General features: G+C 56.0%; 2 protein-coding genes across 8 annotated transcripts; one reads left to right on the top strand and one right to left on the bottom strand.

Moving 5' to 3' along the window:
* Window positions 1-26,155: 26,155 nt before the first annotated feature.
* ALPL (alkaline phosphatase, biomineralization associated) lies at window positions 26,156-80,128 on the top strand. Its single transcript, XM_081308501.1, has 12 exons — window positions 26,156-26,301; window positions 64,110-64,276; window positions 67,800-67,919; window positions 68,168-68,283; window positions 69,382-69,556; window positions 70,181-70,356; window positions 73,082-73,225; window positions 74,884-74,953; window positions 76,158-76,292; window positions 77,975-78,166; window positions 78,391-78,510; window positions 79,157-80,128. The coding sequence occupies exons 2-12, from the start codon at window positions 64,216-64,218 to the stop codon at window positions 79,420-79,422; spliced, it is 1,575 nt and encodes a 524-aa protein (XP_081164627.1). The 5' UTR covers window positions 26,156-26,301; window positions 64,110-64,215; the 3' UTR covers window positions 79,423-80,128.
* Window positions 80,129-94,583: 14,455 nt separating this feature from the next.
* On the bottom strand, window positions 94,584-138,967 carry RAP1GAP (RAP1 GTPase activating protein). 7 transcript variants are annotated; one of them, XR_014023615.1, is made up of 26 exons: window positions 138,813-138,967; window positions 136,967-137,002; window positions 120,339-120,432; window positions 114,327-114,362; window positions 113,342-113,389; window positions 112,525-112,563; window positions 111,884-112,069; window positions 108,830-108,933; window positions 108,491-108,569; window positions 108,033-108,086; window positions 106,927-107,010; window positions 106,676-106,776; window positions 106,415-106,544; window positions 105,307-105,462; window positions 104,833-104,904; window positions 104,185-104,271; window positions 103,654-103,791; window positions 101,656-101,787; window positions 99,677-99,754; window positions 98,750-98,859; window positions 97,712-97,825; window positions 96,347-96,470; window positions 95,540-95,642; window positions 95,140-95,274; window positions 94,914-94,951; window positions 94,584-94,657 (listed from the first exon to the last, which is right to left on the bottom strand). XR_014023615.1 is itself a non-coding variant. In XM_081306966.1 (26 exons), exons 1-25 carry the CDS (start codon window positions 138,854-138,856, stop codon window positions 94,943-94,945), a joined length of 2,262 nt encoding a protein of 753 aa, XP_081163092.1. In that variant the 5' UTR covers window positions 138,857-138,964; the 3' UTR covers window positions 94,584-94,657; window positions 94,914-94,942. The 7 variants fall into 7 exon arrangements, 4 of the variants coding, with proteins under 4 accessions (XP_081163092.1, XP_081163093.1, XP_081163094.1 ...); XM_081306966.1 differs by having other exon boundaries at window positions 95,140-95,243; window positions 138,813-138,964; XR_014023616.1 differs by lacking the exon at window positions 99,677-99,754 and having other exon boundaries at window positions 138,813-138,966.
* Between the last annotated feature and the right edge of the window lie 848 nt (window positions 138,968-139,815).

Raw genomic sequence — 139,815 nt, 5'->3', positions numbered from 1 at the left:
AGCCATAGACAAACTGAAATGATGTGTCATCTGATAGGACAGAATGAGAACATTGTAGCTGGCTCTGTGATGTCCCTGCCAAAGACGCACAACCTGAATCTAATCGGGAGCAAGTACCAGACGGCGGAGCAGAGGACGTTCTGTGAAACAGCTCCCTGGGATCCTCCTAAGGCCATATAAGTCAAAGTCAGGCCGAGGAACTCTTCCACGTGCAGAGACTGTCCTAGTTTGTAGGGAACATGAACTATGCATAGGGGACGGGGTTGGCAACTAAACACAACGGTTCTGGAAAAGATTAATTTTTTTTTTATTGTTTTTGCAGCTCTTCTGTACATCTGAGATCGTTTCAAAAAATTTTTTGGGGGGGGATGCTAAAGTTTATATTAAAAGTTACCAATAGGGGCTGGGGTGTAGTTCGGGGGTGGAACACTTGTGTAGCATGTGTGAAGTCCTGGGTTCACCCCCAGCACCCCACTCACACACACGCACACACGCACACACACACATGTGCGCATCTAGAAATCATCTAAAGGAAGACAAAAGATTCCCGAGATGAAATTTTAAAACTTTTATCAAAGGACATAAGAGAAGACAGAAGTAGATACCTATTCCATATTCACAGAGCAACTTAACATCATGAAGCTGCTAGTTCTCCTCAGATTAATCTATACTTTAGAACAGACTCAAGAAAAATTTCAGCTGGATTTTGTTTTGGAGAAATTAAATGAGCTTGCTCTAAATTACAAACGAAAGAATAAAAATCCACAAAGAATGAGCCAGGTGTGGTGGCGTACACCTATAATCCCAGCAGCTCAGGAGGCTGAGGCAGGAGGATCGTGAGTTCAAAGCCAGCCTCAGCAATTTAGGGAGCCCCTAAGCAACTCAGGGAGACCCTGTCTTTAAATAAAATATAAAAAATGGCTGGGGTTGTGTCTCAGTGGTAAAGCACCTCTGGATCCAATCTCTGGTACCCGTCCCCCCCAAAAAAATCCACAAAAATGAAATCAAGTAGGTAGGTAGATTTGATGTATAACAAAAGAGGTACCATAAATCAGGGAAGGAGAGAGCAGACTTCTGAGCAGATGATGCTTTGGGGAAAGCTGGCTCGCTCTACAGAAACAGTCTCCCTGCCCAAGACAACCACAAAGCGGGGTGCCAGATCTATCAAGTGTATTTGTGCTATCTAGCAATGGGGGAGATACATTAGACCCCCAAAGCAGAAATTGTGAGGCAAAAATTGCTGGATTGGCTGGGGCAGACCAGGGAGACACTGGCCCATGGCCAGTGGGAATGTGGACTGAGGCAGCCATTCTGGAGAGCAACTGGGTCAATAGTTAAGCCAACTGGAGCATGCTCAGTGGGTTCCAAGGTGCAGTTAGGCAGGAGCAAGGAGGTCGGCGTGGTTATAGATAACACTAACACGCTGTGCATTTCAAAAAGGTAGAAGAAAGGATTTTGAAGGTTTTTGCCATAAGGAAATGGTAAATATTTGAGGAGAAAGACCTGTTTAACCTGATTGAAACATTATGTGATGTATACATGCTTTAAAACATCACGTAGTCTTGTTAATATGGACAATTTTTAGGTTCCCATCTATCAGTTAAAAATAAATTTTATCTTTTCTTTTTTGAACCCAGGGGTGCTTTACCACTGAGTCACATCCCCAGCCCTTTTTATTTTTTATCTTGAGACAGGGTCTCATTGAGTTGCTGAGGCTGGCCTCAAACTTGCTATCCTCTTGCCCCAGCCTCCCGAGTCACTGAGATTACAGGTGTGTGCCAACACACCTGGATGATAAATGTAATTTTAAAAAGAAATTAAGCTTCCATGTGCACTTTTCCTTAGCAAGCCCAATTCTGAGTCAAAATTGGTAGAGATTGGATAATGGTCCTACTTTTTCATTTCATATCTTTGTCATAGTCTCATGATGGGCAGAGATTTCTTCACACTTAGACTCTGAGGTAGCTGTGATTTTTCTGACCCAACGTGTGTTAGCAAGTGACACATGCCACCTGGAAATGACTAATACGGTTGGGCTTCTGCCATCATCATGAGAACACACCTGGGTGACCCACTGCCCTGAAGTACAGAGAGAAAGGAGAAACAAGACGAGCCCTTCCTGCACAGCCACTCAGACACCTAGAACCAACCACACCTGATGCCGAAATCCCGCCTGGACTTCTCTGTTGTGTGAACCAATGAAGTTCCTCATAAGCCCAATTTGATTTAGGCTCCTGTCACTCACCAGAGTTCTACTGACTCATCTCCTGTACAGTAATTTTCAGCTCCAACTTAACAGAAGTACCCATGGTTCCTTAAACATTCATTGTCTCTCTGCCCTTGATCAAATTCAAGGTGACTTGATGGGCATCTCCAATGAAAAAGCTAGAACATTCCAAGATCAGGGATGAGCTGGCACATGTTCTGTCACCCTCCCAATGCAGACATGAGTCGTTCAATTTGGTCAATCTTTTCAAAGAACCAATGTTTAAAGGTGGTGTTGATTTTAATTTCTGCTCTTGGCTTAGCTAGTTTCTTCTTCTTTTTCTTCTTCTTCTTTTTTTTTTTTTAACTTTTCCCCCCTTGGGTTAGATCTGCTCTTCTCTTTCAGTTTCTTGGGATGGAAGTTTTAATTAGTACTTTCAAACCTTTCCCCAAGGCCACACATTTCCCTCTAAACCCTGCTTTAGCTGCATCCTGTAAGTTTGATATGTCCTGTTCTCATTACCACTCAATTCAGTGTCTTCTGATTTCCATTTTGATTTCTTCTTTGACTAATGCAACATTTAATTCTCAGGCAGTTAAGAAGTTTCTGTGTATCCGTTTGCTCTTGATTTCTAGTTTAGTTCCCTTGTGGTCAGAGAACATAGTCTGAAGAATTTCCATTTTCTAAAGTGTGTTGTTATTATTTCTTTTTGGTACCGGGGATTAAGCCCAGGGACACTTAACCACTGAGCCTCACCCCCAGCCCTTTTTAATATTATATTTAGAGACAGGGTCTCGCTGGATTGCTGAAGGCCTTGGTGTTGTATCTTTGTGTGTGTGTGCCAGTATGTGATTGATTTTGAGAAATGTTGTGTGCTCACGTGATTCAGAGACGTGAATTTTGTGTCCTCAGGTCAAATATTAAGACATCACTAATTGATCTCAGAAGCATCTCTGCCATTGTGTCTCAGAATCAACCTCAGAATCCTTCTCAACACGGATTCCCAGTGGCACTAGCCACGGACAGCAGCGCGATCAGTGTGGAGCTCACATCTCATCTAGTGCAGGGGGCTCAGACCAGGCGTCCCCCGGCCTGCATTCAGGTCCCAGCTCTGCCACCGTCGAGCTGTATCATCTCAGGCAAGTTCACCTAACCTCCTTCCTCTTCAAGTTTCTTGCCTGAAAATTGCTGCTAATAACAGCTCCTGGGGCCTCCTGTTGAGGGGATTAAGTGAGAATGAGGAGCTTGGCTCCTCGTCCCACCCAGTCAGCAGGCTGAGCCAGACAGAGGCCCTTGCCCTCCCCACCCACTGTCCCCTGTTCCTCCTGGCTCTTGCCAGGCTCAGAGCCTGGTGGGACCCAGCCCTGGGACGCTGGTGCACCCAGCCTTCTCCTGTTCACGTTCGCGGAGGCTGCTTGGTGTCTGCAGTCTCTTTCTTGTTCTGGAAGTATCCTTTCCTCGGGAGTCCTGGAGCCAGGAGCAGAACTGCCTCCCCATGTTTGCTGGGCTTGGTCCTGTGACCCTGGTTCTGCTAATCAGCTCTTCCCACTGCAGAGGTTGCATCTGGACACAGGGACACAGAGAGACAGTGTCCTGGGCCAAGGAGTGGAGGTGGCAGCAGCTAGGCCGGACGTGGCCTCCGCTTCTGCCACCTGTTGCCCGTCGGGTTCCGCAGTGGAGGCTGGGCTTTAGGCTCAGCGTTCTTCATCTGACCTGTTCTGTAGGTGACTTTTGGCCACTTCTGGGCCCTCAGGCCTCTGAGCTGGACTGTCCACTTATGGATGCTCTGGACCTGGCCTGATAGCCTCCCAACAAGTTCCCTGGCTGCTGACATCAGCTGGAGCTGGTCTGTTGAAACCAAGACGCCCTCTGACAAGTCCTTTGTCCCCAGCCTTCTCTCAGGGCCTCCCACTCCCTGCGCCCAGTAGGTGTGGCTTTCACCAAGTCTCCCTTAGGCCCCTGTCCACAACTCCAGGGCCAGAGGTGATTCAGAATGCAGCATAGTTCAGATTCTAAAAAGGTGATTTGGTGCATATTTGGAGGCCACACCCAGGAACCCACTGCATAGTACCTTCACAGAGACCAGGTGAGCGTGATAGGAGCGTGCTGTGTTTGATCTGGAATGTCTCCCAAAGCCCCCGTGTTAAAGGTTTGGTCCTCAGGTTGGTGCTATCGGGAGGCGGTAGAAACCTCGAGAGATAGACCTAGAAGGTCTTTAGGTCATTGGGGGTGTAGCCGCCCAAGGATTGTAGAACAGCAATCCCTGTCTCCTCATTTATGTGTTTTTTGCAACACTAGGGATGGAACTCAGTACATACTGGGCAAGAACTCTACCACTGAGCTACATCCCCTTTTTATATTTACTTTGAGTTAGGGTTTCACTGAGTTGCCCAGGCTGGTCTTGAACTTGGGATCCTCTTACCTCAGCCTCCCAGGCAGCTGGGACGACAGGGGTGCGCCATCATGCCCGGATTCCTGACTTCTTCTTCTCTCTCTTTCACTGCTTGGTCATGAGCGGAATGGTTCGCTTTGCAGTGCACTCTGGCCATGATGTACTTGCTCTCTCACCTAAAGCAATAGGGGCCAATGAATGATGGACTGAATCTTCTACAGCTGTGAGCTGAAGAAAACCTTGCCTCTTTATAAGCTGATTATCTTGGGTGTTTGTTATAGCAGCAGGGAGCTGACTGACACAAACTATATATAGCTTGGCATCATTCTGGTCAGGCTTTGTTGTCCCATGAATTTGCGGGACAATTTACAAAATCACTTTCAGTTTTCAGAGTCTGAGGAATTTCAGATTGCAGATATGGGATTATGACCCTGTATTAAAAGTGAAAGGGCAATATTAGCTGGCATTTATTGAGCATTTACTTGTGTCAGGAATCTTGCCAATGTTAATCTTTGCCTCCATTTGATAAGGTTAGATGTAATTTTTATGCCCAATTTATGATTGAGGAAACTGAGCCTTAAACTTGATCATGAGAGCAGAAACCATCCCATACTGGGAGGAGATTGCTATTTTAACAGAAAAAAAGAAGAGGTGAAGTGACTTGGCTTTGGTCACACAGCAAGAAAGGACTAGGGAAGGATTTCTGAGCCATCAAGCAGTCTGTCTTTGAAAGAAGGCAACCCAGCCCTCTTGGGGGTCTAGCCCAGCCCAGTCCTCCCTGACCCTGCCTCCCCTACAATCCAGAGCTTCCTCTACCCTTGTTTATCCCAAGTTTGGATTACAAGGGGCGGGGGTGGGGGGCAGAGGAGGAAAATCCCAGCCCCGGAGAAACAGTTGCTCTGGCAAATGAGCAAAAGATGATGTAAATTCCTTCCCAGGGACTTGCCCCACCGTCCAGTGTCTTCACCTGCACCAACTGGCCGTGGCCTGCAGAGGCCGGGGGTTCCAGTAGAGAGCATTCTGGCCTGGCCACCTTCTCTGCACTCTCTCCCGGGGACACCTACAGAGTTTCAAGAAGAGACAGCTGGACTGGGGCAGGATCTCCACGGAAGGACGGACGCTAAATAGCCGCAACTCCTGCGGCCCTCCCCCAGCTCTTCCCGAAATCAAGGGTATTTTAATGCCAGCACTGGGGACGTGCACTTAGTTTCATTAAATAGTCATGACAGTCTTGTTGCTACTGCAGAGAAAGTAAGCCCCCAATTAACAGCACGGCCACCCGGGTCCCTCAGCAGATGGCTGGTTTCCATTTTTAGACCGGAAACTCATCAAGCTAAGAAGCCAGACCAGGGTAACCTACAGTCCCAGCCCATCTATCCCTCCCCTCCCCTAGACCAATCCTTGCAGTCTGGTATAAACACTTGCTTTGTACTAGGATCAGAGCTGAGTGCCTTGTGAGGCGAACTACACTACGGAAACGCGCCTGAGTGCCTTGTATAACCCGAGAGGTAATCATCTCTTCTCAGCCTCCTCTGAGAGGTGGGTGGGTCAGAGAGGTTAATAATGTGACCCAAGTCACACAGCTAACTAAGGAATAGGGCAAGAATTTTAAACTTGAATCTTTAGCTCCAAACTTACTATCCTGTGATGTGGATGGAGAGGGGGTACCAAGAGCACCCTATAATTTGCACATAGTTCACGTTAGGGAGAGAACCCTAGGAAAGCATAATGGACAGCAGAACAAACTGTTGGGACAAGAGTCTGGAAGCTTCCAAAGATCTGAGCCCCACATGGTTCTTGTTCCAATGAAATGGATCGTTTGGATTTTATTTTTTTCCTTTGAGATGGAAGTCTTCCTGTGTTGCTTAGTTTGGTCTCAAACTCCTGGGCTCAAGTGAGCCTCCTGCCTCAGCCTCCTAAGTAGCTGGGACCACAGGCACACAGCACAGCGTCTGGGTCACATCAGGAATTTTTTTGCCCTTTTCTTTACCTCCTCTCCCTGGGAAGAGGAGCACAATCAGCACCTCCAGGGGCAGCACCAAGATTTACCACCTGCTTTCATTTTAACACATTTGCTTTTTCTCTGTGTCGGCAGCACAGGAAACTAGAAATTTCTGTGAGGATGGAAAGAAAAATCTCTTCAGGGCTGCAGATGGAACCCAGGGCCTCATGCATGCGAGGCGAGCACTCGACCACTGAGCTGCACCCCAGCCCCTGCAGAAACGTCTTCTACCTGCACTGTCCAGCGCCAGAGCCACTGACCACATGTGGCTACCTAGCACTTAAAATGTGGCCACTGTACGGGAGGAACTGGTTTTTAGTTTGTATTTATTTTTAGTTAATTTAAATGTATGCATAAGGAACTACACACGGCCAGTGGCTGTGGTATTGGACCATGAGGCTCTACGTAATTCTTGGATTTTGCTGAACGACTTGAAAAGGAGTAGCAGGCGTCATGACACATCACAGACAGACCAAGCTGTGCTCTGCCTCTAGGGACTCGCCTATTCAGGAATCACACTCCATGTGTCTGGCTTCTTTTCATTGCATATGTTTTTAAAGTCCATTCATTTTGTAGAATGGATCCATTTTTTTTGGGGGGGGTGTACCAGGGATTGAACTCAGGGGCACTCGACCACTGAACCACATCCTCAGCCCTATTTTGTATTTTACTTAGAGACAGGGTCTCACTGAGTTGCTTAGCGCCTCACTATTGCTGAGGTTGGCTTTGAATCTTTTTTTGTGTTTTTAAATTTGGAGACAGCCTTGTTAGGCTTCTGAGGCTGGCCTCACACTTACAGTCCTCCTGCCTCAGCCTCCTGAGTTGCTGTACCATTGCTCTTGGCCTCATTATGGTTTTGATCTGCTTTTCTGTAACTGCTAACAGTATTGACCATCATTCCACACTCTTGTTGGTCATTTGTATATCTTCGAAGAAATGTCCATTTAAGTGCTTCACCTATTTTTCAATTGGGTTGTCTTTTTGTTGTTACATTGTAAGAGCTTTTCTTTTCTTTTTTTTCTTTCTTTCCTTTGGTTCTTGGGATTGAACCCGGGGTGCTTTACCACTGAGCTACATTCCCAGCCCTTTTATGTTTCATTTTGAGACAGGTCCTCACTAAATTGCTGAGGCTGGCCTTGAACTTGCGATTCTTCTGTCTCAGTCTCCAGAGTCACTGGGATTCCAGGTGTTCACGCAGCTTCTGAGAGTTCTTTGTATTTTCTGGATACCAGACCCTTATCAGTTATATGGTCTATAAATATTTTCTCCTGTTCTGTGGGTGGTTTTTGGTTTTGTTTGTTTTTACTTTTTTGATTGTGTCCTTTGATACACAGAAGTTTGTAATGTTGACAGAGTTCAATTTATCTTTTTTTTTTTCCCTTTGTGTGTGATTTGTGCTTTTGTGTCCTACTTAAGAATCCGTTGTCAAATCCGTGGTCATATAGATCGAGCCCTGCTTTCTTCTAGGAATTTTACTTTCCAACTTTTACTTTAGGTGTTTGATCCATTTTCAGTTAACTTTTGTATATGGTGTGAGGTAGGGGTCTAGCTCATTCTTTTGTATGATGTGGGCATCCTGCTGTCCCAGCACCGTTTATTGAAAAGACTGTTCTTTCGCCTTTGAGTGGTCTTGGCACTCTTGTAGACAATCACTTTGTCACAGCTTCGTGAGTGTGTTTCTGGGGTCTCAATTCTGTTCCACTGATCTTGTCTATCCTTATGGTGCTCTCCCACTGCCCTAAATACTGTAGCTTTATAGTATGTTTTAAAATAAGGGAATGTGAGTCTCCCAATTTTGTTTTCAATATTGTTTCAACTATTTGTCTTGAAGATTTGGGGGTGGAACTGGGGATTGAACCTGGGGCTTCAAGCATGCTAGGCAAGCACTCTACCATTGAGCCACACCCCCAGCCCACTTCAACGATTCTGTTTCCGTTGGGTTTCCATGCAGATTTCAAGACAAGCTTGTCTGTTTCTGAAAAAAATGTTGGTTGAAATTTTGGTACAGAACACTTTGAATCTCTATAGCAATCTGTGGAGTATTTGCTGCCTTGTAAATATTGTCTTCTAATCTGTGAACATGGATTATTTTTCTTTTTGTTAAGGATTTTTTTTTAACCTGAGGATTAAATTCAAGGGTGCTCTACCACTGACTTTAGGGCATGGTGGCACACATCTGTAATCCCAGTGACTTGGCAGTCTGAGTCCAGAGGATTATAAATTTGAGGCCAGTCTCAGCAACTTAGTGAAACCCCATCTCAAAAAAAAAAAAAAAAAAAAAAGGACTGAGGATTGGCTCAGTGGTAGGGTGCTCCTGAACTCAACCCCTAGTACTACCAAAAAAAAAAAAAAAAAAAGGAAGAAGAAGGAGGAGGAGTTAGAGGAGGAAGGAAGAGAAGAAGAAGAAAGGGGAGGAAGGGTATAATGATTTTATAGTCTTTCACATCCTTGGTTAAATTTATACTTAAGTAATTTATTCTTTTTTCTTTATTTTTTAGGTGTAGATGGATACAACACAATGCCTTTTATTTTTTATGTGGTGCTGAGGATCGAACCCAGGTCCTGCCTGTGCTAGGCGAGTGCTCCACCACTGAGCCACAATCCCAGCCCCTAATTTATTCTTTTTGATGCTAATATAATGGAATTTTTTGTCAATTTCATCTTTCGATTGTTTATTGCTAGTGTATAAAAATGCAATTTACTTTTTTAGTTCAATTTTGTATCCTGCAACCTAGTTGAAATTGTTTATTGATTCTAATAGCTTTCTTTAAAAGCAGAATAGCAGATTCTGTAGAATTTTCTATATGTAAGATCATGTCATCTGAGAATAGATGTAGTTTTACTTCTACCTTTCAAATTTGAAGATCTTTTATTTCTTTTTCTTGCCTGATTGCTTTGGCTAGAACCTCTAGTATAGTGTTTAATAAAAGTGGTAAGAATAAACATCCTTGTCTTGTTTCTGATCATAGGGAGAAAGAATTACTAGTAAGTATTTATTGTTGTGGGTTTTTTCATAGATGCCCTTTGTCAGGTTGAGCAGAATTCCTTTACTTTCTATTTTGTGTAGTGGTTTTGTTTTCTTAACAGTGCTGGGGTTGACCCCAGGACCTTGCACATGATAGGTAAGTACTGGACCAATGAGCTACCTCCCAGCTTTGTGTTGAGGATTTTTAATCATGACAAGATGTTGACTCTTTTTAGAAGTGTTTTTCTTCAGCAATTGCACTTATATTGTGGTTTTCTTTTTCATTACACTAATTTGGTGTATTATATTAGTTGATTTTTGTATAGTTAAATTAACCTCCTCAGATAAATCCCATTTGGTTGTGGTGTATAATCCTTTTAATACGTTGCTATTTTCAGTGTGCTAGTATTTTGTGGAGGATTTTTGCATGTAAACTCATGAAGGACGTTGGTCTATGGTTTTCTTTTCTTTTGATGTCTTTTATGACTTCACAATTAGGTTAATACTGATCTTATGGAATGAGCTGGGAAGCCTCCTTGTCCTCTATTTTTTTTTTTTTTTTGGAAGAGTTTAAAAAGGATTGGTGTGAATTCTTCCATAAATGGTTGATGTAATTCTCCAGTAACATTGTGTAGTCCTAGGTGCTTCTTTGTTGAAAGTTGAGGTTTTTTGTTTTGTTTGTTTTTTTTTTTTTTTTGGAGTGTTTTTGTTGTTTCCTATGATTCAATCTCTTTACTTATTATAGTTCTATTTAGATTTTTCTTTTTGATTCAGTTTTGGTGGTTTGTGTCTTCCTGGGAATTTGTTAATTTAATCCACACTAATTTGTTGGAATACAATTTTTCACGGTATTATCCCCCAATCCTTTTTATTTCTATAAAGTTGGTAGCAATGTTCCCATTTTCATTTCTGATTTTAGTCATTCAGATCTTCTCCCTTTCTTTCTTGGTCTGTCTAGACAAAGGTTCTTCCATTGTGTTGATTTTTAAAAAGAGACAATTTTTGGTTTGATTGATTCTCTCTTGTTATTCTATTCTCTATCTCCACCCCAGTCTTCATCATTCCCTCCCTCATGCTGGTTTGAGGTAACTTAGTTCTTTTTCTGGTTAAGATGGAAGGTTAGGGTATGGATTTTAGATTGTGGGACCCCCAAGAACTGGCATAAAGATTATTTTAAAGTGAAACCTTTGCCAGATGTGGTGGTTCATGCTTGAATCCCAGCTATTCAGGAGGCTGAGGCAGGAGGATGGAAAGTTCAAGGTCAGCCTCAGAAACTTAGATACTATCTCAAAAAAAAAAAAAAAAAATATATATATATATATATATATATATAGAGAGAGAGAGAGAGAGAGAGAGAGCTGAAGATATAGTTCAGTAGTAAAGTGGTCCTGGATTTGATCCCCAATACCACCAAAACAAAAACAAAATCAGAAACCAAGCAGGATTATGTTCATAGCAAAAGAGAGCTGAAGGTAGGATTCCCCATGTGTCCCCAGGCCCACGGAGTCCCTCCACAGACCCCCAACAGGGTGGTGCATAGGTTGCAGCTGAAGAGCCCACATCACACCTCATCACCACCCAAGGCCCTTGGTCCACGAAGGGCTCAGTCTTGGGACTGCACACCTGTGGGTTGGACAGGCGCCGTGGTGCTGCGAGTCCACCACTGCCCTGCGGATCCCCGTGCACCTCCTCCTCCCTCCTCCCCTCACCCTGCCACCCACCACCTTGGTGCCACCTCCACAGTTCTGCCTTGCTCAGAATGTCACACAGTTGGCATCGAACAGCACAGAGACTCTCCAGCTTGGCTTCTTTCACTTAGCAACAGGCATCTAAGCTTCCTCCGGGGGTTTTCGCGGCTTGATGGCTGATTACTTTTGAGCCCTGAACGATATTCCATCGTCTGGGTGAACCACGGTTCATCTGTCCCCCTGCTGAAAGACGTCTCGGTGGCTTCCAAGTTTGGGCGGTTGTAAATAAAGCGGCCGGAGACCTCGGCGTGCAGGTTTTTGTTTTCAACTCCTTTGGGTAAAATCAAGGAATAGATTGATGGACCCTGCGGGAAGACTCTGTTCAGTTTTGTAGGAACCTGCCAGCCCTCCCAACTCCACACCCTTGCCAGCTTTTGGTGTTGTCTGCGCTTTGGATTTTGGCTACTCTAATAGATATATAGTGGTATCTGATTTTATTAAATGTCTTACAAATTAGTTAGGTTAATTAATTAATTGCAGGGCTGAAATTGAACCCAGGGCCTTGCGCATGCTAGGCAAATGCTCTACTATTGAGCTCCACACCCAGACTTATTTTTATCTTGGGGAGGATGGGGTCCAGCTGTGTTGCTCAGGCTGTCCCCAACGCCTAGGCTCAAGGGATGCTCCAGCCTCGGCCTCCTGAGAAGCAGGGCCTGCGGGTAGCACCCTGGGAACTCTTCATTAATTTGCATTTTCCTGGTGTATTTCCTGAGCAGTATCTTTTCATACACTTATTTGTAGACTTACTTCATATACTTGTCTGTAAGTTTTCTTTGGTGAGGTGACTTTTAAGATCTTTGGCCCATTTTAAATTCAGGATATTTGTTTTCTTCTTGTTGGGTTTTGAGAGCTCTTTGTATATATATATATATATATATATATATATATATATATATATATATATATATTTTTATTGGTTGTTCACAACATTACAAAGCTCTTGACATATCATATTTCATACATTAGATTGAAGTGGGTTATGAACCCCCAATTTTACCCCAAATGCAGATTGCAGAATTCTTTGTATATTTTGAATAACAGTCTTTTATCAAGTGTCTCCCATAAATATTTTCTTAGACTGTGGCTTATATTTTCATTCTTGACTTTTTTTAAAATTTTAATGGAGGCTAGTCTATTAATTTTTTACTTTCTCGGATTATGCCTTTGAAGTTCTGTCTAAAAAAAGTCAGTCGAGGGCTGGGGTTGTAGCTCAGCGGTAGAGCGCTCACCTAGCACATGGGAGGCCCTGGGTTGGGTCCTCAGCACCACATTAAAATACATAAATAAATAAATGTATTGTGTTCAACTACAATTAAAAAAATAAATAGTTAAAAAAAATCAGTGGAACCCAAGGTCAGACCAAACCCAAGGTCATTTAGTTTTCCTTCTGCTATCTCCCAGGAATTTTATAGTTTTTCATTTTCCCTTAGGTTCTTGGTGCATTTTGAACTGATTTTTGTGGAGGGCATAAGGTCTATGTCTAGATTCTTTTTTTAAATTTATTTTTGTAGTTGTAGATGGACACGATACCTTTATTTTTATTTATTTTTATGTGGTGCTGAGGATGGAACCCAGGGCTAAGCAAACACTCTACCCTGAGCCCCGCCCAGCCCGGGTCTAGATTCCTCTTTCTGCATGGAGGCCCATGGGTTCCAGCACCGTTTGTTTGAAAAGACAATACTTATTTTTTTTTTTCCTACTCTGTTTTAGCCACTCACTCATCGACTGACGGGCACTCGGGTGGTTTCCGTGGTTGCCCTCTGAGGCGTGCTGTGTAGGCCTGGGCATCCGGGTTTGTGTGTGAGTTTTCACCTGGGTGTCTGTTCCCATTTCTCTTGGGTCCACACTGAGGACTGAATCGCAGGATGCGTCCTCCTCACAGTAACTCTGTGGTTCACCCAAGAACCGAACACTAACCCAATAATATCCTTTAATGCGGACCTATTTAAACTTCCCTAGTCATGTCAACGATGCTCTTTGCTTTTGGAGTGAAAGTAAACCTACGTCTAGTGAAATTCACAGATATCAGCTGCACACGTCAACGAGTTGCCACAACAAATACACTTGTGTGGCCACCACCCCAAACAAGACCCTGAGCACTTCTACCGCTCCTCAGAGTTCCTAACTCCAGGGAGGCCCCATCCTCTGACATCTGTTGTCACCGCAGGTAGCTCTGGGCCCGGTCATAAAGAATTAGGAATTACCTGCAACTTAGCATTTGCGGGACTCGTCCTCCTCACTTTGTTAACATGGGGGTGGACGGGGAAGGGGCAGCTGGTGAGTAATGAAGCCACATTCACCCTGCCCTGACCTACCCTGACCCTTTAGTGGCTGTAGGGGTGGGCAGGTTGTCTAACCTCTCTAAGTCCCAGGGGGGCCACTTGTAAAAGGTGGTTAGAACCATCTATCCACACCACTTGGCAGACATTGACTCCCTCTCCCTTTCTGCCTTCTTCCTCCTGATTTGATCCTCCAAACAGCCTTCATTCAATCATTCAACAAATTCCTACTGGGCATGTGCTGTGAGTCAGGCGCTAAGCTCTGGGGAACACTGTGAGGTGAAAGAACCACGGTCCCGAAGATGAAGTCAAGAGGGGAAGTTGGAACATGGTGTCAATCAAATAACCCTCTGTGGGGCTCTGAGAGGGTATAATGGGAGCCTGACTCGGGGCTGCTAATCGGGGAGGGCATACAGTAGGAGGAGAGCCTATAGCTGAGAGTGTGTAAATAGAATAGAACTGAGGCAAAGTTTTAGGGAGGGTGGGGGGCTTTCTTAGCAGGAGAGTCAGGATATGCAAATGCCCTGTGCCAGGAGAGAGCATGGAGCATTCAAATAATTGCAGGAAGGCTCAGGTAGCTACAGCTAGGGACAAGAAGTGGCTGAAGGTGGTGAGGACAAGAACTTGCAGGGCCCAGTCATCCTTAGAAATCCGATTTTCAGACAAGAACTAGGAGGAGCCATAGCTGTGTTTCCCGTCACTGTGACAAAATAACCTGACGCAATCTGCTTACAAAGAGGAAAGGTTTCAGTTCAAGGTTGCTTGCTCCAGTGGTTTTGGGCCTGTGGTGAGGCAGCACATCACAGCAGGAGTCCAGGGAAGAGCAAGCTGCTCACCTCACAGCAAGAAGTAGAGAGTCCTTCAAGGACACACCCGCTTCACCTAACTTCTAACTAGGCCCCACCTCCCAGTAGCACCGCAGGCTGGGGACCAAACTTTTAACACTTAGACCTTCGGGGGACCCTCAAGAGCCACAGCATAGCGATGGCTTTTCAGCAAGAGTGGGGTCCAGCCACGATATGGTCAGATGTGCCCTGAGACAAGAGAGCAGTGTCACACCCTGAGCCCCTCGTTCCAGGTGGAGGAGCTGGAGGGGGTACTCAGCACCTAGTACTTACTGGCAAAATCAACAGGACCCAGGGAGGGAAGGACCAGCAGGACGCCCAGGTTTCAGGCCTGATCCATGGAAGGCAGGTGGTGCCAGTGACCTCGGGGCTCCAAGAGGGGACAGGACTGAGGGGCTGGGGAGGGGCCGAGCACCATCATCTTCATTTTGAGTTGAAGAAGCCGAGGTTCTGCCAGAAAAAGATTCAAGCAATGGCTGGGAGTTGGGGGTGGGGGCGCACAATGCTGTTTGATCAGACACCTGCTGCGCCAAGGGCCACTCCCTGTAGGGCAGTTAGAAGTGTCCCCTCTCTGAAGGACTGGGAGCGTGGCATCCGGCTATTCTGGAAAGAGAACTTCACACCTCATATGGAAGACAGAGCTGGTGAGAAACCAAGAACTGTTTCCTGAGAACACAAAAATATCCTGGGAGCTTTTAAAAATACTTCTGGGACATTCTTTGAATACTTGCCAGTTAGGCCCTTCCACCTACAGCGAGATTGCTTTGAAGCCAAACGAATACCTGATTTTATAGATAAGAAAACCAGAGGTTGAGGTTCAGAGAGGGAAGTACTTTTGCTCAAGGACACACAGCCAACTCCTATATGTGAGGTTCCAACTTGGGACAAGGAGGTCAGCCTTGAATTTTTCTGAATTTCCCCAGGATTCAGAAATTTGAAGAAAAAAAAAAAGTGACATGGATGTTAATAGAATTGGAAGAAGTTAATTTCAATTTCCAAACCATTTCTCCATCCATCCCCTGGATGGGGTATCATTGCCAAGTTGGGGGAAATGAATACATCTCATGCAAACACTGGCGACCTGACCCAAAGGGTAATTGGCACTGAATGCTAGAAGTCAGGAGAGAGCAAATGCTGGCTGGGGTCATGAGAGAAGTGGCAACAAATTATTGTTCTTTTAAAACTGCAAATATCCACAAGGCATGGATTGTACTGGGGGCATTGTTCTGTACACAAGAGCTCTGTCTCCCCCTCCTCCCAGAGCCCTCTGCGGCAGCTGAGGGTGAGGCAAGGGGGGGCACTTCACCCTGGTCCCACCTCTGCTTAGGAGACCTCAGGACCCAGAGCAGCTGGACAGTGACCCCAGCACTCAGCCATCCACGGGAAGCTGCCCGCCACAGTCCTGGGAGACCATCCTTGTGCACAGGACATCCAACATGCGGGAGATAGTTACTGAGGATTCGGGATGTGAGAGATGTCCTGTGAGATGCTTTAGTAGGGAAAAGAGGACATGGATTCACCTCCCCCCACATCCACCCCAAGGAGCTCACCTTCTCGGTACCCCGGAGTGGAGAGCCCTTTGGGACGGCACCCTGAAGTGACCTTAAACAGCCTTGGACCACGGGCTGGAAGACTTTCATTGTTCGATTCTATTCCACTCTCTCTAAGCCAGTGGACCCCCAGTGCCTCCCCATGCTTGCTCCAAGTCTGCGGCAGGTAGACAGCAGGTTCAAGCTCAAATTTATGACCCATTTTGTGTTCACTGCAATCGACACTCACCATTACTTTCTACTTACAGTGAATGAAGCTGGTTTTCCATTTGTGATGGTCGTTTCATTCTAAAATAAGTTTTATTGGTATCAGAAAATCAAAAGCGTCTCCGTGTCCAGGAACATAGCAACCGAGATTAAGGACAGGTGGAGACCTGCCCGTGGCTGTCTCGAATTTGAGAGAAATTTCTAGAGAGGAAATAAACTGCCTCCCACCCAGCGCCATGGACTCCCAATGGCCCTATGGAATCCTTGTCCCACCTATTTCCAAAATACTCTCAAGATTGGAGGACTTTCCTTTTGGCCCAGGATCCACTGGCAAAGGTCCTGCTTGGGCTAAGACAGCAATGAACAACTTTGGTGTTGTCTTCGGGGGATTGTTTCCCTCCCCCCCCACCTCACCCGCTGAGGAAAAAAAAATTAATAAAAACAAAACCTCTTGGACTCAGTCACCTTGGGAAAGCTGGACATTGTTTCGCAACTAAGGTCTCAAGATATTTCAAGGGACAATGATAAAATAGACAAGGTCTTCTAGAGAGAGACAGACAGACACAGAAGTGAAGCTAGGGGCCACCAGGTCGAATGTTGGGACACAACACCCGCTGCCAGGGCCAGCATTAGACCTCAGATGCCCTGAGCAGGGAGGCTTCTTTCTAACCCCTTCCTACGTCATGCAAAATATAAATAAACTAAATCACAAACACATCCTAACATGTATGCCAGAATTAAAATTAGTTTATACTTCTGATAAACTAGCTGATTGCAAAATTCTAGATAAGATTGTCACCATGAACTTTTGTTCTTAGGTTTTGTTTGTCCCCCCTCCTGCCACCAACTTCCCTGGTACACTGGGTGCATTTTTTTAGAGTAACCACTGGTTGCTAAGGGACAGTGTGGTGGGAGTGTGGCTGGCCTAGTCCAGGGGCTGCCACGGTGCCCAAGCGCAGAATGTGGTCATGCCACCTGTCAAGAGTCACTCTGTGCCCTGAGTCATCTGTCAGCTTTTCAGCCAGCTGGTCAGGAACCGCCCCCTTCTCCCCCACCCCATCTGGGTCCAGAGACAAGCAGTTTTGAGAGTTTACTCTGCACGGATCCACCGTACTCACAACAGGGACATCCGCAAACACGGTGTTTGCCTTCACAGGTGTAGAAAGTGACCTATGAATAAGGAATAGGATGGTCTACCAGCCACTGTCGTCACGCACAGTGGCAGTGAGAGACCTTCCTGGGGCGGCACAGCATGCTTTGTCCCACCTTATCCTTTTACAAATAAGGAAATGGGAGTTCAGCTCCCCATGGCTCCTGTCAGGGAGGGATGGCAGGAGTTGGTGTTTGATTTAATTATGGACAGATCCTGACACATGGTGCTCAGAAACTCTTCATTGTATCAGAACAAATCTTGGTTGATCTGCTGGAGGAGAGACAGGTTGGAACCTGGTCTCAGTGAGCCACCATTAGGTCTGGCTGGAGGTGGGAGGTGGAAGCAGGAGAGAGCTCCGCAGGTGGTGATTGAGGCAGGTGCGAGACCATCTCTCTCCCAGCCCACGGCTGCCTGGTCTGTGGGCAGCTTCTGTGTCTAACCAAGTGCAGAATCACCAAGATTGGTGCTTTGAGGGAAATACTTTCCTGAAAGTTCTACTCTGGCTCTACTTTAACGTGTCATGACCGGCCCAACTTGGAGGCCTGGAGAATCCTCCCTTCTCCCAGGCCAACTGGGGACCTTCCCCTCCTGCCCTCAGGGGCACAATGCCCATGCGGGGAGTTGGTGGCCAAAATGGTTGTTTCTACAGCTCTCTCTGGGCAGCTTGCCTTCTGTCTCCTATCTAGCGGAGATCAGGCGATATGGGGACAAGGAGAGTATTATGGTGGGAACCCGTGTCCAGAGTGTCCTTAAATGGGTGTGATTCTGTGCGCGCTGCAAGCACGCACAGGGACACCTGCGCACCCCTGTGTCCACTGGTCCTTGGGCAGGAGAAGCACAGGCGTGGGCTGGCTGGGTCTTCTGTGCCTGGAGGAATGAAGTCGAATTCCTTGTCTTTCATTTTATGGAGAAATAAGGAAAGGATTTTTTTCTTTCTTTTTTTTCTGAGTAGGGCCTTTTTGGTGACATAAAACAAACTTTTGTGTTGGCGGAACTGTGAGGCTGCAGCTGGGAATTCCAGGAGAGTGGACCTCCCAGCACTGGAAGTGGGAACAGGGGAGTGGACTCTGCAATTACAGGGCCTCGAGGCCTTTGCTTGGGGAGCTCTGGAGTGGCCGGTGCCTCTGCAAAGACCAGGGGGTAAGAACAAGGCTGCTGAGAGAAGACATCCAGAGACAGAAAACGGACTGGACTCGTGCTCACCAAATGCCTGCTCCCAGTCTTTTTTTCTGGCGCTCTGTCTATCGTGCCCCCTTAATAAATTTCCCCTTCTGTTAGTCCAGCAGGAGTGATTTTTCATTACCTGAAACTAAAATCTTTATTAATGTAGATATTTAATAAAATATGACCAGTAATCACCAATATTTACTGAATGCTAACTATGTGCCATATACTCTTCCAAGAGGCATGTAAGTATTATCTTATTTAAACATCTCAACAGCTCTATGTGGGAGATGGCATTATTCCCGTTTCATAGATGAAGAAACTGAGGCACAGAGAGCATTATTTGCTCAAGATCACATAGCTAGTGGGGCCAGACTTGAACCCAGCATTCTGACTTCAGATTCAGATTCCTGGCCATGACCTATCCGTATAGGGCCCCCCCTCTCCTTTTTTTGGGTGGGTACTGGGGATTAAACACAGGGGTGCTTAACCACTGAGTCACATCCCCAGCCCATTTTTACATTTTTTAACTTTGGGACAGAGTCTTGCTAGGTTGCTGGGGCTGACCTCATACTTGCCACCCTCCTGCCTCAGCCTCCTGAGGGATTGCAGGAGTGTGCCATCGCACCTGGCGCTATAGCCTTTTCAATGGAGACTTCTGGAAGATGGCGACTCGGCCTGTCTGAGCCCAGCACACATTCATTCAGGTCAGGAGTTGCTGACTGAGAAGGAGGGCTTGCCTTCTGTCCCCTCTGCCCTGACTACCCCCTGTCTCTGGAAGCAGGGGGAGAGTCCAAAGTCCCTGGACTCTGCACTGGGTGGTAAACATTAAACCCACTGGCCTTCCTTATTCTGAGTGCCCAGAGGGACCACCCAGGAGGAGGGTAGAGAGGGGACTGGGCCATCTGGGAAGGTCACTCTCACCTGGAAGCACTTGCTGGGTATCCCGGAATGAGAGGCCTGGCCTTTCTCTACCTCTCAGAGACAAGGCCTTGCTTAGGGGCCTGCTCCGGGAGTCATGAGCTGGCTGACCTTGGCCGGGCCTCTGAGCCTCCGTTTCATTATCTGTCAGGTGGGGATTAAAACAACACCTACCCAGAGCAGTACAGAGACGATGCTTCCAAAGGGCTTAGAAACCTGGACAGGATTGGGAAAATGTTGATGTATGGTGTGAGCCAAGTAGGGACCCTCCGTCTGGGTCCTTGGGCCCCATTCTTTCAAAGTTTTTGTTTGATTTTTAAAATTAAAATTGGGAAGATAAATATCAAGGAGTTAAATGGGATATCTCTGTGTGATAGGTTGTCAGGTATTTTAATTTACTTTTTCTTTTTGCATTTAAACTTTCTTGCCTGAACATAGATGATTTATATATTTTAAAACGTATTGGACTTTACACATAGGAAATATTTTTTATTATTTACTTTGAAAGGCTTTGGCAAACATAAAATCCTCCAGACACGCCAAAGAGCAGGAGAAATTATCTAATGTTTGGGGGACATTTGTGAGTTGCGTCCCCAGCATCCTCTCTGCTCCTCTTTTGGGGACGATCTGGTGAGTTGGTCCCTACCCACGGTGGGCCTGGATTGACTTAAGTCAGTCCCCCTGCTGAGTGGTTTAGGGAGTCCATGGTGGACGTTGGGCCTGTGAGACTCAATTCCAAGACTTGTATTTGTTTGAGGAAATAGATTTTCATTAAAAAAAAAATATGAAAGATGACATCCATCATACATCCTGGGTGAGAACGGGGTCAGGAGGGAGGAAGAGGAGCCATGAAATGGAAAGAGAGAAGCTATGTCCTGACGATGTCCCTGAGCCACCGGGAAAGTGGACTTTTCTATTTAGTGAGCCAACGGGTTCCCCCCTCCCTTCCCCTCCCCTTCCCTCTTTCCTTCCTTTCCTGGTGCTGGGGAGGGGAGCGGGGGCCTCCTACGCGCTAGAGGAGCTCTTTACCACTGAGCTCCATCCCAGCCCCAGAAGTTGGGTTTTCTGTTACTTCAACTTCCTAACTGGTAACCTGGGACCTGACGTGGAGTGCTGGGAGCAGCAGGCCCCCGCCAGGCAGAGCTGGCAGAGCTGATGCCAGGGCTGCCGAAGGTGGACCCGAGGCTCCTGGCTGGGAAGTTGGGATTCTCAAACAGCTGCCGGACAGACAGCTGGTTACACTGCAGCCCGCTCCGTCTTGGGATTCAAACCTGTGCCTAGAAGGCTGCTCCTCAGGAGCCTCGTGGGGAAATGTCAGGAGGTTGGAATGGTTGGCCACTTCTTGTGTCCTCATAAATTCTTACAGGAAAGGGCCATGATTCCTTGAAAATGCACTTGTTTGAAGGGAGAGAGGGAAGACCTGGGCTTTGCTGAGAGATGCCCTTTCCACTTGAGTCTTGAACTTTGAGTTGATGACATACCCAGGGTCCAGCCCCAAAGCCGAATTCTCTACTCCATGCTGTTTAGTATAACAGAGGCCAGGAGGCAGGAGACTTAGCGGGAGATCAAACCACACACCCCTCAGGTTCCTCCCAAGCCCATCCTGTCCCATGCTCCCTGTTCAACAAGGAGACCCATCTCCTCTTCTCAGCTCCTGCTGGATGGAGACAGGAGGCTGATCAGTAAGACCTCTCCTTCCCCGCCATGGCTTTGACCTGCCGCATTAGAGACCATCTATTAACATGGGGCTGGCTGGGTGAGGGCCATGCACAGAGACCAAGGCCAGTTATCAGAAGAGAGATTGTCCCAGGTTCTGTTCTGAACACAAAGTCATGGCAAGGCCACCTGGTTGGGTGACTAGTCCATGCATTTGAGTGGAAACAAATAGATCAGATGCCTATGAGGCCTTTAAAAAATATTACGGCTGGGGGTGAAGCCCAGTGGCGGAATTGTGCTTAGATGTGCAGGGTCCTGGGTTCTATTGCCAGTGCTGTATATAGTAACCCCCACTTGGCCCATATCAGTCTGCCATGTAGACTCCTGCACTAACAGGAAGTGGGAACTTAAACATTACAGTCTCCATGGGCACCTCGCCATGGTCCGTTTCAGATGTGTGCAGGGAAGGCAGGGAGGTGGACTGGCAGACAGGCAGGAGGATGGATGATCTTCAGGAATGGATGATGAAAGCCCCGGGGCGGGGTGGGGTGGAGGAGACTCCTCTCTGCCATCTGGTGCACGGCCAAGCTTGGTTCTCAGCTATTAGAGATGGTTTCTTTCCTGCTTGCCTTCTGGAAAGTACCACAGAGCTGCTCAGGCCTCCAGAATCCAGCCTCTAGCTGACTGCCTTGACCTTTCCTCTTGGCCTGCAGCCGTCTCCAGGGCTGAGAATAGGAAGAGACATGCTCCCTTTCCAAGCTCAGAGCATGCTCACAAGTCCCTTGAGAAATAAGGACAAAATGAGGGCACTGTTTGCTGGACAATAGGGTTTTTCTTACAGGGCAGGCCTTTGTAAGGAAGACTCCCTTTGAGGGCAGTAGGGGCTGGAGGACACCCTCTGGGCAGGGGCTGAGATGGGGATGACTGCTGGCGGGGAGTCCAGGGGCCGGGGTGGAGCTGTAGGTGTGAAGGGGCCAGGTGGGTTAATTCTGCCTGTGACCGAGAACTAAGAATTAAGATAAAGAAAAGGCTGGAGCAAAGGCTCGGCCACACAAGGGGTTAGGAGAGAGGGTGGAGCAGGATCAGAGTGGGAACCTAAGCCTGGGATGAGGCCTGGGGCTTGGTCCTGGGAGGAACATCACACGCTGCTCAAACCCAGACTTCAGACACAGGCAACCTGGGTTCAGAATCTCCTTCTCCCCAGACTATTTGGGTAGTCTCGGGCGGACTCCAGCAACCAGTTCAGTCTTCACCCTAATCTCACTTTCTCTCCCCAGAATACTACTTAATGCCCCAGTTTGTCCCCTTTGGCCTGCCTGTCCCTTATCCGCTCCAGCTCTTTGTCTATACCCTTATCATCTCCGAGTTACTGTATAATCTACTTATTTGTAATGTTTATTATCTGACTTCCCTAGCCAGGGTGTCAGCTCTCTAAGGACATCTTTCTCTGCTCACTTGCGTCTCCAGGTCCTAGGACCCTGAGTGGCGCTTAACAGGCAAGCCACAAATCTTGGTCGAGCGAATGAACCTTCTAACCCTGTCCTGAGGAGGCCCTCATTTAGAAAGCCAGGATGCCAATCCTGGTCTGCCTCTGTGTCACCACGGGAGCAGATGAGAGCTCCCTGTAAAGAGCTGGAGGACACAAAGGAAGTGCTCAGTGAACCGCGGTTCCTACGCGCCCGGCTTCCTCATCTGTAGAGTAAGGGTAAAAGCCCCTAAGTTCAGCACAGTTGGAATAGCCTCTGCTTTCTTGGTGTCTTCCATTTCATGTCTTTGGGTTTATTTTATTTTATTTTTTATTGCATTGAGAGTGAGGCCAGAGTCGAATAACTGAAGCTTTGGTTGGGTCTGGGTTTGAGAGAAAATGATCTCTCAAGTCTAAGGTCAAAACAGACTCCCTCCTCTTTAAATACTTAACCTGTGGGCTGGGGATGTGGCTCAAGCGGTAGCGCGCTCGCCTGGCATGCGTGCGGCCTGGGTTCGATCCTCAGCACCACATACAAACAAAGATGTTGTGTCCACCGAAAACTAAAAAATAAATATTAAAAAAATTCTCTCTCTCTCTCTCTCTCTCTCAAATAAATAAATAAATACTTACCTGGATTTCAGGCTTTCCCCCTCCCCACCCAGCATCAGGCCAGAGCTGCCCCCGCACTCCCTCCACATAAACAGGCTTCAGAATCCGCTGCTTCTTTTCACCCTCTCCCCCTCACCCATGTCCACCGAGGCCCTGGCTGTCCCCACATGTCTCATGCTCCTGGGCTCCTGGCTTCTGTTCAGTTTCTAATGCCCAGTGAAGATCTGGTTTGAGGCAGGGCATCCGTGGCATCCACTTAATAAAAGTGGAGTAAATGAATGAATAGAAAGGGCTCTGGTCTGGGCTTCCATCCTCAGCCCTGATCCTGACCTTTAAACAGCTAACATCTGGCCTTCAGTTTGCCCAGCTCCAGTGGGGATCAGGAACACTGCCCTGCCCACCTTCCAGAACCATTGTGGGAACCAAATGAGATCATCAACTCTTTAGAACCAAAGGAACTTGGAGGCCAACTGGTCTAGTTTCCCTATTTTTTTTTTTTTCAATTAAGAAATAATGCCCAGGGATGATGTATGCACAGATGACGAGAATCTAATGTAATGAGCTTCTCTAGCTGATTGTCCCCCGAATCCTGGAATCTGGACTGCATTTAGAGATTGTCCAATCCAGCTAGCCAGAGGGAATCTGAACACCCCCAGGGAAAGTGACTTGCTTAGCTCCCCCGCAAGTTGGGCAGCAGAGCTGAAGGGTGGATTTTGTCTCCTGGTTTGAGAGTCAGGCCTCCTTCTTACCATGTTGATGGCACTAAGAGAAGTGGCACCGAGAGAACAGGAGAGACAGTACCTATTGGGTGACCCCCATCTCAGCTGAATTTTATTTTATTTTTTGGTGGTAGAGATTGAACCCAGGAGCCCTTTACCACTGAGCTACATCCCCACTTTTATTTTTAAATTTGGAGACAAGATCTTGCTGTTGCAGAGGGTCTCACTAAGTTGCCCAGGTGGACCTCATACTTAAGATCCTCCTGCCTCAGCCTACTGAGTCCTGGGATTATAGGCATGCACCATTGAACCCGGCTCCCGTCAGATTCTTGAGGGACACAGCCCAGGAGCAGGGTAAGAGAGTGTGAGGGAGGAATGTGACAGGGCTGGCCAAGCAGCTGTCCCTCTTGCTGACATCCAATTCCTAGACACGGGTGACTCCATGCTGGCCATGTGGTCTAACCAGAAGCGCCTGTCCCCCTCCTTTGGGGAGATCAGAAGCCAGAGACGGGTGTTGGGGGCCTATGATATATGGATAGGGTGCCTCCCACAACCGGCTAGCTCAGCCTCGCAGACCCTGTCCAGGCTGGGACAGGGGGAGTTTCCGTGTCTGGCTCACAGACCTTGATTCTATCTCAAGTCTTCCGGGATCTCAAAATGCTTTCTTGGCATTAGGGAGAAAGTCCTGGGCCCCCTCCCAGGTACTGGGCTCAGGACTGGGTGCTTTCACTCACCTTATAGAGGAGCATGGCCTTTCCTAAGCTTCATTGCCCTCTCCAGGACTCTGGCTCATGTCACCTAACCAATAAAATATATCAATAAACAGTATTTACTCAATACTTGGACTTGCTTTTTAAAAACAAACTATCTTCTAAAGGGAAACTTTAAATTACTTCTGTAAATAAACAGTATCAATTATAAAAAAAATACAAGAAGAAATGAAAATAAATCCAGACATTCTTGGCTTTTTGACATTCAGACCCTGCTTTTGCCTTCAGTCTTATACATGGGTCATGTGCTTTTTTCTGGGTCTCGGTTTTCTCCTCTGTAAAATGGACTTTTTGGGAGATAATGGGTACAAAGTTCCTGGTCCTGCACCTGCATACAGTATGTAAGAGAGAATTCTGGGCCAATTCTAGTTCTGTGGGCACTGATACCTGCTGTGCTCTGGCCTTGGTCTCCTATTCTGACCTTCCGGGAAGAGGTGGCTGCAGGAACAGTCGGCCTTAGACACTGAGGAAAGCAGGTTTCACAGGGACTCTTGATCTCTGCCTTCAAATCTCTGACTAGCTGCCATGGGTTAGAGGTACAAGTTGTTGCAGGCAGCCCCAGGGGTCACTAGGAAGACCCTCCTGTTAGGAGACAGTGAAGTTCTTTGTCACAGATGAGCATTCAAGCAGAGCTGGGGACTTCTTGGCAGGAAATTGCTGGGAGAATTTGAACTTGGTCTGGTTCTCAGAGGAAAGGCAGGTGATCCTTGAGGAGAACTTACTCCTCATCCAGCATCTGCCACCTGCTCTGTTATCTAGGATTTTAGTTTCCTGCCTACTTGCAAAACACCCCAGAGGCCAGGGAAGCCAGAGGAGATGGTGTCTGCCTGTTAAAGTAGGGTGGGCCAGTTCTCAGACGTCAGAGGATTGGCCAAGTCACCAGAGCAGAGCTTTGAACCTGGACGTCTGGCTCCACCACCTGGGAGGTGGTCTGCCCCTGCTCTGGTAACCAGGAACATGTCCTAGGGCTCTGGCTGGGACCAACCTGCCTTCCCTCTCTTAAGAGCCGGTGGGAAGGAACAGGCCCCTGGTTAGCTTCCTGTGGCCATAGCCCAAGGCAGGGCAAGAGAGGAGGAGAGGAAAAGTCTGGAGCGGGGAGAGCAGAGTCAGAGACAAACGTGGACAGAGATGGAGACACAGAAGAGGACAGCCAGATGGGCAGACAGAGACAGACGCTCAGAGAAAGGCGCAGACAAGACAGAGGCGAGAGACAAAGACACCCACCAAGGGACCAAAGATAAAGACAAGCGGAGCGGCGCGCGCGGGCGGGGACAAGAGTCCAGCTCGCCGAGAGGGAGCGAGGACTGGGCCGGAGCAACCTGCAGGCAGAGGGACAGCCGGACACACACGGCGCGAGACCACGGGGCTGGGACACCCCTCTGGCCCCCAGCCCGCGCGGTCGGGCGGAGCGTCGGCCGCCGGCAGGGGGCGCCCTGGCCGCGCTGTGCTACCCGCCGCGGGCGCGGGGTGGGGTGCGGGGCGGCCGGGCAGTGCTGCGGGAGCGCGGGCCCCGGGTCGCCTTTATAAGCCGGCGGGGGAGGCGGCCCGGGCAGCGACGCGCTCCCGCCACTCCGCGCCCTCGGCCCCGGCTCGCCAACCCCACTCCACTTGCGCCAGGACGGAGCCTCCCCCACGAGTTGTGCGCAGGTAGGGACTCGCTGCCCCCGGCTCCCGGGACTCCCGCCCAGGTGGTCGGTCCATGCACCCTCCGCTGGCCCCCGGCGGCGGCGACGTTGAAGACCAATGGCAGAGCAGGAGCCTGTGCGCCCCCACACCGCTCGCGGCAGCCCATTCGAGACCCCAGGCCACTTGTCCCGCTCCCGCCCTCGCGTGCAGCGGAGACGTGGCGCTCGGGAGCCCGCGAGCTAAGGGGACCGCGATCCGGACCGCTGGGCAGTCCCGGGGTCTCCGGCCTCCCGAGCTGCTCCCTAGGACCTCACGCTAGGCACCTGCCCCGGTGTCCCTTCCACTCCCAGCCCGGGATTGTTGTCCTCCCAGGCCCTCATCTAGCAACCTCCAGGTCCCTGCACCGCCAGGGGAGGGAACTGCTCTGTCCCGGGGAATTCTAAAGTAGTTTGGGCCGGAACTGGGAAGGAGGCGCTCGGATCCGGGGCTGGAGGGAGAGGGGAGACCGCGTGTTGGTGTCTTGGGGATGGGGGCGGCACCGCATCCACCGGCAAAGTTCTGGAGCCCGCCAAACCCAAGGAACCGCGCCGCTCTGCGCAGCGGCAGGTGAGGCGCGCTGTGCCGGCTGGCGCCCCGCTGGGGCTCGGGTCTCCGTAAGAAAGGGTTAAAAGCGTGGTCACAGCGGAAGGGCGGGAGGCTGAGAAAAACCTCATTCTTCTCCCACGTTGTCACTTACGACTCTTTTACTCTTTCAACACATAATGGGGCCAGGGAAGGGGCATTTACAAAGGCCTCTGGGTGTGGGGGGACCCTGGAGACTGAAAGAGAGAGCGATTCTTAGATTCTCAGGCTGCAAAGGGCCTTTGGGCCCTTGGAAATTCTCAGAGACCCCTCAGGTAGACCCAGCTTCTCAGGGAATGGGGGGGGGGCTGACTCCTCACACCGGCAAACATAACAAATGTTGATTGGATGTGGCTCCAACACCTGGCAGGCAGCATCTCCATTCACAAAGGGGGAAAACTGAGGCTTAGATAATTTAAGCAAGTGGTAGGATCAGGATTTGAATCCTCCCTCCAAACCCTGAAGCTGGAGCCTCCTATCCCCCAGTGTCCACAAGAGGAGGGTCTGAGCCCGGTTCCCTGCAGGCCCTGCCTGGGTTCAGCCCTGCCTCCCTCCCTCCCTCCTGCAGACCTGCCCCCAGATTTACAGTCCTCCCACCCCCCTGCCCATCTTGTCCCTCCCACCCCTTGTTTCTCCCTCAACTGAAGGTTTCTGAATTCCCTGAGCAGCAAGAATCCCTGGACACAGCTCCCCAACATCCCACTAGTGGAGGGAAGACAGGGCTGGGCTGGTCCCTATTGGTGTCTCCATCTGTCAAAAGGGTGACACACCTCTCTACAGGACTACGGTGAGCCAAACTGAGGCTAGAAAAGGAAAATGATGTCTTCCAGCCACACATGTCTAAGGGCGTCAGCTTTGTACCAGGTTCTGTTCTAGGTGCTGGCGGTACTGCAGGAAAGGAAGCAGAAAGAAAGTCCCCCCCCCCCCTTTCATGGGGTAGATGTTAGCATCAGCAAACTTTTTTCAGGCTCTGAAAACTGAGCGTCAACATGGACTTTGTAGAATTGAACAATTCACAAGGAAGGATACTAAGATGCAATATCAGTTGCAAAATCAATCTGCAAACATTTGACCCTCACTGTTAGAGACGGCAGCCTAGCTGTGTGACCGGGGGACAGGTTCTTTTCTCTCTGTGCCTCTGTCTCCTTGAGCTGCAGAGACCAGTAGTAGCCACTGGCGGTGAGGTCTCCGTGTGATTAAAGCTTGCTGTGTTTAGCTGTGCCTGTGCTTAAAAAAAAAAAAAAAAAAAAAAAAAAAAATCAGCTGTCACCAGCTCCAATCTCAGCAGAAAATGCAGCAGTGAGATTGTGTGCAGGGTCATGTCACTGCTTCTGATTCCTGGATTTCTTCTCTCGCCTTTGCCCTGGCCCTTGCCCTGGCCATCCCCTGCACATGGGGTGGCTTGCTGCCCTCCCTGTTCACACTCACAGGCCACCTCCTACCTTCCCAGACCCAGCTGGGCTGGGAGCCCTGAGCACCAGGCTGGGAACAGGCAGGAGCTGGTGTCTCCTGTGCCCTCTGCCCTCAGGAGGCTTCTCATGCCTCACTGTGCCCTGGCTCAGGACCAGATCTGCCCTGTTGTGTCCTGTGACTTGTGTCTCCAACATTCTCTGCAAATTAGATGGGGTCCTCAGGTTTCATGTGAAGAAGTACCTTGGAGAGGGGAAGCCACTTGCTCCAAGGACATGCAGGGGCTCCCTGGGGAACTGGAGTGTGCAAATCTAGGAAGTCTCGGGATCTCCCTGATGTACCGTCTCCAGGCACGAAGCTTCTTAATCTAGGAGACAGGATCCAGAGGCAGAGCTTGGGATTCTCACCTTGAAATTGGTCCAACTGGGCTTATTAATAAAAAACCTGGAGCTCCCAGGGAGAACACTGCGGGGAGTGTGAGGGAGCTAGGCTGAGAACCAGCACTCAGAAACCTCCACGTGGCCACAGGAATGCTGACTCAGCTTCCAGCAGCCGCCTGCCCGTCCTCATCATTGGCAGACCAGGGCTGGGCTGTGTGGTATGGTTTTTTTTTTTTTTTTTTTTTTTAATTCTTGTTTTTCTTCCAGAGATGTCCTAACTTTTAGAGTACAGTTGGGGGCAGTAGAGTGGAGGTTCATTCCCAGCACTGCTGTGTGACCCCTGACAAATCACTTTCCTTCTCAGAGCCTCAGTTTCCTCATCTGTAATATGGATTAATAATATGTGTTCTGCAGTGTGGCTGTGAGCGGCCAGGGAGATCATAAATAGTCTCCCAACATTGGGCTTCACCCCTGTGTTGATTATTTTTGACAAGTTAATGTTCCCTGTGGGGCAGTTTTCTCAGCCCAGAGGGCCCGAGTGAAGTCCCTGCTTAGGGTACAAAGGCTGACATGGCAGAGAAAATGCCAGTTGAAGGGTCAACATCCTGGGTTCCAGTCCCCTGCTGTGTGACTTGGGGCAGGTCACTTGGCCTCTCTGAGCCTCCACTTCGAGTCGGCCCTCAACGTCATTATATGATGCTTGGTGTCCAAGGAACATTCAAGAATACTCTCCATATTTTTCTGCCTTCCCATACCGCTCCCCAACATTTTGTAATTGCTCCCAGAAAAACTCCATGCTTAAAGTTTTCCATGCTTAAGTTCTCAGCCCCACTGTGGCATGAAATCAATTGTTTGCATTTAATTTGACTTCTCAGATGAAGGGGTGACATTTGAGATGAGGGTAGGGGTGGGGGAGGAGATGAGGAAGAAGTTAAACCAGATGTGTTTGTGTTTAACTGTAGAACAGTGGTTAAACTGTTACCACCGTGCTTTCTGAATTCCAGTAACCAGGCCTCAGGTTTCACTAAAAATTGTAGTGTTCTTGACTGGCTGGGCTGGACTCGCCTTCCCTTTATTATTATTATTACTATTTTATATTCATCTGAGGCCCCAGAGTACTGGCGGGAGGGAGGGAGAGAAGACCTCATAGATGCTTCGAATTTTAGAGCTGGCTTCAGAAACTGGCGCTATCAACTGGCATCTTCCCCACCAAGGAGACTGAGGCCCGGAGAGCAGAGGGACTTGGCCAGGGGCACCTGGCAGCCTAGGGTAGGGTGGACCAGACGTCCAGTCTCCTGGATACACGCTCCATGACCTTTCCGAAGCAGACCATCTCTTGAATTTGGTGTGTCTCATTTGCACGCGCTTGGTATGTTGGTTTTTTGAAAAGAAAGAAATGTTCAAGGCAGGATGCAGGTGAGCAGGTTGGTAGAAAAAGATCTTCAGCTCAGGAGAGCAGAGTTTAGATCCTTGAGCTTCTAATACACTACCTGTGTGACCTTGAGTGAGTCACTTTCCCTCTCTGGGCCTCAGTTTCCTCATCTGTAAACCAAGATATCTAAAGAGCTGGAGGGTGAAGATGGGTTTGAATCCATCGGGCCTCAAATACTTATGGCCTACTGTGTGCGAGGTTATGGTAGGTCAGTCACAAACTGCCCTCCCCAGGCCACCAGGGTGGGAGACTGTTGACTTCCATGGGGCTTTTAAAACTTCAATTTAGTTCCTGGTGTTGTTAAACAGGCAGTTTCATTTTACATAAAACCATGGGTTTCTGGCTTCTCTTGAAAGATCAGAAGATGTGGCCATTTCGGGCTCTGTCCCTGCCTGACCACAATGGCCAGAGCTGAGTGGCAGCTGCTCTGTTGTGTGTGCTCTGCCGCAGTCCCCACTGCCCCCCGTCCCTCCTGACAGTCCCTTGGCCCTCTGGGCCTGCAGCTCCTGGCCACGGAGAGGGGCTTGAATCTCATTAGAATGACTACGAGGCCTGAGCCACTGCCCGGGGGCTGGGGTGGGAACGTGGTTGGACACAGGACACCAGCCCCGCTTCTGTGGCCTGGCAGCATCTCTGAAAGATGGCAGCTGGTGGGGGGCGGGGTAGCTTTCCTTCTGCTTTGATGGCCCCAGCGGGAGTCGGTGGCTCTAGAGGTCTGGAGGTGACAGGACTGTCAAGGCTCACAAGCTGAGCCCATCAGGGTGGGAGCCCTGAGAGCTTCTATCTCAAGGTTGCACAGCCCCCTGGGGAAGGGGCTCCCTTGACCTCTGACCCCACCCCACCCCACCCCACCCCCATGCTCCCCACAGACCCGCACATTGGTGTGCCTCCATGTCACAGATGGGACACACGGTCTCACACTCTGTCCCATGGCTCTCTGTGCCGAGGCCTGAGATAACAGGTGGGCACCCCGGGGTCACAGTGTGCATCTCAGGATGGCCTTGCCGGAGCTGGAGGACAGCAGGAGAGGCCTGAAGCCGGGTGGTTAAATATGGGAGTTCTGGAGGGAAGCTGCGCACTGGAGGGAGCCTAAGTGTGACGCCAGGTCTCCTGATTCTCCCTCTTGCTGTGTGTGGCAAGGGGCATTTCGAGTGACACTGGGTCCCAGGAGTGATACCGAGCCCCACTCTCTGCTGTTCTGCACTGGAGAAGGTGGACCCCTCTGTACAACTTACTCTCCCAGAGCTGGGCGAGGTGCCGCACACCAGTAATCCCAGCAACTCGGGAGGCTGAGGCAGGAGGATCACGAGTTCAAAGCCAGCCTCAGCAGATTAGCAAGGCTCTTGGCAACTCAGCGAGACCCAGCCTCTAAATAAATTAAGTAAAAAAGGGCTGGCAGTGTTGCTCAATGGTTAAGCACCCCTGGTTCAAACCCCGGTGTCAAAAAAGAAAGAAAAGAAAAAATTCCTCTCCCGGGTGCCTCTGTTAGCTGCGATGGCCCAGGGAAGGGAGGAGAGGAGGGCTGGGAGGTTATTTTTGGAGAACCAGACCTCGAGGCCCTGTAGTGGAGCCCAAGCCCGGAGCCGCCTGCGCCACCCCCTGCCCTCCACGGTGGCTCGTTCTGAGATGCTTCCTGCTCAGGTGGTGGGTTCGTGACTCGGTGAATGAACTTCACCTGGCCGGACCTGCACACGGCAGGACAGAGCTGGGCCCACATTTTATGGGCTTTAGAGGACTGTGTAAGTGGCCAAGGCACATTGCGTTTATTTGGAGACCGACCTTTATAAGAATCCACCTGTTGACTTTTTTTTTTTTTTTTTTTTTTTTGCCACTCTGACGTGGACCTCGGGGCCTGCGCGCTCCTCCACTGACCACGCCCAGTCCTCGGACTTAACCAATGCCCTGGCCTCTGTGCCCCTCGCCCCGTCCTGGCCGCGCAGGCTAGGCGCGCTGCAGCTCCGCGCTGCGTGGGCACTTGGGCCCCCAGGTTTGAGTCACCTAGCTGGCCCGGGCTTGGTGTTGCTGAGCTTGTCCCCTTGTTTCTCCACCTGAACCCCCTGTGCCCGGCCTGCCTCTTAGCACACAGCAGTTAATCACATGCTCCTGGGCCACCAGCCTCCTCTGAGTCCGGCTCCCCTCCTCCACGGCTCCGTTTCTCCAGCTCATTAAGTGACCTTCCCAATGAAAGTCCATGTCTCCAGCCGCGGAGGTTGGATGCCTGCGTGGGGCACAGGCCCTCACCTGGAGCCTGGGTTTGGTCCCCGTCTGCACGGCGGGTGCCGAATCCCCGAGGTCCAGAGGAGGACACCGAGGCCCCAGCTCCCGGGAGCGGGAGTCCTGGCCATCGCCACCCACTGAGCTGCGCCCCCCACCTTGTGAGTGACATCAGTGCTCTTCCTAGAAGAGTCAGTTCCCTATTGGTTTCGAAATAATCTGATTCAGGAATTCGCCTTTCCTCTCAGGGAGCCTCTCGAGGTACCCAAGAAATCGATTCCCCCACAGCTTGTTCGCGCCATCACCTCATCCGAGTAATTTTGGTTAAAAACACTGTTTTTCTTTGGTTGTTGTTTTTCCCCTTGATTTGTCCTTATAGTTAACATTTAAGGGATTACTCCGTGCCAGAAACTGAGCTAATTACTTTGAATGACGGTATTGTGTTTAACCTGTAATTCTCTCTATTTGACAAAGGAGAAAACAGAAGCTCAGAGAAGTTGAGTAACTTCTCCAGGTCACACAGATGGAATGTTGGAGGTGAGACCCTGATATAGGTCTCCTGCCCACCTGCCCAGGCAGATTAGCATCTGAATTCAACTTTCTACCTTTGGATACAATTCCTCCGGAGACTTTGCTGTATGCATTCTACATCATCTGTCTCTGTGGTTTTTGACCGGGGGGTGGAGGCCCCAGAGGGAGAGGATCAAGCACAGGCGCTGGTTGGGCAGCAGGGCAGTAGCATCTGAGTCTCAGCTTGGACACCCCCCTCCTGTTCCAGAAGGCAGTGACGATCTCAGAGGAAGGTGTCCTTAGATCCCCAGAGGAGCCCAGGTTTCAATCCCAGCCCCCACCATCTCAAGCTGTGTGGCCTTGGGCAAGTCCCCTGCCCCCCTTTTGGGTATCCTGCCAGACAGCCCTCACTCAGATGAGGCAAGAGCTTCAGACTCTTCTAGTTCATGGATGATAAATAGCTGGAATGCACAGTGCCACGCCCCTGCCCCACGCCCACGTCAGACATCACTAATCCACCACTGCACACACTCTCTCTCCCCCTCCAAAGTCCTTTTAAATATGGTGTGCTCCTCCAGGCTAGCCACTAATTAGAACTGGCCCGCAGGGTGAAAGGACATCCAGAACCAGAGGAGACTTGGTGAGTGTGTGGAGGAGGAGGGGCCAGGCCCAGGTGGCACTCAGCTCAGTGATATGGTGCTCCTCGGTCTTCTTTCCCTTGCCTGGAAAGTAGGAGGGACCTTGCGCTGGATTGTGCCAGAGCTCACCTCTGCCCTGGGGTGGAACCTCTTGTGGGTGCGCAGCCGGGCTCTTATTCAGGTGGAGACTGCTTTCTGGGTCTGGTCACTGCCCAGGTGTAAGGAAGAGGGACAGAAAGGGGCTGGTTTCGGGTCCTCTTGGAAAGGGTTAGACCCCCTCTTCCCCCACGGTTCATAATAATGTCGGTGGTGGTGATAATAATGGCAATAAGAGCGACCCGCGTTCAGTGCGTGTTTGTTAGGCACCCAGCCCTCTGCGAACATGTACATTCACGCCCCAGTCCTCCTAGAAGCCCAGGGCTTCCAATGATCCAAGTGCATTGCCTGAGCTCCCCAGTGGTATGCGGTGGCACATCTGTCCAGCTCCAAGCCAGGCCCTGCTCGCCTCCAAGGGCCAGTGTGGAGGACAGCCAGACTGCACATTTGCTGTCTGTCAGTCGCCGTTATCATTTCTCACTTGTGGATGGTGCGTTCCTTTGTGATGGTGAGGTTCCTGTGCCTGTGGAAAGTGCCCTCCCACTGGCAGGACCTTTTGCGGAGCTACACCCCAGCCCAAAGCCCCAGCCCAAAGCAGCACCTCTGTTTTACAAATTAGAAAACTGAAGTTCAGAGAGGGAGGGTGGCTGGCCCTGGACCACACAGCAAGCAGCTGTCCTGCCTGTTCCCTGAGCCTTGCTGAGAAGATCGCCAAGGGGAGCCCGGGTGGGGGTGGGAGTGTTGACTCCACTGAGGCCAGGTTGGGACTGCCCTGTGTCCTGGAGGGTCCATGCGACCCTCGACAAGGCACTCTCAACACTCCCGACCTCGGTTTTCAGGTTCCTGTTACACGTTCAGTTTTCAGAGCCATGTCTTGCTCATGAACTCACCGAATCCTTAACACAACCTGAGGCTCCCAGAGGCAAGGCTACTTGCCTAAGGGTGTCCCTCCAACCCCTCTCATCTCTGCCTTGGTACCTGCTGTTCCCTTCCCTGCGGTGTCCCACCCCCTGCCTGTGTGACCACTTGGCATCATGGCTGTTTTTTCTAGATCTTGCTGGGAAGTCTTGAGCCATGTGATCATCCACATACTGTCTAGCTCAGGCCTCGGAGGCCGGTTCCGGTGTTTAACAGGGTGATGTGCGGCTTTTTTCTTTTTTGGTACTAGGGATTGAACCCAGGGGCACCTAACCACGGAGCCACATCCCCAGCCCCTTTTTATATTTTATTTTGACACAGGGGCTTGCTGGGTTGTTTAGGGCCTTGCTGAGTTGCTGAGGCTGGCTTTGAACTTGTGATCCTCCTGCCTCAGCCTCCTGGGTTGCTGGGATTACGGGCGTGCACCACCATGCGTGGCTGTCCCCCAAGTCTGATGCCTGGGCCGTGCCCTGGCCACCCACCCTTCCTAGCCTCCGCTGATGTCTTGCCCTCTCCACCAGTGATACCAGCTCTTCACTGGCTATTAGTGTTTGGCAGCAGGACAAGCCAGCTTCCTGGGTGACAGGCTCCCGTTGGCAGCTCTGCCTTTTGTCTCCCAAGTGCCATCTCTGGCTACTCTTTTTGTCCATTTTGTTCACAGAGGAACCCCCCTCCCCCAGTCCCAGACAACTTTATTTCCTAATGAGAATAGTTATAGCTGTCATTTGCAAAATCCTTACATGTCATGTTCCTTGGTGCAAAAGCAGGCACAGCATACGCATTTGTTGAGTGACGCTGGCAGAGAGTAACATGTCACAGGGACTAAGAGTTGTTTGACCTCAGTTTCCTCATGCGTCAAATCCTACCTCCACCAGGCAGAGGAGTCACTGATACATATATCAATACATATTTGGTTTAAATATCACACATATTTAGACATCGGTTCCTTGCAGTTGAATCTCTGAGAGGTAAATATTTGTCCCTCAGGGCACAGTCTGTAACAAGTGCAAATATTTCAACACCTTTCGAGGCACTTGGGTTTCAAGTAGCCCACTTCAGAAGCTGCTCCCCGCCGTCCTGTTCGCGTCACACAGCCCTGCCCCGCACTTGAGGGTCAGGTGGTCAGGTTGCTCGGGCTGTGACACATCTCTGAGAATATAGCGTGCCCGTCCAGCTTCGAGCGCATGGTGGGTCTTGTGACCGTCATCTGCAGAGCAGGCAGCGATTGAGCCCTGCCTAGGAGCCAGCAGGAGGGAGACCTGGCCGGCAGCTAGAGCCAGCCAGCTGGAGCCTTCGGGGAAGGAAGGACAGTGGCCCTGAGTGACTGTAGCAGTCACGGCCCACAGGCATTAGCTACGGTCACTCCCTGACCCTCACATCAGGAGGTAGGTGCCCTTGTCATTGTTCTTGCTCATGATGGGGAACCAGGCTCAGCAATGTGCTCATTTGCCCAGGAGATGGTTCGTCGCCCACTGATGGGTCTGGGTGTGCACCTGGGCCGCCGGGCTGTGGCGCCTGGCCATGCTACCACCTCGCAAAAGGACCCCTGGAGCTCCCTGCCGGGCGGTTTCCTGGTCCTCCCTGGGCCAGTCCTTGGCAGGCAGGCTGGTGTGAGAGTGCATGGGGGCACCGTGCATCTGTGGGGTGCAGGTTAGTCTCCCCATCTCCTCCCGGGGCTTCCTCCGGATCTCAGACACCTTGATGCTGGGCCCAGACAGTTTCCAGGAAGGGAAGCTGCCTGTCGCCTACCCAGCCCAGGGCGTGTGTCCACTCAATTCCATGGCATTGTTCGAGGCCCACCGCCTTGGGGACCGCCTCCCCTCCAAGGTCGGGAAGGTCTGCCAGGCAGACTGGGATCTGGGTCATACAGAGGCGGAGACAAGGCTCAGCGGGGCCGCTCAGGGTCCCAGGCCAGTGGGCAGTGGCTCTGGGATTTGAGACCAGAGCCTGGGCGTTTCCTTCCTGCCTCCAAGGTCGGCTCTGAGCAGGCTGTGGTTGAGAGGATACGTCTGCCTTGGGGGAGTCTTGTCCAGAGGTCCAGGCCTGCTCCTCCTTAAGCCTTAATCTGTTTGCTAATAGTGGTAGGAATTGTCATTTACTGGAGCCCCATGGTTAGTGTGGCCAGCTAAGTTGGTCTCTATGTCCATTCTCACGTGGTCCTTTGAACCACCCCAAAGGGTGGGTACTGGAATCTGGTTGTTTTTTTTTTTTTTTTCCTTTTTTGGTACCAGAGTTTGAACCCAGGGACACTTAATCACTGAGTCACATCCATAGCGTCCCCCTCCCCACATTTTTTGGAGACAGCGTCTTACTGAGTTGCTTAGGGCCTTACTAAATTGTTGAAGCTGGCCTCGAACTTGTGATCCTCCTACCTCAGCCTCCCGAGTAGCTGGAATTACAGGCGTGTTCCACCACGGGCAACCTGGATTCCCTGCTTTTTCAGGCAGAGAAGAGACACACAGAGGAAGGGAAGGGACACCTTCCCAGGTCATGTAGCTAGCTCACAAGAGGTTAACCCAGAATGGAACCAGGGCAGTCTGCTTCCAGAGTCTGGACCCATAATCACTTAATAAATGTTAGATAAATCTCTGCAGGCCAGATGTATAAACTCTTCTTGAACTGTTGTTTCTTCCAGAGCCAGACTTGTGTGTCAGGGGTGGGGGGACGGCAGGAGTCCAGCAAACAGCAGGAGTGGGCTGCGTGACACTCCAGGGCAGGACGCTCCAGGGGAGTCTCCGAGGCCGGTGCCTCTGAGCTGGAGCCGAGAGTTTTTCTGTCCCGTGTGATTCCTGGGGGGAGGGCGGGTGGGGAGCGAGGTGGGGGCACCACAGGGCAGTCCTGGTGTCTCCAGGACCAGGTCAGGGGGAGGCCAGAGCAATTAGCCTGGCCAAGGCTACAGCTAACTCAGAAGCCTCGGTGGGGAATCAGGCCCAGCCTCAGTCCAGGGCTCTGGCCTCGTGCCTGACCCTCCTGTGTGTCTATCGCAGGCTTCCAGAGTCTTCCTGGGATGGGGAGCCTCCCGCTGATGGCTTGGGCGAGAACTTGGCTCTGCGATTCCTCCTTCCTTACCCAGCTCGGCCGGAGGCCCGCGTTCCCTCCTGGAGGAAGCGTCCTTTCCTCTGGTAGCTGCCTGATTTGAATTTGAGTGTTTCCCGGTGGCCCCCGGCCAAGTGGAGCTCTGCTGCGCAGGCCTCTGGCTTGGAGGAGGGCCCGCCAGCCTCCTGGTCTTGTGATGCCCTCCTGCTGCCAAGGGCGGGCTGCGAGGAACAGGCCCATCTCCGGGGCCCTGTGGGACCCGGCCCTGGGTGGCTCCTGTGTCAGAGGATGGCCGTGGGCTTTATCCCCTCACTGCCTGGAGTGGCTCCCCCATCCCAGGAAGTCCCTGCCGGTGGCCTTTCTTGGCAGCTTGCCCGGGTGCCAGCATCTTGGCACCGACGAGGGTGGAGAATGGAGGGAACGGTCCGGAGAGGGAAGGAGGGATGGGTGCAGGGGACCTTGGCTCATTCCTTAGCACAGGTCTCTGGCCAGGTGCTGGATACAGGGCTTCTGGTCAGGGAGGAGCCAGGCCCCCAGATCCACACAGAACCCACAGCAGGAAGGAAAGCAGGAGGGCCGCCGGCCTCCACCACGGACACCCCAAAGGCTTTCCCCCAGAGGGACGTTCACCCTCTTTCCCCCCAACACAGCCTTCTTGAGCCTCGTGGGGAGGCAGATGTGGCGCAGACACGGGGAGGCAGCAGTGAGCACCCCGAGGTCCTGGATCCCTGGGAAAGACAGAGAGGGGGTGGCGAGGTTTGTTTCAGGCAGTGCTGGGCGCTGGGGAGAAGACGAGGAGCCTGTGGGACAGCAGGGGCCTGGCAGGGGCCGGGCTCCTTCTCTTGGCCTGGGCAGGGACCCTGCGGAGGTGGCCTTGGAGCTGGAGATGGAGAAGGAGGGAGCCAAGCAAAGATCAGAGTTGAGTGTCCCCGGCAGGGGACAGTACAGTACAAGACCCTGGGGGTCAGAAGGAGGTACTGTCAAGGGCGGGGCCGGGCTGATGTCAGAAAGGTGGGTAGGACCCTGGCCAAGCCTGAGCAGGGCCTGCCACAGGGAGGGCTGGCACCTCCCATTTGTTGAATGGGCCCTAAGAACAGTTTGTGCCAGCATGGCCGCGGGGACCTGCCACTCCCACCCACTCCAGGTAGAGAGGGGCTGTTTGGGCTTAGTGTGTTCCTTATTTTGGTTAACATTTCTGATTGGCATGAGTGTCACATATAGAGAAATCTATGCATCTACTGGGGATATATAGAGATATAGAAAGACACATATTGTCCATATGGGGCTTCTCATTCCCTTTGCCTTTTTTGATTAGCATTTAAGGTCATTTGTGTGTGTGTGTATATATATATATATACACAAAATATATACCAGCGTTATGAAAGGGTATCGGTCCCACATAACCTCCTGGAACTTGCTTTTTTCACTCAGTCTCATGTTTCTGAGACTTAATCCATATTATTGCACATATCTGTAATTTATTTTTAAATTTTTAAAAATTCTTTTTTTGTTGGTGCACAGTAATTATGCAGAATGGTGGGTTTCTTTGTGGCACATTCAAGCATGCATAGAAATATAGTTTGTCCGGGCATGCGATGCACACTTTACTGTAATGCTAGCAACTCGGAAGGCTGAGGCAGGAGAATTGCAAGTTCAAGGCCAGCCTCAGCAACTTAGGCCCTGCCTCAAAATTAAAAAATAAAAAGGGACTGTGGATATAGCTCAGAGGTGCACCCCTGGGTTCAGTTTCCAGCACTCAAAAAGCAAAACTAAAAACCCCACAATGTAATTTGATGAATTTTACTCCCCAGTACTTCCTCTGCCCTTCCCCTTCCGTCCCCCTGACCCTCTTCCTCTGCCCTGCTAGTCTCCCTTCTAATTTCATGGGCCCCCCTCGATAACTGACCTATTTTTTTCTTTTAGCTTCCACACATGAGAGAAAACATACAATCTTTTTTTTTTTCTTTTTCCTGAGTCTTGACTGATTTTGCTCAAAGTCATGGTCTCCAGTTCCATCCATTTCCCTGCAAATGACAATTTCATTTCTTGGCTGAGTAAAGCTCCGCTGTGCACACAGACATCATTTTCCTCATTCATTCATCTGTTGACAGATACTTGGGCTGATTCCATCACTTGGCTAGTGTGAATCGTGCTGCAATAGATATGGATGTGCATCTATCTTGGAAATATGCTAATTCTTTGGCAAGAATTAGATCACAAGGGAGATCTATTTTTAGCTTTTTGAGGAACCTCCATGCTGATTTCCATAGCGGCTCTGCTCATTTACATTCCCACCGACAGTTATCTAAGAGTTCCCCTTTCCCCCCCGCATCCTCGCCAGCATTTATTGTTATTTGGATTCTTAATTCTTGCCATTCTAACTGGAACGGCCTGGGACCTCGGGGTAGCTTTGATTTGCATCCCCCACTGGCTAAAGATGTTGAAATTCCCCCCCCCCTAATCCTTGGTCTTTTGTACTTCTTCCTTTGAGAAGTGTCTGTTCAGTTCCCTTCCCGATTGGGGTTGTTTTGTAATGTTGAATTTCCACTTGTTGAAGAGGCTGTCTTTTCTCCAATGTATGGCATTTTTTGACACCTTTGTTGAGAATCAGATGACTATAATTGTGCAGATTTGTCTGTGTCTTCTGTTCCATTAGTCCATGTGTCTGGTTTTTTTTTTTTTTTTTTTTTTGCCAGTGCCATATAGCTTTAGTGACTATAGCTCTTTAATCTAATTTGAAATTGGATATCATGATGCCTCCAGCATTGCTCTCTTTGCTCATTGATTTGGCTATTCTGGGTCTTTTGTTTCTCCATATAAAATCTAAGATTTTATTTTTAGTTCTGTGAAGAATGTCATTGGTATTATAGTGTGAGGGTTGCATTGAATCTGTAGATGGCTTTTGGTAATATGGCTGTTTTAACTATTGATTCTGCCTATCCATGAACATGGGAGATCTTACCATGTTCTAGTGTCTTTTTCAATTTCTTTCTTGAGTATCCTATAGTTTTCATTGTAGAGGTCTTTCACCTCTTTGGTTGGGTTTATGTAATTCATTTCTTTATCACTGTATAATATGCCACTGGATAACTATTCCACACTCATTTTTTTTTTCAGTGCTGGGAACAGAACCCAAAGCTTTGTGCATGCTAGACAAGTGCTCTACCACTGATTTCCACCTCCAGCCTCCATTTACTTATTATCTCGTTGGTGGCATTGGTTTTCAGGTTTTTGACAGTGTGAAAAAGGTGCTTACAAATATCCTTGCTCCCAATACCTCATGCATGGCCATAGGAATTTTCTCCTAATACATACCTGGGAGTGGAACTGTTGGATCATAGGATATGTGAAAGTTTGTTCAGTGTTCCAAGATAAGACCAAATTGTTTTCCAGAATGATTGTACGAGTGTACACTTCTACCAGGAATGTACAAGACAACCTATTTCTCTATACCTTCTACAACACACATGTTGTCAGACTTCTTACATATTTCCAATCAAACGAGTGCAGTGATTTCTCACTATAGACATGAGGTGCGACTCCCTGGTTACCTCTGGGGGTGAACGGGTGTGGATGAGTGTGTGTGAGCCCTCTTTTAAAATGCATTTCTGCCCATTTTTCTGTTTGTCCTTTTTTTTTTCTTTTCCCAAATCCGTTGCTTATTGCTTGGTAATAGTTCTCTATATTCCTGAGACATTATGTTTTGGGTAAGCTAAAAACCTAAAATTTAATGTAGTCTCATTTAGCAACTTTTTATTTAATCATCAGTGCTTTCCAAGTCTTATTTAAGAAAGTTTACCTTACTCCAAGGTCAGAGAGCCGTTCATCCGTAGTTCCCAGTAAACATTTTAATGTTTTGTTTTTCACATTTAAGACCTTGATCCATGCATTGTTGATTTTTGTGTATGGTATAAGGTAGGGATCCAATTTGATTTTTTTCCATCTATATATCCATTTTTTTTCTTTCTTTCTTTTTCTTTTCTTTCTTTTTTTTTTTTTTTGTGAAGGGAGGTACCAAAGATTGAACTCAGGGGCACTCAACCACTGAGCCATACCCCCAGCCTTATTTTGTATTTTATTTAGAGAAAGGGTCTCACTGAGTTGCTAGTGCCGTACTGTTGCTGAGGCTGGCTTTGAATTTGAGGTCTTTCTGCCTCAGCCTCCCGAGTGGTTGGGATTACAGGCACGAGCCACCATGCCTGGCTCATTTTTCTTTTGTTTTCCAAATATATAAAAATGTAGTTGACTTTATTTTGAGCTTATCAAGCTAATTTTCTAAACTATTTCCAAATATTTGTAGACTCTAGGCAATCAGTTGCAACTAAGGATCACTTCCATTTTTAAATAAATCTTTATTCTTTTTTATATTTATTTTTTATTTATAGGTGGACCCAATCCCTTTTTATTTTATTATTATTACTATTATTTTTTAATGTGGTGCTGAGGATCAAATCCAGTGCTTCACACACGCTAGGCGAGTGCTCTACCTCTGAGCCACAACCCCAGCCCTAAATCTTTATTCTTTTAACCTTTTTTTTTTTTTCTTTTTGCACTATGTAGGATTGCCAGTACAAAGTCAAATGAGCATGGTGGGACTAAGTAGTTTTGCCTTATTTGATTTTAGAGGAAATATCCTAATGTTTCCCCCTTTAGGATGAGGCGGAGATTTTCCAGGTTAAGGAAGCTCTCTTTTATTCATAACTTAATGAGAGCTTTTTTTAAAAAATTAAAAATTTGTATGTAAATATATCACATGCTTTTAAAAAAGCATCTCGAGGTGTTTCATTTTTCTGTTTTAATCTGTTAGTGTGGTTAATTACATAATAGACTTCCTATTATGTAATTATGTAATTATGTAATGCACCCTGTGCATTCCTATCATCCGCACTTATTTGGTGTGTTCTGATGACATTTTGTCCAGAATGGTTACAGCAGTTTGTACTCTTCTGTCTTTGGGATCCCATTTATAATGGCCTCATAGAATTAGATGGTATTTTTTTTTTTTTTTTTGTATACTGTCCTTTGCAAAAGTTTGGATAAAAATGAGATAATGTGTTTCTTGAAGTTTGATAGAATTTCCTTGTAAAATCATTTTAGCCTGTTTTCTTTGTGGAAAGATTTTGTAACTACTGTTTCAATCTCTTTATTCAGGTTCTTTATGTCTTCTTGAGTCAGTTTTGGTAAGTTCTAGCTTTAGAAATGTATTCTTTTAATCTTTATAATTTATTAGCATAAGGTTGTTTATTGCATTTTCTCATGATATTCCTATTTTCGATAATAATGTGTCTCCTCTGTCACTTTTAATATTGCCACAGATTTATTGACCTTTTATATAATTTTTATACCTTTATTTAATTTATTTATTTTTATGCGGTGCTGAGGATCGAACCCAGGGCCTGGCACATGCTAGGTGAGTGTTCTACCACTGAGCCCCAGCCCCAGCCCTATTGACCTTTTTAAAGATTCCAACTTGTGGCTTTGATCTTCTCAATTAAATCATTTTTCACTCTGCTTTTTTGATTTCTGCTCTTTATAATCTGCTACTTTCTTTGGCCCCCCACCCCACCCCCCCTAACTTCCTAAGCCGGACACTTACCTCATTGACCTTTAGCGTTTCTTTGCAGTCTTACACAATTTTTGTTATGTAGTGTTTTTATTATCATTCAGTTCTAAGCAATTTAAAATTTCTACTATGACTTCTCTTTGATCCGTGAGTTACTTAGGGTGTTTGTCATTTCTAAGAATATGTGTAACTATTTGCCCTTTGTAAAACTTAACTTCTATGGCTCTGGTCACAGAATGTGGACTATATGGAAACCTATTATTTGAAATATGCGGCTCGCTTTACCGCCTGGTATGTGCTCCATATTTAAAATGTTTGAGGTTCCTGTAAAGAATATGTGTTTATGTACATTTCTATTTCAATTTCTCCTGCTTTTTTGGTTTCATTTTTTTTAAAGAGAGAGTGAGAGAGAGGGGGAGAGAGAGAGAATTTTTTTAATATTTATTTTTTAGTATTTGGCGGACACAACATCTTTGTATGTGGTGCTGAGGATCGAACCCGGGCCGCACGCACTCCAGGCAAGCGCGCTACCGCTTGAGCCACATCCCCAGCCCCTTGGTTTCATTTTGAGGTTTTATTACTTTTAGAAAAGTGTGACTTTTCCCTACAAAAATATATATTTTCTCCTACTGTTGGAGATCCTCCTCCCTTCCCCACTGTGCCCTCAAGCCCCACGACACCACAGCAGATTTGTCCAGTTGTTTTAGTTCTGAGTTATTAAAGGAAGGTCCAACATTTGCTTTCCTTGTTCTTTGAGCTATCCTCTCCACTTCTGGAGAGAAGCACAGAAAACAGGGTTAGGAAAATATGTGCTCATGTTTATTATTCAGGCCCAAAACTTGTTTGAAAAGAAAAAAAAAACAAAACAAAACAAAAACCCAAAGCCTAAACTAAACTTCACTCGGTCTGCGGATATCTTTAGTACCAGCTGTGGATTTTGTTGCTGTACAGTTCAATAGTTGCTATATACTTAAATAGTTCCTATTTTTAAAAGTTTGTGTGTTTGTGGGCGTAGTTGTAGTTTTGTGCAAACCTGAGCCCTTGAATGGTGCGACTTTTACTGTCTTTCACAGTTTGGATGACAGTTTAGCTGGCTATAAAATTCTCACTTCAAATTTTTTTTTTCCCTTAGGAATTTTGGTCAATTCAATTTGATACTTATTCCTTTTGTAAGTGACAGGTTTTGTTCTAGACTCTTAGAATGTTGTCCTTTGGTCGTCACTAGAATATGTCTAAGTGGTTTTTATTTATTTATTTATTTGTCCTTGTCACATCCTTCTTTAGTCCTAAGGTCACCTTCACTAGTCTTCAAACAGCTCCAGGGGCCACGTATGCTCTCAGAGTTGGCGCTTACACTAGTCTCGTTCTTTCTGGTTTTGGTTGAGATGTAATTTTGCACAGTAAAATGCCCAGATCTGACGTGTCCAGTTCAATGCATTTTGACTAAAGTCAGTTACCTTGAAGCTATGACTCTGAAACAAGATCCCCCCCCCCCAGGAAGCAGGGCTTTATTCTGCAATCTGGAGGGAACATGCGTGGCCCACCTGCCCCCACATAAATCGTTACCACTCAGGACCTGGCCAGCAATGCCCCTTGCGGACCCCTTGCAGGGTTCTAAAGACACACCAGAGCCCCCCAATTCTTTCTTCCCTCAAACACACCCATATAATTATTTGCAGAATTCACTTTTATACTGGTGTCAAAAATTATACTAAAAATTTATCACTAAACTAACTTTATTAAAAATTTTCCCTCTTAAATTTCTTTGCTAAATGTTACTTCGCTGTCCTGGTGACTTCTGCTGCTTATTCTCTTGGTGTCCACTGCCCTTCTCCCTCTGTAGGTCTTCTGCACATCTCTTGGCCCCTCGAGCGACTCTCTGCTCGGACTCGGTCCGGTCGAGGCTGGGCGCTGGCCTTCCAGGACCTCAGACACCTGAAGTCTGAGTTTGCGGTTGCGCCTTTCTCTTCCTGGTTGCTCGTGGGGACGCTTTCCTCCCTGGCCCCCTCCTCCGCTGTGCGAGGTGGGCCATCTGACTCCCCGGGCTCACGCGCGCTCTTTCCCTGACTTCGCCCGGGACGCGGGGCTCTGGTCTCGGTCTCCTGCGGGGTTTTCATGCCCAGGGAAAGGGCCAATCTCCTGAGCCCTGGATCATGAATAAGGGTCGAGAGATCTTAATAAACAGAACTGAACTGGGGAAGAACCCGACCCTCCAGGGGAGCTGGGAAAAGGGGCACAGAGGAGACCCCCGGCCTGCAGTGAGGGAGGTCCCTGCGCAGCGGAGAAGAGCCAAGGCGGGGATCACCGTGTCCGCAGAAAGATGAGGAGACCGCAACGAAACAAGATTCCAAAGATCATTTCCACCTCCAGCGAGCTCCCTGGTGCCTCCTTCCAGTCAGTTCTGCCTCCTGATGGCGACCACCGTGTGGCTTCCTCTCGCCATGGACCCGACTGACCTCGAGTTTCCTCTGAATGGCGTCATGTGGCAGCACTCTTGGGGCCCAGGTTGTTCCATTAATCATGTTTCTTTTTAAAAAATCTGTCCTAGGGAGTAGGCCTCGCTTGCACATGCTAAGCACACGCTCTAGCACGAGCTCTGCCCTCTGCCCAGCTTCCCATGTCTCTGAGTTCCCATGTCTCTGAATGCCACCTCGGCTTGTCGCATCGGTAGCCCAAGCCTCAGTATGGCCGAGTCCTGTTCCACAGCTCAGTGTTCCGTTATCTATGGAGGACACTTAAACTTTCCAGTTTGGAGTATTACAAGCAAAACACCTGTGAACATTTATATACAAATCTTTTTTTTTTTTCCTTTTGTGTATCTATCTGTTCTCCACCACCCTAAAAGCACACCTACCTTTTCTCCCTACAAACACCATCTGAAAGCCCCTCCGTCTCCCAGGGAGGGTCCGGTGGCATTGTGCTGGAGGGTCACTCTGGGGTTGACTTGGGAGGAAGGGTGTGGAAGCCACCGACTTCCTCACTGGTTTTCAGAGCAAGGTGTGCCCGCCCCACCCCACAGCCAGCGGAGCCGGTGACTTCCACATAAAAGCCGCAGCTGGATTAGCGTGCTCTGTAGCCAACAGTTCTAGAGCAGGTCACCTGGACCTTCACTGTAACGAACTACTTCATCATTTTGTGGTGTTGGGGATGGAACTCAGGGCCTTGAACATGGTGGGCAAGAGCCCTGCCACGGGGTGACACCTCTGGCCCAAACCTAGAATGTTAAGTGAACATCAGGAGCATGCTAAAGAAAGACGCACATCAGAGAGAAGGATGAGAGTGTTTCAGAGAAAAGAAGTGCATAGAAATGGGCGGTGATCGAGCCAGCCTTCCCCAGACCCTGTATGTTCCAAACAGCCCAGGATTCTTCAAAAGAACCTCTGGGTCTTCACATGGGCTCTTCTCACTGTGCCTTCCCTTCACTTCTGCTGAGAAACTTCCAGCACCTTCGGAAGTCTCCTTCTCTGATGGCACCTCGAGGCCAAGGTGATACTCAGTGGTGGCGTAGGGCTCTGGAGTCAGAACCCCCCAATACTTGGTCCTGATTCTCCAGCTAACCTGCTGTGTGACTGGGGCCAGGTCATGTGACCTCCCTGGCCCTCAGGTTCCTCCTGGGGTGGGGGTGGGGTGGTGATGAGAACACTGGGCTAGATTATCCCCAGAGTCTCCTTCAACTTGATGAGCTGGTGCCATGGTTCCAAGCACAGGCTCAGGAATGGGGCTGCCCTGCACCCCTCCTGGGTCAGCTCTTGCTGCTGCATGTCGCTGAGCAGTTATTTCAACTCCCAAACTTCTACTGACTTCCCCTGGCAGAATGGTCAAGAATTGGAACTTTGGAATTGCACAGTTTTGAATTCGTGATCCAGCTCTGTTGCGTGGCTGCTGTGCGACCTTAGACAAGTCATTTAACCTCTTTGTGCTTTTTTTTTTTTTTTTTTTTTTTGTCTTGCTAAATGAGAATGGTACTAAGTACCTTCAGGGACTGCAGTGGTGCTGTCCCAGTGAGAACACAGTCTTCTCCATTCAGTGCAATGAATTCCCCCCCCCCCACTAGGTGCTCCACTATGGAGCGGCTTCCTGGTCCTTTTTATTTTTCATCTGGAGACAGGTCCTTGATGGCCTTGACTTTGCAATTCTCTTGCCTCAGTTGGGTATTGGAGGAGTGTGGCTGAGACTAGGGAGCCAGCCAATGCACCCTGCAGCCCAGCAAATTCTGACACTAAGTGCTCTCTAGATACATCCTGTCAAATTGTATCTCTTACCCGCTTCTCTCAACTGATCTGCAAGGTGGGATGACTCACCCTGATGTGCAGATAAGGAACCTGAAGCTCCAGACAAAGTCACTTTCAAAGCTACAGGGCCAGGTTGTCACCCCAGGTCCCCCTCCTCCAAGGCTGCCTTCCACCAGGCTGCAGTGTTGGGAGATTAGACAGGGGCCTGGGGACTCGCAGGGCTGCAGACAGGAGAGCCTGGAGAAGCCCCCACCCGGCGTGTTCCAGCTGTTCCAGCTGTCTACCTTGGCCTTGTGCAAGGTGGCTTTTGTAGGTCTCATGCAAACGTGGATTCAGTGATGGGACACAGTGGAATGAGGGGGCAGATCCAGGGTGTGTGGGACAATTTGGGGCTCAGGGGACCTGGAATGGAGAGCTAAAGGGGTCCAGGGACAGGGAGGAGGATGCCTGGAGGCACCAGCCAGCAGAGACTGCACGAGTCCAGGGCTTAAGCCTGGGGTCTCGTGGGTGGGCCTTGCCACCAGGCAGCTGGAGGTCCAGCTCCCCTCCCCTGCCACGTCTGGGCCTGGGCTTCACCTCTCGGAGCCTCAGTTTCCTCATCTGCAAAGGGGCTGCTGCTACCGCTGGGACAAGTGGGGGGAGGGCACCGGGTGGCCAGGCAGCCCTGGGCGAGGATCCCAGGGGCACAGCTGGCTCGATGGACATGCACGGACTTGAGAGTGAACCCCAAAGCCTCAGTTTCCTTCTCCGGGATTTACACATCTGGCTCTTAGCTGCCTGGGATACTGCGAAGGCAACAGTGAGATCATTCTTTGGTGAGACGTTCGCTCTTGGACTTCTCTAAAACTGCAAATGCCTCTGTCCCCCTCCTCCCTGCCGTCTCTCTCCCTGGTACCTGCTGCCGCCTGGTGTCCCCTGGATCTGGCTTATCTCCTTGTTTGTTCACCCCACCAGCAGGGACTCGGGCTGTTTTGTTTAGCGCCTAGAACGGCCCCTGACATACAGTAGCTGCTCAGTAAACAGCAGTCCAAGATCATTGGTTGGATGACGTCTCGGGAAGGTCCTGGGGCTTAGAGGGTGCTGACCAGTGCCAGCTGTATAGCCAAGAGACGCAGGACAGAGGCCCGAGAGAGACCAGCATGGTCAGCTTGAGGTGAGAAAGGCCGCCCAGGAGGGCGCTGGGGCCCTGTTTTCAGGGGGTGCTGGGCTTCCTCTGTGGCCACTGCGGTGGCAGCAAGGCCTGTGGAGAGCAGAAGCAGACGGGCCTGGGGTTTTTCTCAAGGAGGCAGGACCCTGGGGCTGCAGGGAGCCCGCGCCATGTGGCTGTTCTGGTTTAGGTGTTGGTGTCTCTCGAGAGCCCGTGGGTGAGACAGTGAAGAATTCCAGAGATGTCATGATTGGTTCTGAGAGCCCTAAACCAGTCCCTGGGTTAACCCACCCCCAAGGATTAAGTGCAGCTCCAGGCAGGTAGGGTGTGGCTGGAGGAGGAGGGTCACCGGGGCATGACTTTGGGCCCATGTTTTGTCCCTGGTGAGCGCAGCCCACTCCACTTCCCGGTTGCCACGTCCTGAGTTGCTTCCCTCTGCCAGACCCCCCCTCCGTGAGGGTCACCTCAGGCCCAGAACATCGGAGCTGGCAAGTCTGCAGACTGACACCCAGAACCCCGAGCCCCAAATGACCTTCTCCTCTGCTTTGTTCCCATCGGGTCTTTGGTGACACAGATGCGACACTAAGATAGAAGCTTCCCCTTTTCCCTTACCTTTTGGATCCAACCCCACCCCCTGCTCCTGTGTGGAACAAACTGTCTCAATAAATGACAGTCTAGCCCCATCGCAGCCACCACAATGGCTGGGAGAGAAAGAGCCGGGCGCGGAGCCAGCAGATCCTGTGCCTGGCCTGGCCCTGCCCGCGGGCCGGGCAGAGGAACCTTGCCAAGTCACCTCACCTCGCTGCCCCTCCGTTTCCTCTAAAACAAGAGTATACAGTGGTGTCCCCCTACAGTGACCTCCTAGAGCTGTTATATAAAGCTCATAGAAATGTGAATCAGGACCCATGTTCCTACACAGGCCTCGAAGGCAGAGCTGGGACCTGCAGCCCCCAGCATGGGACCAGGCACACGAGAGACACAGAGGACTGTTGGCCACAATGTCATGAGACTAGACCGATGACCACCTAATGGAAGGAGGGGCCAGGACCTGCTCATGGAGCAGAGCTGCTAGGCAAATCCCACCCTGGGATCTCCACAGTGGCAAATTTCACCCAGGATTCCCCTATAATTCTATAAATGCCAAGTAGAAAAGTACTGGTATTGAGATGCGATCTTCTTTTATCACATACTGGAACCTTCTCAACCCACCTTTGGTTTGTTTGCCAGAGTTTTCCTTTGGTAGAAACAGTTGACTGAGTATGAATGACTTCGTGAGGTGGTTTACAATGTAAAGAGCTTAGAAAACCTAGCGGAACTGACCTCTGAGCTCAGAGGCTATGTTCCTAGTAACAGAAAAGCCAAGGCAAACAGTAAGGGGAATTAATTGTTACCAGAATGTTCAGATGTCAGCTTCAGGTATGGCTGCATCCAGGAACCCAAGTAATATCATGAAAAACAGACTCTGCATCTCTCTATTGTGCCTTCTGAAAACTCTTGTGACACAGCCATCCAGGTGGAGAAGTGCCTTCCAGCTGTGCCAGTCAGGGCCCTCCTGCATGTAATCCCACGCAAACCAGGCCAAAGAGGGAAGGGCCACTTCTCAGGAACACTGTGGTATTGCTAGGAAAGGAAATGGATTTTGAGTGACCCAAAATGATAGCAGGTATCCTGCAGGCCTTAGAGGGGAAGCGGGGGAGAGCATCAAACTTCAAAGTTTGCTGAGTTCCTTCCCTTGTGTTACGTGTTACATGTGAGGTGACCACCCAAGTTCATGTGGGTGACAATATGAGATCATTCAGAGGTGAAATGATTAGGTTATGAGAGCCTTAACCCAATCAGGGAATTAATCCCCTGATGGCAGCTGAGAGCAGGTAGGGCGTGGCTAGAGGAGGTGGGCATTGGAGGCGTACCTTTGGGGTATCTCGCCAGCTACCCACACTGATGGGATGAGCTGGCTTCAAAAGAACTGGCTGCAGCATCAAGCTAAGAAACTGGTAAGAAATCACACAACACACGGACATGAGTTTCTCAGATCAAGGGTGGGATAGCTCTGCAACCTTAAGGGTCAGCTTGCACGCTGGACAGCACTGGAAAGAGAGTGTGCACCCAGAATCTGTTTATTTTGTAGGGGGGACACACAAAAGAGCTTCGATGGAATGTTCACCAAATAAGGCAGGAGATAGGGTTTCAAAACACGGGGGTTGTCCAAGCCCATTAGGTAACGCCCAAGTCTGGGGCTAGGGCAATCTTCTTTGCAGAGCAAAGGTGGAGGCCACTTGCTTCACACAGTGAGTGGAGTGCGGTGCCAGACCAAACACCCCCTTACTCAAGGCTGAGAGAGGATGCTCAGCCCATGGGCAGGGCAGCCCCCTACAGGGGTATATATTTTGTATCTGGCCAGTGGAAGCTCTCTCTCTCTGCTTTCTGATCATCATAACCTGAGCCCTTTACTCCTCCACACTCTTCCACCATGATGTTCTGCCTCACCTCAAGCCCCAAAGAATGGAACTGGCTGTGTATGGACTGAGACCTCTGAAACCGTGAGCTCCCCCCAAATAAACTTTTCCTCCTCTAATTGTTCTTGTCAGGTCTTTTAGTCAAAGCAGCAAGTAAGCTGACTAAAACAGAAATTGGTACCAGGAGTAGGGTTGTTGCTGTGACTAACCTGACCGTGCGGTTCAGAAGATTTTGGAGCTTTTTGGAATCTGTGGGAGAAGCTTTGGAAAGTTGAGTGATATGAGCTGGGAAAGCCTAAGATTGTTGTTGTTAAGTGGAGCTTAATGGGTGTTTCTGGTGGGAGCTCAGAAGACCAGAATGCCAAAAGGACTGTGGACAGTAAAGACTGGGCTCATGAGGTTTCAGAGGAAAATGAGGACACTATCGGTAATTGGACTAGAGGCCATTCACAATGTTATGTTCTGACTGAGAAGTTGCCTGTATTTTTCCCGAGTGCTGAGACTTTCTGTGAGGTTGATTTTGAAAGTGATGGACTTCTTAATCTGGCAGAAGAAATTTCTAAGCGGCATAGTATTCAGGCAGTGGCATAGGTATTGCTGGAGGCTTTTTAGCCAAGTTTAAATTGTGATATTCAGGAGCAAAAAGCAGAGTAGAAATATTTGAAAAGCTTGAACTTGAAAGGTTGGAGTAAAACTGGAACTAAGAAAGTTGCAATTGTTAAAGACATCCTCACTACTAAATAAACGCTAAAGACTTTGCCCAGAGATAATAAGAGGGCATCACAGGAGTTGGCAAGACCACACCCAGCTCCGGATCAAGGTTGCAAAAGTAAAAATTTTCTTGAGACCAGTGGGGTCCCCTCTGTGCACTGGGTGGCCTAGGAAGTGGTTTCGCCATCTCAGCCACCCAGGCACTTAGAGGCTGCTGCTGTAGCTGTGGCCCTTGGAGGCTTGACAACTGCTAGAGATGGTGGCAGACCTTGGTGTCAACCACATGGTGCTGATTCTGCAGGAATGCAGGACACTGGAGTTCGGGGGTCATGGAGGTTTCCACCGAGATTTCAAAGGAAGCAGGGAGGCCAGGCAGAGTGCGCCAGGGTCAGGGTCCCTGGGGACCTGGGTCCCAGGGCCCCAGGGGTTCTGCTGAGAGAGTGACGCGTGGAGATGTGAGGAGGAAACTGAAGCCGCAGCGGAGACCCCGAGATTGAGAAGTGCCAGTAACGTGGACCATTGTCCTAAGAACGCTGCAGGAACCCATCGGAGACAAACCAAGAGAAACCAGCAAGGCCACAGGGGCGGAGCCACACAGCCCTTTGGAGAGAACATCCTGACACCACGTGCTCCGGAAGCCGGACGCGGAACAGAGGACTTGTTTGCCCAGCTGGATTTGGGTCTTGCTTTGGTCCCATCCCTTCTTTCTGTGTCCCTGCTTTTCTGAATGGGAATGTTCCTCCTGGGCCTTTATAGAGCGGATACTTGTAAATGGCTTTTGATTTTTACAGCAGCTCACCATGTGGGTCAGCCTTGAGGACCACAGAGGAGGCTGTGGACTTGGACTTGGGGGCACTCTAGGAACTGCTGAGACCTTGGGGACCCTTGGAAGGGGCCTCAGTGTATTTTGCACTGTGTGGTGGACATGAGCTTCTGGGGGCCAGAGATGGAACATCATCATTTAGATGTGAGGTGTCCCCCAAGAGCTCGTGTGTGAGAAAATGTGAGACGGTTCCCAGGGGGGAATGACTGGGTTGTGAGGGCTTGATGGGATTAACCCGGTGGTCACCAGGCAGGTGGGGTGTGGCTGGAGGCGGTGGCCTCCCAGTGCGCCTTTGGGGCATGTCTTTTGTGTCTGCTCTCTGCTTCCTAATCATCCCCTGAGCCCTTCCCTCTACCACACTCTTCCCCTCGAGGTTCCGCCTCCCCTTGAGCCCTGGGGAATGGGGCCGGCCATCTATGGACTGAGACCTCTGAAACCCCGAGCCCCCAAATAAACTCTTCCTCCTCTGAAAGTGGTCGCTGTCAGGTCTGTCAGGACAGCGGGGGAACGGCTGACGAGGACATCTTGTCGGGAGCTGGCTGTGGAGGCCCCACGGAGTCGGCCCTCCCTGCTTCACACATGGATCCCCCCAGGACCCTGGGCAGCCCCACTGGTCTCTGGGAGGGGACCCCAGGAGACCCGAGCTTCCCTGCAGGGAGGAGCCCTCTGTCAGATGGGAGAGGTCCCAGGAGGCAGCAATCACGTGACATGGGGACCGTGGCAGGGCCACAGCCGGCACGGTATCCTCTTGCTGCCGGGTCCCCCACCCGGACATAGGTCACAGCCTTGCTGACCTATGGGCTTCCTGTGCCTGGGGAGGCCGAGGAGGCGTGAGGTCTCCCAGGGGCCGGAGGTTGTCCTGGCAGAGGACCGGGGTGGGGGTGGCAAGCACACTGCTCGCAGGCCTGGCCTTGGTCCCAGCCCTCCCACACTGCTGGGCCTGACCCTGAACCTCCTCCCTTTCTGGGCCCTGGTTTTCTCTTCTGACCTGGAGCTGCAGATCCCAACCTTACAGGGTTCTCAGAAGACTGAGGGAGAAGATCCCGGCACATGGTAGGTGCCCCGTCAAGAGCTTCTCCCCTTCCTGTTGATTGCTGTGTGACCCTGGCCAAGTTACTTGACTTCTCTCTGCAATGGAAGCCAGGATAGCCTGTGCTCTAGGGGGTTATCGTGAGGACAGGCACTCATCATGAGTGTCCCCATTGAACACTCGAGCACACTGAGGCCTAGGAAGGCAAGATGATGTGCTCAAGGACACACAGCCAGTGAGCCACGGAAGCTCTGCTGAGGTGTGTGCCCTGGGTGGGATGTCACCGTCACTGGCCCTGGTCTCCTGGGGAAACTGTAGTAGGGGACTTTGGGAGAGGTGGGGCGTGTCCAGGGTCACCCTGCCTGGCCAGGGATGGAGCCAAGTCTCCAGTCCAGCCCCTCCCCCATCGGGCTCAGGCCAGTCCCCCTGCAGAGGCCCACAAGGGGACTGGGCAGAGGTCAGGGAGTTGGACCCAGAGGCTAACTCTGTGGGCCACTCCTGCTGTGTGACCTTGGGCAAGTCACCTCAATAAAGGGAAACCCTCCCCAGGGGCCTGTGAGGCAGATACGGTGAAGAGCATCTGGGCAGAGTGTACTGGGCAGTCCTGTGGCCGCTGTTCAGTCCAGTCACCCACAGAGGTGTGGTGTGGATGCCATGTACATGTGACATGGTGCAGTTGGTGGTGCCCACCTGGCTTTGTCTGAGAGTCAGAAACATCACAGTCAAGCTGAATCGGGTTTGTTCACTTAGTTGGGTGAGCTCCTTAACCTCTCTGTGCTTTTATTTACTGTCTATATAAAAGGGATAATAATAGTATTTACCTTGCAAGTTGTTTGAGGGATTAAATTAGTTCATATAGGTGCAACATTTTGAACAATGCCTGGAACATAGTATGGGCTATGAAAAGTTTTGCTATTATTATAAGCAACATGATGACAAATTATGTAAAACAGGGATTTTTCTAGAATACTGTTTGAAATGTTCTTTAATTGACGCAAATCATTAGTGTCTAGAATTTCGAAACACTGGTATCTATGCTCGCTATGTCTCACTGATTGCCTTGTGGTCCCCAAATCCTTAGCTGGTTAGTGGGGAGACCTATCCCTGCCTTTGATGTGCTGTGTGACTCTGGGGAGGTTATGCACCCTGTCTGTGCCTTTCTTTTCTTGATGTTGTGAGGACAAGGATGAACAGGGACTCCTCCTGGTTCCCGAGAGGCTCCCGCTGCAGGGGTGCTGAGTGGGGTGCCAGGCCTGGGGGCTGGTGACCATCTCGGAGTCACAGAGCACATGTGCCACCCCCGTCCCCTACCCCTTCCCTGCTCAGCTTCTAGGCTTGGCGCGGAGCTCGGTAGCCTGGGACAGAACATGTTCCGACCGTGGGTTGGCGGAAGCCCATGTGCCCGCAGAGCCACTGTCCCAGGCCTCAGGCATGGTGTCCCTGGCCCTGCACCCCTCGCTCCTGCTGCTGCTCCTCCCACAGCTGAACTGGGCCTGGCTCAGTCCTCTGCCCACAGAGCCGCACTGTGGCATCGGGACTGTCACCGTGCCCCAGGGAGCCTTGGGCCAGCTTTGGCTCTGGAACCCAGGCCCTGGGCCTATGGCAGCTCTGCCAAGGCCTGGGGCAGATCCTGGGGCTGGCCCAGGCCACCTCCCCCTGCCGCCTGCCCACCTATCCCCCCGACCCTGTCTGCGCCCTCCCAGCCTCTGCACAGGGGCCTCCAGGAGGCCGCCTCCGCCGCCTCTGCCCTGCGCCTCTGTCACGGAGCCAGCTGCACCCTCAGGGGCCAAGGGCCTCCCCGCTGCTTGGGTGGGGTGGGGACCTGTCCTCCTGTCATGCGTGGGGGCGGGTCTGGTCCCCTCAGGACTCAGCCCCTGGAGGAGTCGGCCTCTGTCCTTCGTCAACCACCTGCAGGTGCCTGGCAGCGCTGGGCTCTGGGTTCTAGAATCTCGAAGCTAGAGATTGGGCCCCCAGGAGCAGGGGCGTGGGAACCCGGGGCGTGCCCGGCCAAGCGGGCAGATGGGTCCCTCTGTTCCTGGCCCCGGCCCTCACCTGCTCCTGTGCTGCCCCTTTCACGTGTCCCCTCCCCCCCCCGTCGGAGTTACTGGCCAGCGCTCGCTCCCACCTGCCTGTCCCAGGCGCTCTCCTGTCCCTCCAGTAGCCCCCACCCCCGCTGTGCAGGTGACCGCTGCTGAGCCCAGGCGAGGCCCTGCCCTGAGTGCCCGGCTGGAGGGGGCAGAGACAATGCCCAGGCCGCCTGGTCCAGCGCCCACTCTTGGTGCTCCTGAGCTGCCGCTTCAGCCACCCGTCCCTGTGGGGCCATCCTGCCACCACCACAACCCCGCCCAGGTGCTGCCTGCTCTCTGGAGCTCACGCCGCCTGGTGGGGCAGTGGCCATCTGCTGTCTAAGGCTCTGACGAGTGCCACAAAGGTCTAGGGCCCAGGTTCTGGGGGCTCAGGGCTGGACTGGGGGGGACATCAGATGGGTGGCAGGGATCCCCTCAGTCTGGGGAGCACAGCACACTGGGTGTCGAGGCTGGGGACTCAGCAGCTTGGCACCCACACTTCTGGGCCCTCCCATACCTGTTTCCTGCTGGGCTGGGGTGCTGTCAGCGGCCAGAGGTCTGAGCCTTGCTCCATCCCCCACACCTGGCTCCCCGCCCTCTGGGGAAGTCCCTCCTTGGATCTGACCCACAGCCCACTCTGACCAGCACACATTCCTTTCCCGCCCCTTCACCCAGAGGCTGCTTACTGACAGCCATAAATAACTTCCACCAGTAAATGAATAAAGTCCCGCCAGCAAGGGTGCCAGAGATGCTGGCTTGGTTGACAGGCAGATTCCACACCGCTCCCGGTGACCCTGCAGCTGAGACTTCTCTGGGCTGGTCTTCAGTGGGCTCCGGCCCAGGCAGCTGCTCCAGCCATCTGCAAGTCTGCTGCAGCAGCCTGGCCCAGCCCTACCCCATCCCTCCGCTCCCCCGGAGGAGCCTCTCTCCATCCTCAGCTCTGCCAGGAGCCGGGAAGACCAAGTAGAGCCCCAGGGACCAGGCTCCACTGGCCCCTGTGTGCCTCCCTGTCTGCAGGGGGGAGGAGCAGGGAGGCAGAGCCCCTCAGGTCATTACAAAGAACACTTCCACCCCCAGGAAATCTGCTCATGTACTCATCAGTCACCATCCTGTCCCTGGAACCACTGGGGACAGGACTTTTCCCACAAACACCCCGTGATTTTTGCAACCTGGTACTTTTGGGAAATCACCCAGCGGCCCCTCCAAGCCCAGGTAGCCTAGAACGCCAGCTCTGGATGGGGCTCCCCAAGGACCCCGTGAGACCCGCCAGGCCCAGGCTGGGGGCGCAAGGTGATCCTCCAGGGTCTCATCACCTTATGAGGCTGCCTTTGAAGGTGTCCCAGGAGCTGAGTGAGTCAGTGAGGGTCGCTGGGTGAGCCTGATGCAGGTGTGACCCTGGGCGGGTCCTGGGTGGGGGCTGTGAGGGCCTGGCTCAGCATCTGTGACCCAGGACCATCCTCCCCGTGGCCACTGGGGCCTTGGTTCCTGTACCTGTGTGGGGACAGCTTGGCCTCGCTAGGGTTGCTGATGAGGATTATGTTAGTGTGCGTGTCCAGAGCACCTGGCACACCTTGGTGCTCCTTTGAATGGAAGACCGGTGTCAGACAGATTGGGAAACGGCTTCGGGGGTGCAGGGGCTGACCCTGTGTCACACAGCCAGGACATGATGGGGCTAGGGCTTGGACAGACCCGCTGGCCACCTGAGAGGGGACCCAGTGACTTCCCTCTAAGCCTCAGTCTCCCCATCCGTCCCGGGGTTGCTGCTCCCTCCTCCTACGTGGCTGGGATTGGTGAGTGAGCTTCAGTTTGAGTCTAGGGACGGGACTGTGGGGAAGGCCCAGGGTCAGCAGGGGCAGGTGCCTGGCTTTCTGCTCTCTTGGTGAGCTCAGTGGCCCTTGTGGAGTCGGGAAGAGGGGACCTGCCCTGGCACCAGGAGGGCTGAAGCATCTCCCTGACCTGGGTATCGTCTCCTGAGGTTTCAGGAAGAAGCCAGGGCTCAGGGCACCTAGCTGTGTGTGTCCAGGGGCATCAGCTCTTGGCCTGTTTCTGAGTCTGTGGGACAGGGACCATGGTCCCCAGCCTGACTTGTGGGATGTTCCTGGGACCCCAGAGAGACTGGGCAGGAAGCAGAAAGGGCGCTCTGTGCAGGCAGCAGCTCATGCTCCATCCTGTGCCCTGACTCTCGGGTGACTATGGGCATTAGCACAATGATGAGAATCTCCCGCTGTCCTGGTGCCCCCCCAGTTCAGGGCCAGCAGCTGTGTTTGAACCCTTATGCCATCGCTAGGCCTCTGAGCTTCTAGCTCCAATGGAGCTGGGCATGCAGTAGGTGCTCAATGAGTACGGCTGCTTCTATTTTGGACATGGTGCAGCCTCGGTTTGGGAGTGGGCACATAGAAGGTGCTTTATCTGCACAACCTCATCCGTAATCTCCAGGTGGACAGTCTGTGCTGTCCCCATGTTTCCTGGGAGCCTAGAACACAGCCAGGTATCCAGCAGGCACTCAGTAGTGAGGGACGTGTGGACAGAGGTGAATGACAAGCCTCAGGACCCTCCCCTGAATGGAGCTGGAGTGGGGGAGGGGAGCCCGCGGGTCACCCCCCAGGTCACCCCCCCCCAGCTAATCACCAGGATTAACCTGGGGATAAGGCCAGGTCCGTGCCACTGACCAGGGCTCTGGAGCCAGCGTCCAAGACCAGTGGGTGCAGGGTGGTCCCTCCTGAGGGCTCCCTCCCTCCAGATGGCCTTCCTGGTGCCCACCCTGAACGTGGTCCTCATGGGGGTCCTCAGCTTCCTCCTCTTCATGCTGGCCCTGGGCCTGCTCTGCTTCTTCACGGGCCGCCTGGCCGGGCCACTCAGGTAGGGACATCCCCCTGCTGAGTGTTGTTCTGTGGGCTGAGTGGCGTGGGCTGAGGCTCCTCTCCGTGGCAGGAGGCTGAGCCTGGGGTGAGCTGGGTGTTCCCCGCAGTCACTGGCCTTCTGCTCTGCCCCCAGCTGTCAGGTGGGGCTGTGATGCCGTGTGGCGGGTCACAGGGACAACTTTGAGCGTCCTCCATTGTCTTCGGATGGTCCTGGATCTGCGGAGACTCAGGCTGGTTCTCACCGACTCCCAGGTGCTCCGGGGCCTAGATGCTATAGTCCCCAGGGCCCAGCCTGGCCCCTCGGCCACCCCATGTCCTGCCAAACAGCCGCTCCTCGGGGCTCGTAGACAGTCAGGACACGTAGCAGGGCCTGGCAGAGAAGGCCTGGCAGAGAAGGCCCGGCGGGAGGCGGTGGGTGGCGAAGGGGCTAGTGACACCGAGGCCCCATTCTGAGCTGGTGGAACTTGGCAGAGGGCAGTGGACAGCCGGGCCCCCCGAAGCCCCCGACTGGGCCCCTCCCCCAGGCTGCCAGAGGCCACTGGAGCTTCCTCCCAAGAGGCCGAGGGTCTGCGGGGAGGAGCCAGCAGGAGGCTCGGCTCCCAGGTCCCCACCCCCTCTCAGTCCTGGGCAGAGAGGAGAGGGCACCTAGTCCAGGCCAAGCCCATCCCAGTGCAGAGCCCTGGGCCCGCGCTCAGCGGCCCTGGCCTGGACGCACGCGGCCTGGTTAAGCCGCCTTGGCAGAGCGCGGCTGTGCGCCGGGCCAGGGGGCAGGTGGCCCTGGCTCTCCAGAGCTGCAGGCTGGGCACACATGGCCACAAGGACAGCCACGCCGCTGCACTGCGCCTCAGGCCCCCGCGGCCCCTGCCCCCCGTTCTCCTGAGTGAGCTCCCATCCTCGCTCCGTCCTCTCAGCTCCCCAGAGGTCCTCGTGCTGAGGCGTCTAGTAGGTCCTTGGATTTGCACACGTCGCTGTAAGTCGCGACGCGCTGTCTGCGGCCGCAGCCTTCCGTGCTGAAGCGGGACCGTCGGCCAGGATTGATCCTGCTGCCACGCAGGGGCGCCTTCGCCGCTGGGACTCCCGCCTGTTCCCAGCTGTGGACAGAGAGCTGGACCACAGCGCCTGTCATCACAAGCCCTGGGGGAAGAGAATCTGCAACCGGTTTCCCAACAGCAGGACGGTTTCCATAGGTTTTGGGCATAAAACCTTTTTCAGGCTGAAGAAATTCTTTCCTGGGCTGTGGATGTAGCTCCGAGGTGGAGCGATGGCCTAGCCAGGCCCTGGGTTCCATCCCCAGTACCAGGCAGGGAGAGAGGAAAAGGAAAAGAGAGACAGAGCTTTTCAGTGCCCTGTTTCCTAAGGGCTGTTGTCCCCTACAGGTCTCTGCGCCACCATTCCCTCCAGATGATCTCCTTAAGTTTCACGAGGCCACAACTGCTACCCACATGACCATGATTCCCAAATGTATGCCTCTAGCCAAGATCTCTCTTCCAAATGCCAACTGCCCATTCAATGTCTCCATTTTTTTTTTTTTTTTTTGGTACTGGGGATACAACCAGAAACACTTTACCACTGAGCCCCAGCCCCAACCCTTTTATTTATTTATTTTTTAAATTTTGAGACAGGGTCTTACTAAATTCCTAGGGCCTCACTGAATTGCTGAGACTGACTTCAAACTTGTGACCCTCCTGCCTCAGCCTCATGAACTGCTGGGATTACAGGTGGCCACCACAACACCCTGCTCAGTGTCTCCACTTCTTAGAGACACCTCATACTCTATATGTCCAAGGCCAAGTGCCTGATTTTACACCACAAACTCTTCTCTGCCTCACACCTCAAGATGCACCCCCAACCCCCATTGCCAAAAGGCTGGACGTCGGGCTGGGGATGTGGCTCAAGCGGTAGCGCGCTCGCCTGGCACGCGTGCGGCCCGGGTTCGATCCTCAGCACCACATACCAGCAAAGATGTTGTGTCCGCCGAGAACTAAAAATAAATATTAAAAAAAAAATCCCTCTCTCTCTCTCCCCCTCTCAAGCTGGGGCAGTGGTGCATTCACTCCCGCAATCCCAGTGACTCCAGAGGCTGGAGGCAGGAGGATCGCAAGTTCAAGGCCAGTCTTAGCAACTTAGTGAGACCCTGTCTCAAAGTAAAAACTAAAAAAAAAAAAAAAAAAAAAAGGCTGGGGATGGAGCTCAGTGGCAGAGTGGCCCTGGGTTGGAATCCTAGTGCCACAAAAACAAATAAATAAAAAGGAAAAAAAATACGGATTGGAAAAAGGATACAGGTTAAAAAAGGAAACACTGAAACACTTGGTAAATGACATGATTATCTACATAGAAAATGCCAAGGAAGCCCCACCTGCACACAGAATTCCTACAATTAGTGAGTTTGGAAAGGTCATAGGATACAAAGTAGAACATGAGAACCTGCGGTACTTCTAGGTATGAGCAATTTCAGAAACAATATCACTTATGATAGCTTCCCCAAAGTGCAGTCCAAGGTGTCCATGTTAACAACATATCCAGATCCATCTGATGAGGACTAAGAATGCCCATCAAGTCAAAGAATCAGTGGAGACAGGAGCTGTGTCCCTGGTGGGAAGACACCGCGCTGCGGTGACGTGACCTCTCCCACGCTCATCCACGGGTTGCATACCGTAGCAGTCAAAGGGTGAGAGCACACAGATTGGGGACGGCCAAGTTTAGGGATAGGGGGACGGCTGATCACCAAGAGACTGCGCCAGAGGCTTTGGGGCTGCCCAGCTGTCCTGGGTCTTGCCTGTGGGGTGGTAAGAAGAATACTCCTGCGTCAATCTCCCATCACCAGTTGAAGAAAAGCCTGTCCAGGGGGGTCACTGGTGGTCACCACATGGCTAATTCTGGAATCAGAAGGCCTGTGGTCAAGGTTCTGAATGCCACCTTGTCGTTTGTAACCTTGAGCAAGTGGCTTCTCCTCTGAGAGCCTTGGTCTGTAAGAGGGGATCATCAGTTCTCTGTCCACGGCAGGGGCCATCAGTGAGGAATCATAGTGAAAGTCTTACACACCATGGAGGGCCGTGTGGGCCTGTTTGCACACTGTCTCGGTCATTCATAGATCATTTCTATAAACTCCCGAAGAGTAACTTTTTTTTTTAATACCAGGATTGAACCCAGGGGTGCGCAACCCCCACGTCGCATCCCCTGCCATTTAAAAAAATTTTTATTTTGAGACAGGGTCTTGCTAAATTGCTCAGGGCCTTGATAAGTTACTGAGGCTGGCTTTGAATTCTCTATCCTCCTGCCTCCGCCTCCCAGGCTGCTGGGATTACGTGTGTGCGCCACCGCACCCAGCTCCAAAGAGTAACTTTTACCCTATTAAAGTATAACACACACCCAGAAAAATGTCCCTGGTGTGAACTAGCAGCCTGTTGGATTTTCGAACAGAACCCACTGGCGTGACCAGCACCCCGATCAATCAACAGCGCAGCTGCACTGGGAAGCTCCCCCGTGCTCTGGTCAGCCTCCACACCCCGCAGGGGAGCTTTGTCCTGTCCTCTGACGCCCTCCATGGGGTTCTGTGCTTTGGATCATGGAAGCCACACTGTAGGTGCCCTTAGTCATCTTCCCTGGCTCAAACATAGCCATGTTGTTTCACGGAGCTGTCCATCATTCTGTCTCCACCCTCGGGGGTCCAAGGTCATGAGCCCGGTATGTTGTTCCAGCCTGATGTCGTGGGCACTGTGAAGCTGCCCTGAAGAAGGCTGGCGGCAAGGCTCTGTTGGAGCGAGGTGGGTCAAAGGGCTCGTGTATGATGCTCAGCTTTGCGGGGTGCTGCTGGCTCCCCAGTGTTGTACCTGTCAACGTTCCACCAACCACGCTCCAGTCTCCCCAACACTTGAACTTTTCTGCACACACAAAAGAGAGATTTTTGGATGCTTCTCCCCTCCCTCCCCCAACTCCTCTCCCCCCACTCCCCTCCTTAGCGCCCTGGCTTTCCATTGGGGTAAATATTAACTGTGCCAAGCACAGAGATAAACAAAGGCAAAGTCCCTGCCCTTGGATGTCCGCTGAGCAGAGGCCCAGATGGACCAGGAAAGAAATGTTTTGAAAGCAGAGAAGTACTTGGAGTGAGTAAAGTGGCCTGAAGTTCAGAGGTCAACATCGGGATGAGTGACAGTCCTGGCGGCCTCCTAAAAAGGGGAACTCTGGGTTTTTAAACTCTGGTGAATAATGATGTTTTAATACATTTTATAGCAATTTAATGATATTTCTTCTGGTCGTAGGGTTTGCCATAGAACGTTTAGCAACTAAAGTAAAAAAAAAAATTGGAAATCATCTAGAATTTCACCCCTCAATGTCAAGTGCAGTCAGATGTTCCGTGTGCACCATTTCCTTTCAGTTCCGGCCCCCTCTACCCACAGTCCTGCCCCAGGACCCTTGCAATTGAGGTTGAAACACAACCCCTTTCTCTAGGGACAAGAGTGACTTCTTATCTTTCACAACACCTTTCTAACGTGGCATCTGTGTCATTTCCTTTTCCCAGAGCAAATGGAATAATCATTAAAATCTTGGTTTTGGTTGAAATAACTATTTCCCAATGAAACTCTTGCCATGTAAAATTGCACATCTTCCAGTTCAGTTCACACGTAACAGGGCTAGTCCATTTCTCCGCTGCCAGTGGCATTGTCCCTTGTGATCCCAACAGGATGATCACGGTTTAAAAACATTCTTAAGCCATTAATACATGCTCATTTCAGGCAGCTTGGAAAAAAAAATTAAAGAGGAAATAATCATTCGTAGTCCCACCACCCAGAGAAAAACCGCAACGGTCTGTGTGTTTCCTCCCGTCTTTTTTTTTTAAATTAATAATACTGTTCAAAATATTATGAAACTGGGCTGGGGATGTCATTTGTGGCTTGCCTACCGTGCATGAAGCCTTGGATTCAACCTCTAGCACCAAAGAATGAATGAATGAATAGACAAACAAATGTCACATTCCAACACAGAAGAAAATGTAAGAAATATAGAAAAGACAATGAAAAATAACCTAAGTTATCTATATAATGTGGCCACCCAGAATATCTACCCTGACCAGCAGCCTATTCCCTTAATTCTTCCTAACGGCTTCTATGTCTCTTATCAAAAATGACCTGCTGTAGAAGAGAATGTAGAAAACAGGTCCCGTGGAAGCAAAGGTCCCTATTGGAAAGGCCATCAAAAGTCTCAAGAACATCAAAAGGTGTTTCAGAACAGGCCTCTCCGGGTGTGGTCTAGGAAACAGCATCTGAATCGCCTGGGAACTGGGAACTCCAGTCAGAGAGTCTGGGCTGGAGCCCGGGGATGCTTACCAAGCCCTCAGGAGGCCCTGGGGCAGGCCACGGCTGAGGAGCACTACACAGAGAGACTGCATCCCGGTTAGGGTGGATTCAAAGTGGGAGTCTCCTGGGAAGTGGGGTGGACCGACTTTGCAGCCCAGAACCTATTTATCCTTATGCAACTGTTTTTGTGATTTCATTTCCAGAGAGAGAGAGAGAGGGAGCCCACCTGGCTTTGGCTCCCAATGGCCAACCCCATGCGGGGCCTGTAATAGGTGCTCAGCAAACACTGGTGGAATGAATCAGGTTACGAACACCTGAATGGAGAATTGAACTCCAGAGCGGTGCCCGACACGTCTATTCTTCATTTTTTTTTTCTTCTTCTAATTTCTAGGATCGGAACATCAGCTAACGGTTGATCACTTCTCGTCCTCCTCCTCATCCACCAACGTCCTCTGCATCTCTGGGCTCCAGAGAGGAAGCAGCTCTTGGGGTGCGCCATGATTTCACCATTCCTAGTACTGGCCATCGGTACCTGCCTTACCAACTCCCTACTGCCAGGTAGGACCGGGGGGCACGGGTGGAGGGCGGGGAAGGCCTGGTGCAGGTGGGGGGGTAGGGTGAGGGCAGATGAAGCCACAGAACCATCCAGGGTCTTTGAGAACTGGAAAACAAGTGTGCAGAGCCCGAATCTCAGCTCTGCCCCTGCATGGGCTTCGGTGGCCAGGCCCCTCTTCCTCCCTTTGTGTTAGCCTATACTTTGACTGGGGTCCTCTCCTCCCCTTTGTCTGGAATATAATGAATCCTGTCGACTCCTCCGGGTCTTGGCTTTGCTCACATTTCCTCGTGGTTTGAGTCCTTGCTTGGGAACTCATCTTGGATGGGAATTTTTGTTTGGTCTTATCTTCCTGTTGGAGGTGCATTGGAGGGGTCCCTACCCTGTGGTCTTGACCTTGATCCTTTCAGGGCCTGACAAGTTCCCATGTCAATCTCTCCGTTTGCAGATCTTACACTTCTAAATTCGAATCCCCATTTAGACGCGCGGATGTGGAGTGGTGTTTCCCTTCCTCATGGCTGGCTCTTTCCCTTCCAGTTTCGAGGCCAAATGTGTCTATTATTGCATCAGCTTCCGTCAGACCCGCATCTGAGCCGCATCCCGGGGTTCCTCTGCAGCAGCTGCTTACCTCCCTGGTCTTGAACTTCCTCCTAAATTTTGCCTTGTGGGGCTTTCCTGCCCCTCTCTCCTTCCTTCCTGAAGCTGGAGCTGGTTGGGGCTGTTTATTTTTCTCAGCGTTTCTGTAGCTGGCGTCGGAGGGACGGGCCTCTCCAGCTTTCCTTCATGCGGCTGAAGTCCCCACTTGGCCCCCCTGAGCCTCAGTTTCCCCATCTGTACAGCAGAGACAACGTTCCCCCTCCCTGGGACTGCTGCGGGAATGACATGGGACAGTCGCCGCCCAGCGGGGAGTGGACACTAGGTGAACTTCGGTCTCATAGGAAAATGATAGACAGGGGTGCAGAGAGGGCATGGACCCCACAGTCAGTGGCAGGGCCCAGGATAGACCCCAAGCAGCAGGATTCCCAGGCCAGCACGCCATCTGACCTCACCTTCCTGTGTGGACCCCTGGGGACCCAAGGTCACACTGACGGAAGTCCTGGCTTTCTCAGCACCCACAGTCCCACTGGGTGTAAGGTGGGTCGGAGGATGAAAAGCAGCAAATGGAAAAGTCTTCAGCGAGTAGCAACCCCCCTCCCCCATTCTGCTCTTGACCTTCCGGGTGGGCAGCGGCACTGCGGTCCCTTCTCCAGGTATGACTCGCGGGGAGGGCAGAGACCTTCAGTGTACGCTGTGATGAACCTTTACCTGTACTCACACCTGGTGACCAGGTTGGGAGATCATTCGCAGGCACAGGACAGGACATCAGTGGGACTCTCTGGGCCCCTCCCCCAGAGCCCCCTCCAGGAGCCACAGGAACAGGCTTCCTCCGGCCGCCGTAGTCTTTTGCTGTTTTGAGTTTCCTGTGCATGGAGCCTGCTTCAGTCCATTTTCTCGCTGCCGTGACCAAAAGACCAGACAAGAACAATTTTAGAGGAAAAGTTTATCTTGGGGCTCAAGGGTTCCAAGTTCATCCCTGTCTGGATGGATGCACTGATCAATTCAGCTCTAAACTGATCACTTCACCTCGAAACTCTCCTGCATTGGCTCCCTCGTGAGCTTCTGGGGGACGTCTCATATCACAGAACCACATTCTACACACTGAGAAGGACTCCATTGATGTAGCCTCCTACCTCAGGCTTTTGCAAGTGGCGTTTGATAGTCTCTAGAAACAGTGGCCTTCTGGGATTCAGGTGTCTCAAGCCATCATGGCTTAAGCCAGATCTCTGATGATTAAGACAGTTTGACACTCATTGAACCCTTTCAGGGAACAGGCCCCAGGGCTGCTCGGTTGACAGACAGGTTCTGCTCTCAGTGCAGGACCAAGCACAACGGGGACCCGGCAGGCTGGTGGCAGAGCCTGTGCTGAGAAGGCTACGGGTGCAGGGCAGGCTGGCCTCAGCCAGGCTGCTGGGGGCAGACAGTCAGGATGGGGAGAAGTTCTTCACCTTTTCAGTGCCACCCAAGGGGCCAAAGAGGCTCTGTGACCGTGATGTGCGGAGGAAGGCAGGAGGGAGATTGGAGCCAGGTCACGTGGCAGCCAGGTTTCACCCTCAGTAATCCCCAAACTGCCTGTGGGCAGCCATCAGCCCCCTTTTCCTGAGAGAGAAACTTCGGGGGACAGCACTTGCCAGCACACAGCGGGATGGGAAGGCCACGGCCTCCAGATTCCCAGCGGGGGACTTGGCCTGTACGGTCTGAGACTGGGGACTTGGCAGACATTTCCAGAAAGGAGATGGAGCTGGGCTCCCTGGTGGAGGCGGCAGGCAGAGGGACTGGGCTCCGGGGCCGCACAGGGCCACTCCTGGTGGGATGTGGGCATGCTGGGCCCAGGGCTGGAGCCGAGCCCCGCACCTCCTCACCCGTCCGTCCGTGCGTGAGTGACCCCGTCTTCCCTGGTGCTGTCCTGTAGGTTTCTCCTGCTGTGGAGGACAGGAAGCTGCTCCCAACCTCCACCAATAACTGCCTCTCTCTGCTGGGAGTCTCCAGATTACACGCAGATGCGGCTGCGTGTGAAACCCTTGGCCAGCCTCCCAGAAACCATGCACACACGAGGGAGAGGACCCTCCCGAGAGGCCAGGGAGGAGCCTCGTGTCCCCAGCCTTGGTCCAGACCCTCCACCTCTCAGACCTCAGCCTTTTCCCCCGCTTCAGGGGGGTGCCACTGAGAGAGAATCCCTGAGGGACTCTGCCACCAGGCTTCTAGGTCCCCACAGGCAGCTTGGATGGGCCCCAAGTAGAAGAAAACGCTGCGTTCAGTGGGAAGTTCTGCACCCCCAGTGCATGGATCAGGGGAGACACTTGCCCCGTTTGACAGGGGAGGAAACCGGCTCAGGGAGGTCACTTGCCCAGACATGCGGCTGGTACTTGGCACAGCTAAGGTTTAGACTGAGGTCCGTCAGGTGCTGAGGCTGTGGATTGATTGCTAGATGAGAGAGACAGACAGACATTCCTCGTTTATCTCAAAACCCTAAAGCACTGTCGAAATGGGAGTTATTGGTGACGAGTGGGGGACGGGCGATCGGAGCCTGCCCTCCTGGCTGATCTGTCCTACCAGGACTGATGGCATTATCTCTTTAAATTTGAGGCATTTGACAAAAGGCAAGTCTTGTGTCCAGTGCTGTCACCTGGTGGGTTTCCTGCTGAACCTGCCGTAAGGACTAAGCCCAGCAGAGTTTATAATTGATGGCTGGACACATCTGGGGACTCGTGCAGTTGGAAACAGTTTGTTCTGTTGAATCAGTTAAATGTTACCTTGTAATTGCTCTAGCACCTGTTTATAAACCACACTGTTGTCTGAGGTGGGCAAGCATTGTGCCCTCCTGAGTTCTGACTTTCCAGCCCCTACCAGTGAGGTGCTGGGGTGTCTGTAAATCCGGGGATAGGAGGCTGTCCCCCAACCTCCACCAAATAACTGCCTCTTTCTGCGCAGAGAAAGAGAAAGACCCCAATTACTGGCGAAATGAAGCGCAGCAGACCCTGAAACATGCCCTGGAGCTTCAGAACCTCAATACCAATGTGGCCAAGAATGTGATCATGTTCCTGGGAGACGGTGAGGCCGGGGCCCTGGCAGGGAAAGGGGCTGGTGTCGAAGAGGCTGGGCTCTGGGGAAGGGGGCTTGCAGACCGGGTCAGTCTGGGGACCTAAGAAGTCTGCTCTGCCCAGCAGCCCCCAAGAGGTCTGGGGAGGGGAGGAGGAGAGGGCAGACCTGTGACATTTCCTGCTCTGGTGCCCACTGCCCCTAAAAGCTGCCTGGGGAGGCCGGGAGGCCGAGAAACTGAGTCCCGCCCCCCACAACAGGGATGGGTGTCTCCACGGTCACGGCCGCCCGCATCCTCAAGGGTCAGCTCCACCACAAACCTGGAGAGGAGACCCAGCTCGAGATGGACAAGTTCCCCTTCGTGGCCCTCTCCAAGGTGAGCCCCAGCCCTGGGGCCCTGGCCCGAGCCTCCCACCTCTCACTTGGGCTGCTTGGAGGAAAGAGCAGGACGATGGCATCCTCGGTGTCACTATGGGTCCCCCACTGTGCAGCCACTTCCCAAGTCTGATTTTGAGCCTTTTAACTCATATATTCTAAGAAAAAAAAAAATCTTTGTACTGAAGTGTGACATAACACGGAAAAAAAGTGCCCACGGAGCAGCTTGAACATCCCTGAGCTTCAGGCTCTGTACACCCAGCTCCCAGGTGGAGTAACCAGGTGTGGCAGCAGCCAGAGGTCCCCCAGGCCCCTGCAGCCCCCCAATCCCGACAGTCGCCACCGTCCCGACTGCATACTGGCCTGTGTTTTTGGTGTGTCCTATACAGAGTGGCCCTGGGTCACTCCCTCCCTCCCGGGCCATCGGGGATCTCATTAGGTCACTGGAGTAAACCGTCCAGTGTTGGGAGCGCTAAAGCAGCTGTGACGGGAGGGGGCAGAATAATCATCCCAGATACTCCATCAGGCCTCCTCGAGGGGAAGAGTGGGATTGGGGTCTTTTCTGTGCTGGGGGAGCTCCCGGGCTGGTGGAGAAGGGAGATAGGCAGGTCGATCCGGGTCTCTGTTGGAGGTCAGGATGGGGTGGGAGGCACCTGGCAGGAGCGTGGCAGAGAGGTCAGCGCTGGTCTCCCGGCCCCTTCCCCTCCCCCGCCTCCCTAGGCCCCCCACTCTTCAGGGACCCTGTTCCACTCCCTTCTCTGGGACTCTGTTCCCAGGCTCCTTGCTGGAGGCTGCAGCCCCAGAGACCCAGTGCAAGGCTTCTGCCGACCCAGCTTGACCCCCATGCTTCTGCCCAACATCTCCCCAGAGCTTGGAGGCTTTGGCTGCTGCCCGTCACTGCCAGGGCCCAGGCAGCAGGCAGCAGGCAGCTCAGTTAGATGACCCTGGGGCTCTGCAGGGGCCTCTGGCAGTGGGGCCCAGCCAAGTCTGCAAAGGGCCTCTGGCATCCTCCACGCCTGGTCCCCATGGCATGAGTGGAGGTGGGTGGCAGAAGGAGGGCCAAGGCCGGCCACCCTCAACGCTGCCCCCGTGTCTGCAGACGTACAACACCAATGCCCAAGTCCCCGACAGTGCTGGCACTGCCACCGCCTACCTGTGTGGAGTGAAGGCCAACGAGGGCACCGTGGGGGTGAGTGCGGCCACCGAGCGCTCCCGCTGCAACACCACTCAGGGGAACGAGGTCACCTCCATCCTGCGCTGGGCCAAGGACGCTGGTGAGCCTTGGGGCAGGGGCAGGGGGTGAGCAGCTATAGGAGATGGCCGGGCTCCGTGGCTGTCTGGGCCTCAGCCATTCTGACCTGAGAAGGTAGAGAAAAGCTCTCCAGGGCTCCAGCTGTCTGTGAGAGGGTCACGAAACCCCTTCCAGGACAGGGAAGGCCCGCGGTCCCGGCTGCTTAGATGTGGCCCCAGCTTGAGTCCCTGGGTCTGTGCATTCGACTGTAAAATCGAATTGAAAACGTAGCCCCTCATAGATTTGAATGAGGAGGAAAGCTTGGAGCCCAGGCCACCCCTGAGGGGATCCATGGGGTCCACTCCTTCCCCTTCCTCCTGGGAATTGAAGCCCTAGCCCCAGGGACTTTGGAGTCAAGGGACAAAGCCAAAAGACCCAGGTGATGGGACCTTGCTCCACCTGAGGGCCCAGGGCTTCCTGCAGGAGGTTCCTGGGGTTGTGGATGGAGGGGGACCCCACCACCCTCTTTGGGCAGTTGCCCTCTGCCTCATACAGTCAGGGAAACCCAGCCCCAGGCAGTCAGAGGCCAGTGTTCAGCAAGCAGATGGAGGGAGAGGGCAGCTGATGTCCCCACCCGCAGGGGGCCAACTTCTCCTCTGAACCTCAGGGAAATCCGCGGGCATTGTGACCACCACACGGGTGAACCACGCCACCCCCAGCGCCGCCTACGCCCACTCAGCCGACCGGGACTGGTACTCGGACAACGAGATGCCCCAGGAGGCCCTGGACCAGGGCTGCAAGGACATTGCCTACCAGCTCATGTACAATATCAAGGACATCGACGTGAGTGGGGATGGGCCCCGGCAGGGCAGGGCAGCCCCGGGCTGGCCCGGGAAAGCCGCCTGGCCCGGCTCCCCACACACCTGGGAGGGCTCCCAGCCCAGTAGGGGATTTGCGGTTGGGGCCGGCAGGCACTGTAGGATTTCTCTGCGGGGCTGCTGGGTGAACCCTCAAGTGGCCGCCACCACAGCCTGAGAACCAGGTCCCCGGGATCATTCGTGAACTAGAACCTGGGGCCGCGCTGCCCCCTCACCAGCTCTGGGAGGTGAGGGTGACACAGTGACCCTCTGAGGGGAGGACCTGTCCTTTTGCTCCGTGTGTGGCCTAAGAGTCGGCCCCTTAACTTCTTTGAGTCTCCCCTTTCATCCTCCTCCTGAACCGGACCTACCCTGGGAGCCCGTTGCAAGTTGCAAGAACCAAGTGAACTTATCCCCAGGGCATTCAGACTGACCTGGGCCTGCGGGTTCTCGGGAGGCTCTCACGTGACGGCACATGTCCTTGCTCCAAAGCATGCACTTGGGTGTGTGGCGTGTGCAAGCCGTGCCTGCACACCTGTTCTTGAGTGAGGATTTCTGTTTTGTTCCAGTGCCTCTTACCTGCTGCAGGGGACCTTAGGGGCACATCAGGGAGTCTTGGATCCCCTGAGCCTGGGATAGGGGGATGTGGGGAGGCTCAGAGGAAGCCCCAGGCCCCCTCACCTGCTTCTCCCTGCTGCCACACTGGCCTGCCCTCTGTCCTCCATGCAGCACCCCCTAATTTCCGGGTGCCACCTGGCCCTCTACAAACATCTTCCCTTTCCTAAGTGCAGGGGAAGCCCCCTTGCAGGACAATGGTCCTGCAGACCCTCGCGGCCTCCACTGATGGCTCTCCCCTCCCTGAGCCTTGGTCTCCCCACCTGTGCGCTAAGAACAGCGAGCCCCACCTGCCGGCTCCCAGGGCCTCTGGAGGCGGCCTCGAGGCTGAGTGTGAGAACTGTGTTGTAGCAGCACAAGGTGATTACCAGCTGCTCCCAGGGAGGGTTGGCAGGAGCAGCCCGCGTGGGGCGCGGGAGCTTAAGGTCAGCCTGAGTAGAGGGAAGATGTTTGGGGTGGGGGGCGAGGGTGGGGGTGTCCACGGGGACCACGGGACATGGGCCAGGGAGTGAGTGAGAGGGGACTGTGTGACACCCCCTTCCTCATCTCGCTCTCCTCTCCCAGCCCCATCTGCCCCTTCCCCACAGCCACCCGGAATCCCCAGCCCCCAGGCTATACATGAAACAAAACTCCTGGTGTCCGCCCTGAAAATAAATATCTTGCTTTAAAAAAAGAAAGAAAGAAAGAAAGACACAAACCCAAACCCCAAAGCCAAACAGCAAGCCTGTTATTTGGGAGTTTAATGAGCCCGTGTGAAGTCTCTGCTGGGATTGGAAACCATGAGGCTCCAGCAAGAAGGCTGGGGTCTCCATTTCCCACTCTGAAAATGCCAAGGGTCAATTCCTGTGGGAATGGTGGGAGGGAGGGCAAGGGACCCGTGACCTGGGGTCCCCTTCTCCTTCTACCCTCACAGCCATCCCGCCCCAGAGCTTCGCCCTACTGCAAAGGACCTAGTCCTTCTGGAAATAGCTTCCATTGTCACTTGGTGGGGACACTCTCCTTGGGAAGCTTCCCCGTGGGTGTCGGGGGGCCGTAGAGGACCCCTGCACTTCCTCCTGGGATAGTCGAGTAGGCGTTGTTCCTAATGCATAGATAGGGAAACTGAGGCTCAGCCAGGTTAAAACGACAGGCCCTTGATCAACAAGCCAGTGAGTCTGGATTCGAACCCGAGTACAACTGCAAAACCCAAACCTTGTCCAGGTCCCGTGACCCCTGCTGGCCTGGGGCACCGTCCCCAGGTCTACCGCTGGCTGGGACACCTGGCTCCCTTTCCACCCCACCAAGCCTGAGGTGGGAAATGGAGTGAAGGTAGAAAAAGGGCCCATGAGGTGCCAGGCCTGGGGCAGTGGCCTGGGCTGGCACCCATGGTGACAGGAGGACACCGGTGTGGTGGTCACTGCGGGCGGCGGCTGTTATGCTCTTGGCCCTTGTCTTAAAAATAGTCAGGACTTCAAACATGGACTCCCAAGGAAAACAAACAGTCCCGCGTCTGTCTGCCCGCTCATGCCAGCCGCGGCGGGTAAAATTAGCCCAGTGGTGACTACACAGTCGTGCGGCCGTCCCCACTGTTGGCCCAGGCCGCAGGGGCTGCTCCCAGCTGGGCTGCCCCAGAGACCTCCCTGGCTGGGGCCGCTCCCTGAGCACATGCTGCTTCTCACGGTGGGAGAGGAGGCTCCTGGAGGCCCGTCCTGGGCTCAGCAGACCTGGCAGGGCAGGGATGCTGGAGGCGGAGAAGCCCTGGGTTCAAATCCTGGCCCTCCCACTAGGTTGTGTGGCCTTAAGACGAAGAAATCACATTTCTGTGCCAGTTTCTTCATGGGGAAAATGACGGGCGCCTTCGGGGCTCAGTGCCTGGCGTGCAAGGCTCGTAATGAAGTCATCGGAAGCTCCAGTCTCACCCAGAAGCCCCAAAGCAGCGATTTCATTTCCCAAGCTGAAAATGTGGAGGCCCAGAGAGGGCTGGACCAGGGACTCGGGGACTTGGGAAAGTCTCCCACCTCCCCAGGGACCCCAGGAATCCAGCTGTCCAGGCCAGGGCCGTGGGGCTTCTGGACATCTTGGAACCCCGACATGCGGATGGCTCCTGTCCCCTTTAGGTGATCATGGGAGGTGGCCGGAAGTACATGTTCCCTAAGAATAAAACCGACGTGGAGTACAGGATGGAAGAGAAGGCTGGGGGCACGCGGCTGGACGGCCTGAACCTCGTGGACATCTGGAAGAGCTTCAAGCCAAAAGAGAAGGTAGCCCGAGCAGGCGGCTGGGGACCCACTCTGTGCCTCGGTGTTCTCTGTGAATAGGGATCACCACCTGTCCCTCCACGGGTTCTAAGGGACCAGCAGTCCTGTGACTGGCACATAGTAGGTGATCAACTGGTGTCTTCCTGCAGAGGAGGGCACCGAAGCCTGAGGCGCAAGGATGAATCAGACACAGGGAATGTCATATGCTCAGGTGGCAGGAAGCCTGGGGCCTGCAGGCACCCGGAGGGGACAGGCCACCAGGGAAGGGCCTGGAAGTCCCTAGCAAGTGGAAGACAGGGGTGGAAGCAGTAACCCTGGACAGATGGCAGGAGGGCACAGGAGTGTGTGAACCAGGGACCTTTGACCAGGGGAGGGAATGGGCGGGGCTTGGGGAGGGTCCCAGGCTCTGTCCCTTTAAATCTGTACGGTGCGCCTGCTTGGGGCAGCTGGGGTCTGGAAATGACTGTGGTCAGGCTGAAGACAGTGGGGAGCAGCCTGCCAGCCACTTTGATGTCACTCTGGGGTTGGGTTTCTCAGGGTTCCAGGACTGGCCCCTGGGGAGGCATGGGATGAAGCTAGGCCAAGAACTAGGTGGGGACAGGGCCCAACCATGGCCCCCGGGTCTGGGGCGGCGTGGGACTGAGTGGCTTCTGGCCCTTTTCTGCTTCCTGCATCGGCTCAGGCTGGCCAGAGTCACCACCCCTCCCAGCCTCAGTTTCCCCACCTGGAACATGGGGCTGAGCTTCGTGCTTCTTGCCCTGGCACTACCTCTCGATCCCCGAGATGGGGAGGGGCCATACCATGGCCCCGAGCCCTGCCAGAGTGTCACGGTCTGGTCCCGTATGGATGGCATTCTAGAAAACCAGACCTGAAGAGTGCGTGTCCCCTCAACGTCACTGGGGCCACCTAGGAGCTGTAGGTCCTGGGTGTCTCGGTGTCCTTGTCTGTGAAACGGGAGTATCCTCCGGGGACTGAAGTGAGGACCAACTGACCTCACGTAGCAGGGACTCGCAGCCCGACTTTAGTCTCCTTGCCCTCTCCCCCACAGCAGCCTCTGAGGTTTTGAAGACCATTGACCCCCAATTCCACTGCCCAAAGAAGGCAAGGGGTGTCCTGAGGACACATGGCTGATTCTTGGCAGTCCTGGGTCCCCAGGTGCAGGCCCTGAACGGTGCCGTCCCCAGACTGAGCTGGGCCTGCTTCTGTCTGTGTCTACATGCCCCAGAGAGGCTGCACCTCCTTTGTCTCCCCTCCTGGATGGGGACCCCAAGACAGGGAGGGTGCGAGGCTGCCTTACCACCACCCCAGACATAGCTCCTACCCCTCAGTGGGCACCCATGGCCCCTGGGGACCTGGGCCTGCCTCCTCTTTGCCCCGTGACCCCCCTGATAACTTGTGCTTGGCCTCCAGGGCTCCAGTAGGACATCACCTCTACCAGGAAGCCCTCCCTGACCTCGCCTCTGGGCTCACCGCCCTCCTAGTTCCCCAGAGTCCTCCCCCGCCTGCATTCTCCATTAGAATTGCCTATTTGCTCGTCATTTCTTGAGGTCAGGGATGGTGGGTCCTCAGGGAGGGATGTTAAATGATGGAAAGAAACAATGAAATGCCCCAGACCAAGACCAGCTGGGGACGCACGCGCTGACCCTGTCCCTGCCTCCTAGCACTCCTACTTTGTCTGGAACCGCACGGAGCTCCTGAGCCTCAACCCCGACAGCGTGGACTACCTCTTGGGTAAGTGGGGCCTGCAGCTGGGGCTGCGTGAGCCCGGGCCCCAGGAGAAGCCCTGGCCTGCTCCCTCTTCGGGCCTTTGTCATCGGTTTCTAGGACCTGGGAGGGGTCAGGAAAGGTGTCTGTTCATGGAATTAGGCCTGAAGCCTGCTGACTGTGCAAAGGGATCAGCCCCATCGGGCTCAAGGAGAAATTGAAGCTCAGAGAGGGCAGTGGCCTGCAGCATGCCACACAGCTGAGAGCAGTATGACCCAGACAGCCAAACCCTGGCTGGGAGCCAAGGCTTAAACTGCCCCTGGATTAGGGGTGGGCAGAGGGAGGGGACAGGTAGCTGGAGTCAGCCCGGGGACATGCCAGGGAGGAAGCCAGTTAAGTTGTCTCTGCCCGTCCTGATGGTTGACCCCGCTCCCCAGGGAATGAAGAGTAGGCAAGGGGCCCGGGGCAACCCCAGGTTCTTTTGGATACAGAGAGCAGCCCTGGCCAGTGTGGGAGGGGACCACAGTAGGGCATGAACTCCAGGGGACAGGGATTATTGGGTGCCATCTTGGAAGCCAACTCCCACCTGCTTCCAAAGCACCCAGGACAGCGTGTGGCCCGAGTGGGCGGTCCCTTGTTGGAGCTGTCCGGCTGTGCGCACCCGCGTGGCAGCCAAGGTGTTCTGGAAGGACATTCAGAACTGGAAACGCCCAGATGGGCTACACGGGCAAGGAGTGGTCACTCTCCTATGTCACAAGAGACAAAATTGAGCTCAGGGAGCAAAAGGGACGATGACATCAAACTTCCTGCTGTGCCACGGTGGCACGGCCCCGGTGCCCCTCCAAGCTCCCACGGAAATACGCCTGTGTTCATGTTGCCTTGAGGCCACGGCACTGTGTCCTGGGTCCTCCGTGCTGAGGCAGGATGGCGGGGGAGATCTCAGATCTGGCACTTCCCAGCTGCCCAGCAAGAAGCTGGACGCCTCTGAGCGTCCGTCTCCTCCTCGGTAGGATGGGCCCGGAGATCCCCGGACTCTGGTGGTGGTTGAGAAGATGGTAGGAACCGTGGGCACAATTCTGGACCCACAGGAGCCACCCAGATAAGGCTCCTCCCCCACCACACCACCCCAAGTTGGGTGTGGGAACCTGTGTCCTGAGACACCCCGGGCTCCTCGTGGTCCTCCTGGCAGGGCCAGGGCGTGCGACGTCCCACCTCGTCCTTGTGTCCGCAGGTCTCTTTGAGCCTGGGGACATGCAGTACGAGCTGAACAGGAACAATGTGACTGACCCGTCCCTCTCTGAGATGGTGGGCGTGGCCATCAAGATCCTGAAGAAGAACCCCAAAGGCTTCTTCTTGCTGGTGGAAGGTGGGTACCCCAGCCTGCTGAGAGGACACTTCCAGAATCAGCCCTGGAGCCCGGGGATGGGGTGGGCCAGCTCTCAAAGGGAACTTCCCCATTTGGGGATGAAGAGAGGAATTCCCCTTGGGCTGAGGAGCTGCAGACTGGGGGTGAGGATGCTGGAAACCCCCACTCAAGTTCCCCCTGCGGACGACTCAGCCTCCTCAGCGCCGAGGCTGCCATTCCACACGGGACTCCTTGCTCGGCCTCCGCGAGAGGCTGTGGAGTCAGATTGGGGCTCTCGTCCTGGTGCTGCCACCCACGGGCTGTGTGGCCTCCAGGGGTGACAGGCCTCCGCAGGACTCAGAAATAGGAACTACTTGGAACAGGACCCAGCGAAGAATAAGTCCTCAGGATTCCTGTTATTATCATGGTTAGGATTACGCACTAGCCCAGGCAGCCACAGTGGGAAGTGAGGGGAATGATAAAAGATCCCGGATCTTTCCGGAGCTCTGAGAGCCACTGCCCTGTGTTTCCTCACCCTGTCCTGTGGAGATGTGCGTGCACACACCCCCACATGGACACGTGGACCTATTTGCACAGCCACACTCTCCACACACACATGTGCACGGGCTCCTCCACTTCCGGGGGCCAGGGGCTGCCCCCCCAGCTTGGCTGCTCTCTTGCCAAACCCCGGGGTTCCCACAAGCCCAGCGGTCTCGGCCTGGCCCCGAGCAGGCCTCTGGTGCTGAGGAGCTGGCCAGGAACCAGTGGTGGCGGACACGCTCCCCCGGGGATTGTCCTCTTTGTGGGCAGGGCCAGGCCAGCCCGCCGGGCCAGCTGCTCCCAAAGCCACAATAAAGGTAAGGCCCGCCCTGTAGCCCGCCGGCCAGAGCAGCAAGGCCGGGGCTGGTGGAGGGAGGGCAGCCTGGCGCCCAGGCACCCGGGCGCAGGACCCTCAGCTGGGCGTGTCCACCCAGGCAGCATCTGCTGGTGGACAGGATGGGGAGGTGTCCCCCAAAAGCCACTCAGCCCTCAGCTGCGAGGCCAAGCTCAGAGCCAGGGCTGTGCACGCACCGAGGGAGGTGGCATGAGCTTAGGCTCCCATGGGCTGGCATGGAAGGCCTCTCACGGCGTGAGGACAGTGACCTGGGCTTTCTGTGTAGAGGGATTGTTTCAAGGTGGAGATGGAGAACCAGGGCTGTAGGAGTCAGCCTCAGCCCCGCAGGCCCCACCACGGGCACCCGCTCTCCCTCTGTAGGCCTCATGTGTAAACAGGGCCCGTCGCGCCCATCTCAGCCCAGGCCCGCGGTGGAGGGCACCCTGACATGGCTCTGCTGTGCCCGCCTGCAGGTCTCAGGGCTGCTCCCCTCCCCAGCCTCCCTGAAGTCCTCAGCGACTCTGAAGAGACAGTGCTAGGACAGACGGGTGGTGGACAGACAGCAGGGATTCAGTCTGGCGGATCTGCCTTTGGACCGGGCTCTGCAGCCTCCGTCCCTGGGCCTCTGGTCCTGCGGCCCCTGTGTGGCCTCTGGAAAGACCAAATGGCTCACGGGCCACCTGAGACGTGCCTGGCCCACGGTGCTTCCTAGTGACAGTCACTGTGCGCGCCTGTCAAGGCCACTGTGACCTGGACAGGGTTGTGGGGCTTGAGGGGGCCCATCTGTTCCCCTTGCCCCCTCTCAAGGCCTTTGCGTTGATGTCCCAAGGAGGCAGGATTGACCACGGACACCACGAGGGCAAAGCCAAGCAGGCGCTGCACGAGGCGGTGGAGATGGACCGGGCGATTGGGCGGGCAGGAGCCATGACCTCTCCGAAAGACACGCTGACTGTGGTCACTGCTGACCATTCCCACGTCTTCACCTTTGGTGGATACACCCCCCGGGGCAACTCCATCTTTGGTAAGGGGCCCTCCACGGGGGCGCAGGAAGCAGGAAGCAGCCCGAGGGGAGGACCAGAGGTAGCCAGGCAGGGAGGATGGACGCGGGACGAGGCTGGAGCGGGTCCAGTGTGGATGGTGAAGTGGGGTCTGCGTGGCTGGGGATTGAGTAGGAGAGAGGAAGGACAGACGGACAGGAAGAGGAGGGGATGGATGGACGGTGGGTGGACTCTTGTCTCTCTGCAGGTCTGGCCCCCATGCTGAGCGACACGGACAAGAAGCCCTTCACCGCCATCCTGTACGGGAACGGGCCTGGCTACAAGGTGGTGGACGGCGAGCGGGAGAACGTATCCATGGTGGACTATGGTGAGACCCCAAGGCCAAGGCAGGACAGGCACGGGGCAGCCCTCGGGACAGGCTGGGAAGAACAGTGTAGCTTGTTGCCAAGGTCAGTGGTCTGGAATAGCCCAGACTTGAGTGAGAGCAACCTCAATTTGAATCCCCTCTTACAATTTACTAGCTCTGTGACTTTGGGCATGGACCGTCCTCTTTCTCAGCTTCAGTTTCCTCCCTAAAAAGGTTGTGCCTTCCAAGGACTTTAACCTGGAGGATTCAATAGGTCTGATGAGCTTAGCATGGTGCCTGGCGTATGTAGGTACTTGGTGTGTTACAGTCATTTTTACTGGCTGTGTAATATTCTAGCCCATGAGGCTTCGCAGTTAGCTCATCCAGCTCCATACCATTGAGTATTCATTTGCTCTTGACACCCCAATAGTCCCTGGGGGGGCCGATGATGCAGCCATTGGTGACTTCTCTTTAGTTGACTCTTCCCTGCTAATCCAAATAGCCCAGAAAAAGTTAGTTCTCTCATGCATGCCAGGCAAGTTCTCTGCCACTGAGCTACACCTCTTCCTTTAGTGGGGCACTCAGGCTGGCTGGATGGGGAGGGAGAGGTCGCTTGCCCAGCGCCAGGGCCCAGTGGGCCCTCAGCCACGTTTCTCCTGGCCCACAGCTCACAACAACTACCAGGCCCAGTCGGCTGTGCCCCTGCGCCACGAGACCCATGGCGGGGAGGACGTGGCCGTCTTTGCCAAGGGCCCCATGGCCCACCTGCTGCACGGTGTCCATGAGCAGAACTACATCCCCCACGTGATGGCGTACGCGGCCTGCATCGGGGCCAACCTGGACCACTGTGCCCGGGCCGCCGCAGCGGGCAGCCCCACTCCGGGGCCCCTGCTGCTCCTGCTGGCGCTGCTCCCCCTGGGCACCCTGTTCTGAGGGCTCAGGGCCCGGCACCCAAAGCCCACGGCAGATGGCCAGCTTCCCCCTCCCGAAGCCGCCGGCTGCCCGGCAGCCCACACTTCCCGGGCGGGGAGGCCAAGGTCCCCGCAGCCTCTGCAGCTGTCAGAACAGGGGACCCAGGGACCAAAGCCTGCTGCCCACCTCACTCCCCTCCACGGGGCCAGCCTGACTCCTGGCCTCTGCTCTCGAAGCCCTCCCGCTGCCCTTGGCCAACAGGGTCGGTTTTCTTGGGCAGGCAGAGCACAGACTGCAGGAACTCTCAAAGCGTCTTATTTTTCTAACTAAGATACTTCTCCAGACCCACGAGGCTGCACCTCCATGGAACATGCCAGACCCAGCCCTCTCCTTCCCTTCCTCCTCCTCTGGAAGCCCCTGGGCCCCGCGCTCTTGGTCCCTGAGCCCAGCCATGCCTTCCGGGGGGCCCAGGCCTCTCTGCTCAGGGTGGGGGTCACTCTCTCCCTCGGAGGTTGCCAGGCTCCCAGGAAGCCACCTCCTGAGACTGGCTGTCCTCGCAGGGTGGCCGTGCTGGGAAGAGCAGCCTGGCGGGGCCGCATTCCCCAGCTCTGAACACACACCAGCTCCTGGCGGAAGCCTCTCTCCTGTTTGGAAGGAAAAAAAAAAAAAATCTCCTTTCGGTGTTGGTTAAAAGGGAACACAAAACATTTAAATAAAACTTTCCAAATATTTCTGAGGACAGAGCTGCGTCTTTGTGGTCAGTGAGAAAGAGACTGAAATAAGCTCACTTCTCTGGGAAGAGCTGGACTCGGGAGCAGGAGGGTTGGGCAGAGACGTGGGGCTTCCTGCCGGCCTGGGCAACTCTGGACAAAGGCTTTGTGTGTCTGGGTCTCAGTTTTGCTACCTGTGAAGTGGGAGAGGGTCCTTACAGAGGAGGGCCTGCCTGAGACCCACTGCCAGGGGTCTCTCGTGGCCAGGTGATCGAGAGCTGAACCCTCAAGGGGCTTCCGCCGACCTTGGCCTTGGCCATCGCGCCTTCCCAACCCCAGTGCTGGACTCAGGATCCCTTACAATATGAAAAGGCTGCTTCTGAGGCTCCAATGGATTCCTCCACATTTATAAGTAAGGACACCAGGAGTGCAGGAGGCGATGTGATTGTCAAGGTCCCCCACATTGTGGAGCAGGGATTTGGACCCAGATGGGTCAGATTCCAAAGCTCCTGGACTTAATGACATCCCTTCTTTGTTGATGATACACTTCCACACTCCTGCCCACCAGGTCCCAGCCAATACAAATGACTCAGAGCCCACGCTGGGTAACTAGGAACCAAGAACGATGAGAGGCCCTGGGCGCTTCCTGGTAGTCCTGGCAAAGGGAAGCAGAGCCAAACTGTGCTGGGATAAGAAGGAAACTACAGGGGCTGGGGCTGGGGCTGGGGCTGGGGCTCAGTGGAAGAGCGCTCGCCTGGCATGTGTGAGGTGCTAGGTTCGATCCTCAGCACCACATAAAAATAAATAAATAAAGGTATCGTGTCCACCTAAAACTAAAAAATAAATATTTCCAAAAAAAAAAAAGAAACTACATACATACTCAGCCACCTCATCTTGGACTGCGCAGTGCAGTACATTCAGGTGTTATTCTTCTAGTATCTTCACAATTTTTGCCATATCTCTGTACTATTATTTCCTTAACTGATCTTTCATTTCATATGCAAAGCAGTTATTTTTTTTTTTTAAGTTTCCCAACTGGGTATGGTGGTGCACACCTGTAATCCTGACAGCTTGGAAGGCTGAGGCAGGAGGATCACAAGTTCAAGGCCAGCCTCAGCAACTTACGGAGGCCCTAAGCAACGTAGCTAGACCCTGTCTCAAAATAAATAAATAAATAAATAAATAGGGCTGGCGATGTGGCTCAGTGGGTAAGCACCTCTAGTTCCATCTCTAGTACCCAAATAATAATAATAGAAGTTCCCCAGCACCGCCTGAAACCCAGCCACCTGTCTCAGGGGTGTGCAAACTGTACCTGGTATCTTTGAGTTTCCCACACCCAGACCCTAAGACAAGGAGTTGGGCCCAAGTTGTTTGTTAGAGGAGCCCAGAGAGCACCAGATGGGGACGGAAGCAGCAGAGCCCGGAAGGGCAGGGAGCTGAGAACGCTTCCTCCGTGGCTGAGGGTTGAGGAGGTCGCCATTGGTGGGTGGCAGCACTGGACCCCTCTGTGGACCCCTGGGGGACAGTGTAGGAGAGGTGCTCCAGTCCTCCAGACCCCCATGGGGAGAGGAACAGGTGTATTTCCTCTTCTGTGCTCCTCCCTCGTTGGCCAAGGGCTCCTCCCAGGAGAATTGACCTTGGCCTTCCAACAAATTCAAGGCCAGCCTCAGCAACTTATGGAGGCCCTAAGCAACTTACCCAGGGTGTCTCAAAATAAAGAAATAAAATAGCCCTCTCGAAGGGCCAGGGGGAAGCCCCATGGCATGGTGCAGGAGTCCTGCGTGCCCAGAGGATACCAGCCCGTGTCATCTGGGGGTCGCCCACAGGGCTAGGAAGCAGGGGGCTGTGGATTACAGAGAGGGGTCCACATCCACTCTGTCACCGTCTTCTTCCTGGGGACTCGGGCAGGGTCATCGACATCTCTGGCACCCCTGCCCAGCGCAGGGTCCAGTGCATGGTAGGCACTTAGGATCCTATGAAGGCCAGGAGCTCTCCCTACCCCAGGGCCGTGTGTCCTCCCAGAACCAGGCGTGGCTGAGGCTCAGGTGCCCTCAGCTCCAGAGCCCTCTCCAGCCTCCCTCGCCCAGGTGGGGCCTGGTTCCTGTCCCCCAGACCCACTCGGCACATTCTGTGTTGACCATCCTGGACTTGAGTCCTAATCTGTTCCTCGAAGCAGAGGTCCCAGCTCCAGCCACCAGTATCCCCGACCATGAAACTAGACGGTACAATGACAGCTTCTTGGGACAGGCCACTCCCCTCCACTGTGCTCTCGGGCTGTTAAAGGTAAGCCCTGGGGCTGGGGATGTGGCTCAAGCGGTAGCCGCTCGCCTGGCATGCGTGCGGCCCGGCATGCGTGCAGCCCGGGTTCGATCCTCAGCACCACATACAAACAAGATGTTGTGTCCGCTGAGAACTAAAAAATAAATATTAAAAAATTCTCTCTCATTTTTTTATCCATTTTTTTGGATAAAAATGGATAAAAAAATGTGGCATCTATACACAATGGAGTACTACGCAGCAATAAAAAATGACAAGATCATAGAATTTGCAGGGAAATGGATGGCATTAGAGCAGATTATGCTAAGCGAAGCTAGCCAATCCTTAAAAAACAAATGCCAAATGTCTTCTTTGATATAAAGAGAGCAACTAAGAACAGAACAGGGAGGAAGAGCATGAAGAAAAGATTAACATTAAACAAAGACGAGTGGGGGGAGAGAAAGGGAGAGAGAAGGGAAAGCATATGGAAATGATAGGAGACCCTCAATGTTACACAAAATTACATAGAAGAGGATGTGAGGGGAAAGGGGGGGGACAAGGGAGAGAATTGGACAACAGCAGATGAGGTAGAGAGGGATGATGGGAGGGGAGGGGAGGGGGGATAGTAGGGGATAGGAAAGGTAGCAGAATACAACAGTCACTAATATGCCATTATGTAAAAATGTGAGTGTGTAACCGATGTGATTCTGCAATTTGTATTTGGGGTAAAAATGAGAGTTCATAACCCAATTGAGTCAAATGTATGAAAGAAGATATATCATGAGCTTTGTAATGTTTTGAACAACCAATAAAAAAATATTTTTAAAAAATTCCCTCTCTCTCTCTCTCTCTCTCTCTCAAAAAAAAAAAAAAAAAAAAGGTAAGCCCAGAACCTCGGGACCCACACAATCAGAATTTACTTCCGGGCTGGGATGTGGCTCAAGCGGTAGCGCGCTCGCCTGGCATGCGTGCGGCCCGGGTTCGATCCTCAGCACCACATACCAACAAAGATGTTGCGTCCGCCGAGAACTAAAAAATAAATAAATATTTAAAAAAAAAAAAAAGAATTTACTTCCATCTCAAACACCAGGGGTGTGCCTGGCCAGGAGCCGGGGACCCAGGCCCTTTCCACCTGTGGCTTAGCTCCTGGACGTGCTACCTGATCAGCGCCTCCATGGGGGGAGGTGACACACCCAATTTTAAACCACTTCTGCCCCGACAACCACATTTCCACTCGGAGCCCATAGGTAAGAATTTGTCCTGAGCCCACCTCGGCGCAAAGGAGTCTGGGAAATGTAGTTTTTGATGGGACATTTAGATCCAGCTAAGTCTCTACTGTAGACACCCTCCTCTGCACAGTGGGGTGTGGCAGCACCCCTGGCCTTTGACCACTAGATTTCTGAGGGACAAAATTGCCCCCTGCACTGGGGGAGATCGCCTGCTCGCGGGGTCAGCTCTGTGGAAGTCGGACACCAACACACACCCCACACATCTCTGTCATTGGGATATTTCATATCATTGAAGATTTGGAATTCTGAGTTTTTGGAAAAATTGGAAGACTCAGCTGGCCCTGGACCCCACCTCTCTGCTGGGCAGTGGTCAGTTGGGGCTGAGAAATGGCCGCCCATCAGGGAGGTGTAGCTCCTCTGGTTGCCGCAGTCCCCAGCCCAAGAGGGGAGGCCACGGGGAGGGGCAGAGGGGACAGGAGGGAGCAGAGGCTTACCATGGGCAGGGGCCTGGGGTGTGAGGTGCAGAGAGGACTTCAGAAGGAAGCACTGTGGGGGAGAGTCGGCAGGGAGGCCTCAGGTGCAATTCCAAGAAATGGGGATTTGACCATGAAGACCCTGGGAGCTGTGAAATGTTCTGGCGCCCTGGGGCTAGAGAGTGACCGCCATGTTTGAAAGATCATCCCCTCATCCACTGAGCCACATCCTCTGCCCTTTTTTGTTTTTTTTATTTTGAGACAGAGTCTGGCTAGGTTGCTTAGGGCCTCCATATGTTGCTGCAGCTGGCCTTGAACTTGGGATCCTCCTGCCTCAGCCTCCTGAGCCACTGGGATTACAGGCCTGCGCCACCGCGCCTGGCTGGAAGCCAGTTTTGAAGTCACTTCAAGAAGAGGAAGTAGAGGGCTGGAGGCTAGACTGAGATGGCTCCTGGACAGTCGAAGCTGGGGCCATGGAGATGGGCTGGGAGGGAGAGGACAAGTCCCAAGGATGGCCCTGACAGTCCCTGCCTGTTGGTCAGAAAGAAGCTGCCTGACATGGGAACAGACAGCCCATCAGCAAACTAAACGCTCTAGGTCTGAGCCGGAGGCAACTGGACACCTACTACGTGCCACCCACCCTATGAAGCTCCCAGGGAGGGCAGTGGGGTGAGAGGGGCTGCAGCCCTGGGGCAGGCCTTGCACACCCCACCCTGGGAGGTGGCCTCCCCCTTACAGATGAGAAAATGGGTGTTCAGCAGGAGAGCTATCCTGCCCAGGCCCTGTGACTTACAGGTGACGGCTGGATTTGGAGCCTGGATGGGTCTGCCTGGCTCCAACCCATGCCTCTCCTTGAGTTTCTCCCAGGAAAACAACCCCAGCCCATCAGCCAGACTCCAGGCTCCCTGGTGGGGTGGTGGACAGAGCCCTGGGAGGGAGGCAGCAAGTTATAATTAGCCCTGGGGGCTGAACCCCAGACCTCCCACCAAGTCAGTCCCACCGTGGGGGCGGGATTAGGTTCTCAGGAGGCTTTGGGCTGCGAAGTCCCTCCTGGGGCCTCCTGGCGGCCCTGCCCCAGCCAGGCGCCAGCTCTTCCCTGGCTCCTCCACAGTCTGTGTGACCCTGGGGTGGAGTGGGCATGTGGAACCACCGACCAGGGGGAGGCAGGCTGGGCTGGAGCCCCAGGTTGGGACCAGCCGGCCAGGGCCACCCTCAACCTCCTGCCTCCTGGAGCCCAGGGTTAGGATCCCGGTGGGGACCTAGCACAGTCACAACGAGGGACACCTCGTGGTGTCGCCTGGGTCCCAGGCACTGCTCCTGCGTGTCCCACACACACATGACCTCATTTTCCTTCCTACCACCCTGGGAGGATGGGACTGTCATTATCCTCATTTTACAGATGAACAAACAGAAGCAAAATCTGGCAGCTTATGGGAGTCGCACCGTTAACCAGGGCCAGGGCCAGCACCCGGAGCCAAGCGGCAGGCTCAGAGGGCAGGGTTTTGTTTTTGTTTTTGATTTTTGTGCTGCCGGGGATGGGCCCCAGGGGCGCTCCACCACAGAGCTACATCCCCAGCCCCCTCTTTAAATGTTATTTGGAGGCAGCGTCTAAGTTGCCGAGGCTGGCCTCAAACCTGGGACCCTCCTGCCTCAGCCTTCTGTGTGGCTGGGACCACGGGTGGTGTATGCCACTGCGCCTGGCCAGAGTGCAGGGTTTAAACACACTGGGTTACCTTTGGTGACGGACAGGGCTGGACTTCAATGCCTGCTTCTCCTGGAGCACAGGTTTCCCTCACTGTGACTTCTAGGAGAGAGGAGGGCTCAGTGTGTGGGTGAGGGTCACTCTGCCCATCCTTTGGTCCTGGGGTCAGAGGCTGACTGGTCATCACCGCCTGCTAACTGGAGCCCACTGCTTCTCAGTGGACTCCTTGACCTTGAAGCCACAACCTTCCAAGCTGGGGTGATGGGCAGGGGGTGGGGAGGGCTTAGGAGGAACAGAGAGGAGGAGTCCGGGGTGTAAGAGCATGGGCTCCAGGTGTGTGGGCGGGGGGACATCAGAGGCTGGACCTGACCACCTAACCCCGAAACTGGGAGTGGGTGCCCATGCTGAGCCCCTGTCCTGTGGGCTTATCCATGCCAGGCGGGTGGCTCCAGGGGTCTAGGCCCCCCGAGTCAACCTGGGTGGAACACCTTGGCTCAAGGCCCTGTCATTAGCTTCCTGCCCACACAGATCACCTGGCTGCAGGGACATCACAGCAGCCATGAGGCTGAGCACCGAGGGCGGCTGCCTGCAGGGGGAGAGAGGACCCGGGGCAGGCTTCAGACATGGCTCTTCACCCTCCACCTCCAGATCCCCCAGCCGAGGCCTGGCAGCTGCTGCCTGCTCTGGGGACATGAGCAGCTGCCATTAGGACACCCACCTTCAAGGTGAGGTAGGTGTCCTGACCCTGTATCTCTCTCTCTCTCTCTCTCTCTCTCTCTCTCTCTCTGAGTCTCCTGGGTCACAGGCCTCCTTCCCCCAAACCCCAGGCAAAGCTCAGGGCTGGAGTGGACTTCAACAGTCCAGGGAAGAAAGGCAGCACAGAGAGGCTCAGACGCCAAGCCGAAGTCACGCGGTAAAACGGGCAGAGGAGTCCAGTGTCCACTTCCAGCCAAGGGTTCTCATGGCTTCCTGTCAGCTCTGCCGGAGCAGCCGGTGTGGTGAGACAGGAGGCCTCCCATGGTCCAGCACCTGCTCAGGCGGCAGGGACTTCAGCTTCACCCCTCCTGCTGCGGTCCCTTCCTACCCTCTGACGTCACTGGAGTAGGACACGGGCACTGGCCCATGTTTCAGATAAGAGCAAGGTCCAGGGAGTGACTGGGGGTGCGACTGGAGCTGGTAGTCAGGGAAGGCCTGTCTGAACTGGTGACATTGGAGCCGAGACCCAATAGTGAGGTGGTGGCTTTGCAAAAATATGGAGGACAAATTGCTCTCAGCAGGGAAAAGAGGGAGGCGTCGATGAACTTGCCACATTTGAGGGGCAGAGCGAGGTGATGTGGCCCCAGCGCGAGGAGGGGGCAGTGGCGGGGACTGGGCAGGGGCCTACGTTTGCTTCTGGTGGCGGAGGGCTGGAAGCATGGGCGACGTGACCACTCATGCTCTCCCTCGATGGCTCTGGAGTGCCAGGAGAGGACACTGGTGCGGGCCAGAGGCCCTGTGTCGTGCTGGTTGGAGCTGGCGGTGGCGGGAAGGCGCTGGAGCCCAGACATGCTTGGAAGCTCAGCCAGCAGGGCTTGCTGGTGAACGGAGCATGGGAAGAAGCAGGGAATGGGACACCTCCCAGGTGTGTGGCCCGGGCGCCTGGGGATGGAGGTGCTGTCATGGCCACGGGGGGACCAGACTTGGGGAGAGATGGAGCACTGGCCCGCAGCACGTTGTGTTGGAGGCGCCCACTGTCCTGGGTGGGAGTGCTGGACAGGGGCCGGGAGAAGGGTCTGGAGTGGAGGACACGTCCAGGCTGCAGGCCCCCAGCGTCTTGGTGGTACTTGCAGCAAAGGGCAGAGAGAAGGAGAGGCTGTCTGAAGTCACAGAGAGCCAGCTGCGGGGTTTGAGCCGGGGCCTGTCAGGAGCTCACACACTCCAGGGGCGTCGAGCTCTGGGGACAAGGGCAGAGAGTGCTTTGATGAAGTGGTAGAGGATCCCTGGGACAGGGACAAGGAGAGGCCCCTCACAAGGGGTTGGGAACTTGGGGAGATCCTTCCAGCCTGGGCCACCTGCCATCCATGGACTGCCCACCTGGGAGGGACCTTGAAGAACACAAGTCCTGTCCCCTGCCTGTCGCACAAATGGAGAAACCGAGGTTCTGAGGAGGCAGGGCTGGGGTCCGAGTCAACCCTGACCTTCTACCAGCCTCTGAGGCAGGATCCTGCCTGAGGCAGCACTGGCTGGCAGAGCGCACCCAACTGGGGCGCTGCCGAGGGAGATGGGTGTCTTCCTCCAGGCCTTCAGACGGAGGAAGAGGGACCCAGTCTTCCCTCCCGGGCACCCCCGAGGCACAGACCGCCTGATGCATATCTCTGTCCCATGTCCAGCCCTTCCCTGGCCAGGGGACCTCTATGCAGCCTCAAGCCTGACTCTGGTCATGGCTCCTGCCCTGTGGCCAGGCCCCAGGCCTCCCTGGCCGCTGCCCAGACCACCCAGCGCCAGGGCCTGGCGGAGCCTGGCGGGGCTGGCCGGCAGTGCTTCCAGGCTGGCCAGCCGTGGTCTGGCTCCGCCTGAGGGGCTGTGGCCTGGGAACCACTGGCTGTCTCCTCGGGGAAGCGCCGGGCTCTCCAGAACAAACAGGGAACCGCAGGCTCCTCGCCCGGCCCAGGAGGGAGCTGCCCCTGGCCTGTCTGCCCACACCCCACTCTTCAGGCCTGGCTCCTTGCTTCTGGGGGCTGGGACAGGCGGCCGTCAAGTGGACACACAGCCCTGAGCTGGAGGCCGGAGGTCTGCAGAGCAGGAAAGACAGAGGGAGAGGGTCTTGGTGATCAGCAGGGAAGGGGCAAGCGCCTGGGAGCGGACACGGATGGAAAGGATGGCCAGGGCGGCCAGCACAGTCCTGGGCACCCTCAGAGCCGCTCGGGAGGGAGCCTCGACAGCGCTGGGGTCACTGCTTAGCCTCCAGACCAGGACACGACCCTGGAGCCCACAGAGCTGAGTTCAAATTCAGACTCTGCCCACACGTGACTTTGCCTGTCTGAGCCTCAGTTTCTCCCTTAAAAAAAATCACCTCCCCTCCCCAAAATTGTCCCTGCCTCCCACAGCCGTGGGGAGTGACACGTCCCCTAGTCAGAAAGTGCCCAACCCAGAACATGGCACCCAGCAGGTCCTCAAGAGACAGGAGCTGCTGTCCCACGGCTGGCCCCGTGGGAGCCCGGACAGGCCCTGGGGGTGCCTCGGCCCCGCATGGGGCAGGCCAGGACAGCCTCACTGATTCACTCCAGCTGGGGGTAGGGTGGGGGTGCATCTGACTCCACTAAAAGCCACAATTAGAGCCCAATTTCAAGAAACGCTGGGTTAGTTCTTCCCTGGACAGATGTGATTATAGGCTCAGAGTTAGAGCGTTACTAACAGGATGACACAGAGGCCTGGCCGGGCACGGCCGGGTGACCAGCCCAGTCCCCTTGAAACATAGGGGGGAAAACGAGGCCCAAAGAGCAGGGGCCAGGCTCCAGCCCACCATCAGGTGAAGGCCCCCTCTCGTTCTCAGAAAGCCCCTCCGTGGCACCTAGGCCCAGAAGGACCTTGGAGGAGCCACGGCCCTGAGGAGGAGGCTAGGGCTCAGCTGGTGGCAGCCCCGAGGGGAAAGGCGGCTGCTGGGATGGCAAGTGGGGCGCAGGCCATGGAGCCGGCCAGCTGCCCTCCCCGCCCTCTAGGGGCCTTGACCTGACAATCAGCAGCAGCAGCAGCAGCTGACCCCCCTCCAGAGCACTTCGGGCTGGTGTCCCTGCAGAATCGCAGAGGGAGGGACCAGCCTTAGTCCCGCTTTAGGGTTGGGTAAACTGAGGCGCAGGACTGCCCAAGGTCATGCTGGGAGCCAATGGCCCGGCTGGCCTGGGGACAGGTGTTCCCGGTGGGAGTGGCCACCCTTTCAGCAGGAGGTGCGGGTGTGGGGGATTCACCTCAGTGAATGGAGCCACCACCCAGCGAGTGAAGGAGGGACAATGAATGAAAAAGCCCAAGAACGCTGCCCCCGGAGGATGTGACAGGGCCACAGGCCCAGATGCCACCCCACCTGAGGAAAGCCCTGAGGTTAGTGGACCACAGGATAAAGGTCCAAATCTCACCTCCCCAGACTCTGATCCCCAACTTTCTGGGCCTCCGGAGTCCCCCGGCTCGTCGAAATGCACCAGCTCTGAGCTGCGCCTCCTTGGCCTGTCCCTCCTGCGCAGTGCCAGCCATCCCTCCAGAAGCCAAGGTCACCCTGCCCTAGGTCCCCCTCCGTCTGCACCGTGGTCCAGCCAGCACTCCAAGAGAGACTGGGGAGAGGACAGAGGAGGAGGGGACCTCCCCAACCCCTCCTTTTCCTCCTCTCTGTAGCTCCCTTTGGGGAGCCCCGAGAGTGGAGGCAGTGCAGGCCCCCCCTGGCCCCCAGGAGCTTGGGAGTGGGGTTCTACAGCCTCATGCTGGCCAGGTGCCCCCCCAAGCCCAGGGGACGGGACGGGCTGGAGGCTTTTTATTTATTCAAGAAACACTAAGGAAGCTCCTACTGTGTGCCAACCCAAGCGCCCAGCAGAGCGCATGGACCCTCCCTTCTGCTGCCTATGACTTTGCTGAGAAGGAGACTGTGTTTGGGTGCCATGTACCCCTCACCTTGTTCCTGAGGACCCTCCCCACTCCTAGGAAATTGAGCTCCCTGTGGGCAGGACCTGTGCCTCCCCCCTCCGACTAGGATTTCCCCAGGGCCTGGAGTGTCCCCCCATCAGACTGGCCTATAGAACTCACTGTCCCCGAGAAGCCTCCCCTCACTCCTAGAGCCTCCCTGGACTGGGGTGCCAGATAAAACACAGGACGCCCAGTTCAATTTGAATGTCAAATAAACATCTTTTACTATAAGTATGTCTCAAATATTGCATGAGGTATACTTAAAACTAAAAACGATTCCTTGTTTATCTGACATTCAAATTGAACTGGGCACCTTGTGTTTGTGTGTAGCGCCTGGCAGCCCAACCTCTGGAGCTATTTCTCCTGCTGGCTGGCACCTGGCCTGGCCAGATGGCCCAGGTCGTGCCTGGACTTGGCCCCTGCCTGCCCGGTTATAGCTACTGTCGGCCCCAGGATGGCCGCCCTCCCCATGGGCCCCACCTGCAGCCCTCGCCCCCGTGGACACCACCCCCACACCTGGTCTGGCCTGCACCGCCCAGCTTACGGCCCCTCAGGAATGCTGTGTCCAGCCTCCTGGGGCCCAGAGGGGGGTGCAGAGTCACAGCTGCCCGGGAGACACCACAAGCATCAGAGACTGAGAGGGGCAGAGACACTGAATAAAAGGATGCAGAGACCAGGAAATGCAGACGGGGGAGAGGCCAAGACAGAGGCAGGGGAGGGCCCAGAGAGCCACCAGGCGGACCCTGGTGGACTGAGGCAGAAGGGAGCCTGGACCCCTGGAACCCAACAGCCTGGGGGCTCCCGCACGGGTAGGCAGAAGGGGGAGCCCATTCCGAGCCCCTCCCAGGGGCACACACAGGGACATTCACGGCTTCCCAGAAGGGCCCATGGGGCAGCCAGAGTGGCTTTTAAAATTAGCCTTGCTAACCAGATTTGGTTATTTCAGGAGGCTCCGTCCTGGGCTGTCCCCTTGGTAGGGCAGGCACGGGAAGGAGCGAGGGACCTCAACATTCCAGGGTCCCTGGCTGAGCACCCCCTGTGGCCTGAGCAGTAGAGAACGTCCAGGTCCCAGTCCCCTGGCACTAGGCCAGCCTGGGCCTGTGGCCATCTCTTTGGCAAAGTGCCCTGGGGTTGGACATGGATGTCCAGGGGTGCCCTAGCTGCAGGGTAGGAGGGACCCTTGGGTTCTGTGCCAGGCAAAGAGCCTTAGCAGTTTGACAGCCTGTTTGTGCAGCAGGTAGGGCCTTGACCTGGGCCGCAGGTGAGAAACAGACTTGGAGAAACAGGAGGCCCAGCTGAGCCGCGGAGATGGGGCCGGTCAGGCCGCAGGTGCCCCCGCTGTCCTCCTATGGGAGAGCCCCCCCCCCCCGCCTCTGGAGGACTTTCCACCACAGGGTTGTTTCTCCACTTCCTGGAGCCCAGCGCCCCCCACCCAAGCCCTAATTCCAGCCTTGGGTCAGTGTCCTGGCTCGCCCTCCCCACCTCCAAGCCCAGGGCGGGCGCAGAGCTGGCACCGGCACAAGAGAAACAGTGCTGGACACTTTGATCCCAGAGGCCAGGACCGTCCTCAGCCTCCCCCGGCCCCACCTTGGAGCCCTGGAGGTGGGACCTGGACTGGACCTGGCCTAGAGGCTCTCCCTTTCTGCAGACAGGGTCTGGCACAGCCGGGGAGGGAGGGGGCCTGGGCAGGTGGCCAAGCTCCCCACCTGCTCTGCCACAACGGGCCCCAGCTGCTCCATCTCAGCCTGGGGAGGGCCGCACGGCTGAGTGAAAGGTGTTTAAGGATGTCGCCCCAATGAGGCCGGACGCCGAGGCTCAGGGAAGTACCTGGTGGCTGTCCATTCCCAAAGCCAGGCTGGGCTGGGCTCTGCCCAGTTACCACTTGGAAGGTAGCTGATCACCCCGTGGAGGGCCACTACCCACCCCGTGAGCGAAGCAATACGGTGAGGTCAGAACCGTTCACACCAGGGCTGGGGTGCAGCACTGGAGGACTCTCAGCATCCCTGTGGTCCAGATGAGGAGACGGAGGAGACGGAGGCACAGCCGAGCCCTGCAGAGCCAGGGCCCCAGGGGCCTCCAGGAGATGCCCGGAGGCTGCTCTGGGAGGGGGCAGGTCCCAGGGGACCACCAAGCCCAGAGCAGCCGGGGGCCAAACCAGCTGGGTGGGGTTGGGGTTGGGTGTGAGTCACAGCCCCAGGGTGGTCTGAGGCTCCAGGGTCGTGGTAGGATCCTGTCAGGAAAGGATGGCACTCCCCAGGGAGCCCCCAGGGTGCCCTCAGCACCCTCATCCTGGGGAGGAGATGGGAGCAGGTGAGGGGGCTGCCAAGCTGTCAGGGAGGCCCAGCGGCTGACCTCACCTGGTTTCACTCAGTGCCCCCCCCAAGGCCAATGCCTCCCAGGCCACCCTGAAACCTGCTCTTGCATCCAACCCCAGGGGAGACCCTCGCCCACCCCACCCCTACGCTGAACCCCTGGAGCTGCACCAGGCTCTTTGTCCAGACCTCATGCCTCCTAGCACCTTCCAGCCTGCCCACTGTGCTCCTGGCCACCCCTGTCCCCAACAGCCCCCTTGCCCTCTCCTCCCTCCTCTGACCTGCCCAGACTCCAGCGGCACCCACTGCCAAGTTCTAGGGCTCCTGGCTGCCCTGGGCATACAGCCCTGGTTCCTGGCCTGGCATTCAAGGCCATGCAGCCTCTGGCCTCATCCCTGCCCATCTCCCTGTCCCCTCCATCACCAATTCCCAATTCCAGGTGCCACTGCCCTCAGGCTCACACAGGCAGCTCCCTCCCCATCCCCACTCTCCCACGCCTCCTTCCCCCCACCTCCCTTTCTTCTAGGGCCGGACACTGGGAGCACCTGCCTCAGGGACTGACCCACTCATCCCCCTCCCGCCCAGCCAGCCGGGTTAGCTATCCCTTGGTGCCCCCTGGTGGCCACAGAAGGGAAGTTCTTAGGATTTCCTGAGCCGGGAAAGGAGCGATCTTTAACTGAGCCCTTGCTGTGTGCCTGGCGTTCGTGTGCACCAGCCCACTGAATCCTCATAACCAGCCCTGGCGGGGAGAGCGTCCTGCTGCTTCTATGATATGGAAGTAAAAAGAAGCTGGTGGTCACAGACCCTCTGGTTTGGCCTTGGAGGGGTGCCCGGACCCAGCAGCTCTGCTGGGGACGGGTCTGCCCCTTCTACCTCGGAAACACTGGACATCTGCTTTGCTGTCGGCCTGGCGGGGGTCACACAAAGCCAGGCCCAACTCCAGGTACAATAGCGATAAATAGAATTTATTTTGTACAATGTCACTGACATACACACAGCCACTGGGGCTTCCAAAGTGGGTGGTGGCCGGAGGCTGGCCTTTGGCGTGGCACCTAAAAGTGTGGACACACGGGGACAGGGACTCACAGCAGCTGTGCCTGGCTGACCCCTCCATAGCAGTGGGCGGGGGGTGGCAAGGCCTGCAGTTCCAGGCCAGCTGAGACCCCTCAGCCTTGGGTGCCTAGGAGTGCAGGACAGCAGGGGTTGAGCTGGGCCGGAGGAGCCAGGTGCCCCCCCCCACGGGGTCACTTTTCTGTCATGTGTAGGCAGTGGACAAGGCATCAGCAGATCTGTGGCCAGGCTGAGGCTCCAGGAGGGGCAATGGGCACTCCACCTCCCTGCCATTAGCCCACCTGGGGCCTCAGGGACCTCAAGAAGCAGATGAGTGTGATGGGAGGTTCTGGGGGACACATTCCCCCTTCTGGTGCAGGTGGTGGAACCAGTCTTCAGTGACCTCTGAAATAATCATGTCCAGTTGTAGCAGATGCCCAGAGAAGGTGAGTGACTTGCCCAGTGTCACACAGCCAAACCCCAATCAGGAGCCAGGACTCCCAGCCCAGTGCCCACTCCACACGTCTCGTGTCTTGCCGCCTACCTGGTAGGCTCTGTGTGCACTGACCTCTCCCAATCTGCCTCTCCCACCCTGCCCCCCCTAAGTCCAGGGGGGCACCCAGGGGTGACAGAGACCCAGGGAGGAGGCTTGCTAGAGCTGCAGTCCTGCATCACTGACCAATCCCTGGCCAAGCCCAGACCTCCAGCTGGGGGACAGGATGGTGCCAGCAGCTTCCCCGCCCAGGTCTGGATGGCTCCGCCCTGCAGAGACAGCCCAGGGGGGTGGGCCAAAGGGAGGGCTGGGCGGCCTTGAGGGCAGAGGTCCCAGCTGCCTGGCTTGACACAGAATCTTCACCTTGTGCTTCTGTGGCCTCATCTGCAGGGAAAAGGGGGGCAGCAACATCATGATGCGGAGCCCCAGGCTCTGGGTCCCCACCCCACCCAGCCCGGCCCAGCTCCTTCCGGCTCCACCAGTTCCTCCAACACCTCTTTGGGGGAGGCCAGGGGCCTACAAACCCACCACAGAGGTAGGGAAACTGAGGCAGAGGAGCCGGCCCGGGGCCGCGTCCCCACTGGGGACAGCTGGCTCTCACAGAGACACCTTCCCCTCCCTCCAGGCGAGAGCTGCTGACCTGCTTAGCGGCACCTTCCCGGCGGGCGGCTAACAGCCCTGCACACGAGGTGGCCATGGAGAGAGGTGGCAGCACAGACGGAGCCGAGGGGCAGGAGACACAGGAAGCAGAGTCACTGGCTGTGCCTAGGCTGGTGGGGCCAAGCCCTCCTGGCCTCTGGTCCCCTGAGAACCCCACCCCAACTAGTCCCCTCCCGGCGGGATGTCCCCCAGGGTGGGCCTCATACCAGCTGCGGCAGGTGCTGCTCAGACGTTTCCAGCTGGATCTTGATCTCGGGACACGCAGGGTCCCCCGACTTGCCGGCGTCTGGGTGGGGTGACCGTGAGGGGCCTGGGGAGGGGGGCAGGAGGGAGCCACCTCACTGGCCGCGGGGAGGCACCAGGGAGACGGGGCATGGATGGGCGGTCGGCACCGGTGCTGCCCAACACCGCCAAGTCCCTCCCTGAGGGACCCCCACCCCTAACCCACCCCCACTGTCCTCGGAGGCTGATCCAGGAAGCTACCGGCCTCCAATCCGTGTCGGGATAGTCACACACCCACCACCTGGGGCGGGGGAACGCACCCACCCTCTGTTCCCCACCCCCCACCGGAGTGGCCCTGCCCGGGGGGGCTGCCCAGCCTGGTACCTGGGGAGCTGCCCCCACTGGTCGTACTGACGCTGTCCTCCAGCCACGTGCTGTAGAGGAACGAGTCCCGCTTGTGGGGTGTCCCTGAGGACGAGACGCTGTCCTAGGGACAAAGGGAGGAAGGTCAGCCCCATGGGCAAGAGTGACAGGGAACTGGGGCAGGAGCAGCAATGTCGGCCCCTGGGGAGCCACCGGCCAGGCCTGGGCCGCCCTCTCCACGCACGGACTTCTCCACCAGGCCACGACACAAAGCAGGAAGCAGCCTGTCCTGGGGTCTAGGAGGCACGCCAGGCCACGGGACCCCACAGGGGACCCCGGACTGCCTGGCTCCCCGCAACACCTGGAGCAGGGCCAGCAAGGCACAGGTGGCTGCTAAAGGGGGGCTGGAGAAGCGGGGGGGGGCAGCCCAGGGGCTGTGAGGCCGGGGCTGCCAGCCATGGGGCCCTGGGAGGGAACAGGGTGCAGGGAGGAGGCCGCCCAGGCGGGGACGGCCCGAGTCAGCAGGGCCTCGCGGGAAGAGGGCTCCAGGGAGAAGTGGCAGGGCACCGGCTGGCAGTGGCCCGCCCAGCACGTGTGGGGGCTGCGGAGCAGCCTGGAAGGTGTGAGGTGGTGAGAGAGGGGCAGGAGGCCAGGCCACCAACCGCGCAGGCGGGGCTCCCAGGCGGCACTGGGCAGCCAGCCCTGCCCTCTGAGCTAGGTCCCCTGATCACGTCTCGGCCACGTGCTCATGCTTCTGCCCTGAGCATCTCCAGGGTGCCCCTCCTGTCCCCTCCCATGGCGGCAGAGCACCCACCCCAGGCATCTCACCAGGCCTGTGTCCTCCCCGTCCCCGCCCTCCGTCTCCTCCACCACGCTGGCGAAGCTGCTGGCGCTGGACGAGGAGCGGGAGAAGTCCTTCAGAGCGTCTGCTCTCTGGGCTGCCATCTCCGCCCTGGCACAGAAGGCCCCGTTAGCCACACCCATCAGAGCAGGCCGGTCACGGTCACTATGGCACAGGGAGGCCCCGCCTGGAGCCGGCCAAGTGCCTCAGTGGCCTCCGAGAGAGCTCCTGGGCCCCGGGCCTCCCAGTGCAGCCCCCAACTGTCCTTCCTAGTGCATGGAGCTGACCAGGTCCCCCCCTGCTCCACGTCAGTCTCATGGCTCACCAGTGTCCCCGGACAGCCCCACGCCTGGACTTGGTGTTCGATGGCAGTAGTGCTTAACTGTCACACGGCCACACACAGCATGCTCACAGGGCAGGCGTGGACCAGCACGGTCACCCAAGCTCCCTCAGCTAGACCCATCTCCAGATGAGGAGAGGCCGTGGGGGGGCGTGTGGCTGGGGGACAGCGACCTGGGCCCAGGCAACCACAGCCTACTCCCCGACCCTTGCTGCCTGTTGTCCTGGGTCCCCGGCCTGGAGTCTCACTCCTTTGCTCAGACCCCAGGGACTCTGACTCCCAGACATCAGCCTCTGGCCGGCTCGCCTGGTCTGGCTCCTGCCATTCCTCTTGAGCCAGCAGAACCCAGCCCAGAGGGACTCAGCCTGTGCACATGGAGAGAGCAGCCCCCTCTGGCCTCCCTGCTCCTGGGCCTGTCCCGCCAGCCCCTTCTCCAGACAGCACCATGGACGGGGCTCTCTCACGAGAATCTTCTAACGGCTCCTACTCCTCTCAGATCAGATTCAAAGCTCTCATTCAGGCTTAGCCCTCTGCCCTCTTTCCTGTCACCCAGCACAGCCCCTCAGTTGCTTGGCTCCAGCTGCATACTACCCTTCCTTGCAGGTATCCAGCATGCCTCAGGGCCTTTGCACTTGCTGGGCTCCTCGCTGGAGACCCTCTTCTCTCTGTCAGGCAGGCCAGACCTAGCAAGGCAGACTCCTCGCTCCACTCTCAATTCAGATGCCACCCCTGGGAGAGGTCTCCCCTGGAGACCCACTGAGAACACTACGACCCCAGCCATGATGGAGACCACACCCCCTGACTGGGCTGTCTGGAACAGCTTGTTACCTATGTGACAGGACCAGTACCTTGCCAAGGTGGGGGCTGGCGTGCACAGGGTGCTCAGTGGGTGTGTCAGAGGGTGCCCAGGCCTCCCTGATGCCTCGTGGCAGTGTCGGGGCTCCTGAGCAGCCCAAGGCCCAGGATGTGAAAGGGCCACCCCCAAGCCCCGGCTTGGCGGCCAGAGCCCAACCTGTTCTTGGTGGTGGGCATCTCCGGGGAGCTCTGGGTGGACGAGTTCTCCGACTTGGGCTCCTGGGAGACATGCCCGCTGTCCGGGGTCTTCTGGCCAGCCGGAGGGCTCTCCCTGCGGGGCACACGGGGGCAGCGGGGGGGTTCAGCGCCAGGCCTGGCATTGGGGCAGAATGAGGCCCAGGCGGTGAGGGGGGTCAGAGCACCTCCTGTCTTCACCCACCCGCCTTCCAGGGCCACGTCATCCCGCGCACACCGTGGCCAGCGATGGGGAAGGCACCATGCAGCGCCACACAACAGGACATCTCCCAAGTTCTCCTCTACATGGGAGGGAGCATAATGGTCCCCGTGACAGATAATGAAACTGGGCCTGAGAGATGGAAAGGGACCTGCCCAGACCGGCCAGCTCGAACCTGGCAGTGCCAACACCTGAACCTGGGATTTATAGCATTCTGAACGTTGGTGGAAGTGAGGACAGTGTTGGCTCCATTCTTGGAATGCTCTTGGTGCCCCTAACCCCCCCCCCGCCCCGCTTCATAGTCACAGCATGGAACCCTCACAGTAGCCCCCTGCTATTGGCTGTTTTCTTATCCCAGTTTTTCAGATTAGAATAATGAAGTTCAGAGAAGTACAGTGACTTGCCCTAGGTCACACAGCCCCAGTATAGTGGAAACAGGTTCATACCAGCAGATTTTCTGCTGTCCTGGGGCAGCTCTGCTGCTAACAAGGGTTTGCAGCACGAGGCCCCACCCACCCGTGCCTGCCCAGACCAGCACCCGCCCCTCTCACACCTAGGCAGCAGTGGAAAACCCAGGTGCTGGTCCCAGACAGGGCTCAATCCCAGCTGCCCTGTGCTGGCCCTGTGACCTGGGTGAGCCCCTTGACCCTCTGACCTACAGCCTCCTGATCTGCAGGGCGCGGGCCTCCAGAGAGCCGGTATGCTGCCCAGGTCACGGAGGCACTTCCCGTGGCACCTGTTTGCCACTGGGCAGGGGTCAGAGCAGCTCAGGGGACAGGGCGGTCCTGCCGTGCCACCCACCTCTTCTCCTGCACCTCCTGGATGTTCTCGATCCCGATGGCGCTGCTGCGGCGGGAGCCAAACGGGCCCGACTTCTTCCTTGTGGGGCTCTTCCCAGGGACAATCAGTGACTGTGGGGAGAGGCCCCAACTCAGTGCCCACCTGCCCTGGGAGCCCCAGGGCCCCCCGCTTCCCCCTGGGCCCTGCCACCCACCCTCACCCCCCTGAAGCAGAGGTAATGAGCAAAAAAGGAGAGAAGACGTGCGTTCGGAGGCAGCCCCTAGTTCAGACAGGAAAACAGGCCCAGAGAGGGCCAGGGCCTCTCTGCGTCCACACAGCAGGGATCTTGGTCCAGGAGAAGGGCAGGGACCTGAGGGGCTGGGGCAGCCATGCTGGGCGGGGAGGGGAGGAGACCAAGTCATCAGAATGGCCACCGTCCTGCTCCCTGGGCTTCATGGGACCTACAGCTCGAGGACAGGTGGTGACTGTGAGGTGGCAACCCCTGCCCCCCAGAGAGGCTCTGGCCCAGCAGCTGAAAGACCCCATTTGCACACACCACGGGGCAGGCAGGAGGTGGCCCTGAGGCGCGAGGGGCGGGACCCCCCAGGGCAGTTGGTGGTGGAGTGGGTCAGGGCAGGGGAGGAGCGGCACTCCATGCAGAACCAGCGATATTGGGGGACGTGCATCTGGCAGAGGGGCCTGGGCCTCAGACCCCGGCAGGGACTGGGCAGAGCCAGGAGCCCCTGGAAAGGGCCCCTGGCTCTGTCCCAGGTGCCAGCCCCCAGAGAGGTGTTGAGTGCCCTCAGCGCTGCTGGCATCCCGTCCCGCACGCCCTTGGGCCTGTCCCGGGGAAAGGGGGCAACGTCCCCAATATGGCCTCCGTCCCGAGAGTGAGCAGTGGACAGCGCGTGCAGGCAGCCTCCAGAGCCGCGGCCCGCGGGCGACAACCTCCTCCACGGTTCCTATGCCTATGGCACTGCCCCGGCGTCCGAATCTACTCGCGCTTTTCCCAGGAATAAGCAATGACTGGCAAGCAGCAGAGGGCGGGGCAGAGACGGCGAGGGACAGAGACGGCAAGGGAGGGGACAGAGAGCAAAGGGGAGAGCGAGGTGGGAGACGCGGAGACAGGGAGGCACAAGGCGGAGGAGACAGAAAGAGATGGGGCCCAGGGGAGGGGGCAGAGCAGCAGGACAGAGATGGCCCAGGGAGCGAGGGGCAGAGACGGATGGGAGAAGGCAGGGGTGAGGGGAGAGGGAGGGCGTGAGGCGTGGGCAAGGGAGGGGAGAGGAGCAAACGACGGGCAAGAGAAGGAAGAGGCGGGGAGGCAGGGAGGCCGAGGGAGGCCGAGGGAACAGGAAAGAGGGGAGACGGGAGAAAAACAGAGACAAGAAAGTGGAGGGAGAGGAAGTAACATGAAGAGAAGAGAGTTGTGCAAAAACAAAAACAGAAATGGGTCTGGTTACTGCCATGGTGGGTGCCGCTGGCCTGTCCCTGTCCCCGGGGTCCCTCGGAGGCCACCCACAGGAGGCTGGGCCACTCCAATAGGGAGGAAGGGAGTGGCTGGAGAACCTGGGTTGGGGGAGGTTGGGCCACTTCCTCAGATGACAGTGGTGAGCTTGGTGACTCTTGGGCAGCAGAGGCCTTACCTAGCTCCCCAGCTAGATCAGCCCACAGGGCAGGTGTGGGTGGGCCCTGCCACACAACAGCCTCGAAGCACTGAGCACAGGGCTTGGCATGCAGAAGACAGGGGCAGGTGGTGGCTGATGGAGGGATGGTGGGTGAACAGACAGGTGGGTGGGCAGGTGGATATGTGGGCAGGTGGGTGGATGGGTGGGTAGATGAATGGGAAAAGGAGTGGGTGGACGGATAGGTAGGTAGATGAGTGGACTGGTGGGTGGGTGAATGGGTGTGTGGACAGATATGTAGACAGGTGGGTAGATGAGTGGTGGGTGGGTGGGTGAATAGATAGGTGGATGGGTGGGTGGGTATGTAGACAGGTGGATGGGTGGATGGATGGATAGGTAGATGGATGGGAGGGTTAACAGGAGGAGGGGTGGATGGATGGATGGAGTGTGGATAGGTGTGAGAGCAGTGAGTGCAGTGTCCCGGGAGGCCAGGAGGTGGCGCAAAGCAGCTAGGCCCCCACGCAGACAAGTTTCTCCTGCCCACAGCACTCCCCGGAGTGAGGGGCCAGCTCTCACAGGGTCTGGCAGACAGTCAGGAGGGGCTCACTCAGGAGGCGTCCACACAGAAGTCCAGTTCCTGACACACAATAGGTAGCCACAGCCACAGAGGCCCAGGCTGCTGCAGACACACAGTAGGAGTGCCACAGAGGAAATGCCCACATAGCAGCCGGCTTCCTGACACAGTAGGTGTTCACTGATATCCCAGGCTCTGTACACATCATATGCTCACCAACAGCCCAGGTCCTGACACACAATAGGTGCTCACACACCAGCCCAGGGTTGGCCACACAAACTCAGGACCAGGCCCACATGGGTGCTCACAGAGTGCATGTCTACACAGCAACACAGGTCCTGACACACAGTGGGTGCCCACAGCCTGACACACATTAGGTGCTCCCAGAAACCCCAGGCTGGACAGTAGGTGCCCACACAGCAGCCCAGTTCCCAGCACACACAGACAGTAGGTACTCAATAAGGATGGGACACAGAGACTGCCCAGGAGCTGACCTGCAGAAAGTCACACCTAAATAAAGGGCCAAAGAGCTGGGGAAGGGGCTGCAGGCTCTTAGCACCCAGGTCCTGGCAGGAGCACTTGACCCCCGTGGAAAGCAGTGGTTACACCAAGTCCAGAGCCCAGGGTGGGCATGTGGACAGCAAGGCCAGGGAGCGAGGTGGGCCAGACTTCAGGAGGTGGGGGCACTGAGGGCCCTGGGAGGGGCAGGGGAGGGTGGGGACACTCACTATTCCAGCAGCCTTGGTCAGGTCAGGGTTGTTGGGTGCAAAGCTCCCACTGTGGCTGGTGGACACGGTGTTGGGCTTCTTGTTGCTTAGTCCCATGGCATCCATGGACTGGCTCCGGCTCCGGATGACCCGCTATGAAGGCGAGAGTGGGTGTGGAGGAGGCACAGGGGAAGCCCAGGCATCTAGTCCTTCCCTATTAATACCACCCTGGTGACCTAGGAAGTCCCATTCCATCTCCTTGTGAGTTCTAGGTGTCTTTATATGCCACCCAAGAGGCAGGTACGCATAGTGCATAAGAGTAGTTTGGGCCTGGCTCTGTCACCAGCTTGCTGGGCAGCCTTGGGCATGTCACACTACCTCTCTGAGCTGCACAGGCTGCTGTGTGCTGGGTCTCAGGCAGTTGTAGGAACAGGAGAAATGCTGAGTCATGATGAAATGTGCACAGAACCCTCCAGAAACCTGTTTCTTGCCCCTTTTTTTTGGGGGGGGGGTCTGAGATCTCCTTTCTCCTTCCTTCCTCCCTCCCTTCTCGTTTATTCCAGACAGTCTACACTGAGTGCTCCCTGTGAGGCTAGGTGCTTTACATTCACCCTGCTGCTCAGTCCCCCCACAGGGTGTTGATCCTCATGCCCACTTTACAGGTGATGAGATAGGAAGAGGTGAGCTAGAACCCATCTGCCAAATCCTATGCCCTGGACTCTAGACTCTGAGAAACTCCCTGACCTAATCTAGGTCTGGCACCTTCCTGATGTGAGACCATTGGAATCCTTCTCAAAGAAACCACTCCAAACCCATGTTCACCCCTGTTTCCTGCCTCCAGCAGGCAGAGGCAGGGCAGGTCCTTCTGGGTCACTGGGCTATCCCTGTATACAAACCCACAGCCTGGTGGCCTGCCCTAGGGTAAGGGTACAGCTCAACTACCTGGCTGGGCACCCAGAGGAGAGACAGTCCTCTGTGGGTGGAGGAGATGGTAGCAAAGAGGCCACTGCCTAGGTCCCTGCTGCCCAAGCCCCTCCAGGGGTGAGAGAACCTCCTCTGCTTCTCACTGGGACACTCATGCTGAGGCAGAGGAGCAGTCTTGCATTTTGCTTTTTAACTTATATTGTGCTAACCTGACTGCCTTACAAGTAGCTACAGTGGGGCTGGGGATGTGGCTCAAGCGGTAGTTCGCTCGCCTGGCATGCGTGTGGCCCGGGTTCGATCCTCAGCACCACATACCAACAAAGATGTTGTGTCCGCCGAGAACTAAAAAATAAATATTAAAAATTCTCTCTCTCTCTCTCTCTCTCTCTCTCTCTCTCTCTCTCCTCTCTCACTCTCTCTTTAAAAAAAACAAAACAAAACAAAACAAAACAAAAACAAGTAGCTACAGTGGTCTGAGGTGGTTTGCCATTACCCAAGTCCATGGATAAAGAAGCTGAGGCTCAGAAAATGCCTGTGCTGGTAAGGGGCAGAGCTGGGTCTGACCCCTGGGAACCTGTTCTCTCAACACTGAACCAAACCAGGGGTAGCCACCGTAGGTCCCACGGGTCAGGTCCCTCTTCAACAGTTACAGGCTTACCAACCCCTCCTAGGACCTCTATTTCTTCCTCTGGGTCAAGTCAGAGGTCTCTTCTCTGCTGGCAGACCCTGGCAGCCACAGCCCAAGACACCAGCAGCACCACACCTGCCACCCCAGGGACTTCGACCTTCAACTGACTTCCCAGAGGTACTCAGCCCCCAAGCCTCAGCCTCACCTCCGGCCACTACCTCCTCCCCTAGTCACTGTCCCCGCTTACACTCTTCCCCCAGCCTGGTACTACCCAAGGCCCAGGTACCTCCCAGCTCACCCAGACGGTAGGCACCCGGCCCCGCCCCCAACGGGGAGCCCGCCTCTAGCCCCGCCCACACCCAGCTAGCTGCTTCTAGCCACGCCCCATGCCGGCCCTCGCCCCGCCCCGACCCCGCCCCAGTCCCGCCCTGCGCCGGCTCCCCGCTGGGGCCATCCGGACCCTCCACCTTGAAAGACTCGAAGAAGCCGCCCCCGCCGCCGCCGTTCTCCATCTTGTCCTCGTCGCCGCCCAGGCCCATCATGGACTGGCTGTGGATGTGCAGCTCCTCGTAGAGCGTCTCTAGCAGGGCGGCGCGCGTCCGCTCCTGCGGGCCAGCATCGGGAGAGCCCCGGTGACCCGCCCGTCCTCCCGCAGTTCCAATCCTGGTCCCCTCCCGAGCGCCGGCCACCTTCTCAGAGTGAGGGGGGTGCGGGGGGGGGGGTCCTGGACCCCGGAGCCACGCTGGCTCCCTCCTTCCCTCCGCAGGTCAGGCAGCCCCCGGGACCCTCCCGTCCTGGCACCCTCTTCTCTGCCCACCTGGGGCCCCGGACATGGCCCTCCTGCTTCCTCCCACCCACGCCCTGCTCGTCTTAAACTCGTCCTCCCCAGGTAGCCCCCAGGGCCAGGGTCTGAAGGAGCCTTTTCCCTCCCTACAGCCGGCTGAGATTCTAGACTAGGAAAGGGAAGAAGGGGCTCAGCCCCCAAAGCCCATCCTCACCTCCAGTTTGGCAAACTTCTCGGCCTTGTAGCAGGCGTATTCAGCATTGATCAGCTTCGTCAGCAAAAATTCCTGGAACTCAGGCCCCTGGGAGCCCCCAGTGCCGAGGAGATGGGGAAGGGGGTGGGGTGGTAAATGAAGGGAAGGGCCTGCTGAGCCCTGTGAGGCAGGGGCTGGAGCTCCTGTGCTGTGTCTGGCCTGGGTCACCCTGGGCACTCCTTGAAGGGCATCTCCTTGGCTCAGCCCCCAGCCCAGGCACTAAGGGTCATCCACCCCCTCGGGTTTTAGGGCCTGGGGTAACCTGGGGATGAAGCCAAGGTCTGCAGTGTGGCTTCTGAAAGATCAGAGACATGTGCCCTCTTCCCAAATATTTTAGAGGAAAGATTGAACTTTCAGAAAGAATAAGACTGAGGAAAGGCCAAGGTCTGCTATGAAAATGGCAGTCATATCATTTATTCCATGACCTTCGGGGGGGAAAAAAAGACCCAATTCTTATCAAGATCAAGAGAAAAGCCAGATCCCAGGTGCAGGGTTAGGGAGCCCCAGCTGCCCCAGCTTCAGAACCTCATGAGGCAGAACCTGAGCCTCCCAAGACCCTCCCCTTTAGTCCTGCTCTGCACACCACAGGGCTGGGGCAGTCTCTCTCACCTTCCTAAACACCGCAGGGTCTGGAAGGGGGGGTCCAAAGAAGGGCACATCATCCCTTGCCGTGACCGAGACCTGAAAGAGAAGGGGCAGTTGTCCTTGTGGATTGGGCGGCCTGTTCCACCCCACACCAGCCAGAAGTCCCTCATTCCCTTCCCCTCCTGCCCCTGGGTGCAGGAGGCTCTGATTGCTGAGTGGAGAATCCTCTTGGCATTTCAGCTCCTCCATCCTTTGCCCTGAATTTGAGGGGTGGGGCTGGCCAGGGGACCTCAGATCATTGGGAGGAGGCTAAAGGAGGCAGAGGGCTTGGCAGCAGTCAGGAGGTGGGGGAGGGAGTAGTCTCTCTGAGGAGTGAAGGGTATGGGGGGTCCTCCCTGGCCCCTGCCTACAGTGGGAAAGACCGAGACAGGTGTGCTGGGGGGCTGAGCTGTGGCAGGGCCCTTGCTAGTGCCCCTGGAGAGCTCTGAGACCACCCACCTTATAGAGCGGGCCATCAGGGCCCCCACCCTCAGCCTGCACCACCACATAGGCATGCAGGAAGTTGGATGCGATCATGTCGGGCACAAAGGGCGTGTTCTCATCCTGGAAGACCACAGCAACGATGTCGTTCCCGATGTGTCTCTTCCGCTGCAACTGAGCACAGGGCCACAGGACTTACAGCCTGCCCCTGGGGGGTGGGGGTGACCAAAGGGGTGGGGGAGGGTTTGGGGTAGGCAGAGAGCACATCTTAGGATTTGCTTCCCCCCCCCCATCAAAAATAAGTGTTGAACACTTGTCTTTGAATTATTTTAGTTCTCTTGGAAACCTGTGGCAGGTGAGAAAATCGAGACCAAGAGAGAAGTGATTTGCAAGGACCTACAATGAGCTCAGAGACCTGGATCCAAATCCTGGTTTCCAGGCCCTTCCTCTCAAATCTTCTCCTATCTAAATGCCCCCAAATGTGACCCTCCATTAAATAAACAAGTTCTACTCCACGTATATTCATGTTGCTCAAAAGAACAGATGGTCTTATGAAAAGAGAAGAAAAGAAAAAGCCACCAAGAACAGGGGAAAGTGTATTTCCATTTTTCTCAAGTACCCCTTTAGCACCCTGGGCTGGGGAAGTGGGGTAAGGCAGATGGCCTAAGGCAGCTCGGGTCAAGGTGACACAAGGTGCCCGCGCCTCCTTGACTCCAGGACTTTGCAGAAGCTGGTCGGAAGCATTCTGAACTCCTGCCAGCTCCTTTGCAGCCTGTCTTGAAAGTTCTACCTTACCCCGGATCGGCCAGACCTCAGTGCCACCACCTGACCCCATAATGCCCCTCACTTCTCACAAAAATCCTAGCTCACCTTTTTGGCTCTTGCTATGTATCAGAACCTATCCCTATGTGTCCCTCCTCCACTCTCACCCACGAGGTCGCGCCATTACTATCCCCACTTCACAGAATGAAGTGAAGGTTTCCCAGGGCCCTCTGTTGGAGGAACTGGATGATTTCCGTGCCTGTATCCCAGGGCCCAGCACCAAGCCTGGCGTGGTAGATTCTGAACAGAGGTGGGTGGGGGCACAGGTGGACAGTGAGAGGCAGGTGGTTGGGTGCCAGGCTACCTGCTGGGCGTCCCCTTCTGTGTAGGGCAGCTTGGTGGACACGTGAAACATGATCTCCTTGTTGCGGAAGTTGCAGTACACAGACTCGGTCCCCGTCTGCCCATGGGTCACGTCCAGGCCTCCTCGGAACCTGCCCCCGGGCCCCCCAGGCCACGGCTCAGTCTCAGCCCCGGCCAGGCCTCCATGGGGCCAGGACGGGGGCTCCCTCCCTGCCCAGATGCCTGCGTCGGCTCAGCTGCACATGTCCACCCCAGCACTCACCCCTTGAAGTCCTGCAGTTTGACCTTCTGACCCAGGAACTCCAGGAACTCCACGAAGGCTGGGCTCTCCTCGTTGGTACTGAAGAGTTCTTCCTCTGAGGTCTGGGAACCAACCACAGGGGCCATGGTCACCGAGCTGGGTCTGAGCTGCCCCGCCCCCAGCCCCACTCACTCCCAGTGGGGGACAGTCCCCTGGCAGATCTGAGGTGCCAGACGGAGGGCAGGGGGTGGGGGCAGATGGGAGGCACACACCTGCCCGAGCTTCTGATAAATGACTCCAAACTTGAAGTTATTGCTGATGACATGCTCATCAAAGGTGACGATGAGCCTGGAAGCCTGCAGGGGCATGGGGGGACAGTGGTGACTGGACTGCACTTACAAGTTACCCTTCTCTGAGCAGCACGTGTCCAGTGCCACACCTGGCACCATAAGTAACAGTCTCAGCAAGCCCACAGGGACCCTCAGGCTGCCCTGGGCTTCAGAGAGCTTTGGCAATGTGTCTCCAGCCAGCAGCCTGCAAGTGTGTGCAGGGTGGGACTTGACCCCAGTCTGCTGGGTGCCTGGGCTTTGCTATGAGCCCCCCAGCCTGTCCCAGACAAAGATGCCCCACTCCACGCCAGAACGCCCACCTGCTCCCTGGGTCCCCTGCAAACCCGCCTCATCCTTCTAGAATGGCCAAGTCCCACTGGCGGCGGGCTGTGAGGCCTTCAGCAGCCCCTCCCCACCCTGGGCCTCAGTTCCCCTTCCATAGTCGAGAGGTGGGACCTGATTTCTGAGACCTCATCCATCCTTCAGGACACCTTTCCTAGACCATGACACCCCGCAGGGACCCCACCCTGCTCCGGGATCCAGTCAGGACCCAGGGTTTACATGTCTTCAAGTCCCACCTCTTCCAGGAAGCCCTCCGGCTGGCTGCAAACAGAAGCCTGTGTCCCTATCCCCACATGGCCACAGCACCTGGAACTAGCAGGCCCAGCGGGAGAGCAGCTGCTTGGACGGCAGCATCTCCACAGGTGACCATGACCCCTCTGGGGTCAGAAGTCAAGGCCAGTGGTAGTCTGGAGACCAGCTGCCCTTAGGAGGGTCCCCAGACAGCACTGAGAGTTTCCCAACATGAGTGAGACCTGCCTCCAAGGCAACCCTCGATTCAAATGAAGCCTTCCGTATCTGCTGTGCATCCTTAGGTAAGACCCAGAGCTCTCTGTGCTTTCTGTTCTGCAAACTGTGGACTTTGCAGAGAAGACACGAGGATCAAATGAGGGGACTTGAGGGAAATGGCCAGCACACAGCAGGTCCCCAATAAATGCTCAGCTCCGGGGCACCCACCCTCAGTGATCAGGGCCCAGGTCCCGTCATACCTTGGGGTAGAGCACAGGGTAGAATCGATCCACATTGACGTCTTCACACACCAGCTGCAGGAGGCAACAGGGAGGGGCATGAGGTGTAGCCAGGCAGGAGGGAGAGGGCCTCCTGGCCTCTCTGGCCAGCTCTGGGAGGACAGCAGCAAAAGGGAAAGGGAAGGGTGTTCTGGGAACAACTGAGGCTGAAGCAGGACCAGGGCTCATGGCTATTCAGAACTGGACTTGGAAACTGGGGTCCCCGGCTATCTGAGCGTGCTACGAAGAGTGCCAAAAGCAGCCGGGGGGGCCACAGGCAGCACAAAGACCCTGCGGGAGCAGATGGGAAGCAGGAGTGCAGGGGGGCTGCGGCACTCGAAGCAGAAGCCGAGGGAGTGCTGGGGCCCAGCCGCCGCCCAGCCCTGTGTCCCCCCCCGGGCAGGGGCCAGACACGGGAGGTCTGGGAGCAGAGGCCTTACCTTTGCCATCTGGACCACATTAGGGAACTCAGTGAGGCAGGAGATGGGGATGACATCGTGGTATGTCCGGCACTTGGTCCTGGGAGGAGAAAGGCCACGGTGAAGGGCTGGGCAGTGCGGGAGCCCTCCAGCCTCCACACCAAGGCCAGAGAGGACAGACTTCAGGGAGGACCACAGGCAATGATGGCACCAGGCCTGGCTGGGGCACTCACTTGCTGTGTGACCTCAAGCAAATCCTGCCCTTCTCTGGGCCTCAATTAGAAGAGTGGATAAAATGAGATGGGCTCTTATAGACCCCCATCTTCCCTGCTGTCTTGGGGTCCCTCACACTGTCCTCACCTGAGCAGCAGCCGCAGGTGCTCTTGATCCCCAATGACATCATACTTGAGTGAGAAGACCAGGTGGCCGAGGGCAGTGTCCAGTGAGTAGTAGTTGAAGTGCTCCTGTGGCGGGGGAGAGGGGGAGTGGGCGAGGCTGAGCCGGAAGCTTCTGGAAACCAGAAGCCAACTTGCCCCCAGATGGGTCCCTCACCAAGCAGCAAGTGTTGTGGCCAGTAGCCGGCTCCGCTTCAGACAGATCTGTCACTGGCTGGGTCACCTCACCTCTGTGCCTCACCTTCCTAATATATAAAGTGGGAGTGACGCCACCTACCTGGATCAGGTGGCAGGGACTGAAAGCGAGGCCACCTGGCAAAGACACAGTGTTCGGAGCATCTGTAGTGACTTTTGCTCTCTGGCTCCGCACCAAAGTCCGGCCACACTGCCCATGCATGCCTGTCACTGGCCCTTGCCTTTCTTGGGGATGCACACAATAGGTGCTCAGTAAGAAAAAGCTAACTAGCATTAGCACGGCCCTGGGTTCCAGCCAACTAGCTGATTGCCAGACCTGCGGCTCTGTGGCTCTGTGGCCCCGGCCAGGACCCATGGGAAACAGGAAGTGGACCATCTCACAACATATATGGCAGCTGACCAGGTGGGTCCCACCCTCCTGCTTCCTGAAAAGAGGGATCGGCAGGGAAAGACACCCCAGAGGGCATGAGGGGTGGCGGCTTTGGGTGACCCCAGAAGGGAGCTGGCTGACGGCTCCAGGTGGAGAAGTCGGAAACCAAGTGCTACGAGTGTGGCAAGGTGCCTGGCTCCCGGCTCCCTGCCAGTCCCAGCCCTGGGTGGAGCCAGCAGCCCAGCCACACCCACCCAGGGATCAACCTGGAAGTGAATCCTGTTTCTACATGAACCCTGGTGTTCAGCAGCCCGGTGGAGAAAGGGGGACAGGGGATTGGCCCCACAGATCTGCAGTTCAGGGACAAATGAGTGGACAGGGGCAGGGAGTCCACCCAGCACTGCCTTGCCCCGAGGAGCAGAAACCCCCAAATGCTCAGCACTGTCCCCTGAGGAGTGGCAGGCACCTGCAGGAAGGCCAGTGGCTGGGGAGTTTCTTTGGACACCTGCCTCCCAAGCCCAGAGGAGCCCAAGGGACACAGTGAAGGATGGACTCAGGGCCCAGGACAGCAATGCCCACAGTCACCCTCACCTCCTTCCTCACACAGAACAGGCTCAGTGCCCGCACACCTGGCTGCTTCCCGAGGCACCCCATCTGGAGTCTGGAAATAGCCCTGCCTGTCTGCCAGGGCAGAGCCCTGGAGCCCCGTCCCCTGTCCTGCTGACCTAACCCCAGTCTCTGTGCCTCTGACTGCCACCTGTACCTCTTCAAATCCTGCTGTGCTCAAGGCCCAGCACCACCATCTGCGGCTCCTCACTGCTTTGGCAACCTCTCCTGAGTGCCAACGTCTGCTCTTCCCTGGATCCGGCCTCTGCCAGACCCAGCCAAGAGCCTCTGGCAGAGGCCACCTCTGGCCGAGGCCACCTAGGGTGCAGTTCTCTCCACCCACAGGGCTCAGCGGAAGACAAATCCCTCTGCGCTCTGCATTTGTCCCAGGCGATGGCTCCTGAGTCCCGCCTGCTGGGCGGACCCTCCTCCAAGCCAGACAGTTAGCACCCGTGTTTCCCAGGGTCAGGCCGGTGTCCTGGGCCCAGGCTGAGGTCACGCAGCTTCTCAATCCCCCCAAAGGGCCCCCTCCTCCGGGATGGAGGGTAAAGAGAAGGACACACACTGCTAGGAGCCCAGTCCTCGGCAGTGCGGCTGCGACTCTGGGCTCAGTAACTGCAGCCTTGACCAAGTCACTTCACCTCTCTGAGTTTCAATTTCCTCTTCTGTAAAAACAGGATGATCTTGACCTCACAGACGGACTAGGAAGAGGTAATAACAGCTATGGCTAATTGCTTATTTACTATGCGACACGCACGGTTCTATCTGCCTTCTCTGGCAGCACCGAGGAATGAACCCCAGGGCAGCTCTACCACAGAGCTACCACCCCAGCCCTTTTTGTTTTGAGACAGGATCTTACTAAGTTCCCCAAGCTGGCCTCGAACTTACAGTCCTCCTGCCTCGGCCTCCCAAGGGGCTGGATTTACAGGTATGTGCCATCACACCTGGCTCTATATGTTTTAAATGTACTTTTATTATCCCTGTTTTTATACACAAGGAAACAGACTCCAGAAGGCTAAATAACTTGCCCAAGATGACACCATCAACAGAGGGAAGAGCCTGGGCCAGGAGGCTCCACACCTGGGGTGTGCTCCGCCGTTCTGTCTGTGACCCCACATGCAGCAGCACCGCTGTGCAGCCTGACTCGCAGGAGGCCGGAGCAGGGGACCACCCCTCCGGTCCCCATGGCTCCACCCAGCAACTCTCAAGAACACCGTGAGTGTCACTCTGACAAGCTCTTGCCATGAGTGACACTCTGACAAGCTCTTGCTGGCAGGGTCCCTGCTCTGGGGCTGTGGTCAATCCAGGCCCAGCCATCACGTAACACTGTCCTCCCAGCCCCACCCCAAGCTGCTCAAGGGCGGGCCGAGCCTGTTTTGTTTGCTGCCTTCTGCAAGGTGAGAGCAGCACCCGGCACACAGCTGGAGCTCATTATTTGCTCACCTGAGGAGCGCTTACTTTGTTCCAGATGCCACTCAAACCACCTTATAAGCATGGTCTGTTGAAACCTCACAACAGCCTCGTGAGGTGGGTGTCATTATCCCCATTTGTATAGACAGAATCTGAGGCACACGGAAGTTAAGCAGCTCGCCCCGTGCCTGTGCAGCAGGTGGCAGAGCCGGGGCCCACCCCGTGGTATCTCTCCTGTTAACCGCCATGTCATCCCACCTCCTTTTGCAATAGATGTTTGTTGAATGGATGAATAACCCCACACGCATGCTCCCTGAGACTCAGGACTCTGGGACTGTCACCCAGCCCCATCACGAGGGGGCTCTTCCTGGGCCCATCCTCCCATGAGGCTGGACTGTGACAACCCCAGCCAAACCCCAATACCAGCTGGCCACCCACCTTGCCAAGAAAGTGCTTCCGGTAGACGCGGGCTGTGGGGTTACACTCCAGCTTCACCTTGGTGGTGGGTGACTGCAGTGGCTCTGTCTCGGGGATGCTGGTGATTTCATGGTTGGTGCCCTCGATCCAATAGCCCCCAAACTGGGGCAGCAGGATGAGAGGGAAGGGCCCTTCTCGCCCCAGGACCTGAAGAGGGACTCAGCTGAGAGCCACCCACACAGCACCTTGATGGGGGCCTCAGGACACCCCCCAGCTCAGACTTGGGCCCCTTCTGTCATGGCAAAGGAATACTACGGACCGGCCAGAGCTGTGTGGACTCCAGGGTGCACATCCACTGTCTCTGGGTACCTGCTCCAACCCTTTCCCTCCCTGACCCCACAGCACCGAGCCCTCTGTCCTAGACTCAAAGGATGGGAGTTGGGGGCAGGTAGGAGAGGGGGACACATGGCTTTGACCCAGGAGGTGAAACGTCTGGCTCAGAAGCCTACGGTTCAAATCAGTCCAAAGTCTTGGGCCTGTACACTGAGCAGCCCAGCAGAGCCTGTAGCCAGGCCCCTGGGAGGGAGGATCTGGTGTCCAGATGCCCTTCACAAAGGCCTCCCTGGACTGGGGAAGGGTGGCTTGGGGGTCCAGCCAGGTACCTCATGGACGCTCGGGTAGGGAATATAGTCCTCCTCTGTCTGCAAAAGACAAGCGGGGGAGAGGCACGGCTGGGTGGTGTCCCCCACCCTCCTCGCCTCCCAGGCTCCCTGGGACCATGGCCTCATCCCCCAGCTTACAGATGGGGCAGTGACTTGCCCCGGGGGACCCTACAAGGCCAGCTCAGAGGCAGGCCAGGCTGAGTGCTGGGTCTTCTGGGTTCACTCTGCCTGGGGAAAGGAGGCTCTTGCCTCCCTGGAGGAGATCTCTGGGCCACCAGGAGGCCTGGAAGACACAGGGTGCTGCGCCTCACACCAGTTCTTGGTGCAGCCAGGCAGGAGGCACCCGGGGACTGGCATCCTAATGCTCCCAGATGACCAGAGGCCGCTGATCTGAGCACCATACTCTGAGACCCCTGGCCCTGAAGAGGCAGCTGGCTTGCTGCCCAGGAGCCTGCTCAGCTGTGGGCCCACTCCCCCAAGCCCAGCTGTGTCTTCTAGGGCCATTCAGTCCTCTAGGGTTGATGGGTCACACATCACTAAGAGCCAATGCCCCTCCTGGGTGGGTCTTTCTGCCGCTGCGGACGGAAGAGGGTCAGGGAAGCTGCCTGGAGAGGCGACCAAGGGCAGCAGGGCGGTGGGCAGGGAGGAGCTCCAGGACTCAGAGCTCTTGGGGCAGTGGCCACCCAGGGCCCAGCACAAGGCACACAGTTAGACCCTTCGCAACTGGGTGGCTGTGGCGCCACATGGAGCCCCTTCCCCAGCCCACAGGGGGGACCTCTGCTGACCTCTGCTCCAGAGGTCAGGCTGCTTCACCTACTTTGAGGGGTGGCGGGAAGGAGCATCGCTGTTCGTCCATCCTGCTTCCCTGAAAGACAAGGCATCACCCATTACACCCCCACCTGCTGCCAGGTGCCCTTCCACGTGTGGAAGGCTTGCACTCCTGCGCTCCTGCCCCTGTGGAAGGGAAGCCCTGGGAGAGCCCTGGACGTGGGGAGCAGGACGGGTACTCCCAGGGTAGGGTGCTGGCCAGCTCATGCCTCAGGCCCCTCTGAAGAGCCAGCGCAGCAGGGAGGGGCGGGGGCTCTGTTCAGGAATGCACGTGCTGCTGGGAGTGGGGGCAGGGGTGCGTGCGCAGGCCCATGTGTGAGCGTGGGGAGGGGGCCACTGCATCATCCAGATGCGTGGAGAGCGGGAGGAGGTGGAGACAGAGAGAGGCAGGAAAGAGCAGGGCTGGGCAGGGTGAGCTGACGTCAGGCAAGGCTCCTGAGGCTTCTGTGAGCCACCCCCACGCCACCACCCTCCCACCCATCTCCCCCGACACACGCCCACACAAGACACACGCCCACACAAGACACAGACGAGGGCTTGGGAGACCAGGACTGGATGGAGGTGGCAGGGGTGCGGCAGGGGCAGAGCTGCTCCCCAGGCTGCCCGGATCCTTAACAGCTCCCTCATAGCAGCGCAGCTCTGGCTGACAGGCACCCTGGCATCTGTCCCCTCCGTCATTCTGCCTGGGGTCCAGCACAGCTGTGATGCCTCTTATGGGGTGAGGGTGAGCTGAGCTGATGCAGCCCTGCTGGGGACCTACACAGGGAAGGGAGCTGGGAGCCTGGGTGGGTCCTCAGAGAGGACCCCCAGACAGGACTCTGGACAAAAACTGCCACCATCTTCTCCTGACATGGTCTCTCGAAGACTCCTGGCCTGTCCTCAGAAAGATGCAGGGCTAGAAATACTGAAAGGGCCCCCACTTCCAGCCCAGCCAGCTCGGTGGCTCCCAGGGCTGGCGTCTCCAGCGTCCTCACCTGCATCTTTTCAATCATCTCAAACAGATCTGTGTTCTGCAACAGAGACGGGAAGGCAGGTCAGTCCCGAGGTGGCCCAGCTGGCCCTGTCAAGCCCCAGGAGTCTCCCCAACCCCAGCCTTCCTAATCCCCTCAGTTCTGACCAGCCATCAGGGCTCGAGGCAGCAAGAGGGGGTGCAGCAGGCATCATAGGAGGGGGCTGCGGCACAGGACTTGGCCAACTGCCAATGGAGGTGAGCCCACACCCAGGTCCTGGGTCCCAGGGAGCCCACCCTACTCAGTCCTTTTTCCTAGGGAGGAGGCTGTGACCCTTGGGGAGGGACAGATCCCCTTCATGCCATTGCAAGGTTGGCACTGCCAGGACAGGCCCCTGAGAAATGCCCCTGGTGCCAGCCCCAGAGATGAGCCCAGGTGGAATGAGAAGGAAGGGCCATGGTTCCATCTCCAGGAAGAGGACAGTCAACCCAGGCCACCGGCCACCGCTCACACAACCCAACAATGTGGGGTGGGGGCCCTGCTGGAGAGGATGCTGAGGTGCCCGATGGCCTGACACCTGTGCCTGAGCCCACTGGCACCCTCTCATGCCCAAGCCAGCCTGTCCTGAAGCTAGCCAGGGTACACGCAGGGTTAATCAGCATCTGCCAGCTGCCTGGCAGCATGGGCCTCTCCAGCGCCAACTCCCTGAGAACCTTCCTGGAAGGCGGCAAGGATGCCCAGTGGCGGCTGGCAGGGCTGGGGCTGGGGCTGGGAAACCCCTAGAGTCTCTGGTGGTGCCCCTCCCCCAACCCTTCCAAGGCTCCAACAGTTCCTGCTGCCCAGTAGGGGCACTGCCTGAGCTCACACACCCATGCTATGGGGTTGTATAGCAGGAAATATGTGCACACGTGCACACATACACACACAATCTCTCCCTCTCCTGCTCAGACACACAGAGGCTTGACACCAATACTTATTCTCCCAGCACACTACATGTTTTGTGCGCGCGTGCACACACACACACACACACACACACGGTGTCTAGGTACAGTGATTCTTAGAGCTCTATATGAACACACAAATACACATATTGACATCCTGAGTTACACAACAGCACACCAATTTACACACACACACAAATCCATGGACCACAAGAGATACACAGACTAGAGCAAACCCACACCTGTGAGTTCTGCACCCTGTACCGCACGTGACGCAGCATGAACATCACAAAACCACCCTCCTGAGACCAAGACACAGTGACATGCACTCTGGGGGACAGGTTGTCAGGGACACAGAGTCCCCTTTCCCCATCTGGCCACACACGCTGTGCAACAGACACAACAGACCCCATCCCACAACAGGCTTGAGAGTTCTGAGCAAAGGAGGCTGCACAGGGGCAACTCCAAGGTCATTAATGTCCACAGGAGGGACACAGCCCTGCATCCCCCCATCCACCCAAGTCACCTCCCTCCCCCCATGTACACACACACACACACACACACACACACACACTGCGCTAAAGGTCACGAGACACAAACACTGCATGTGCAAGCTCTGAAGCCTGCCCACAGAACAAGACATCTTCTGAAGTCCACCTCAGGAGTCCCCAGGAGACCCACCTCATGGTCACACAGCCACACCCAAGACCTGAGTGGAGAAGAGATGATTCCATGGGCAGTTACCAGACACGCCTGTCAACTCCACACTCTGTGGGACAGCAACACTGGCATCTGGGCAGAGTCAGACAACCTCCCATTCCCCGGTGGTTCTAGCAGTTGGGGGCACTTTAATGACCTCCAGGGACCCCACTCAGGGTGACCTAACAGGCAGGACAATGAAATGCAATGCCTTGTTGCACTAGCGAGAATCACTCCCATAAACACTGACACATGGTCCTGTCACCCTGAGTGTACACAGCAACAAGTGACACCTACAGTTACAGCTGCACAGGCAGCAGCAGCAGCAGACACCCTGACACATGGCAATGGAAGGCTGGGAATGATGTGGCCCGGATGGGGGTCCCCACCTCACTTGGGCACCACCACAAAGTTACACTCTGACATTAGGATCCCCAAACCTGGCAGGGAAGACATAAAGTGGCCCCGATGGCAGGACTCACACGCAGTGCCACTGTACCCCGGGGCCACAGTTTCGGGGGTAGCAGCAGGAAGAACCCCAGGCCCAGACCCCTGAGCAGGGTGCGCCCTTGGCCGCCGTGGCCCGTGTCAGCCCAGAAGCTAACACACCCGCTGGGACGGAGCCTGCACACCCGCCCTGCCTCGGGCACAGCTGCCGCGCTCCAGAGAAGTCCGGCCGACCCGGCCCGGGATCCCCCTCCGCCGGGACGCCCCCGCCCGGTCCTCACCTGCCAGCCGGCCCCCACCGGCAGCGAGCCCCTCCGAGGACGGCCTTGGGGCGCTGGGGGCCGCGGCTGCGCCATCCCGAGCCCGGCCCGGCCCGGCCCCCGGCCCGCCGGCGCTTCGGCTGGCCCGGCCGGCTCCGGCCACACGCGCCCCGGCCCGGGCCCCGCAGCGCCAGGCTCCGCGCTCCGGGTTCCCGCGGCGGCGGAGCTGCCTGCGCTGGGCTTGCCCCGCGGCCGGGCCCGGAGGGGGCGGGGCGCCAGGTACCGGCGGCGCGGGGCCGGGGCGGGGCTGCGGCGGCCCGGGGCGGGGACACAGAGGACCCGCCCCCGGTGCGGCCGGGCCCGCGGCCGCAGACACTGCGCCTGCGCTCTCCGGGTGGCGCGCTGGAAGCTGGCTGCGAGTTGAGCTCCCGGGGGCACCCCGATTGGTGTGTCTTCCCAGACTCTGGGTACCCCGATTCGGGGCCTCCTGACGAGCTACTTTGGACAGGCTGTGAAGCCGGGCAGGAGGAGGAGAGGTTACCTGGAGACAGGACTTTTCGCGAGTACTTAGTTAATGCGGGCCCTTACCATCTCGCCATAACCCAGGAGTTTCAAATGTCATCCCCATTATGCAAATAAGGAAACTGTTCCGGAGAGGTGAAATAGCTTGCCCAGGACCACACAGCTAGGAAGGGGCCTGGAGCTGTTATTTAGGGCCTCTCCCCTCTCCCCACACCTCTTCCCCAGCCTGACAGTGGCTGACTGGCCTATACCCCCTCTTCCCAAAGCCCTAGCTGTCCCCTACCCTGGGGGAGATTGCCACAGTGCTGGGTGGTATGGAGGAGAGGATTTAAGTGGGCTTCAGGACATATGGGTTCTAGCTCTGGCCTTGCTGCAGTTTGCTAGGTGGTATGAGTCCTTGCCACTCTCTGGGTCTCAGTTTAACCGTCAGTAAAATATGAAGCCTCTTCAGGTCCTCCCTGCTGACCCTGTGAGGTGTCCTGACCTGATAGAGCCACTGTATAGCAGCTGGGCCTTGCAAACCCCTCCTCCAGACAGGTGTTGGGAAAGTAGCAAATGCTTCCTGTTCTGTGGCCAAGTCAAAACCAGCTGCTTGGTGCTGCAGGGGCAGGGCTACCCACCAACCTCTCTGCAGCTCCCCAGAAGAGCCGCCAGCAGCTGCCCACCACCTCCATCCCTCCAGGCCAAGAGATCCTGGAAAGAAGGCAAAGTGTGCTCTCTCCTCCCCCACCCCAGACCTGGCCCGGGGTCAGGTTTGGGCCCCACAGCCGGCAGAAACTCCAAGATGTGTGTTCCAGGCACAGAGTAGCTTTGGTTTTAATAATTAACAGCAGCAAATATTGATTTACACAACCACTTCCAGGCCTGCACACTTCCGGGCACCCATTGAAATGCAGCCAGAGGAATATCCATTCCCACACTGGCCCTGGGGGAGGTGAGACCTGCTTGCAGCACCAGATCTCTGTGTTCCAGGTGGACAGGAGGGTGTGCACACACAGGCTGACCTGGCTGTGTGTACATGGACATATTGTGTTTCTGAGTGCGTGGGAATGCCTCTGTGTGTGTGTGTGTGTGTATACATATGTATCTCTTGCACGTGTATGTGTGAAAGTCCCTGAGTACATTTACAGTGGGTGGCTGTATCTGTGTGCTTCATCTGTCACTGTGCCCCTGTACCTAGGTGCAATAGGCCGGGTATGTACCTGTGTGCAGATTTCCAAACCCCTGAGTGGAGAAACCCCTGTAGGGAGCAGGAGGGCCCTGAGTAGTTCACTGTCTCTTCAAGTGTAACTTCCCAAAGAGAAGGCAATGTTCCTGCTCCGTGTCTGTCAGCAATCGTGCTGTAACAGTTCAGCTTCCTGATTTCTGCCTTCCAAAGTATTTTCACAGAATGTCCAATTGCGGGCCGGCATGGTGGGTGGGGAAGGAACTGTCAGACCCATTATACGGATGAGGATAGAAGCCCTGGGGAGGTCACCTGTTCCTCAGATTGGTTCCATCAATGTTAGGAACGTGCAGATTCAGAGATACTGGGGGAGAAATGGAGAATGTGTCCCAGGCTTGTGTTCCTTCAGCCTACCACTGGCTTGCTGGGGACCCCAGATGAATCACTCAAACTGTCTGAGCCTGATTCCCTCCCTGTCAAAGGAAGATGATCCACAAACTAGGCTTGATTCTGGGGTAGGGATGGGGTGACTTGGACCCACAGTCTGGGCTATGCTGATACAAACAGAGGCTGCCAACCAGACTGGGCAGGGGCCAGGAGGCCTGAGGAGAGACGGCTCGGCACTAATACGGGAAGCCCAACCCCAGGCTGTCTGAGAGGCAGGACACAGGACAATGGGCTGCTGCAACCCTCCTTCCCAGTCAGGATGACTGAGACCCAGCAGGGGAAGCCATGGTCCGGGGCGTGCAGCCATTGGTGAGAAGCCAGGCCTCCTCCTGGAGAGGGGCCAAGAGCCTCATTCATGAACCAGTGCCTCTGCGAGCAGCTGCCACTGAGTCTCTCCTTCTGTGCTGAGCCCTGGAATCCACACAGGCCAGTCCTGGGCAGTTACCAAGCAGAGAAACCAAGAGAGGGTCCCAAGAACTCCCTTCTGCTACCACTAGCACCTCTGCCTGGGACCCCCGTGAAGGTGGTGTCTCCACACATGGACTCCATTCCGTGGCCACCTGCCCTCCCACCCGGGAGAGGAGCCTGGCCCTTACTCCAGGCCAGTGCTATCAGAAAGGAGCTTAGTCAATCCTGCTTCTGCTACTTCCTGGCCACATGACCTTGGGAAGACCCCCGTTCACCTTTCTGAACATCTGATCCTGGCAGGATGTCTGTCCACAGCTGTAAAGCTACACAGTGCCCTCCCTAGAGAGCAGGAGACCTTCAGTCCTGGCCCCACCACACCCAACCTGCAGGGCTGTGGGCTAGTAACGCAACCTTCCTGAACCTCAATCTCTTCATCTGCGAGATGGGACTAATGGCAGTAGCTGTGGCACAGCACTAATGGCTGCAGAGTAAGGCAAGATACTGCAGGGGAGCACCAAGCTCTCGGCCAGCCGTGGTGGACCTCGGGGAGCACTGGTGGGTCTGGCTGGCACTTCACACCTGCACAAGTTGCTCAGTCCTTTATCTCTTTACCAGACCATGGTTCCTTGAGGGCAGGGCCTGTGCTAGGTTGATTTCTGGCCCTTTGGGGCCAAGTCCAAGGTTTGGCACTCATCAGAAGCTGGAAAACCTTGATGATGGTATTAAGAGGAACAGCCTCATTTACAGGGCTCTTGCTGCAGGCCAGGTATCGTGCCTGGGCTGCTTTGTGGGCACCGTGGCATGCCGTTCCATCTGCACAGTGCACTGTCAGGCAGCAGCTGCCCTTCTCCTGACCACAGGTGAGGACGTGGAGGGGATTGTTCATGGGGAAGATAAGAGCTGGGTGGCCAGTTGACACCCAGCTGTTTTACCTAGACCAGCCCTAAGCCACTTCCTTGGACACTTCTCCAGACCTGGGTTCAACCTCTCAGATTATACAGGCCACTCAGGGGTCAGGAGTAGTATCCCTTTGGGTTAAATCCCAGCAGCATCTACCCACACATTTTATATCTGACCAGTAGCCATTCTTCATCATTGCCCAGCACTGGCCAGGAAAGGGGCAGTAGGTGTGGAGGAGGACATTTACCTTAGGGTAGACTGAAGTAGGATGAGAGGGAACTAAGTCCACTTGTGACAGGTCTAGTGCCTGAGGGAAGCGCTGGTTCTGCCCATCACTCCTCCTAGAAGAGAAGAAGATTCTGAGGTCAGGGATGGCCCCAAGTTGAGGGATTTGGGAACTCTGAGAGGAAGTCCCCTCAGAGCTGGGGGAGCTGAAGGGAGATAGACTCCATGGAGCAAGTGTCCTGGGCTTCCCGCGGGGGAGGGAGGAGAGGGACTTCGAGAACAGGACTGTGAAGCAGGCTCTCCTTCCCAGAGATCACAAGTGTGGGCAGAGTCTCTCCATCAGGCCTCCCGTCACAGGATGTCCACAGCCCATCTGAAGAGGGGGAGACTGGGGCGGGCAGAGAGGAGGGCAGTGGAGGCTGAGGCTTCTGGAAAAATAGGGTGCCCATCCTCTACTCACTCACCACCCCATGCTTCAGGGAGTCACCACCTCGGGCCAGCGGCTACTGCCCTGCTAATGACAACAGCCGCTCGCTGGGCCACTGCATGCCGGGCCCTGTGCCGAGCCCTCCCTCCAGGCCGGAGGACACAGCCTCCTTGCCACACTGGTCTTCCCACTTTGCAGGACCCGGATGTGCCCAAGGGTCACACGGCCGGTCTGCAGCAGAGCTGTCACCCGAGTGAAGCCATGTGACTTGTGGGGCTCCAGCCACACCCACAGCTCTCACACCCCCACCCAGGAAAGGGAGCAGGTCTGGAGAGGGTGGCGTCAGTGCCTGTCACCCTGGGAAGCCTGCGAGGCCATCTCTGGGGTCAAGGGGAGGAAGTGCCCAGAGGTTCCCAGCATCCAGGGAGCCTGGGGCCGGGAGAGCAGGCCCAGCTTCCGCTGCCGCCTAGGGCCACCCTGACGTGGCCGCACCCCCACCCAGGTCCCATGGAGCAAGGCTGGTCCCGCCAGGGTGAGTCACCTTCCAGACACTCCTCAGTGGCCTGTGGCAGACTTGAGTCAGGCAGAGCTAGGACTGCCACGCCCCAAGAGGGACCGGCCCTCGGGAACCCAGGCCAGCAAGGAGATGCCCAGGCAGCTCTGAGCCCCCTCTGACTCCCCCACCCGCAGGAGCCACCCCGGCCCTGCTTGGTGCCAGGGCTCTGCCTCCCAGGGGTGCTGGCGTCTTGAAAGAAGGTCTGTTCTAGACAGCGCTTGACCCCAAAGGATGGATCTGGTGGCATTTCAAGCCGCTGGCATCATTGTGGGGGAGAGATTCTCAGGCACTGACCACGTGAAGCGTGAGGTGAAGACACACCCTCTCACCCCCAGTTGCCAAAACAATCCACCCCGGGCTCTGGCAGCCCACAGGGCCTCGGCCCACGGACGCTTTCGGAATGAGTGGGTCTCCCCGTTAGGGTCCCATTAAACATTTGCTCAATGACTGACGGAGTGAGGCGGCAGCAGGGGGTCACTGAGGACTGTGAGCACTTCCTGGGTGCCAGGGTGCACCCACGTGGGGAGAGGCTGGAGATGGGGGCGGGGCTGGACAGAGCCCCATAGAGGTGTCCAGGCAAACTCCCCTGGGACCCACAGGGGCCCTGTCGAGACCTGCTGTGGGCCTGGAACTGTGTCCGCCATGTTAGACGCCCGCTCCCCTGTCCCCTGCTGGAAGGTTGGTGGCATTTATCCTCATTTTTACCGATAGAGAAACAGAGGCTCAGAGAGCCAAAGCCACTGCTGCTACTAGTGATGACAGAGCTGGAATTTAAAGCATGTGCCCCGGAGTGAATAGGGACAGCACTATGGGTGGACAGCAGGGGCTGCCCGGGGGGCCAGGAAGTCCTGAGGTTGTAGTCTCGGAGAAGCCAGGCGCCCTTCATGGTGGGGACCGCTGTCCTGAATGGCCCTGTGTGGTGGCTGCTGCCCCGGATCAGCCTAGTTGAGTGGTACCCCCCCCCCCCGTCCACCCTTCTCAGCCCAGGCTCAGACACTGGCCACTGCAGGCCAGCTCCTACCGCACTTCCCTCCAGAGCACCTCAGCCTGCCTTCCCACGTCCAGGGGCCACTTCCCGCGGGATCGCTCACGTTGGCACAGGACCAAGGCTCACTGCCCCATCCTGGACCCTGTGCCTGGCCTCTTGGCTCTAGTTCCTGTTGGCCAGAGTCCTGCCCCCTGCAGGGAGCACCCAGCCCTCCCCCCGCCCCGCCAGGAAGTCCACCTAAAAGGCCAGGACTGAGCCTAAAGGGCAGGGCAGGGAGGGGCAGCAGGATGGGGCTGAGGAGGAAATTCCTCCCGGGCCCTGAAGGGCAGCGGGACAGTAATGACAAAAGCCACCACCTACTCTGTGCCTTGCTCTTTGTTTAATCGCTCAGATGCCACCTGCCTTGCACATGGGGAAACTGAGGCTCAGAAGGGGCATCGACTCGCCCAAGGTCAAGTTAATGAGACACGGCAGGCCTCTGGACCCAACTCCAGGTCGAGACCTGAACTTCAAAACGCAGGTGGCCAGCCTGTAGGCCCCGCCTGCCGGACCTCCAGCCGGGAACACAGCCGCTCAACAAGGCAAGTAATAGTACCAGGGACAATGGCCGCCAGGGCCCTTGCTACACTGCTGGGGGCGGGCTCCACCCGTGACTGGACTTGTGTGCACTCACTGAACCCTCATCTGCAGAATGAAGGAATAGGACAGAGAGGTTAAGTCACTTGCCCAAGGTCACAGTCACACACAGTCAGTGAAAGTCCAAGGACTGGACACTGACCGTCTGGGTATCCATGTGGGCCTTCAACACTACCCTGCCCGCCTCTCACCTCCTCCCATCCCACGACCCCTCCACCAGGCTCCCCTCCTCCGCCCTCCCTCTTGCCCGCCCCTCCATCCCCTTCTGCCTCTGGCCCCTCGGGACTCCTCCCACTACTCCGTCACTGTCTTCCCTGGTCAGAAAGCGAACTCTCACGAGTCTCTCTCCTAACCCACCCTGCCTTCTGGTCCCCGCATTCTGTTCCCATGGGGTCCCTCAAGTCTCTGTCCCCTCCCACTTCTCTCAAAACCCCTCTGACCCCATGGCCAGCTCAGCCTAAAATGCTTTGTATTTTTCCAGCTACCACATCTGGGAGGAGCCCAGAGCATGCCAGGACACCGCAGCTGTCCCTCCTCCCTCCCCTCTGCCGTGATCCCAGTGGCACCCTGTAGTTCACGCAGGTATTATCTCCTTCCACCACTGCAGAGGCTTTCTGAGGTGGGACTTTATCAACCTTTTATCCAGATGGGGAAACTGAGGCTCAGAGAGGTTAAGGGATGAACCCAAGGTCACACAGCCAGGAAAGGGCAGCCATCCCAGCTGCCTTCCACTCAGGCTCCCTGCTCCCCAGTGACCTCCCTAGCTCAGCCCGAGTCTTGCTGCCACCACCAAGCATCCTGCCCAGGCCCAGCTGCAACCCTGCAGGGTCTGGCCTGGACACCTACCCACTGCTGCCTCAGGAAAAGGCAGCAGCCAGGGAACAGGGAACTTGTCCAAGGTCACCGGGGAAGCCAGAGCCAACCTGAGTCCAGGCCAGGCACATTCTGGGGTCACCTTGAGCCCTGCAGCTGCCTGGCCACCGGCCAGCCGGCCCCAGCTCCCTCCCGCTACAGCACCCAGCTTTTTCCCTGGGAACCGGAGAGGCAGGGCGTGGGGGGAGGGGCCAGGCCGGAAGCCGCTGCTCGCAGCTCGCAGCTCCCGGGTGTCTTGGCAACTGTCACGCCGCCTCCTCCCTCCCTTATCTTGGCATCAAGGTAACAATGATAATGGCACCTTCGTGAGAAGGGCTCTTTGTACTCTTCAAAGCCCTCTTTATCTGCTCTCCTGGGACTCTCACCGGAACTGGAGTGGGAGATAAGGCGGTGGCCAGGGTCCCCAATTCCCGGGAGGGCACACTGAGGCCGGGGGGAGTGGAACCGCCACCTCACGGTGACCCAGCGAGGGAGCAGACCCGGGAAGGGAGCCCAGGGCCTCCACCCACCCAGAGCCGAATGCCACGGGAGGATGCGGCCCTCAGAGGGGTCCATGCTGTAAGACAGCAGCGTCCAACCCAGGCCAGCGGGGAGATAGCCGGGGGCACCAAAGACAGGTGACAGGATGCAGTCCTGGGGTGTGTCCCACCTGCAAGCCAGCTAGGCGCTGGGGCTGGCCGAGGCACCTGTGTGGTAGGGCACAGGAGAGGCTGGAGAGGGACTTGCGGGTGCCACTGTCGGTCACTCCTGGAGAAGCCAACCTGGGGGCCGCCCCGCTGGCCCGGGTGCCCATATCTTTGGACGGGGTCCCTAGGCAGGTCTGGCCCTGCTGAGCCTCCCTCCCAGTCTCTGCCTGTCCTATCAACATCCCTGCTCCTGTCTGAGGCTACCCACCCTGTCCCAGCCTCCTCCAGCTGCAGGTGTCCCCAAGGGAGCCACACTGCCCACGAGGCTAAGCTTCTGAACTTGCTGTCCCCTCTGCTGGGGTTCCTGTCTTTCTCTTCTCCCTGGTGACACGCTCATGTTTTGAAACAGGTGACCTGTGGCCATCAGGCCGGAAGACCATGTCTGGGAGCAGGGGGTGCTGCACCCTGAGGAGCCCCTCAGCACCCAGTTCAGGAGGCCAGACCAGGAGGCCGAGGAGGGGCCCAGGGAGCCGATGAAGGGAGAGCGCAGAAGGACCCGGTCAAGGGGGCGGAGGGCCAGCCTGCAGCAGAGGCCAAGTGGAGGAGGCCCAGGTCATGTCCCTTGGGTCTTCCTGGCTCCACCCAGCTGGAGACACCTGGAGGCAGAGGGGCCCCAGGAAGAGGCACTGTCCCATCTGGGGACGGCTGGAGCCGGGGTTCCCCAGCTACTGACACGGGATCTGGGGGGACTCTGATCGAAGCCACAGCCACGCCCTGCCCTGGAGCTGCCTCATCTTGGGGGCCACAGAGGCACACTGTCCTCAGACCTCCACCAGCCAGCCAGGGAAGGAGGCCGGGGACAGCAGGCGAGCAGTGTCCAAAGCCAGGTCTTGAGGGGACGTCCCACCGCCCCAGGCCCACCTGGTACCCAGGCAGTGGGACCCAGGCCAGGTCACTCCCAGGCACCTTTGACCTCTGCCAGGTCTGGAGAAGGGGACAGGTGGGGAAGGGACAGAGCAGGCTTGTTTGGCAGTGACACTGTGATGTCACTTAATCTTTATGACAGTCCCCGAAGGGCGGGCAGGCGTCTTTGTCAGAGGTGAGCAGGCAGAGGCTCCGCAGGGCTTCGAGGAGGGCCAGGGGCTCACAGGGACCAGGCGGCAGAGCTGCCAGGGCCCCGTGGGCAAGGGAAGGGGCTCAGGGATCCGAGCTGGGCAGAGCGGGTCAGGAGGGAGGCAGCACAGGGCCCTCGCCCCACACTGGCCCAGGGCCTAGACACCCGGATCCCGGAGCTGGACCAGGCAGCAGCCTGCTAAGCAAACAAGTTGGCAGCTCAGAGGGGAGGTCACGGGACCTCAGCACCCGGGACCAGGCCAGCCATCCACCTGCTGCCTGCCCAGGGCTCACCTTTCCCACCAGGTGGCCAGAGCCCAGCTGGACTATGCCGAAGCCTGACCCTCCCCGCTCCCTAGAAACTGCAAGGACAGACTCCTCCCCTCCCCTGGGACTCAAATGACCTGGCCACAGGGCGGGGGCCTCCTCCTGCTGGGAGAACCCACACCTGCTCTCCCAGCACCGCACTTTACAGTTTATAAACGGCCTTCACCTCGACAGCCTCCCGGGAGCCTAGACAGGTCATCCCGTCCCCTGCCACCAGGGACAAGGCAGAACCCCAGTGGACACGGTGGCTTGCCCAGGGTCACAGCTGAAGCTCAAGCTGGCGCCACCCCGACCCTCCCTGGCACAAGACACCGGGGCATCCCGGCCCTCCCCTCAGCACCCAGCACAGGGGCTGCCAGGGTGCCCCCCAGCACCTGAAGGCCCCCCCACAGCATTACAGCCATCTCCACGTGTCCCCCACACCCCCGCTGACCACACTATCCCTTGGAGCTCCTGCATTCCGCTGCTCGCTCACTCGCTCGCCCACGCCACCAGCCCCGCCCCCATCTGCCCTTCATTCCTGTGCTCAGCCATCCATTCAGAAGGCAGGATCCGATGCCCACTCTGGGCCAGACAATGGTGCTCCGTGTTGGCATTAGAGTGGGTGGGCCAGGCCTGCCGCCCTCAAAGAACAGTCCTATCCAGACTACCCTCCAGCTCTTCTTGGGGGCTCCTCTGGTCTTACCACCCAGAATCCTCCAGTGCTGAGACCTTGTGGAATCCTCCCCCACACACACACACCCACCCTAGTGGATACTGAAGCTGGGCTTTACCCCCTCATGGGCTCCAGGTAAGTCTGCTGAGCAGAAGTCGCTGCCTCTCATGACTGCCCGGGGGTGGAGGTGGCCACCAAGACCAAGGCACAACACCCAGGGAGAAGAACAAGGCCACCATCTGCTAACTGAAGACTAAGGAAAGCCCTGGTTCTGTCTCTAAGTCTCCGTGTGCAGCATGAGGTCTCCATAAGCTCTCTAAGCCTCAGTCTCCATTGGAAACTGGTCCCAGACTAGAGGACCCTGAGGTCCAGCTCTGACAGCCTACTGAGGGCGAATGGATGACAAGGAGCTTGGAACTGGGCCCTCCGAGGCGTGGTGGAGGGCAGCACCCGGAGAAGGGCTTTTCCCTGCAGAGGGGGTCCTTAGCCTTCTCCAAGTTGCTTTTCTTCTCTGAACCTCAATTTCTTCATCTGCAAAATGGGCTAGTAAAGACCTACTCTGAGGAGATTGTCATGGGGAATAAGTTAGACCTACGTACAATCTGACTCGCCTGGAGCTGAGCAAATAGTATGTGCTCAGTAAATGACAGGCCGCCTCCTGGAAAGGCAGCAGAGGTCAGACTGCCTGGGCTGGAGTCCTGGTTTTGCCATTCAGCCTCGTGTGCCCTCACTGAGCCTCAGTTGCCTCATCCACAAGATGGGCAAGTGGGCGTAGTGTGGTGGTGGGCGCCCACATGCCTGAGGCCCTGGTTTGCCCCAGCACTGCAGAAACCAACCAGTGAGCGGGGACAACAACATCATCCATGTGCGGGTGTCCGTGGGTTCAGGTGTGTTCTGTGCTCCGCGTCAAGTCCAGGCAGGGGGGGTCCTGGGTGGGATCAGGAGACCCTGGCATGGGGGAGCAGGAGAGGCCAGGAGCCGAGCGCCAGCCTGGGGACCTGAGCCAGGGGAACAAAGGCGGGGTGTGTCCTGGGCCCCGCTCCCTGAGCACCTGGCTCTGTCTCAGTCCTCTGGGAAGGCTGCATGAGTCACCCCTGTTCCCCTGACACCAGGAGGTCAGCACCGTGACCAAAGTCCTCCAGGCAGGAGCGACAGAGTGCAGGCTTTCCCCTACACTAGGCAGGAGACAACCTGCCCCAAGGGCCAGGAAGAAGTGAGGCAGAGACAGAGCGGCCCAGGCCCCGGGCATGGGGCTGTCCTGACGAGAGCAGGGACAGTCTGTGCACCTCATTTGTAAATGCAAACGCAGGCCCTGCGTCCAGCTCTGGTTTTGTCCAGCTGGCAGGTGCCCGGCCCCACACAGCACCATGCACCGAGGGCTCCCGGGCAGAGGGCACGTGGGCATGGGCTGCCGGCCTCACCCCGGAGCTCCAGAGAGTGGTCAATCCTGATCAGTCCATTGCTGGAAGGACTCAGCCTTGCAGGTGACTCATGGTCTTCTCAACGAGGGCTTGGGAAGGGGCAGATGGGCACTCGGGTGTGGGCTGGGTGGGCCAGCAACAGACCTGGAAGTCAGACAGCCCTGCGCTCAGACCCTGGCTGTGCCAAGCTCTTGCTGTGTGGCCTGGGGTGAGTTCCCTCACCTCTCCGAGCCTCAGCTTCCTCAGGTGTAAAATGGTGTCAGTAACGGGGACCCTCGGGGCTGGAGGATTCGGCTGGCGCAAGTGAAGGGGCTCCCCTGGCACAGCTCCCCGGCACACGGCGGCCAGGGCGATGGCTGCACGTAGGTGCCACAGGCCTGTGCCAACGAGGGGGGAGCCAGTCCTGCCGCGGCGCCGACACTTGTTGGGCCGGGTTTCCTGCAGCTCTGCGTCTCCGTGGGTGGGATCGTGACCGGGAAGTGGGTGTGGGAGGCAGCGCGTGTCTGGGTGTGCGTGGCCTGCGTGATCTCGCCACCCACCTGCCTAATGGCTCCCCGCCGGGCGCAGCCTCCAGGGGCCACTTGCCTCCCCGCAGCCGCCTACAGCCTGCAGCTCCGACCTCCCCTCCGGCCTCTCCTCCCTCGCAGACCTCCTTTCAGCCCCTGGACCTCCCGGCCTCCACACTTCCTGTCCTCAACACTGTGCCTGGCGCACGCCTGTCCTCGTCCCTCCCTCCCAGTGTCCCCTCCCCAGGCTGGGAGCAGCCCCCGCCCTGCCCTGCTCTCCCAGGAGCCTGGCCTGCGGGGGGGGGGCAGCCGGTCGGCTGCGCCCATCTCACGGAGTGACCAGTGGACGCCGTCAGCCCCTCCCCCCAGGACCAGGCGTCCCCAGGTGGGGACTCTGGTGTGTTGACAGTCAACACCCCACGGCCGTCTGCGGCCTGAGTGACGTGTGCGCCTGTGTCTGTGGGCAGGACCAAGCTGTCACCCAGGTGAGGGCCAGGGAGGGGGTGGGGAGGGAGCGAGGCCAGGCGTAAGGGGTCCCCCCGGAGGCCCTGTGGGCAGGTGGGCAGCCAGGGAAGGCTGAGGCCTCTGGGCCCCCTTCCCCATTCCAGGTCCCTCCTGAAACGGGCCTGGGGTCTGCGTGCCAGGGCCCCGCATCCCTGTGGGCACTGGAGGAAGCAGCGGGCTCTGCCGGCGGAGGTGCCACCGACTGTTCCCCGCAGGGACCCGGCTTCTGTGGGCCCAGCCACAATGCTCACCTGCCCTCAGGCCTGCCTGTGGCCGGCTCTGGGTCTGAGAGAAGGTGGCCTCAGCCTCTGCCAGGAGAGCGGGGGCCAGGAGGAGTCCTGCTCCTTACCCTGAATGGCCCTCTGCCTGGATCACCAGGTGGCCCTGTGAGGGCAGCCCCTTCACTCCACCCTGCCGCTCACTACCCAGCACCCATCTGAAATGACCTTGTCTGTCTGCTGTCATTTGTCCTTTACGTCTGTCCCCCACATTGAAAGGTAACCTGTGTGGAGTAAGGGACTGTAGCATCTGTCCCCAATTCTTACACAAGTCCCTGGCTCAATATGGGGACTCAATAAGTATTTGCTGAATGAACAAATGGCCAGTGGAAGCCTTGAGAGAATCCTATGAGGCAAACATCATCCCTATTTGCAGGCACGGAAACCGAGATTCAGAGAAGTTAAGTCTCTAGGCTAAGGTCACACAGTAAACAGGTGGATCAGGCCAAAGATCAAACCCCACTAGAACGGCATCACTGTAGCGGCATAGCAGAGCGGGTCCTCCCCAGGTATGAAAATGAGCCTCAGAGAAGAGCGATACTGCCACAGACCACCCGAGTCCAAATGCTTCTCCCCTCCCACAGCCCGTGGGGAACAGCAGGGCTGCTGCACCTCCTCCCCGCCTCGCCGTCCCCTGAGGTGGGGGCTACTGACACACCCCACTGAGGCCAGCGACAATGGCAACAGCCACAATAGCGGGGACCTATAGGCGCTCGCTGGTGCCAGGTCCTGGTGTAGGCCACAGCACGCGCAGTCTCCTCTCTCCCCGCGACAGGTCTCACGGTGGCTGTGCACCGTCCCCATTCTAAAGGCCAGGGGACTAAAACCCAGAGAAGCCACCGAGTCCCCGAGCCTAGCAGGCAGGCAGCCCAGGCAGCGCCTGCAGCCCCACCAGGAGCAGGGCCCCCGGAACCACAGAGCCACACAGGTCCATGTCACAGGGCAAGTCCACACATAGGGGAGGAGGGGGGACAGATGCCCACGGAAGCTTAGGGCTCGGATCCCTCCAGAGCACAGCACAGGAGGTCCCAGAGGGGCCTCGGCCACTGCCACCTGCCAGGCCCATCTCAGGCCCAGCAACACCGCCCCCTGCCTCTCTCCTCCACGTTGCTGCCCTCCTGCCCCCTCTTCCGGAACATTCTCTGGCACTGGCCTTCCCTCCCCACCAGGCTCCGTCTCTCCTCTGTCACGAGGCACCTGGCTCACTTCCACAATGGTCACCTTGTCCAGGAAGCCCCCGACCCGCTCTCTGAGCCTCAGCACCCAGGTCACCCCAGTCAGCACCGTCACCACCATTAGAACAGCCTCCATCTTCAATTCTCTTTCTAGACCGAGAGTCCTGCAGGAGCCACCCAACGGGAGGCTGAGGCAGGAGGATCACAAGTTTGAGGCCATTTAGTGAGAACTGTCTCAAAATAAAAAGGCCTGGGGCTGTGGCTCAGTGGCAGGGTTCAATTCCCAATGACCCCAACCAAACAAAATGAGAGTCCGTGAGAAGAGGGGGCTGTCCACTATCTAGCGACCCGGGCTTGGGCCCTCTGAGGGGTCCCCCAGCACCGCTTGTTGAATCAATCTGCTGAGTGAATGAACAGGCTCCCAGGGACACCCTGAAAGCCCCCACAGGATCCGAGCTGTCAGGAAGGTCCCCTCCTCCTCATGCACTCCACCAGCCACCCCAGGCCTGACGTTCCCCGAGCAAGTCTCCTTTTGGATCAATGAATCTTTTCTTCCAAAATGCAAATACTTATGGAGGGGAAGAACGTTCCCCAGGACCCACACTGGATGCATTCATGCTAAGCCCTGCCGTTTCCATGGTTACCGATCTGATGCTCAGAGAGGCGAAGCAGATTGGGGTAGGCCACTCAGCGAGGAAGTAAAAGTCAGAGTGAGTGTCTGGACTCAGTTCCTCATTTCTTTTTGGTCCTGGGCATTGAACCCAGGAGCGCTTTACCACTGAGTTCCATCCCCAGTCCCCAGTTTTTAAATTATTATTATTATTATTTTATTAATAATGCATAAATGGTCAACGGACAGATGTCACCTGAATTAACTATCCTGTGTATTTTCTATATTATCCAACTTAACAATGATTGTGATAAGCTGGTTTACATAATAAATAAACCTAACTCTTACAATCAACCATCAATCATAGCCTTAAAAAACAAGATACAGGGGGGCTGGGAATGTGGCTCAGGCGGTAGCGCGCTCGTCCGGCATGCATGTGGCCCGGGTTCGATCCTCAGCACCACATACCAACAAAGATGTTGTGTCCGCCGAGAACTAAGAAATAAATATTAAAGAATTCTCTCTCTCTCTCTCTCTCTCTCTCTCTCCTCTCTCACTCTCTCTTTAAAAACAAAAAACAAGATACTGGGGTTGGGGCTCAGTGGTAGAGCGCTTGCCTGGCACTTGTGAGGCAGTGGGTTCGATCCTCAGCACCACATAAAAACAAAAATAAATAAATAATAATTTTTTTTTTTAAAAGCATACCTTCAACTTTTTTTTTTGGACCAGGGACTGAACCCAGGGGTGCTAACTACTGAGACACACCCCAGCCTTTTTTATTTTTTATCTCAACGCAGCGTCTCACTAAGTTGCTTGGGGCCCTGCTAAGTTGCTGAGGCCGGCTTGGAACTTGCAATCCTCCTGCTTCAGCCTCCTGTTTGCTGGGATTCCGGGCGTGTGCCACCCCACACGGCTTGAAGGCTTGTTTTAATGGTCAAAAGGGCAGGAATTAGACAGGATTCCCCTGCTAAGTGAGGGGCCATAAAAGTGGACCTCAAGAGCCTCTTCCACTTCCAAAGTGTCCAGGAGGCCCAGATTCTGATTCTGAGATGTGGCGGAGCCAGGAGCCTGGACACGCCGGCCACTGACCCAAGCAAGCTCCTGTCCGACCGCAGGACCCAGTTCAGCTTGACCCCCTCGCCACGCTCCAGGCCCGCCCCCGACCCCAGCCTCGTCATCCCTCCAGCCACCCTGACGTCACCGTTCTCAGGAGTTCTATGCTTGTTCCTGCCATCGGCCTTCACGCGGGCGGCTTCCTGTCTGGGCCCCCTGTCCCCACACTGCCGGCCCTTCTCATGGCTGGCTTCTCTCCTTCTTCAGGTTTGGGTTCCAGTGCCACCTCTCCTGAGTGGCCACACTGAGGGCCAAGCAGCCAGCTCAGGCTCCACTCTCGGCTTTGCTGGAGGCTGAGCAGGCCACCGGCCCCTCTGCCTCAGTCCCCTCGACCTTAACCCCGGGCGTAATGGCACTGGCCCTAAGCGGTCACTGTGCTGGGGAGCCCCGCCCAGCCCTGCCACAGGGAGCTCAGGAAGAAGCTTCTTGTGAGCACATCACCCTCCTCCAGATCCCGCCCGATGGTCAGGTTTGGTTTTCTTGCCTATTTAGTGAGGGTCCCTCCCACCCGCCCCCATGTCACAAGTGAGCAAAATGAGGCCCGTGGGAGGGACGTGCTGGCCACGCTGAGGCTGGCTGATTTTCCACTCCCTCGCAATCCCCGGACCATGCCCGGCACACAGTAGGTGCTCAGTGGTTACTTGTAGCTCAGTCAGTGACGACCACACAGTCAGGAGCTTGTGCGTCTCAGATCCAGGCCACCTCTGCCCACCTCAGTCCCAGTGACCAAATCCCCAGCCCCTCGGGGCCGCATCCATGCCTCTGTCCCCAGTGGGCCCCAGGCTCCGGCTGGGCTAGAGGGACAGGACAGGTGCTGCCCAGAGGTGGTGGCAGGTGTGGGCTCAGGAGGCAGCAGCCAGCTCCCTGGCCCGTGCCCGCTGGGTCCTGCCCACCAGATGCATAATAGATGAGGCCGCCCAGCGGGCTGTGCCTGCCTGGCATTTCAGAGCCACTAATGAGCCCGCCTCGTGCTGCCTGCTGCCGCACACAGGTCCCCAGGGCCGCTGGCCGGGTGACTGCTGAGAGGAGCCACCTGAGGAGGGGGCCACCCACCCAAGCCCCCCAGGCAGGCAAGTAGCCTCCAGGAGAGTGAGGGCAAAGGCCGGGGCTCAGGGTGACCGTGTGTTTGCCACTCACTGCCTGGGTGACCTGGGGCCAGCCACTTCCCTTCTCTGAGCCTCAGTTTCCTCATCTGTAAAATGGGGTGCACAGTAATAGTCTCCACCAGGCTGGAGCCCGCTGCAGTGAAGCAATTCCCGTGAACACTGGCCCAGGCCCTGGGACCCAGGAAGCTGACCACATGCAGGAATGACTAGGACTCTCACGGTCAGGAGAGACACTCCAGTGGCTAGGCGGGCCCCTCAGTGGGACACGCTGGGCTGGGCAGTGACTCCTGTTTGGGGGGCATTCAGATGCAGGACCGTTTCACTCTCCCCCTCTTCCCTTGCCCCCAACCCAGCCAGGTCCCATCCTTGGCAAGAGACAGAGAGCGCACTGGGTTCAAACCCAGCCCTTGCCAGCCGTGTGACTGGGCCGGAGCCTCCACCTGTCCCACACTGACTCTGGCCTCTAAAACAGGGCCACAAGACCGACTTCCAGGACCGAGGTCACTAATGAGCTAATGAGGCCACCATAATAAGACGCCCAGCCCACTCCAACACTAACCCTGGCCAAGTTCTTCCTCCCCCAGGGCCCCAGTTTCACGGTCAAAGTCAACTCTCCTATTCTGAGAGGTATTCCCAGAACCCCCTGCCCTGTGCAAGCCCACCCGACCACCCTCCTACCTCTGCACCTCCTGTCCCCTTTGACGCGACCTCACATGCCCAGCCCCTCGCTGAATTCCTGGGTCGCTCAGGATCCCAGTCACTCCCTGGCTCCCACCCTTCCGCTGCGCCTCCTGCCTCTTCTGTTGGTCACCTACTCAGAGCTCCAGGCCTGTGGACGTCCTGCTGATAAGGGTGGGGGTGGGGACTCCAGCCAAGGTCACATCTGACCTCAACCAGACCTCAGTACCTTAGGATCCAAGCCCTGACTTAAAATCCCGTCTCCTCCAAGAAGCCCTCCCAGCCTGCTGAGAACTTCCATTCTCTGGGTGCACTAGAGTCAACTCCACCTCAGGAAGCATTTACTGGACTGGGGGAGCTCGGAGAGACCTAGCAGGGGACACAGACCTGAGGAGAGCAGAGCCTGGCCGGCAGTCAGGGGACATACACCGGGAAGGGGGGTAGCACAAAGTAACTTCAGCAACTCCTGCTTCGAGGGGCTCAGAGCCTGCTGCCGGCTTCAGGGTGACTGGGACACATTCAACTCCCCTGAAGTCACCAGGCTGAAAGGTCCAACTCAACAAACACCCGCTGAGCATCAAGGGGGGCTCAGAGAGGGGGAAGGACCTGGCCAAGGTCGCACAGCGAGGACAAGGCACGGGCTGACCCCATCAGCATCTGTCAGAATTCAAAACCCACGCTCTCTCCTCTCCTCCAGGAACGAGCAGGGACGTGCCACTCCAGGAACGAGCACTAATGTGTGACGGTGACCTTGGCCGACAGCGGGGAGGCCAGCTGAGGGGAGAAACAAGGGACCAGGACAGGAGCGCTGGGCCTGGGGGAGGGGGCCAGGGCTGTGGGGACTGGAGGTGTCTCACGCTCAGATCTGGACACCCTCCCAAGGCTCCTGAGGGGAAGGCCTGGTCCCCAGCAGGGCGGAGCTCAAGGCGGCCTTGGGGGGGGGGGGATTTGGGTGGACTCCAGGAAGTGGGGAAACTGCAGGAGGTGGGGCCTCGTGGGAGGAAGTAGGTCATGGGGGCGTGTCCTGGAGCCTTCTCTGCCCCCCCCAGGCCACCAGGAGGTGAGCAGCGTGGCCCTGCCACACGCCCACAGATCTGAGACCTCGGAAGCCCTGAGCCAAGATAGACCTTTCCTCCTCTGTTTTTCTCAGGTATTCTGTCACAGCAACGGACAGCTGACCGCCACACCTGCCAAGGGAGGAGGCAGGGGGCAGGAACGTGATGCTGCTGCTGACCTGCTCCCATTGGCTGGGAACTCTGGGGACAGGAAACGTGAGTCCCTACCAGAAGGGAGGAGGCAGGCTCTGAATACCAGGAGACTATCAATTGGTGGTCAAAATGGCCACCATTTACTGAGCAGGACCTAGATGCCAGGTACACAGGTGGGCTAAGCCACTGGCTTCCAGGGCCTGCAGCTTAGCACCTTGGACAGCAGCTCTCACAAGGAGGGTGCAGGGCAAGGCATTGTGGGTAATAAGCTTGCCCTGGGAATTCCAGATCCTGACTTCACAGATATCAACTGAGGCCCAGAGAGGGGAAGCGACTTGCCCAAAGACACACAGCTGGACAGTTACTATCAGTCCTGGGCCCTCGCTGCTAACTCTTGGTTCAGGGCTCCCCAGGGTGGACCTTCTGGTCCCATCTCCAAGTCTTCCTTCATGTCCATCTCTTGCTCAGGCCCTCCCTGTGGCCTGGAAGCCTTGGGACAGAATGAGTGAGACTCAGGGCTCTGCACAGAGTTTGAAAGACCAAGGTTCAGGTCCCACGTCTGCTGCCACGTCACCTCGGGCAAGTCATTTTCCCCTCTGTGTGGCATCAGGGGTTGTAGACCCTCCCTGCCAGGTGTGGGGGGGGGTCGGGGTGTGGCTCAGTGGTACAGTGCTTACCCAGCATGCACCAGGCGCTGGGCTGGATCCCCAGCACCACAGACAGAAAAAAATGATGCAGAGATGATGCACAGGAAGGCCCGCAGCACCCAGTAGGCCCTGACGAGGGTCAGCTGAAGTCCTGCAATGGAAGGGGGCGCCTTCCTCACCTCTGCATCGCCCCTGCCACCCTGGCACAGCACCCGGGCACAGCACACTGTCTCAAACTGACTGGGCATGGCAGCAGGAGAGAGAGCCTAGAGAGGGAGAGAAACCGGCCCCAGGTTGCACAGGGAGCATCAAAGGGAAATGAAAAGGCCACCCTGGAGCTCCGCCTGGACTCGCCTGCTGTGTGTGGCCTCCCAGGGGACTGTGGGGGGCACCGATGCCAAATGGGAATCTTCGGCCAGACCTGCAAACCCCAGGATGCTCTCAGCAGGGCCAGGAAGCAGGACAGGAGCTAGTGGGGATCCCTCCTATGGGGCAAAGTGGCAGCAGGAGCAGCTGGCTGGGCCCACGCAGTGCTGGTGCCAGGAAAGCCGGAGGTGCCCACCTGCAGAGCATCCGGCCGGGCTGCAGTGAATCCTGAGGTGGGGCTGCTCCCCCACCACAGCCTCTTGGTGTCGGAGAAGCTGCGGGTGCAGCTGCCTCCCTTCTTCCCTCCTCCAGAACAAGGGAATCCTCAGATGCAGGATGGGGTCTGAGGCCTGGGTATCGGGTGGCACCAGAGGGTTTGGGAGTTACTGAAAAAGCTAAGGGCACCCCCAGGCCAGCCAGGAGCCATCCTGAGGTGGGAAGGACTGAAGAGGAAGACAAGGAAGGATCCCTTTTAGTGAGGCCTACAATATGCCAGGCCTGGATTGTTTGCTCGACTTTTACAGACTTGCCCTTGCAGAAACATCTTAACCCCCATTTCACAGATGAGACAACTGAGGCTCAGAGGGTTTCCCGAATCACGGAAGGTCACACAGGCAGTGGCAGAACTAGATGGGAGCCTGATCTATCTGACTCCAAGGCTGAGCTGCACTACGGAGCACAAGGTGTGGGTACCAGGGGGAAGGTCTCCCAGTCCCGTGTCCTGAGAAGACGTTTGGAGGGTCAGTGGATCTGGCCTGGCATTATGGGGACATGAGTGCATTGGGGTTCCCCAGGAGTCAGACAGCCCAGACCCTCCTGAAGGTCCCCAGTACTCACCACACGCTCCGGCAAGGGGAGAAGGACTTGTCCACCCTGAAACACAGCAAGTGGGACAGCTGTGAGGGGCCGTCCCTGTCACCAGCCTTGCCCTGCACACCAGGCCCAACTCATGCCACCCTGCCCACCGCGATCAGAGGAGGTTGTGCTTCTGAGAGTGTCCCTGCTGTCACCATCTCCCTAGGGCCGTTTAGGGACATGGACAGGTGTGGGGGTTACAGAGTGAGGAAAAGAGGCAGGGGCAGCTAGGGTAGCCCTGGGACAGGAAGGTGACTAGGACAGGTTGGAGGCCAAGGGAGGGGCAGGGCGAGCTTAGAGCATCTCGGATGGCTCAGAACTGGCCTGGGCACCTCCAACCCGAGCAGGCAGGAAGATGGCCACGCCTGCTCCAGGCCACTGCGGCCTGCATCCCTCTGCTGATTTTTACAACCTTATGCTGTTACACTGACCTTCAGTGACTCAGTGACCTTTCTGAACCTGCGTTTTCTTCCTGGTCTCTACCCAGGGACAATGCGTGAGGACCTCCCTCCCCTCCCCTCCTCCGACACACCCGACCCGCAAGAGTTCAGGGGCACCTAAGGCTCTGTTTTCCCAAGCCCTGTGGGTCCAGCCACCGGGAGAGTGTGTCTCCCAGACTCTTGCCCCCATTCCTTCTAAGGGCACCTTGGGCTTGGGGGGATGGGGCTGGAGGGACCGCCCTCTTGACCAGCTGGGGGCCCAGGGGTTGGGCAGCTGTTGAGACAACAAACAACTCTTGCCTTCTACCCTGAGGCAAGAAGGGAATGGAAAGGGAGCCCCAAACCAGACTCCTCCAGCTAGGGGGTGTCTTCTGGGGACGCAGGATTGGGGGCTCCAGGGGGCAGATAATGTGGAGAGTGAACTGTGCTGGGGGGGTGAGGCCACAGAGGCCAGGACTCATCCAGGGTCACTCACACCCCCTGGGCTGCCCCTCTGCGTCTGCTGACCAGGAAGCTTGGAGGCCCAACCCAGCCTCCCCTCTCCACCTGAGAGGAACCGAGGTCCCGGAGAGGGAGCCCCACGCTCAGCCGGAGCCCCCTGGAGGCTAAGCTACCAGGGTGGGGAGACACTTGACTCAATCCCACAGCCAGAGGACCAGCTGGGTCCCAGTGGCATTCCTGCAGGGGCCCAAAGTACTCCACACCAGGAGCCAGGGCCTGGCGAAGGTCACACAGCCCCTCCGCTGGCTGGGGAGGGTCTCCCGGCCCAGTCTGTGTAGCCCTCTTCCTTCCAATTTGCTAACTTTCTGCCTGAGGCAAGCATTCCCCCATCCCACCTCTGCACCCCACTGAGGTGAGCCCTCAGAGTCAGGAGGGGTAGTGACCCCAAGGTGGCCTAGTTGCCTCTCGTCTCCCTGGCAGTCCTCCAGGCCCAGGCGGCAAGCAGCCCTGGGAAAAGGGGGTGTCCCAGGACCAGGGGGCTGAGTCGGGGTGCACAGGTGCGCGGGGTGGGCCGGCTGTAGATGGCTTCTGGGTGTCCCGCAGCTGGAGGCAGAGTGGGAGTCCCAGCTGGCGTCGCCCTGGCTGACGGCCACCCCACAGACCTGTGCGTGCACCCAGACGTGCGAGCGCACACGCACACACCCAGGCTCAGCCTGGGTCCCCACTCGTCCCACTGGCACCCTGCGATCCGAGGCCGCCTCTACACTCGCGTCCCACTGTGCGCGCGGACACGCACCCGAACACGCGCGCAAACACCCGCGCTCACCAACACAGCGAGCCGTGCACGCCCCCGGCGCCCCGCACACGCGAGCGCACGCTCAGCCCCAGGACGCCCGGCCCGGCCGGGACCCAGGCGCGGCCCGCAGCGCACGGCCCCGCGCACCTACCCGCCGTAGGCGCCGAAGGTGAAGCTGCGCTTGCGGCCGCTCATGGTGCCGCCGCCGCCGCCACCGCCGCCGCCGCCCGCCCCTCCGCGCCGGTCACCTTGGCAACCGCGCCCCGCCCCGCGCAGCCCCGGGCCGTCCGCGCCCCCGCCGCCGCGGTCCAGCTGCCCCGCCGCGGGCGCAGAAAGGGCCGCTTGTTTGCGCCGCCCTCGGCCGCCGGCGGGGTGCGCGGGGCTTTCCGAGACGGTGGCCGCCACCCCTCGCCACCGGGGCCAGCGCCCAGCCGACCGAGGGACACCGGCTGCGGGCCCTCTTGGGTCCCCTCTGGAGGCCACCGCGCTCTGTGGGCGGGCCGGACCCTGTCATTCGGAGGGGACAGTCACAGCGGGCCCAGCAAGAACTTGGTATCCAGCGTGAAAAGTGGTCTGCCCCGTGGGCAGATGCCGCGAATTTCTCATCTGTCACATGGGCCTGATCCGCCTGCCTCCTAGGGTCCTTGCTATGAGGTGCCGAGTTAAGGCACCGACAGTGACACACAGCCAAGGCCGATCAGTGCCAGCGGCGAGTGCCGCACCCGGGTCAGACACGGCTCTTCAGGTCTAGAATCAGCGAAGGAGGGAAAGGAAGCAGCCCTTCTATTGCCGACCTCACCCCCTCCTTAAGAACCCCCGGCCCAGGCCCTGGTGACGAGGAGGAGCCGAGGGGAACAGTGCAGACGCCCCACTTCTCTTGAAAATTCTTCTAGCCCAGGTCCCCATCCAACGTTTGGAAGCAGAACTGAGCTGGGTCCTGAAAACCCGCGTGCATTTGTGCATTCATTCAACAAACACAAGAGCTGTGCTCCCATCCAAGTGGAGATGGGTCAGCTGACCTGCCCTCAGGACTTACCAACCCCACCAGCAAAAGCTCTCCCATAGAGGGCAGTCCCTAGGTCCTTGAGGGTTTCCATGGGGCTTTCTGTTTAAAGAACCTGTAGGGAAGGGCAGTGGGGGATGAGGGAGGAAGA

Source organism: Spermophilus citellus, assembly GCF_964194105.1.
Source record: "Spermophilus citellus genome assembly, chromosome: 9".
Lineage (NCBI taxonomy): Eukaryota > Metazoa > Chordata > Mammalia > Rodentia > Sciuridae > Spermophilus > Spermophilus citellus.
The sequence above is the reverse complement of the archived record's forward strand: the minus strand, read 5'-3'. Positions and strand labels throughout refer to the sequence as shown.

Coding starts and splice junctions, on each gene's coding strand:
- ALPL (XM_081308501.1), top strand. CDS start 64,216: ATGATTTCACCATTCCTAGTACTGGCCATCGGTACCTGCCTTACCAAC. Junction 68,284..69,381: donor CCTTCGTGGCCCTCTCCAAG/GTGAGCCCCAGC, acceptor CCGTGTCTGCAG/ACGTACAACACCAATGCCCA. Junction 70,357..73,081: donor ACAATATCAAGGACATCGAC/GTGAGTGGGGAT, acceptor TGTCCCCTTTAG/GTGATCATGGGAGGTGGCCG.
- RAP1GAP (XM_081306966.1), bottom strand. CDS start 138,856: ATGAGCGGCCGCAAGCGCAGCTTCACCTTCGGCGCCTACGGCGG. Junction 108,934..111,883: donor GGAAGCACTTTCTTGGCAAG/GTGGGTGGCCAG, acceptor CCCCCGCCACAG/GAGCACTTCAACTACTACTC. Junction 97,826..98,749: donor CAGGAGGTGCAGGAGAAGAG/GTGGGTGGCACG, acceptor TGTGCCCCGCAG/GGAGAGCCCTCCGGCTGGCC.